Genomic DNA, 144179 nt, shown 5'->3' with positions numbered 1-144179 from the left:
GGCACCTCCTCTCCACCCCCAAGCCATGACTTTTCAAAGATAATGGTTAAAGGCTCTGCAATCACATCAGGGGGAGGAGTGGAGTCTCATGGGGGGGACAGGGACCAACAGGCTGAGCCCCCTATCATGGAAGGACTTACAATCCCAGTGGCTTCAGTGGAAGGCATAGCTATGGGGGAGGGGTGTGTGTGCAGAGGTGTGTGTGCACACCCCACTCTAGAGCCGGTTGCAGCTGTGAGATACGGGTGTCTGGCCTTGGCTGCACCAGCTGCCAAGCCCTGGTGTCAGTGGGCGAGGGGAACGCTTGGTCTAAGGAAGCCACAAGGGGCAGGGCACACCTGCCAGGCACAGCCCCCGTTGGAGTTCCCGGTAGAAGTCATGGGACTGGGGGGCCGCAAAGGTTGTAGCCACTGGAGATGGGCATTCAGCCCCCACTACGGAGCTGGCTGCAGCTGCAGAACACACTAAGCCCCAGCCATACCTGGGAGAGGGGAAAAGTACATAGCTCAGGGACACCATAAGGGTGGCACATGATCCCAGCTGTAACCCCTGGCAGAAGCTGCCAGGCTGGGGCGCAGGGCCCATGCTGCAACACCGGAATCATGCAAAGCAGAGGTCACACCTGACTGCAGGGTTGTCCATAATTAAATCATTGCCTTATTCATCATTCCCATCTACGGACAAATGTTGTAAATGACCTTCTCTTCATAATGGAGAGAATCAGAACCCAAGATCAAACATACTCACTATATGGAATGTTTGAAAACTGGACTGTAAACGGTGTGGCATAGGTCTGAATGTGATTTACATATTAGATCCTGAAACTGTAAAAATAACACACATTGGTGCTTTGTTTTAGGAGTTAGAATTTTATAAGGCAAACCAATTTTTCATAATATACGCAAATATGCCTAGATGATTCTTGGAGGAAGAGAACATTGAAAAAAGAATTGTCTAATTTTCCTTCTTTCTTCCTGGCTTCCTTTCACAAACATGTTTTCAAAGATAAAGCAAATAAACATATTCCTACTGACTATTGTTAATTTGTTTTGTTTTTGTTTTTTCACATTCAGAAGCAGAATAGCAAACTCAGACTCTCATCAACTAACTGGCAAATTGTCAGCATTAATTTTCGTGACTGTTAGAAGCTAGCAAGCGTCACCAAATCAAATCACAGTCTTCTCTTCTGTTTCCAAGTCACCAGTGGATCTTCCCCAAGGCATATTGCAGCGAGATTAATAAAAATAGTCCTGGATCATTCTACTGGGTGAAGAGTCAACAGACTAGCAGATGAACCGTCACACTCCCTACATGACACCAAGCCCTGTTGAGGCTGATGAGATACAATTATTTTGCCTTTTAGCCTACAAATGGAAGATGCCTGATCAGTAGCAGATGTTGTCAAGGAAGAGGCTTGTGAAGCAATTAAAGAAGAGATGTCAGCACCTGAGGCAGACTTCTAATGGTTGCAACAGAATAATTCTGTGTTTACCCTGGAGTGGATGATGACAGCAAAGATAATCATAACAGAACATCCTGATAATGTCATATGTCAGCCTCAAAGTAAAATGCCCTAAATTCTGCCCTTAATGAAAGATCCTGCGGTGCATTTGTAGCATATGCCTCTCACTTTGAATCCAATTTCTTAGTCTAAGATTAAGAGTTTTAGAATCACCCTCCACTACCAGAACATAACTCTTAACTTTTCTATTTCTCTCTTCACCTGATGTAGAGCAGTTGTGGCCAATCCGCAGCTCGCAAGCCACATGCGGCTCTTCCCCCCCAAAAGTGTGGCTCACGAAGCTGCTCCTTCCAAACAGCTTGGGGCTCTTCCCCCAGCCTCTGGCTCCCCAGCGCTCACTGGGTTGGCAATTCAAAATGGTACCCAAGATAGTGGCCTGATATGGCCAAAAAGCCTAAGCTTGCTTGCTCCTTAAAGGGGCAGCCTCCCTTTTTTTTTTCTTGACAATTCTGGTGCGGCACTTCGCATTTTTCCGCTGCTATTTCAGCTCTCTTTGTTAAATGGGTTGGCCACCCCTGATGTAGAGAATCCAACTCTCAAGCAGAATTTGACTGCATTACATCATCACTTCTTCTCAGCAAATATGCATTGCACCTCAGATGGCATGTGACCATTATTCTTCACCACATTTGGTTCGCTGGTTGGATCATTAGCCTCCCTGGCCCGTCCTGGTTACTGATAGAGAGCATGATGGGAACACTGATCCCACCCTCACCAGTGTTCCCTCTAATTTTTTATGTCCATGTACAGAATGAATTTTGTTATGTGCATCCATATGGAGAGAATGTGCAACATGCCACTTCCATAATGGGGCACACAACAAAATTCTGCACATGGTAATCTGTGATGGAGATAGGGCCAAGGGGTTCGGATTGTGGGAGGAGGATCAGGGTTGTGGGAGATGAGGGCTCTAGCTGGGGTTGAGGCGATTAGGATGCAGGAAGGGGCTCCAGGCTGAGGTCATGGGGTTAGAGCACAGGAGCCAGCTCAAGACAGGAAGTTGGGGTGGGAGTGCGAGGTCTAGGAAGGAGGTAGGGTGTAGAAGGAGGCTCAAGGTTGGTGTATGGGGCCTAGGAGGAAGCTAGGCTGGTGGTACACGGTCTGGGAAGGAGTTAAAGTGCAGGAGAGGGCTAAGGCCTGGGGACTGGAGAATGGGGCAATTAACTGGGGAAGCTCCCATTTGGTGGGGGATGGAGGTGGCTCTGCACAGCCTGTGCTGACCCGCACTTGCCTACAGGCACTGCCCCCTGAAGCTCCTATTGGCCATGATTGGTGTGTTGTTGGCTAATCAGTTCATAATTCTGGTATTCATAACTCTGAGATTCTACTGTACTGCGCACATGTGCCTACAGGGTTTTATGTCCAGGTGAGCACTGGCACCTCCAGCCAGGCTGGGAGCAGGAGTGGCAGTGCATGGAGCTGCTTCCCTGCACCTCCCCTCCTCCCACCTCCCCTGGAAGGGCTGGCCCAGAACACAGGGGCTTTACGATCTGTGTCCCAGGGCCCCGGACTAAGCCCCCCCCAAAACACAGTGCTGTAGCCCCTGAAACCTGTTTCTTAATCCAGCCCTACTGCTGGGGCTGAAGGAATGCGTCTGCCCTGGCCACGGCAGTTCCCTGATGTGACTGGGGGTGTGTGCTTCTTCCTGGGCTGCAGCAGTTGCCTGCTGAACCCAGCAGGGAGCTACTGCAGATAGGGAAGAGATGCACGTGTCTGGCCAGAGGCCAGGAAAAAGGGGCCTCTTCCCTAGCTGTGGCAGTTCCATGTGCAGCAGCCCCTGTGTGGATCTTATTAGGTAGTTGTGCGGCCTGCTGGCCACACAGCTTAGAGCAGTATTTCCCAATTTTATTTGGCCACGGAACCCTTTTAAACGCTAAATAGTTTTGCGGAACCCCTAATAACAGTCTAATATATAGAGCTGAAAAAGTAGACCACAAATAAGTAAGGATAATAATAAACAAATGCTAAACAAGGTCATGAGATCAACATTTAGTTTAATTGCACATATTTAAAAACAAAAATCACATATTATTAATTATTCTTATTTTTAATCATAAAATGTTATTGTAATGGAATTTTCTCATGGAACCCTGGGGTTCCACAGAATATCATTTGGGAAACCCTGGCTTAGAGGGAACTCTGAACCCCACTGATCAGAAGCTGGGAATGGGAGACGGGATGGATGGATTGCTTGATAATTATCTGTTCTGTTCATTCCATCTGGAGCACCTGGCATTGGCCACTGTTCGGAGACAGGATACTAGGCTAGATGGACCTTTGGTCTGACCCAGTATGATTGGCTGTTATTATAATCTCATATTTACCCACCTTTATAAAACAGAGACATCATCATAAGGGTGCTACACAAAGGCTCAAGACTGCAAGGTATGAATGTGTTCCGTGTTGTTTCTTTGAGAAGTCCCCATGGATGCTCCACGCTGGGGTCTTGGTACCATCCCAGTGCCTGGACTGGAGATTTTGAAGCAGTCCCTGCTGGGGCCACAGCATCAACCAGCACATGCATGGCCTGCACTCTCCAATTCCTTCTCAACCACACTCGTCCTGAGATGGAGCTGTACAGTTCTGTTTTTTCGATGATTCTGAAATAGATAGATTCTTAGTTCTTGTTATTAGTGGTGTTATCTAGTCAGTTGTTAGTAGTTTAAAAAACAGAACAAAAAAAACCTTCTTTTCCATCATGCTGAGTTCTCCAGGCTTTAAACACTGTGCCTCCTGCAGAGAGGCAATGCTCATTTCTGACAAACACTTGCAATGCGTCAGATGTTTGGGAAAGCAGCATTCAACTCGGCATTGCCCTCAATGCATCAAACTTAAGGCAAGGGTTGGCAAGGACAAAGATCTCTGATTAGAGCTGATTTTAATGGAGAAGAGTTTACACCCTGCCTCAAACCGAGTACAACCTAGGGAGGTACGGTCACCCCAAGTTCCTCTCAGGGCAAAAAGGCACCAAAGAATAAAAGTTCCTCAGTGCCTCATTGGGAGACCGCCAACAAGAAGCGGTCCCTCTCCGGGCAATTGGCATAGAGGTCTCGCATCAACACTTTTGATGCCCCTAGCACATGCCCCTATTCAAAATAGGAATAAGATCCTCCAGAAAAGGGCTTTATTTCCGGAGGATCGGGGCCAGTGTAGACTCTCTTTTCCGGCTTTTCTAAAAACCGGAAAAAAGCGGCGGACATTTTTATTTAAATGCCGCGGGGGATATTTAAATCCCCCGCGGATTTCCCTATTACGACCTGTGAAATTAACATGCCCCTTTTGGAAAAGGGACCAGTGTAGACGAGCCCAGGTTGTTTGTAACTCTGAATGAAACATTGTACTTGTTCTTTCTAAACTTTACAACTGAACATTGACTTAATACAGCTTTGAAACTTTACTATGCAGAAGACGCAGCTTTTAACCATCTTAATTTAAATGAAACAAGCACAGAAACAGTTTCATTACCTTGACAAAACTTTTTAAAAGAAACTTTCCCTTTATTTTTAGTAGTTTACATTTAACGCAGCATTATGCTGTATCTGTTTTTATTTGGCTATGCTGATGATGTTTGGCTATTCTCTGTTCCAAATGAGGCATGGGGCTGACTGGTCAATTGCTTCTGGTGTACCTCTGAGATGCTAGCTACCTGACTGGGAAGGGGAGTGCCTACAAGGTTCTATGTCCTTAGAGGGAGCAGAGGGCTGCTGGGGGTTGTGTTCCTATACTACTGAGTCACCTGCAGACCTCACCATGTTTCAGGGACATTAGAGCTCTTCTTTTCATCCCATGTTACAGATGGGTAATTAAAGCAGAGAGAGGAAGCGACTTACCCAAACCCAGAGCTAGCGGGGGTAGGGAGGGAGCCTAGAAGCCTTTATTTTCTGTCCCCCTTGCTGCTCAAAGGGGCAGAGGAGTCCTAGCACCCGCACGTGGCTCGCCAAGGTCAGCGGGCTAGTTTACCCGAGCGCCCGCAGGCGGGGCGCCCTGCAGCTCCCAATGGCCGTGGCTCGCTGTTCCCGGCCAATGGGAGCTGGGCAGCGCAGGCCGGGCTGCCAGGATTCCGAGCTCCCAGCCCCCGCCCCTCAAAGCCTCAGGCTGCCTGGGGCGCGGGCGCAGGGCAGGGCAGGGCCACCCCTCAGTCATGCCCCTCCCCCCGCTGTATTTCTCAGCGCGCGAGCCCGCCCCGCCGCTCACTCACGCACCGTCCAATTCCCTCCCCCCGATTGGTCGGGAGTTCGGTGACGTTGCCGGCCCGGGCTGGAAAGTGGGCGGGCCTAGCGCGGCCGGGCTGTCGGCCTGTGGCGGCGCCAGGCTCGCTGGGCCTGGTTCGGCTTCTTCCGCGGCGCCTCCCTAGGGGTGTCGCAGCGTCCCTCCCCCCCCCCCCCCCCCCCCCCCATCCCGGCCGGGATGCCGAAGCGCTCGTGCCCCTTCGGGGACACGGCCCCGCTGCAGCTGAAAACCCGCGTGGGGCTGCGCGAGCTGAGCCGGGGCGTGCGGGGCGAGAAGTACCGGCGGGAGCTCTTCGGTGAGGCGCCGGGCTCGCGTCGCTCCGGGCTTCCCTCCGCGGGGAGAGCGGGAGGTGCCCCCCGGGCTGGCAGAGCCCCGCTGGGGTCTGGCTGGGAGGGGCATTGCGGGGGGGGGGGCGCAGGAACGAGGAGTAGCCCTGTGGCGCCTTAGAGACTAGGAAATACGCAGCTGTAAGTGAGCGGAGGGTTTTGCCTACAAAGCTCCTGGCTCTGTTCGTGGAGTTAGTCTCTCGGGTGCTACAGCACCACTCGGTTACAGACCCACACGGCTGCGCTTCTGAGACTTTTAAGGGCAGCGGAGGGCACGGTCCACAGGCACAGCCCATAAAGCACCAGCTGTCCCGGTCACCCAGGAAACATCCCTAAAATGTAAACTCCTAAGCAGCATTGTCTTACCCGGCCCCACTGTGCACTGCTGCTCTCCCTGGAAGGCGTTTCTTGGTGGGTTCCCAGGCAGATGGTGAAATCCACATGGACCCGTTGGGACACCTGCCCTTCCAGACCTAGGATGAGTTCCTAATGTGACCCCCCCCCCCTCCCTTCTCTCCATCCTGTTGCTGTCTCCCAGAGAAGACTAAGGAGCTACTCTTCCGCGGCGCCCAGGCCTACATGGAGAGCATGTGGAATGGGAACGCAGCAGGGACCTGCACTGTGATGGACTTTCCAGAGCCACTTAAAGATGCCCAGGAAACTTGTGCCAAGTACAGTTGGAATGGACAGCTGCTCATTGGACAAGATGGAAAACTTCTAAGGCATTCCCAAGCAATGGAAAAGAGTAAGTGGCATTTAGCAAAGCCTCTGTTATATCAGCAGATACAGGCTGTCCTCACAAGAAGTCCAAGATACATTCCAGAGAACTTGGACTTATAGCAAAACAACTTAAAGCAGGATTTTTTTCCCCGCAGCTGACTTCCATTTGTGCAAATGGGGGTGAGGGGTTTGCACAATTTAAGAATGGGAAATGGGAGGACTTATAACACATCAGTTCCTACAAGCACTATCAACGTATAGCAGTGATGCCCTGTATCCGCAAAGGCAAGTGTACATCATTAGTCTCCTTCAATGAATGCACAGAACATACCTTTTTCTAGTAGATTTGTCATTTGGCTCCCTTTTAGTTTAAAATATAATTGGATTAAGAGCTGAGATCCTCATAAATGATTTATAAATTAGTTAAATATAATCTCCTTGATAGAGACTTTGGTGGCATGATACACTTAGGATGCCTTTAATGAAACTTTGTAAGTGGGCTATGTTTTGTGCTGATGCCTGCTGTAATACACTTTAGCTGTCAAAATGTCCAAAATCACTAATGTAATTGCAATCATTACATAGATATATCATATGGAGGTAATATACCGTTATAGAATTTTAAACATCTGATGCTGACATTTCCTACTTCATGAATCTAAAAACATATTTCCAAAACAGCATCACCAGTGGGAATATCCAAAGCCTGTTCCTCCTGCATAAGAACTGTTGACATCAAAGAAGCTTGCACACAGTGTGATCGTTTTATATGCCAGAATTGCAGTAAACTCTGCAAGTGCTGTAATGCTGTTGTCTGTTCCGTGTGTTCAATTATCGAGTAAGTGCCTCTGGGATTTTTTTAGACTATACTATTTCAGTATGGGGAGGGATGCAGTATGCAGCAGATTGTGATGGTTCATTCATATGCTGTGCCTTCACATACTGTATTTTCATGCTGTATACAAGTGATCAAGAAACTTTTAGGGGGCACGTAGCTTTGTAATTAAAATATCTGAAACAGGAAAGAATGTTGTGTATGAATTAATTACTGTTAGTGACTCTGCTTTCTGTCCAATTATTCTGGGAGGTGAGAAATGCATGTCTTATAGCTCTGTAGAGCTGATAGAGGGAATACACACTTGTGAAGAATTTACAGTACCATTAGAATTTCTCTAATGTAGACAAATTGAGTATGTCTTAGTTCTTTTAGGATTCTCTTATTTATGGTGGGTTTTGAAGAAAGGAGGGGAAGCTTTATACTGTGTTGAATATAGTGTACATTCTATTGATATGTGATTGTTTCTCTTCTAGTTACAGTGATATTGGCGAGCAAGTTCTCTGCAATGGCTGCTCAATGTTTGAAGCCTGAAACTCTTAATGAACTATCAATACCTCTTCATGGTACTTGATATCTTAGCCATGAAGGCCATGTTTATATTTGGATATCTGATACCACTAGTGTATGGAATTAACAATAAGATTTCTATGCATTGTGTATGACTTTTTTAAATACTGTAGCTAAATAAACTTTTTTGTATGTTGAAGAGATGTCTTAGTCCTTGAAGATAACTAGCCTCAGATAACAGTATTGATAACTATCTTGAACTGGGTACTACTGGCATAGTCGAGCATATTTTTCCAGTACTACAAATAGCATTTGCAACACACATTTTGTGTCAGAAGGTTGTTCTGTGGTTGAAGTCTTTGGATACTGACTTATGGATCAAAATTGTATCAAGAATTAATGTAATGCTTTTTCATAGGGGGATAACATTGTTCTAGACATGCAACCTTTCTTCTGTGAGATGTAAGCACAGGCACTTGTCCTAAGTCACGTGGCTCAAAGCAGAGAACTCGTAATACGGTATGATGTGTAAAACTTTCAACCCTGAGATTCAGGCAGCCGGTAATGTGTGACGGTTCCTTTTAACATAACCTTGGTTTAGAAAAGGTGTAAACATACCTCCCTTTAGAGTTCACATTAGAAATCTAATTGTTCAATGAGCAAGTTTTTATGTCCCTGTATCTGCAAGCTTGCTGTCTATCTCTATTAGAAACTGCAGACTACCAGTGGGGAAGGATACTTTTTCTAAAATATTCACTCTTTTAAAGTACATTTTAAGGGTCATAAAATTATGCCATATACTTTTTTTGGGGGGGGAGGGAGAGGGTTACATCAGCTCTACAGCCTTCCTTCGTCCTTCCATTTTTGTTACAGTAAAAATAGCTTAAACCTGTAGAAATCCTTTGTAGGGATGCAAACGACTAGTCGACTATCGATAAGCAAATGCTTATTGGAGAGTCGACACATAAGTTGACTAGTCGCTTATCCCCCACTGCTGCCTCTATCAGAGGCAGCAAGGGTAGAGGAGGAGGGGCGCTTCAAAACGGCAGCATCACATGGAACCCGGAGACAGACCCTGGGCTCCACATGGCACTACTGCTTTGAAATGCTGCGTACAGCCTGGAACCAGCTGGGGGCTGTATGCAGCGTTTCAAAGCAGCAGGGACTCCCTTGCTGACCCTGAGCTCCATGCAGCACTACTCCTTTGAAACACCACTTCGAAGTAGGTATAAGAGATCCTCCGGAATAGGGCTTTATTCCGGAGGATCGGGCCAGTCTAGACGCTTTTTTCCGGCTTTTCCCCAAGCCGGAAAAAAGCGGCGGACATCTTTATTTAAATCCCGCGGGGGATATTTAAATCCCCGCGGATTTCCCTATTCTGAAGTTGAAAATTAGCATGCCCCTTTCGGAAAAGGGGCCAGTGTAGATGTAGCCATGGAGATTTCATGGCTCAAAATCCCTATTAGTTAGTAATCCTCTTGCCTGTTCCTTCAAAAGGTGGCTGTCATTAGGATGGACACCTCATGCAGAGAATGTAGGTCAGAAGAGAGAACCAGAAAGGGCAAAGAAGTATTTCTCTGGTTTGTCGGGACAGGATAGAAAGTAGATGGGTTTCCTGTACACTATGGATATAACAGAACAGTGGAGTCCCTGTCATTCCACTGCCATAATTACCTTATGTGAAGGTTCTCTGTGTGTACTTCTACGTTGTGCTTTTTTCCAGTGGTGTGTAGTGTATGTAACTGAGTAGCTCTGTCTCACTTCCCAGCATCATATAGTTGCAGTGTAGACTGAGATGAAAAAACAGGACTATGTAGCACTTTAAAGACTAACAAGATGGTTTATTAGGTGATGAGCTTTCATGGGCCAGACCCACCTCCTCAGATCAAATAGTGGAAGAAAATTGTCACAACCATATATACCAAAGGATACAATTTAAAAAAAGGAACACATATGAAAAGGACAAATCAAATTTCAGAACAGAAGGGGGTTGGGGGGGAGGTAAATGTCTGTGAGCTAATGATATTAGAGGTGATAATTGGGGAAGCTATCTTTGTAATGGATAATTAGAGTCTTTATTTCAAACTCAGGTGTAAAGTGTTGAATTTAAGCATGAATGGCAGTTCAGAGGATTAAAAGGCCTTTGAAGCAGGATGCAGGTAATCAAGTCATTGAGACAATGTCCTTTCTGTTTGAAATGGCAAGAAACTGTTTTTTCTTTGTGATCCTGTCTAATATCTATTTTGTGATAGAAATGTAGCCATGTTAGTCTGGTGTAGCTGAAACAAAATACAGGACTATGTAGCATTTTTCATCATGTGTTCATTTTTTTTAATTGTATCCTTTGGTGTATATATGGTTGTGACAATTTTCTTCCACTATTTGATCTGAGGAAGTGGGTCTGGCCCATGAAAGCTCATCACCTAATAAACCATCTTGTTAGTCTTTAAAGTGCTACATAGTCCTGTAATCTGTTTTGTGGGCATTGATCCTTTGGTGAAGTGTCTGAGGCGTTTGTCCAATGTACGAATCAGACGGACACTTTTGGCACATGATAGCGTAAATTATATTTCTGGATGCGCAGGAATATGTGTTCTTGATCTTATAACTCAATTGGTTAGGCCCAATAATGGTATCAGCAGAGTGAATATGTGGACAAAGCTGGCAATGGGGTTTGTTGCAAGGGAAGGTACCGGGGTTGGTATTAGTGTGGTATGTCCTGTGGTTGTTGGTAAGAATCATCTTGAGGTTAGGTGGTTGTCTATAGGAGACTATGGGTCTGTCTCCCAGAGCCTCTTGGAGTTTAGTATCCTGATCCAGTATAGGCTGTAGTTTATTGATAATGTGTTGGACAGGTTTAAGTTGGGGGCTGTAGGTGCTGACAAGTGGTGTTCGATTGTTGGTTTTCTTGGGTCTGTCTTGAAGAAGATGGTTTCTAGGTATTCATCTGGCTCTTTCAATTTGCTTTTTTATTTCTCCGGGTGGGTAGTTGAGGTTTATAAATGCTTGGTAGAGAGCCTGAAGTTTCTGGTCTCTGTCAGTGGGATTAGAGCAGATGCGGATGTATCAAAGGGCTTGGCCATAGATGATGGATCATATGGTGTGTTCTGGGTGGGAGCTGGAAACATGTAGGTAACTGTATGAGTCAGTGGGCTTTCTGCAGAGAGTGGTATCTAATTTTCCATTGCTGGTTTGTACTGTGGTGTCCAGGAAATGGATCTCTCGTGTAGAATGGTCCAGGCTGAGATTGATGGTGGGGTGTAGGTTGTTAAAATATCTGTGGAATGTCTCCAGTGTTTCTTGGCCATGTGTTCAGATCATGAAGATGTCATTGATGTAGTGTAAGTAGAGAAGGGGTAAAAGGGGACAGGAGTTGAGGAAACGTTGTTCTAGGTCAGCCATAAAGATATTAGCATACTGTGGGGCCATGCTTGTACCCATGGCTGTGCCGCTGATCTGGAGGTACAAGTTCTCAAACTAGAAATAATGTTAGGCATTCCTTCATCAGACTTCTTGGTGAAGACCAAAACAAAGAAGTCATTAAGCATCTCTTCCATTTCCAAGTTTCCTGTTACTGTTTCTTCCTCCTCACTGAGCAGTGGGCCTACCCTGTTCTTGGTCTTCCTCTTGCTTCTAATGTATTTATAAAAAGTCTTCTTGTTTCCCTTTATTCCTATAGCTAGTTTGAGCTCATTTTGTGCTTTTGCCTTTCTAATCTTGCCCCTGCATTCATGTGTTGTTTGCCTATATTCTTTGTAATTTGTCCTAGTTTCCATTTTTTATAGGATTCTTTATTTTTAGATCATACAAGATCTCGTGTTAAAGCCAAGGCGGTCTTTTCCCATATTTTCTATCTTTCCGACGCAGCAGAATAGCTTGCTTTTGGGCCCTTAACAATGTCCCTTTGAAAAACTGCCAACTCTCCTCAGTTGTTTGTCCCTTCAGTCTTGATTCCCATGGGACCTTACCTATCAGCTCTCTAAGCTTACTAAAATCCGCCTTCCTGAAATCTTTTGTCTCTATTTTGCTTTTCTCCCTTCTACCCTTCCTTAGAATTGTGAACTCTATGATTTCATGATCACTTTCACCCAAGCTGCCTTCCACTTTCAAATTCTCAACCAGTTCCTCCCTATTTGTTAAAATCAAATCTAGAACAGCTTCCCCCCAATAGCTTTTTCAACCTTCTGAAATAAAAAGTTGTCACACCAATGCAGTCCAAGAACTTATTGGATAGTCTGTGACCCGCTGTGTTATTTTCCCAACATATATCTGGATAGTTGAAGTCCCCCATCACCACCAAATCTTGGGCTTTGGATGATTTTGTTAATTTAAAAAAAGCCTCATCCACCTCTTCCACCTGGGTAGGTGGCCTGTAGTAGACTCCTGGCATGACATCACCCTTGTTTTTTACCCCTTTTAGCCTAACCCAGAGACTCTCAACACTTCCATCTCCACCTCAGTCCAAGTGTGTACATTTTTAATATATAAGGCAACACATCCTCCCTTTTTTCCCTGTCTATCCTTCCTCAGCAAGTTGTACCCTTCCATCCCAACATTCTGATCATGTGTATTATCCCACCAAGTTTCTGTGATGCCAACAATGTCATAGTTGTATTTATTTATTAGCACTTCCCGTTCTTCCTGCTTATTACCCATACTTCTTACATTTGTATAAAGGCATCTAAAGATACTGATTTGATCTTGCCTCCCAGTTTTGCCCTGACCCTCCTCTCTCTCTGCCATTATAGCCCATTCTCCCTCCCATTTCCGACCCATCTCCCAGGTCTCCATGTTCTTCACTTACCCATGGGCTTTGCTCACCTTAATAGGAGTGTTGTGAACAAGACATGAGAAGTCATTCTTCTGCTCTACTCTGCACTGATTAGGCCTCAGTTGGAGTATTGTGTCCAGTTCTGGGCACCACATTTCAAGAAAGATGTGGAGAAATTAGAGAAGGTCCAGAGAAGAGCAACAAAAATGATTAAAAGTCTAGAAAACAAGAGCTATGAGGAAAGACTGAAATAACTGGGCTTGTTTAGAAAGAAGGGACATGGTAGCAGTTTTCAAGTATCTAAAATGGTGTTATAAGGAGGAGGGAGGAAAAATTGTTCTCCCTGGCCTCTGAGGATAGGACAAAATGCAATGGACTTAAATTGCAGCAAGGGAGGATAGGATATCAGGAAAAACTTCCTGCCTGTCAGGAAGAACATTAGAATAAATTGCCTAAGGGGGTTGTGGAATCTCCATCACTGGAGATATTTAAGAGCAGGTTAGACAGACACCCGTCATGGATGATCTAGACCAGTGGTGGCCAACTCACAGCTCACAAACCGCATGAGGCTTACAAAGGAAAAAAATTGCAGCTCCTGACAGAACCGGGACAAACCCGGAACCACTCAGGTCAGCTGGTCTCACGGCCAGGCGGCTCTGAGCCGCATGCGTGCTCACGGCCCATGCCGTTCTGTTCATGGCCCCCAGCATCCCAGCCTGCACGTACTAGCAGCCAGCCGCTGAGCACAGACAGTGGCAGTGGCAGTGGCCGTGGCGCTTCCGGTTCCAGCTCCAGGTGTGGCAGTGCCTCCAGGTCTGGGACCTGGGCAAAAGGTTGGGAGTGGGGGGGGGGGGGAAGGATTGGGTTAGAGCAGGAGCGAGATACCTGGCTCTGGAGAAGGGAGAGGAGGGGGGATCGGGTTGGGGGGGGGGGTGCGCATGGCGTCCCGGCCAGCACACGCTCAAAGCCTGCTGCTCCGTGCATGCGCCCAGCGCCTGGGGAGCAGCAGCAGCTCTGCTCTGGGACTCGGGCATAAGGTTGGGGGGAGGTGGATTGGGTTACAGTGGGGAAGGGTCGGGGAGTTGGACTGGGTGGGGTTGGGGGTGTGCATGGTGTCCCAGCATTCCAGCCAGCACATGCTCAAAGCCTGCTGCTCAGAGCATGCGCCCCAGTGCCTGGGGAGATGCATGTGGCAGTAGCAGCAGCGGCTCTGGCTCCAGGACCCAAACATAAGGTTGTGGGGAGGGGGATTGGGTTAGAGCAGGGATGGGGTCCTGGCTGTGGGGGAGGGGAGGGGAGGAGACAGGATGGTGAATGGGTTGGGGGGGAGGGAATAGGAATCCCAGTACTGCGTGCCAGCTCCAACTTCTCAGGAAGCATGTGGCTGTTGTGGGGAGCAAAGGAAGAGCACGTGCTTCCTGAGAAGTTGGAGCTGGCATGCAGTCCCAGGACTCCTACATACACACACCCTGCACAGGCAGGCAGCAGCGTGAAGGATGTCCCCAGCCCAGTGACAGACCCGGTGTTTCAGGAAGTGTGCCAGCTGTTTATGGGAGGAGAAGAGGGGAGGGGAAGAGCAGCCTGCACACTTCCTTAGACCCAGGATTCCCAGGTACCGTCTGAGCTGTCCCTGTCTCCTCCCCCTGGCCAAACTCCTCCCTCCCCCCCACCAGCCCAAATTCTTGCACCCTCACAGCCACAAGCCTGCAGCTTGCTCAGCACCCCAACCCTCCACCTGACCTCAACACTGTCCAGCCTGGAGCCCCCGTCCTGGCGTGGCTGTTGTTTTTTTTCTCAACTTTCTACCCCAGTACATGGCTCTTCGCACTCTGTCCACCGCTATCTTGGCTCTTTGAATCTAACAGGTTGGCCACCCCGATCTAGACAGTTCTTGGTCCTGTCGTGAAGGCAGAGGACTGAACTTGATAACCTCTCAAGGTCCCTTCCAGTTCTGGGGGGCTGCGTCTACACTGGCATGATTTTGCGCAAATACTTTTAATGGAAGAGTTTTTCTGTTAAAAATATTTGCGCAAGAGAGCGTCTACACTGGCATGTGCCTTTGTGCAAGAGATGTGCTTTTGCGCAAAAGCATCCGTGCCAGTGTAGACGCTCTCTTGTGCAAGAAAGCTCCAATGGCCATTTTAGCCATCGGGCTTTCTTGTGCAAGACATTGATGTTACCTGTCTACACTGGCCTCTTGTGCAAGAACACTTTTTGCGCAAAATCTTGCCAATGTAGACACAGCCCTGGTGTTCTATGATTCCATGATTCTAAGTTTCTTGACCCTGAGACCTTTAATGTACAGTAAAGAAAGGGTATCTGGAGAACACCGATTCTTGTGTTTTCTATGCAAGACAATTCCCCTACAGTGTGATGCAGAAAAATGGTAGCGTGACATGGGCTCACTGGTGGTGGGAATATGTGCTGTCCACCTGCTGGCCCCACTGAGCTTAGGGAGGACAAGTAATAGAGTCTTGCAAATCTTTCTAATATTGAGGACAGTCACTGCCAGAGGAAACTGCAGTGCAGCCTTACAGCCAAGGAGTAGGGCAAAGCTGCAGCAAAGGCACAGAGCTTCAGTATAGCCAGTCTGGGATGCTTGTAGTTTGTAAGCAAATCTGGCATCATCCTTGGCATGGGCAAACTCATTATCGAATCAGTGGTGAGCTCCTGACAGATTTCCTTTCCTACAGGCCCCTCTTACAGATTCATGTGGGGGTGGTTAATCAAGCACTATCTTAGTAAAAACTAACAAGGGAAAAATTTAGTTGTGCCATAGATTTGATTTGGGGGGGGGGGGGTTGTTTAGCATGTTTGCAGGGTATTTGGATATATCAAATGCCTCACTTATGCTGAAGCAAATCGGTTATCTTAGTAGACACTATTACAAGTATAGTCAAAAGGCTTTAGAAAATTTTAACATGGTTCACTGGACAGTAAATAAAAAAGCCTTTATTTAAATGGCAGCGGTGGTTAAGGATGATTTCTGTGTCTTTTCTTCCTTTGGATTTTCTATTTTATGTTAGCAGAGAGATGGATCAAGTGACTGAGCAGATCATTTAATTTTCTAGAGTCTGTGCTGTTATAAAGATTGACTACTTGTACTGCACAGCATTTTGTACCTTTTATTGTGTTGTGTAGTCATGGTTGTTTTAAAGTTGCTCATATGTCATACCATACAAACAAGCTGCATCACACTTGTTTCTATATAGTAAATAAAAACAACAAATGGTCTGGTAGCACTTTATAGACTAACAAAACATGTACAGTAGATGGTTAGTCTGTAAAGTGCTACCAGACCGTTTGTTGTTTTTTTCTGTACAGACTAGCTTAGCTACCCCCTGAAGCTTCTTTCTATAGTAAATGCAATTTGTGTTACCAGCTCCCGCAATTTTCACACAAGTTTTGCAATATGTGGTGGGGATTATTATTATTATTTTGGCTCTCCAGCTCCTAGACTCAGTTGCATAGGAGCGAACTTCAGCTTTCTTCTTTTTTTAAAAAACAAGTTTCTTGCCTGCATGATCCCAAAGAAAAGTATGAAAAAGTGAATTAATGCTAAAGGCTCAAAAACCTGAAAAATTAAATCAAATGTATTACTTTAAAAAAAATCTCATGATTGGGGGAGGCATTTTTAATGCTAATCTTGAAGTTGTCAATACTGATTTAAAATGTATATTTTATTTGTTCTTCATTTGTCTTTTTTCTGTTTGACATTTAATAGTGTAAATTTTTCATCTGTATTCAAAGTCAGTTTAAACTCATGGTAAAGTTTGTGGAGGTTGCTTTATAGTTTTATATAATGGTAATTACTTTGTATGGATTTATGCATTTGCTTTCTATAGCACTGTTTTTATTCAGAAGTAATGATTGGAACTAGACACCTATTGGAACTAGACACCAGTATTAGTACTGGTTGGTGTTTGTAGTTATTTCTGTAATCTTTTAATTTTTTCCTTTTATTCATTCTCTCAGAGGAGTCCCAACACAGATTGTAGGCCAGATCCTCATCAGGTAAAACAGGATTAGCTAAATTAATATCAATGGAGACATACCAGTTCATACCATATAAGAGTCTGGCCCACTTTGAATAGAATGGACTTTTTTTTCCCAGAGATCTGTTAAGCATGTTCAAATATATCAGTTGATCTGTCATAAATAAATTGGCTATTTGGTAGTGGCAAGATGTTTAAAAATGCTCCCGTTATTTTCAGACTTGAACAACTTGGGTTCTGCTTCTTTTATGTAATCTCCATGTATCCAACCTTGCATTCACATGATGCATCTCACTGACTGCAGTGGGGTGCCTTGCAATCACAAAGGTCCACTGATCCGGTCTGTAGATTGGGACCTATGATTTTAATTGTTAAAAGTTTCCACTATTTGAGTAAATTGAAGAGATAATAGCAAATGCTGTGTGTGCCAAGACTAGTTTTACAATATAACCACAAGGTGGCACTGCCCTGCAAGTTTGACACAAATTCTTAATATTCTGTTTTTTATCAGCTGGTGGCAGCTGGATGGGAAGCAGTCAAGTCATGATTGGGTCAACAATGTTAGTTTGTAAATACATACTTTTACCAAACCTATCGTCAGACTCGTAAAAATATTTCCAGGAACATTTTTTAAAAAGTCAGTGGAGACAGTTATTTAGCAAACATTCTTCTGCACTATTGACTTTGAGGGGACTACTCATGAAAGTAACTAAGCGCATGCTTAGGTGTTTTGATGGATCAGGATGGAAAGCTCATGTTAAAATGTTAATATGTTGTCATTTGTGCTAGCTCAAGCTAGTTCCACCTTAAAAACCTATTGTGCCATTTTTTAAACTGTAGTACATGAGTAATCTCCTTGTTTTTATTTCTTTCTTTCTATAATACTAATATAGTTTTAAGGCCACAAATTAGATTCAGAAGTAGAGCTGGACAGTAAACAGTTTTCCCATTCTAAATTCCCACCCAGAATTTAGTGAGACACAAAAATCCTGTTTTATATAAAAACAAAACTCAGATCTTTAAAGAATTTTCAAAATGAAAGAAAGAATAGAACTCCCCCTCCCATCCCAGAATACTTAGAGCAGGGACTTAGATGCAAGTCTCCTACATCCCAGCTGAGTGCCGTAACTTCCAAGCTATGGACTATTCTAAAATGGGATGTCAGTCACACTCTCTCTCTACCTGGTATCTAATTCTTGTTGGATCCATAGTATAAGGAATTGAAACAGAGGAGAAATTCTCTCGTGTATCATAGTGTACATTCAAACTGAGAGATTGTGGGTTTGTGCAAAACAGTTAAAAAAAACCTTTCCTTTAGCTTCTCATATCACATTCTTTATACTGACTCAGTTTTAAGGGTATCCTAAACTACTTTGGCTCTGAAAATGAGTAAACTTTTTGCAAGTGATTGATGGTAATTGTCAGTTCGTGTTTACAGAGTTGCATGAAGAGACCTATCCTAGCCATTATTGGATAGATTTTCACAAGAGCTCAGCACGCAATATGCAGAACCCTTGAAATCTGGACATGCCTATCACAATGGGCTATTGTGTGCTGAACTCTTGTGAAAAAAATCTGTTTTTGGTTGTTACATAAAAACTGAGGCAGATAATCACCAATTTTTTAAATATACAGGTGGGCAATAACTTTATTGTTCAGACAACTTTTGGAATAGCTAGCAGACGTGTAGGAACTGGAATTAACTGTAGAGCCTTAGATCTTCAGTAGTTTGATGAAAGGTGGGGGTGGCTGTTGTTGGGCAAAGGACACACGTATGTGCATGTGGTGTGTTTTTGTTTTTTTTAAAGCCTTTCAGAGTGATGCATTCCCTGTGGTATTTCATGCTACTGAGAGAGTTTACACCAGCATAACATCTCTTTGGTGCTCTTTGGTCAGTCTATATTTAAACCTACCTTCAGTCTAATTTGCTTAGCAGGGGGTACATTCTTGGTAGTGGCTCATATTTACTGAGAAATTTGCTTTCTCTTACTGTTCTGATAAACTAGAAGAAATTCTTATCCCATCCAGAATTTAGTGTGAGAATAATGCTGATGTAGTTACTGGAAAGAATATTATGTGCATCTTTTGTAGACTATATAGCAATTGACAGATCAGTGGCTGTATTGATGGTACAAACTTAAGGGACCAGCTCTTCAGTTGCTGTTGTCTATAGTTAATTTAAAGTGCAGTTGCGGCAGTGCTTTAAAGTAAACTGAAAGGCTACGTCTAGACTGGCATGATTTTCCACAAATACTTTAACGGAAAAGCTTTTCTGTTAAAAGCATTTGCAGAAAAGAACGTCTAGATTGGCATGGATGCTTTTGCGCAAAAGAATCTGTGGCCAATCTAGACACGCTTTTGCACAAAAAAGCCCCGATCGCCATTTTCGCAATCGGGGCATTTTTGCGCAAAACAAATCTGAGTTGTCTACACTGGCCCTTTTGCGCAAAAGGACTTTTGCCTGAACAGGAGCAGCATAGTATTTCTGCAAGAAGCACTGATTTCTTACATGAGATCGTCAGTGTTCTTGTGGAAATTCAAGCGGCCAGTGTAGACAGCTGGCAAGTTTTTCCGCAAAAGTGGCTGATTTTCCAGAAAAACTGGCCAGTCTAGACACAGCCAAAGTGTGGCCAGAAGTGCTGGGAGAGAGCTCTCCTAGTGCTCTATGTAAATCACCTCAGCAAGCACAGCTGTTTTACAGCATTGTACCTTGCTGCGCTGGGACAGAGTGGGGAGGGCGAGTATTTCAACAAGCCAGAAAGTTCCAGCACTGTAAAGTTCCAGTGTAGTCTTGGCCTAAGTGAAACTACATTGAATCAGTGGAGCTATGCTGTTTTACACTAGATGAGGCTCTCACTGTGTGATGCTATCATTATTTGTTTATTGATAACAATGGGCTTGGATGCCTACACATCCCAAACCCTTACCCTGAACAGTTTAGTCTGAAAGGTAAAGACAGAAGAAGCTGGGAAATCCAGAGACAGATCTAACTGTGGGTTTTTAAAGTGGCTCATGTCTTCTGTCAAAGATTGTTGGATGGTTCATTGGCTGCTGTGATGTTTTAAATACCAAGGGTAAAATCCTGGCCTCAAAGTCAGTTGGAGTTTCACTAGTGTCTTCTTTGGAGCCAGGATAGCCATCCCTAAAATGTATATACTGGGATTCTCCAGGAGAATCATCTACCCAAGGCATAGATCTGTATAGTTATCGTACAGTAGAAAGCAATGCTACACAACAGTTTAGACCAGACAGGAAAGAATATTGTACCCAACTGCAATGGAAGGAGGAAGACTCATACTCCAAAATAGCCAAATTCTAACACACCTGCTCCTGCAACAAAGTGGGATCTTTTGTGACAGCAAGTGTGCAGACCTTCCATTTTACATGCTATTGCCCTCCCCGCAGAGAACAGGGAAAGGCCACAGTAAGAGCTGTTTTCTCCCTCCCCCGCTTAAAGACAGTAGAGGTAAGGCACCAGAGGACCAGCCATTGAAACACCACAAGGCCTGGATTGCTGGGCCGGATAGGCATTTGTCATCTGACCTGTCAGTTGTACCTGCCTTGAGGGGACAAACGATGTCAAATCCAGATCTGTTGTCAATCAGCTCCTGCAGCATTATTATAGAGCAAACAAAAAAAACCCTTTCACTTGGCTTTGTGCTGAGCCAGTGCACTTGAACAAGGGGGCCCTGTGCCAGCGAAGACACTGACTGTTCAGTAGTGGCTCCTTTGTAAGTAGCCACATGCAGAAGGGCACTGCACAGTGGGAGTGGAAACAACTTTATGGGAATAGTAGTTGGGGTGGGGAGGGAGCAAAGAACAGAAAAGACAGAGTAATTTGGGAGCATCTGCCGGTGACAAAATGTGCATGTATTGGGGGTGGGGGGGAATGATATAAAGCAAAGATGAAAAATGCCACTAGGCAACATTGAACATGAGAGAAAACAGGCAAAGAGGAAGAAAGTTTTTAATGTCATTAATAAGTAACAGTTGGCTGATCCTTGTTTTTCTACCAGTCCTCTGTGTACAGGAAACACACAATGGGCAAGAGCCAACCAAAGGGGGCAGCAGCAGCTTTGGGAAGAAATAAAGGAGTTAATACAGGGAGGTGTAGCTTTCACCTCCCTGTATTGGCTCTTTTCCTTGCTCCCTAGAGGGGGCTTCACTTTGGAAGGAAGGCAGATGGTGGAACCAATGCCTGCCCTCCTGTGTTTGATTTTTCCAGATGGGGAGTCTGAGGCCACTTTGCACTGTCATAACATCCCTCGCTGGTAGCTCTCAGCTTCTAGAGGCTTCCAGCGGTGTCTGCACAGCAGAAGCCAGCCTAAACCCATAGTGGGACTACATACATCTGAATTTATGCTTCTGCGGCTTGTACTCTGGGAAAATATGCCTGTGTATTTGGGACTTTAGCATATCTGGGCCTGCAGTCTTAATCCCACTTGCTAGTGAGATGCTTCCTCAGTCTGTTTTGCTTTCCTGGAGCCTGTGGCTACACTGCATTATTCGTACGGGAGGGTTGCTTAGTAGCTCGGGGCTACTGGCATCTGATCTTTTAAAGAAAACCTGAGTGACAAATTTTTAGACAATGCTATGGACATTGCAGCCAAGGGAGAGTAGGTTAAATCTGAGTGCTACAGACTTCAAAAATGTCTTTTCAAATAATGACCAGTCATGCTTGATTTCTGCTCTATTGCTGGATGAGGGAACAGAGTGCTGAGTAGCCGAGTTCCAACTGAGGTGGTTTTACTCACTTTTCCATCGTACAAATACACATTAGATGCTGCAGTACTATTTTTTTAAAACAAGGGATGTGCCCATTTCAAGTGTCTGATACTATTGTTGAGTTTATTATTATGGATTCCATAATATATATATATATATATATATATATATATATATATATATATATAAAAAAAAGATATTCAACAGCTAAACTTCTGCTACATGAAAGACTTTGGGGGAAAGATGTTTCCAACAAAAATAAACCTATTCGACATCTATTTGTTTCTATTCTCACTAACGTGCAAACGTTGCTATGTAAATGTTCTACAGGACCCAATTTGGAAACCTTTACTCTGTTCTCATTGAACACCTGTGCACCTGGATTCCTTTTGAAATCAATGGGCCCACTTATGGCAGTGCTGAGCAACCAAAACTAGTGAGTGGTGTTCCCTGTAAGCTGTGCACTTGTGCGGCCGCTCAGGAGAGATTCGAATGCCACTCAGCTGCTTAGCAGAGCGCCTGCAGCTAGGTTTTTGTTCTATTTGTGGTGCACATTGACACATGCCACAGTGCACTTAAAAATTCTTCACATGGATGGAGAAGATCAGAGGGAACACTGCTAGTGAGTAGGTCACATAAGCTGCCCTCGTCTCAGTAGGCCACATAACCAGGAGTGTAGCCTGCAGCCCACCGGTGTTCTGCCTGTAGCCAATGCACCCCCTCTCTGCCCACTTCTCCCCCCACACTTCACACTCCTCCCCCGTCCTCCGAGCACTTTCAAAGCTCCACATCTGCTGATTTGTTCTCCGTCCCTGCTCTTCCCCTCCCTTCCAGAGCTGATTCACTACTGCAGGAGGAGTGGGGACAGAGCACAAATCAGTGATTCATTGCACTCCAAAAGTGCTGGGAAGGAGGGAGAGAGAGGGTAAGAAGTCCAGAGCTCCAGTGCACAAGAGGCACATGGGGTGGGAGGCGATGTGCAGGTTGCTGGTGGATAGAGTTGCCAGATAGTTTCAACAAAAATACTGGATACACTTGACATTACATCATAATCTACATTACATCTTATTTAGAAAATACAGGACTTTTCTCATTTCCAGAACAGAAAGTTCAAATACTGGACTGTCTGGTTCAAAACTGGTGGAACCCTATTGGGCCAGCTGCAGATTACCCACGGCTGATTTATGGGGTAAAGTGTGGCTTCAGAATTATCCATTCAGTTTGGGTCACCTTTTCCTACAAAACTGTTAGCACAGAGAAAGTTTGGTTTAGGACATAATCCATTTGTAAAATATGAAATTCTGAAGGAAAAGACTAAAGGTCGGTATAGATTTCTTTGACTATATCTACAAAACAAGTTAGAGCTCCAATTTTCTGCTTCTGCGGCGATGCTCACATTAACTCTCATTGAGCTAACATGCTAAAAATCAGCATATGGCCAGGGTAGCAAAGGCAGGGACAGATTAGCTGTCCCAAGTGCATAGCTATGGACTCTAGTTGAATACAGGGGAGCTGGTCCATGCTATTGCAACACCACTATTATTTTTAGCATGCTTGCTCAATATGAGCTTCTGCTGGTGTACTACAGCTGAGAATTACTTGCCTCCCAGTTAGCCATGGCTTGCCTCAAATACTCGTGCATCATATTGTGCTTACTCCACCTGCATAAATAAACCTGTTGTTCCTGTTCTCAGGCTCTGGCCTCTGCCTTATTCTCATGCTTTCCCCTCTGGTTTTCTTCATTTGCACCAAATGACCTTACAGGTCTCTTTTCAAATCCTCTTCTATGTCGCTTAGCTTGAACTCACCCTGACCTCCACAGTGAAATCCGTTCTTACTCTAGTGCCTACACTTTACTAATAATTTTTATATTATAAAACGTGTGACTGTTTACAAAAAACAAACAGGATTGTTTGTGGCAATTGAATCATGACAATTCCTATTGCATCCTTCCCTCATCTTCCCTGACAGCACTATCTCTCTGCATTTTTATTATTCCAGTTTATAAAAATACACTTGCTATGGTTCCTCTGCACACGTACAAGTGCTATGAAGCCATGTGGGTGCAATCCATCAATGCAACATTAACAAATGAACTGTGATACTCAAAAAAGGCTTCAGGCTGAACCTCAAATCACCTTTACACTTCAAGCCAGAATGCAGAGAAAGGCCTTGCAACTGCATGTGAGGACTCGAACTTGCATTATTGGACTGAGGTTAGAAGCTAAATTTCAGAGCACACGGCTATTCAATGAGAATACCTTGCGCCACACCACACAACTTTTGTCGGGAGAAACACCGTTTTGGTGACAAAAATCTTCCACCCCTGCAAGAGTCTTTTCCCCTCCCTTTGTCGACAAAGAGCCAGTGTGGACTCTGTCAAGAGAGCTGGCATCCACCAGTATCCCACAATGCCTGCCCTGATGGCTGTACTCGGTGTTTTGTGCTCTCTGCTGCCCTTCAGGCACACCCCCTTCCCTTTTCAAAGCTCTGGGAAGTATCCGTCAGCTGAGAGAGCTGCTCTGTTTGAGGGGAATGGACAAAAAGAGCAAATCATTGGAATGCTTCCAATTCTGCCCTGCTAGAAACACAGCAGCACTCAGACTGCTGCTGCAGGGGAAGGCTGGAGAGACTGCAGTGCTGCTTTGACATTCCTCAGCATGGAGAGCTCACAGAGCTACTCATGATGCTGTTCCCAGCAGCCAAGAATGCTGTGGGAGAACTCAGAGACTCCCAAGAAGTGCAGGGATCAGCTCCAGCTTCCCACAACACTGCACTGAAGGATGCTTACCCACATTGCTTTGCTCTCTCTATCCACAGGGTGCTAGCAATATGGCCAAAAAATGCCAACAATGGGAGGCAGAAAAAACAGTTTGACCCGTTTTCACATTTGCATGTCGACAGAACTTTTGTCATCAAACCTTCTCAGTGTAGACATAGCCTGGAAAACAAATCCCAGTAAAAAAGCAGCCATAGTCCTTCTGTTGAAAATATTCTGGGTGAAATCTGCATCTCCTCTTTTCATTTCCCCTATTGGACCAGGATCACATCTGTATTATTCAGATTCAACAGCAGCTAATCAGGTGATCCAGACAGTATCTATTAGATTGTAAAATGCAAGCGGCAGAAGTGTTTTCCTACATTTGAGAATTACCCTCCAAAATGGTTTCCGATCCTTTTTTAGATCCATATGCAGAATAAATTTTGTGTGAACCAACATATGTATGGATTTGCACCACTAGTAGAAACATGTGCTGCAAGCTGAGTGTCCTGCTAACCAGCTGGGTGGCATTTGAATCCTAACCTTGTACATAATAATAAATCTATACATCCTATTGCAATTCATGTGAGGGAGCTAAACATACCAAGAAGATAATCTAAATATAAAGGCAATTAAACATTTTTGGAAGTTGAATGTAACAGTATTCTTTAATTAAAACAGAGGTAGTGTATTTGAGTAATACAACAATATGTATAGGATAATGAGTCCAACACAATTAACAATAGTCTGGGCTTCTAGAAACAGAATGAAGCAATGCGAACAAATGTCCTCATCTATCCATCACATTTTCATGTCCACTCTAACATATTCCACAAGGTAGTACACAAATCACTTCAATTTTGAGACAAACAGCAGAGTTGACAATTATGTATTAATACCCTGATTCGACAAAGCACGTGCTCATGACAATTCCTTTTCAGAAATTTGACATCTCTCCTCACCCATTTTCTTCAATCGGTAAGCTGAATGGAGATATTATAATTGTTGACTGAGATGTCAAAACAGTCTAGGAGATTTAGACTCCTCTTCTATTGAAATTGGTGTCTAAGTCCCAGATTGCTTTGACAAATCAGAACCATTATTATTTTGCTGAGAGCCGATAACTTGCTCAGTGCTGCACAAGAACAGAGCAGATGCCATTCCTGCCACACAGATCTGACACAAAAGACTAAATGCAGAATGTTTTAAAAAACAGTTCAGCTTTAGGGAAATAAAAAATCATAACAGATGAGGTCGGGACCTCCTTATTTCTCTGAAGAGCCATGCACACTTCTGTAGTGAGAGGCAACACAGTAATAAGCTCTTATAAGGCAAGGTTTAAACAGACGTATGGGCTACCATAAACATACTTGGGCAATGAAAATAAGAAGAAAATAGTATCTGATCTGAAAAGCTTACAATCAGCTATTTCAGACATGAATTCAACCACAATACATGGGATGCACACGTCAGATAAGCTTCAGTGTAACTTTGCAGGGAAACCTACAATAGGGAAGACCAAACTTCATCCTAAATCCCTGCTTGCGGGGAGGCAGAAGTTTTGTTCTGTTGAGAGAATAAAATCCTGAGAGTTTTAGCTAATGCATGCATAGGGAAAGGCTGTATCTTATGTTTGATCGACACTACTGCTTAAGTCAATGCAACTTACGTTGCTGTGGGGTGTAAAAAAGACAGTCCCCTGAGAGACATAAGTTACATTGACTTAAGTGCTGGTCCTAAGTCGATGGGAAAGTGTCTCCTGCTAACATAGCCTCAGTCTCTTGCGGGAGTGGAGGAATTATGCTTACTGAAGAGCATTCCCGTCAGTATAGTGCGTCTCCACCAGATGCGCTACAGCTGCATCTGTGCAGCTGCACCCCTGTAACGTTCTAGTATAGACGGGCCCTTAGAGCTATTATTCAGAAAGAATCTGCAAGACTATCCTTGATGTGGGGACCTAGAGAGAAGGCAGAGTCAAAGATAACACCCAAGCAACAGGTGAGATGGTGAAGTTTTGTCCACAGTGATTGACATGCAACTGACCCTCCTATCTTCATCTACTAAGTCATAATGAAAGCAAAAATGTTGCATTTCCATGTAAGCAGGTGCCACTGCCATGGGATGTCATACAAATCAGAGGCAAGATGGACTGTGTGATCACAAATGGGAAGGGAGATGATCCATAAGACACACTATTAACCACACTATGGACCACACTATGGGGGGAAGATTGGAGACTAATGAAGCCTATGGTAACAGTGAAACAGTAGTTTCTTGCTGATTTGTTGATTTCTGTTGAGACAGAATCTGTTATGACAAACTGGCAAAACACCCCAGTGAGACAACTTTTCTCCAGAACATCTGAGATGGAGAACCTTGGTTTGCTGACACTGTTTCTGCATTTGGAAGGCAAGGTTTCTGTTTTGGAGCTTTCAACAAAATAGGCAGAAGTAACTACAGTCTGTATTAGGATGCATTTGCATTTACCTTGGCTCAGAACTTGTCACACAAATTGTAGAATCGTAAATCTATAGGGCTTGAAAGGGCTTCTAGTTCAGATCCCTGCACTCAAGGCAGGACTAAGTATTATTTAGACCAGGCCTGGGCAAAATGTGGCCTGCGGACCGCATGCAGCCTGCAGAGGTAGCAGGGAGCCCCAGGCAGTCTCCCCTGCACTGTGCAGAAACCTGGCTGCAGGGCTGTTTCTGTTTTAAAACTGGAGGGTGGGAGGAAGTTTTAGGAGCCACCCCACCCCTAGCATATTCCCATTGGCTGGTTTCTAGTAGAAACTAGCCAATGGGAGCTGCTTTTTAGAATAACAGGCAGCTAAGAAGAATCATGCCACCTCTCCTGGGCTCAGTTATTCATGAAGCACATGGCCAGGCAGGCTAGCACTGGCTGGGAAACATTTTAAGCTCTGCAGGCAGGCTAGTTTGGCAGCTGGCAAGTAAGTCTCTTGGCCACAAGTCTGCTTCTGGCAACCCAGCTCTTTCCTGCCCCAACTCTGTGCCCCCTCTCAACATAGCCAAACCCTCTCCCCCCATCTTACACCCATACCCCCTCCCAGATCTGGCACCCCAATCTCCTGCCCCAGATCACAATTCCTTCCAACCCTAGGTAACATCCCAAACCCCTGCAGTCCAGTCCCCTGCCCTAGGTCACAACTGCCTGCTTCCTCCCAGACTCGTCTCCCTCCTGCACCCCAGTCTCTTACCCCAAGCTCCCTTCTGCACCCAACCTCCATCCCGGACCCCGCATCTCCAATATCATCATGGAAGAGTGCGGCCCTCAACCACTTTCCAAAATCTTGGAGTGGCCCACCCATCAAAAATTGTTGCCCACCCGATTTAGACAGTGCCTGAGAGGTGTATGTCTAATCTGCTCTTTAAAACCTCTGATGAAGATTCCATCACATCCTTATGCAATTTATTCCAGTGGTTTAACCACCCTGATAGTTAGGAAGTTTTTCCTAAGGTCCAATCTAAACCTCCCTTGCTGCAATTTAAACCCATTGCTTCTTGTCCTATCAATTTTTCTCCCTCCTCCTTGTAACAAGATTTTATGTACTTGAAAACTGATATGTCCCTTCCCCTCAGTTTTTCTCCAAATTGAACAAACCCAGTTCTTTCAATCTTCCTTCATAGATCATGTTTTCTAGACCTTTAATCACTTGTGTTGCTCTTTTCTGGATTTTCTTCAATTTGTCCATCTTTCCTGAAATGTGGTGCCTGGACCTGGACCTAGTAGTCCAACTGAGGCCTAATCAATATGGAGGAGAGCAGAAAAATTACTTTTCATGTCATGCATACAACACTCTTGCTAATATATGCCAGAATGATGTTTGCTTTTTTTGGAACCATGTTATACTGTTGACTTATATTGAGCTTATGATCCACTATGACGCCTAGATGCCTTTCTGCAGTACTCCTTCCTAAATAGTCATTTCCCATTTTATTTGTGTGCAACTGATTTGTTCCTTTCTAAACAGAGGACTTTGCATTTGTTCTTATTGAATGTCATCCTATTTACCTCAGACCATTTCTCCAGATCCTTGTACTTGTATTGTCCATAACCTTTACAAATGTACTCTCTATACCATCATCTAAAAAAATCAATGAAAATGTTGAACATAACCTGGTCCAAAACGAATTCTTGTAGGAGCCCACCTGATATGCCCTTCCAGCTTGACAGAGTCTTTGAATTACTTTCTGGGAATGCCTTTCCAACTAGTTATGCACCACCATACAGAAGCTCCATCTAGATTGTATTTCCCTAGATTGTTTGAGAAGATCATGTGAAACAGGACAAAAAGCCTTACTAAAGTCAAAATATATCGCATCTATTGGCTCCCCATCCATAAGGTTTGTTACTCTGTCAAAGGAAGATAGTAGGTTGGTTTGACACAACTGATTCTTGATTCATCCATGTTGTTACTTATCACCTTATTATCTTCTAGGTGTCTGCAAACTGATTGCTTAATTATTTGCTCCAGTATCTTTTAGGATACTGAAGTTAACTGATCGTAATTCCCAGTCCTCTGGAATCTCTTTCATGATTTTTTTTTTGAATTGCTAATAGTTCAGATATCTTTTCAGTCAGCTTCTTGAATACTCTAGGATGTATTTCATCAGGCCTGCTGATTTGAAGATTGCTAGCTCATCTAAGTTAGTCCTCTTTGGTCTTGGTGTCCTGGTTGGCTCCATTTCTTAACACAAACCTAGGGACAGGTTCAAGAGCAACAAAATTATCAGGTATGTTATTCAGATGGATGGGGCATGTGGTTTTGCTCAGACTGAAGGCATCTCTTTGCAAGGAAACAGACCCCACTCTGTCCCACAAAATTTCATGTGATTACACAGACAAATGCTGATGGTTCCTAGCCCACCTCGAGGTTTAATGATTATTGCTTGGTTGGGTGAAGAAGACTAGCGAGAAATACTTACGCTGCCCAGTAAGAACTTGAGCTTTGGTGGGACCATAAACTCTTCTGGAATTACAGCCTATTACTTAAACCAAACAGATCGGTTTGGGTGCGAAGTTGCATATTGCTCAGCTGCAGCATCCACGGTTAACTTCAAATGGATTGTTTTTAAAAAAACACAGCATGTTTTATCAGCATTTTCAAGGAGAGGAAACACCTTTTTAACAGGAGCCCCTGGAGTCAAAGAGTCTGGTAGCCCTGACTCAGGTGAGTAGTGGAAGAAATGAAGAGTGAGCAACATTCCGACATGTCACATCTTTATTATAGTCCTGTCCTTCCTTGCACAAAGAGCTCATGTGTCCTGATCCTGCAGACTTTTAATGATTAGTCCCACTGAGATGAGTGGAACTAAATACGGCTAAATACGGCATAGTGGGTCCCTTCCTTTTTCATCACCACTAAAGAAGATCTCCCAGTGCACAATGAATTATTTCTTTAACAAGCGACTGCTGTAAACACCTGGTACTAAAGGTAAGCAAAGGACGGAGTGTAAGGAAGGCAAATTCCACTCTCAGTGGGGTGTGTGTGTGTTAAGAGTTTGGATCTGGGAAGGATGGAGAGAAATTTGAGAACAGCTGTTACATTTCTCAGACTCCACACAGCTATCAAAAGAAATAAGCACCTAACTCATTTAAGCAATTTTTATTTATGTATTTAGAGGGAAACTTCCATATCATATCATAAGTAAAAATACTAGAGTTGAATGTTGTGTAAAAAAAAAAAGTCACGGCGATGGGCTCTCTGTGCGGGACCACAATAGTTTATCATGGAAAGGGGAAGTGAGGGCATGCTCACTTCCAAATTAAAAAAATAAATGCTAATTAACTGCAATACATTTCATCATTTTCATACAGCCAATAGAATGAAAACCAAAAGCAATCTAAAAGAATGCAACCTACAATGGAATAAAGTCATTCGGGCAATAGAGGCAGAATAAGACTGTTTTTACGAAAGTTACAAAGAAACATGATACAACAACAAAAAAAAGGGTGGGAGAATATTTTTCACTAAGATTAAAAACAAAAAATATTCACTTTAACACCCTATTACTCAAACACAGAGAACGATTCAACCTAGTTTCTTTTTTTCCTATACAAGGGAAACACTGTTAAAGTGCTTCTTTTAAGAGTTAGAAGGCACCACTGAGAGTTGCCTGATACCTTTAATGCACACTGAAGAAAGAGGAAATTGTCTGTCATGATGCAAAAATTAACTGCTTATAGATCTTTTCTTTTTAAAAGTGGCAACAAGTTATAACTTCAGTGCCAGAAATTTACTTCTGATCGGTGGATTCATTCATTAAGAGAGATTTCTCCCTTAGAATTGTGTGTGGCTTTTTATACACTGTACAAAATGGGGGCAATTCTGCAGTATCACATTTTAAATTAGATTGGTCAGACTGTTTTCTAAGTTTTGAGAAGCCAATCCTATTAAATACTTCTAAACTCTAGACAAATGGAATAATTAACTGCACTATCTTAAATGGCATACTCATCTGTGCGATGTAGAAATGGACTAGATTCCACAGAATTCAATTTGATATGTAATGTCTTGTAGCAGATGTTATAACAAAATAACTCTTGTTTATTGAATTACCTCACTGAGGCCATTAATGCTGTTCCTATAGTTGATTTTTCTGGAGTAGGATGACACTTCATAGCTGTCCAAAGCAAGTTTGAACCTTTAACTCTCCAGAATTTGTTCACTTTGTTGCTTATATTATTGCACTAGCTTCTAAAGTCTTTATAGCTTCCTAAGTAAATCTAATTGTTCAAAATGCAGATTCTATATTTAGATAATGAATTGTATGAAATAAATTAAAGGGATTTTTATGGTCAGTGTTGCTGATATGTTGTGTATCTTAATTATTTCTAATGTAAACCGTTTTGGTGCATTTTCTTAAAAACCTAGTCATCCAGCATAAAAGCTTGACTTAACATTTAAGAATGGATTTGTTCTCTTAAAACTGCATCAGAGAATTGTTTTAAATACAGAATCTGTGAGACTTCCTACAAATTCATGGAAATTGCAGTACAAACACAGTTTGTAATTCAGATAATATAGACAGTTTTCTAGTGTCCATTGAAATAAGGTCCCCAAAATGTAGTCTGTTTTGTTTCTGAATGGGAAAAAAGGCAAAACATTAGGTTGTTCCACTGGCTGAATAGGAGAACTGAGGAAAATGAGGTCTTCTCTCATTATCTACACAATCCATACTGTCATCTGCAAACAAAAAAAATCAGTTTTACACATTGAATAATGCCCCATATACTTTGATATGAAAATAATTAATTTCTATTCTTTTTAAAATCTTGAAACAAATGCATTGTAGCTTCCCTCGTACATCCCAAATTAAAATTATAGCTAAAACTAGCAACAGAAAAGTATCAAACTTAAGACCTGCCTTGACTCTTTATTTAATGTAAGAAGTTAATTTTCAGCACTGAGATGTAGCTTTGTTGGTGTCCATTTAATATTGTTGTGAGCTGTATGGTTGAATCCATATTCACTGTACTGAATTTTCACCCCTCGGTGTCTAGCGGTATAAAGTGAATGCTAAGTTACCATGGAAATAGAGTATACTTAAATTTAAAAAGCACATTAGCAATTATGCAATCAGTGTCAATACACACAATGTATATATGTATGCATTTTAAAGCTTATGAATATTACTGGTTGGAAGTTTACCAACAGAATGTTTTTCTGTTGGAAAATGCCAGTTCATTGAAAACTAAATGTTTTGTGGAAGCTTGTCAATTTGAATATTTTTTCATTTGGAAAAGTAGCAATGCAAAGTGTTCTGACATTTTCAGAATGAAACTCTTATATTTTTATTTTGAAACAACTTTAACTTTTATTTTATATTATGATTTTTGTACTATGTCAAAATTAGAATGAAACTTTTTATCTTACAAAACTAAGCATTTCAACCTGCCTGACATGTTTTTTCCCCAGAATTTCATTTTGCAAGGTGTTTCGTGTATTTTGTTTTAGTTCCATTTCAGAACAGAAACTACATTTTGAACTCGTAGAACTCCCCACAACAAAAAAAATCCAGTTTCCACTCAAGTTCTGCTTATGACATTTTATGCCCAGGAAAAGCACCAGACTGAAATTTAGCTGGGAAGAATACACTAAGCTGGAGAGACCTTCACTAGGGTTTAAGAGAGCAGTTCAATTTCTATGCCCAGTTAATACCTGGCTTGTCTGCTGAGGCTACTAATAATGGTCTTAGTTACAGCATTTCTTGTTGAGGCATTTACAAGGATAGGGACTCAAGACCATTGAATCACATAGCTCAGTGTTTCTCAACCAGTGGTACGAGTACCCTTAGGGGTACTCGAGAGAAGTCCAGGGCGGGTATGTCAACACAACTGAAATTTAGAGAAAACTGAATTTTTGTTTTAAGTTTTACAACGCTTTATCATTTTTGTACTTTTTACATCAAAAAATTTAATCACCTGCCCAGCTACGATTAAGTTGTTTAAACAAATGTGTTGTAATGGTAGAAAAAAAACTGTGTGTCCCCAAAAAATGTAGGTACTAGGGGTACTTATTTTTTTGGGGGGGGAAGGGTTGCTTTATTAAAAAAATTTAAAAAAAGGTTGAGAAACACTGATATAGCTCACAGAGCATCCCCTGGATAACAGACTTTCTGATACTATCAGTGATGGGCCTGGGGTGCATTCAGTTCCAGATTCCTAAACATCCCAAAAATAGAGCTAGTATGGACCCATATAACATCATGACCAAGTATAAACACACAGTTTAATTACTGCATATCAAAAAGAAACACAGATGAATCTGAACAGAATTTTCTTTCATATTTTCTATTAGGCCAAATAACACTACTGAAAATGTTATGTTGGGGTGACTCTAAACTGAAAGAAATAAATAGTAGGAAAACTTTACCAAACTTTACCTTGGTCAGGTGGAGTGATTGTAATCATCTGTGCTGTAAATTCTTCATCAAAATATCTTGTATCTGTTTCAGATGTAACTTGTGGTTTAAATGGAGGTACAAGCTGAAAGACAAAAAAACCATAAGCTTATAGTTTGCTGAAATATGTTCTTTGCAAGTTGTCTTTGAATTTCAGTTATAAGCCACAGTGACTTCTCCTATACTGCTAATAAATCCATGGCTCATAGGAAAGAAATATGTACGAAGTATTTAAATGTTCATTTGCTGTTTACTGGATGTGAAAGGTTTTGTTTCTAAATCTTGCTTGAAGCAGAAAAAATTGTGAGCTGCTGATACTACTTCAAGCAATAAATAAATAGCTGATAAATATTTATAGCGAAGAAATTAATACATAGGGTATTTTTAAAAAAATGACAGAGACTATAGGTCTGATCGCCTATGCTTTAGGCATGGGAGAGGGGCCAGAAACAGTTCGGAGGGGAGCTGCACTTCAGTGGCATTGTAGCTCTCTCCTATCCTATGGAGGCAACTTGATATAAACCCTGCACTTCCGGAGCTTAGAAGGTTTAAGGGAGACTGGCATGGTCACTGGTATTGGTCACATGGACCATCTAGTATTGCATCCAGGGAGTCTGACAACAGGACTCCAGGTAAACTGAGCTACTTGAGTGGGGTGGAGGAGGCGGCAGCGTGTACATCTAGCCGCTGGTTTTACGCAGATGCAGTGTTCCAAGGGGTTTTGTAATGTGCACTTTTAGAAGACGGTATCTCTGGTTCAGTTTCCCACTGCACAACACAGCAGACACTTGATTGTGAGGTCACCATCTGTAGCCTTTCCACAGAGGACAGAATGCTGGGCATCACTTCACCCGCTGCTGGGGATAACTGGCAGTCAGAACAGCACTCAACTACACTATTCCTATGCAACAACAATTAGGAAATGGGATCAAGGAAGCTATGTAGCTATGGTGCTCATGGGCATGAAAAATCCATAACATGAGCACTGTCGCTCTAGTCCCTGACATAGGCACAATAAGATCAACCTAAGAATGGTCAGACTGAGTCAGATCAATTGACCATTTATTCTGTCTTTCAGAAACGGCCAATATCAGATGTTTCAAAGGGAATGAACAGACTAGGGCAATCATCAAATGATCCATCCCCTATTGTCCAGTCCCAGCATCTGGCAATCAGAGGCTTAAGGACACCCAGAGCATAACCTTGACCGTCTTCGCCAATCACCATTGATGGGCTTATTCTCCACGAACCTGTCTAATTCTTTTTGGACCCAGTTACAGTTACGGCCTTCACAACATCCCCTAGAAAGGAGTTCCACAGGCTGACTCTGTGTAATATGAAGTACAGTAAACTTCTGATAATCCGGCACCTTTGGGACCCAGGGGGTGCCAGATTATCAGATGTGCCGGACTATCGGAAGGGGGGGCTATGAGGGATCTGGGGTGGGGGGGATGCCACCCCAGACCCCTCATAGCCCCCCCCTTCCAATAGTCCGGCTCTGCCCCAGCCGTTCCTGATTCAGCCGCTGCTGAAACTGACCAGCAGCGGCTGAATCGGGGACGCCTGCAGCAGAGCAGCTGGAGTGCTGCCAGGTTGGTCCGGTAGCGCCGACCCTTGGCGTGGCAAGACCAACCCGGCAGCACCCCAGCTGCTCTTGGGGATGCCTGGGGCAGAGCAGCTGGGTTGGTCCCACAGCGCCGCTCCTCGGCGCTACTGGAACAACCCAGCAGCACCCCAGCTGCTCTGTCCCAGGCGTCCTGATTCAGCCGCGGTTGAAACTGACCAGCAGCTGACTCCAGGAAGCCTGGGGTAGAGCAGTGGGGGGGTTACCGGGTTGGTCCAGTAGCGCCGAGGTGCGGCGCTACTGGACCAACCCAGCAGCACCCCAGCTGCTCTGCCCCAGGTGTCCCCAAATCAGCCACTGTTGAAACTGACCAGCGGCTGACTCCAGGAAGCCCAGGGCAGAGCAGCTCTGCCTCCTGCTTCCTGGAGTCAGCCGCCTGTCAGTTTCAGCAGTGGCTGAATCGGGGACACCCGGGGTGCTGCCCGGTTGGTTCCGCAGCCCCGAGGGGCAGCGCTAGGGGACCTACCCAGCAGCGCCCCAGCTGCTCTGCCTCCAGCTTCCCCGATTCAGCCTCTGGTCAGTTTTAGCAGCAGCTGAATCGAGGAAGCTGGGGGCAGAGCAGCTCCAATGGTCCGGCTTCCCGGAGCACTTCCGGGTTCCTAATGGTGCCGGACCGTCGGATGCCGGACCATTGGAGTTTTACTGTACTACTTTATTTGTTTTAAATCTTTGCCTTTCATTGGGTGACCCATGATGCGAAGGAGTAAAGAGCACTTCATTAACTGCTATTAAGTCCCCTGCATTTAATTTTATTTCAGAACAGATTTAAAATTAAAAACAAAAATATGATCCACAGAGATCATACTGGTGATACTTACAAGAAAAAAACCTGTGAAGTTTAGAGCCAATATTTGAATGTTAAGGGGGGACGTAAAAATACTCCAGTGTTAAAAATGACCCTTATTCTAAGTATCAAATACAGTTACAAGATGCACACAACCTTCCTATTTTAAGCCTAAATCTTCAAAACTAACTTGTTATTTTTGGATGCCCCAAGTATACTTTTAAGGAGTTAAAGGGTCAGATAAATGCTTAGCACTTTCAGAAATTCAGACCCTGTAAGAGGCCTTGATGTTATGAACCCCAAATTCTTAGACTATTGAAAATGTAGGCTTTATAGCCTATATACTATTTAAAGTACAAGAGGAGGGGTTCCATTTCCTAAGGTAATAACCCTACTCTCAAATTATTCCAACCAGTATACATTTTCTGTGAGGATAAGTACCCTTTCTCTCCGATACCAAATCCCCAATCCTCTGATCATCCATCAGGCATTCTCTCTTCCATGAGCAATAGTTTGGCCCTTCCTGTGTGTCTGATTTGTCCATAACCCCATTTAGCTAATGGTGGTTTTGGCACGTACTGCTTCAATTCGCTCTCTAAATTGTTGTCCGCAATACTGAGTCTCCGAATACGAGAGTGATTAAGGACTCAGGCACTGTAGCCAAAACCTAATTACAGAGATGTTCTGGGTTATTTTTTAGAAGAAGATTACTAGTAAAATACAATCTAAGACAGGATGAACCCTGTGGAAAATATTTTTGTATATGGTCATATTGATCTGGGAGGGGAAGTGGGAGAATGTAGCAAAAAGCTGTGATGTGAACAGCATTCACTGCAATAGGTCAGCAGCCCGACTGGTGAGAAGGTGTACTTGTGGCGTAATGCTGCTGTATGCCAGCAGGAGATACACGGACATAAGTTCCTTAACTAGCCAAGAGAGACTGTGGAGAAGATGCAATTACAATATTAATATTTATATCCAGTTTATGGAAGGATGAAGTATTACACAGTTAAAATGCACTGGTCTCTAGGGGAAAATGACAAAGATTTTCAGCAGGGATATTCTGATGATTTTAAATTCAGTTACGCCAAATTCCCTGTCGTTCAAAGTAAGGTCACGTCTCCCAATCTCAATTACACACAAAATTTCCTTGTTTATACAAAGCTTCAATTATGTAAACTTATTCCATATTTCCTGATGACATTGGGGAACCATGTCTGTCCCAGATGTGTCTAGACTAATAGCATATTTCACTCACTGTGGGTGATGATCTACCAATTTTAGAAGACCTCCAGGGCATTCAAACACATCTCTTTGGCCTGGGCAGAGAGAGTATGTCTACTACAGACAAAGTCTTAGATCCCATTTTTTATTTGCCCTCTTGATAGAAATGAGCCAAAGAGGATGACTTTTGAATTTGCAAAGACAATGTTTGAAGTGATCTTAATCCAGGCACTATTTTCTCCAAGGCAGCAAATGTCTGGAGGAACAGAAGAGGCAGGAGGGAGCAGGAAATTAAAGTTTCTGGCTCATCACCACTTTCTATAAGCTTTATGAAGATGTTTAAAGCAATACTCTTTACACTGACCTGCTTAAACTCTGCAATCAAAATGTTGCAGAAGCCCTTGACCTGATAAATTCACTGCAGACATCCTGTATGTGGCAGTCTCCTTTGACATCTGTTCTTAAAAGGCATATTGTGAAAGCTGCCTAAAAATCAGAACTTTCAGAGAGCTCTTTGTTCTCTGGCATATGCACAGAAGGCAAATACATGATTTGCTCTCTCAAATTTGTATGGAATATCTACAGCTCTTACTCCCTCAAGAATTGAGAGATATAATTGTACATTTTAGAACTCTGCTTTCTGACAAGAACAGGGCAGGCAGAAGAGAGGCCCTGTAAAACATGCATGTGTGATTGGTTCTAGGGTTGGTTTTCCACTTGCCCAGCAAAAGAACAAATTTGTAAAGAACAAATCAAGCCAAACCAATCTGATAGCTTTCTTTGATAGGATAACAGGTCTTGTGGATAAGAGAGAAGCAGTGGATGTGGTATACCTAGACTTTAGTAAGGCATTTGATACAGTCTCGTATGACCTTATCAATAAACTTGGCAATTACAACATAGATGGGGCTACTATAAGATGGCTGCATAACTGGCTGGATAACCATTCTCAGAGATTATTTATTAATAGTTCAGTCATGCTGGAAGGGCATAACAAGCGGAGTGCCCAGGAGCCTGTTTTGGTTCCAGTTCTGTTAAATATCTTAATCAACGATTTAGATATTGACATAGAGAGTACACTTATTAAGTTTCCAGATAATACCAATCTCTGAGGGGTTGCAAGTGCTTTGGAAGATAGGGTCATAATTAAAAATGATCTGGACAAACTGGAGAAATGGTCTGAGGTAAGCTGGATGACATTTAATCAAGACAAATACAAAGTACAGGCAGTCCCCGACTTACGCGGATCCAACTTATGTCGGATCCGCACTTACGAACGGGGCTTTCTCGCCCCGGAGGTCGAGGTGGCGGATTGCTACCTGCGAGCTCCGGGGCGAGAGAGCCCCGTTCGTAAGCTGCTCCGGTGCCCCTGGTCTGCTGGAGACAGTCTCCAGCAGACCAGGGGCACCGGGCGGGTTCCCGCACTTCTGAGGCTTTGCCAGAGCAAAGCCTCAGAAGCGTGGGGAACCGCTGCTGCTGCCGCTTCAGTCCCGGTGCCTGTGGTCTGCTGGGGACCGTCCCCAGCAGACCACAGGCACCGGGACTGAAGCTGCAGCCGCGGCGGGGTCCCGCGCCTCTGAGGCTTTGCCAAAGCAAAGCCTCAGAGGCGCGGCACCCCACTGCTGCTGCGGCTCTGCTCCCCGTGTCCCTGGTCTGCTGGGGGGGGGGGGGGGGGCACAACTAGTGTTTTGTTTTGGACCCTGGGGCAGAGCAGCTGGGGCGCTGCCGATTGGTCCTGCAGCGCCGCTCTGGGCACTACTGGACCAACCCGGCAGCACCCCAGCTGCTCTGCCCCAGGTCCTGATTCAGCCGCTGCTGGTCAGTTTCAGCAGCGGCTGAATCAGGACGCCTGGGGCAGAGCAGATGGGGTGCTGCTGGGTTGGTCCAGTAGCACCGAGGAGCGGCGCTACTGGAGCAACCCAGCAGCACTCCAGCGGCTCTGCCCCAGGCGTCCCCAAGTCAGCTTCTGCTGAAACTGACCAGCGCTGACTACAGGAAGCCCGAGGCAGAGTTGCTCTGCCCCGGACTTCCTGGAATCAGCTGCTGATCAGTTTCAGCAGCAGCTGACTTGGGGACGCCTGGGGTTCTTAAGTTGATTCTGTATGTAAGTCAGAACTGGCGGTCAGTTTCAGCAGCGGCTGAATCTGGACGCCAGTTCCGACTTACATACAGATTCAACTTAAGAACAAACCTACAGTCCCTATCTTGTACGTAACCCGGGGACTGCCTGTACTCCACTTAGAAAAGAAAATTTGGTTTCACACATATGGAATGGGAAGCAACTGTCTAGGAAGGAGTACTGCAGAAAGGGATCTAGGAGTCATAGTGGACCACAAGCTAAATACGAGCCAAAAGTGTGACGCTGTTGCAAAAAAAAGCAAACATGATTCTGGGATGCATTAATAGGAGTGCTGTAAGCAGGACACGAAAAGTCATTCTTCCACTCTACTTTGCACTGATTAGGCCTCAATTGGAGTACTGTGTCCAATTCTGGGCACCACATTTCAAAAAAGGTGTGGAGAAATTGGAGAAGGTCCAGAGAAGAGCAACAAAAATTATTAAAGATCTAGAAAACATGAGCTATGAGGCAAGGCTGAAGGTATTGGGCTTATTTAGTTTGGAAAAAAGAAGACCGCGACGGAACATGATAGTAGTTTTGAGGTATCTAAAAGGGTGTCACAGGGAGGAGGGGGGAAATTGTTCTCCTTGGCCTCTTGACAAGAAGCAATGTACTTAAACTGCAGCAAGGGAGGTTTAGGTTGGACAGGGTGGTTAAACACTGGAATAAACTATGTAGGGAGGTTGTGGAATCGCCATCACTAGAGATATTTAAGAGCAGGTTGAATAGACATCTACCAGGGATAGTCTAGAGGGTGCTTGGTCCTGCCGTGAGGGCAGGGGACTGAACTTGATGATCTATCGAGGTCCCTTCCATTTCTAGTATTCTTAGAATTATAGAATCATACAGTTCAAGTTCTATGAGTCACAACCCTTTCTTTTGGGGAAATGACAGATTTTCCAGAAGCAGAAGGGAAGAGTAATATTGTAAATATTAAAATTTTAATTTAGCAAGTAGGACAGTGTCCTTTAAAAGGGTCCATTTATGCTGTATCATGTGTAGATATTCAAGGGTGAGGCATGCAAAGCTGAAACACTGAATCAGTATTCAGATGCATCTTTCTCCCTTCTGTGAAATTATATAAAGGGACACCCATCTTTCCTAATACAAGAGTTTTCTAGTATTAGGAAGGTGCGTGTCATATTGCCCTTTGTATACTGTATCTTTTGTGTTCTCCAGGGAACCATTCAACATCTTCATAACCTTATCAGGAAGACAAAGAGGGACATGTTTCTGCAAGGAGAGAGAGAAAGGTTGGAAGGAGAAAATAAGGTATCCTTTGTACTCCCAATACTACAGGAAAGCCAAGAATGTTAATCTCTATTGGTATGATATGGAAACTGCTAACATAATAGTATGTTAGTTATACAAAAGGAATCCAACAGTTAAAACCCTGAGCAAATCAAATGTTATTTATATTCATTAATAAGAGACTTTCAGGTTAAAAATAAATTAGTATTTATGTCTATTGGGGCACAAAACTGTCTTTGGGACTTTCCCAAACCAAGCAAATATATAATCCTGGCTTCCTAATTAAATTAGCTGTGAGAGCGTTTCTGAAAAGTGTTCCATGGGCCTGCTTTCGGAAAAGCCGCTAGTGGGCCTGTGCGTCGCTTTGTTTACTTAGGGTCTGTTGCCACAGAGCCTTGTGGCTCCTGTTGGCTCTGATTCACTGTTTCCAGCCAAGGGGAGCCGTGGGAAGCTTCATGTCATGGCAATATGGAAGGAAAAGTGGAATAATGTGAGTAAGATCACACCGTTACTCAGCAATAGCTACTGCATGGCATGCTGAAGTTGTTTCTCTTTTTATCACTGAAGAGATGTCTGAGTTACATGCTGGTTTCACAACAAAAGTGTTTGCAATGAGGTACTTGAAGGAATGGAGGGAAAAGCTCAGCAGGAGCAATGGGACAGCAAGGGAAGATGGCATTGATATAATAGAAGGGGAAGTCAAAGTCTGACACCAATTTATGCTAGCCACATGGTAGAAGTCAGGTTGCTGACTCTAGGAAGTCTTGTTCTAGAACATGGGGCAGCACTTCAGGAATATAGGTTAGAGGCCATGAATTTAGATAAAGAGAAGGGAAGGACAATTTTGTGTGTCATGAAACCCTTATTAGAACTGGACTAACTTTAAAAATCCAAGTTTTACTCCTCTGTATTTATGCTACTTGTCTGATCTAGTCTATCTGCATTTTTCCAAGCAGAGATAAATGCCAAAAAGTTTCACTATTATTTCTGGTTAGTTTCAGATTCTCATACGCCGGTTCAATGAATTAGTTTCTGAGCTGCAACCATCTTAGGGGGAACCACTTGTTAGAGACAAAACTGTTTCTAGTAGAATTAACACAAAATTAATGAAAACCAGTTTGTAAAACTGATGTTTACAAAAACTAATATTTTGCACCAACTTTGACCTAACAGATTCTCTTTCACTCTTATTATTGACTTAGATAAATTTTCTTTAGCAGGACATTTTAGTTAGAAATGAAGTACTGTGGCTTAGAAACAACTGACACAAATATAGCAAGCCTTATTTATGAAATAATCTTCAATAGCCGGGGACAATCTTACACATATTCAGTTACTCCACAAACCCTCTTTTCATCAAAATAATTGTTAAGTACCTTTTTCTCATATACGTCTTGCCAAACAATGCCAGAAAAAAATTTGTGCTGCATAATCTCCTTTGCATCATCAGGGCCACCACCTAACCTGTTTTTTTGGGGAAAAAACAACACTTCAGTGTATGTAGTTTTCAAATAAGATTATTACTGAGAAGAGAGGAAGTCATGGTTAAGTAACCAACAGTTTGTCAGTTTCAGGTTTGAGAACAAGCTTGTAATTCATTACCTTGATGCATTTATTTCACGTTCTAAGATTCATGAACACTGGTTGGTTGTCCATTTCAGACTTCAGCATGCCTTCCAAACTAGGGATGTAAAATCCCGTTTAATTAATCAGTTAAATGTTATGGTTAACCAATTAAATGGAGACAGGCAGGCTGGAATGCTCCTGCCTGCAGTACACTGGGCCAGGCCTGCTGTGGGTGGGGGCTGCTTCAGCTGGGACGGGCTGCAGCAGGGCTGGAGCGGCCCCCTGACCTATGTACGGAGCTCAGGGGGCTGCTCCAGCCCCAGCTGGTCAACTGTAACCAGTAAGCATCGCCCGGTGCTTCCTAAGGGTGATGCTTAATGGTTAACCAATGAACCATTCACAACCCTATTCCAAAACTCTAGTGGAACTATGTTTAAGAGACAGAATGATTGATACATCAAGAGATGCATCTAAAATGTATGCTTCAAAACATAGGCCCTGAAACAGAAGTTCTATGATGTGACTTGAAAAGTAGACTTCTCTTACTCAACACACTCAACATCTCTGCTCTAATTCATATCTGTTATTACTTTTAGTATGCAGATCCTGTGCATACCAATTGGAAAGTGAACTGGATGTTAGTCCTCCTTGTGCAATAAGTTTGACCGTGTTCCGGTTCAACGTGAAATCATTTACACCTAGCAACTAGGTTTAAAAGGAATGAGGCTAAAATCTGAAAATAATGGGAGATATACCATATAAATGAAGAAAAGCAGAATTTGACCTGCGGAACCCTAATCATTTGTTGGAGGCATGACTTACAGGTCAGTAAAAGGCTCTCTTTGTGGACACATTTGTTATGATTCATAGAGTTGAATCATATTAGAAGGGACCACTGTGATATAATCTGACCTTCTACATAACACAGGCCAGAGAACTTCCCCAAAATAAGTCCCAGAGCAGATTTTTTTAGAAAAACATCCTGTCTTGGTTTAAAAATTGCCAATAATGGGGAATCCACCATAGTCCTTGGTAAATGGTTGCAATAATTACTCTTACTGTTAAGACGCTGTTATGGAAGAGAATGAAAACAAACATGGAACCCCATCTTGTCATTTTAGTCAACTTTCAGAGATAAGTGATGCTTAAAAATACACTTTGTAGCAAGAGTTGAGCAAGTCCTGACTTTCCAGCCTTCCTTCCAACACAGTTACAAGGAGTCGTCACTTCACAGCATATTTTATATATTTTACAACCTGACAAATGTAATATCAAGTTGTACATGAACCTACCCTCCTTTTTGGATTCAGAGAAACAAAAGGATTTTTATTGATTTCAATAATATTGAGATAGGGCACTTTGCTTGCAATACAAGAATGTTTACACAGACGTGACCCAAAATAATGACACCTATCCATTACAATTTAATTATTTTTCTTACAGTTAATGTGTAGAGAAGCCCTGAGTCAACAGGAGCTTAGACTTTATTATCTGGGTGAAATATTTTCCTCTCAGAGTCTGAACCACTGGGCAGTGGGCGGTGATAGGTGAGGGGTGACTCAGCTTCCCCTCGTACAACCACTGCCATGGGAACCCTACTGTGGTTTGGCGAGGGAAATTTTTGCTTTTTATAATACCCCATGCAGGTTCCTGTGCTGAACCACATTATCAAAACAATACAAAAAGCATGTTCTTTTCAAACAAAACACAGATCAGACAGATAGCCTTAAATTCTGTGAATTTAATCTAAGAGGTACCGTTGCAGCTATCATGATGGTCTAGTCCAAGGGTGGGCAATCATTTTCACAGGGGAACCACTTAATGAATTTTGGGATGTGGTCGCAGGCTGGCACCACCCCAAGAAGAGGCGGGGCCTGCGCAGAAGGGGTAGGACTAGGAACTAGCCTCCCGTCAGAGTTGTCTGGGGCTGGAGGCTTTGAATTAAAAACACAGCAAAGAGCTCCAGGCTCCCAGCTCCCAGCCCCGCAGCCACTGCATTGCCTAGCAGCCACCTGGCACTGCTGTGGCTATTTAAAGGGCTTACAGGTTAGGCCCCTGTTGAGGTAGTGCTGTAACTGGGAGCCCTGAGCCATTTAAATAGGATCCTGCTGCCTGAACCACTGCCTAGAAATTCGGTGGCACGGGCAGCAGGATATAAATAGAAAGGAGCCAGATGCAGTCTGGCCTCCTGTACATATGATGCCCATCACCATAATTTCTGAGCACTTCATGAACTTTAATGTATTTTCTTTCCCAAACACTCCTGTCTGGTAGGGTAGTACTATTATCTCCTTTTTAGAGATCCGAAATTGCGGCACAGAATGGCTAAGTGATTTGCCCAAGGTCACACAGGAAATCTGGTAGAGCTGGGAACTGAATCCACTCTTCAAAGTCCCAGCCTAGCACCTCATCAGTGCGTCACCCGGCCTCTTATAACACAAGTCAAAACACAATTTACTCTGCAATTCTTGCATTGCGAACCATGAGTATAAATAAAACTAGTAATACACCACTAAAAAAGTTTACAGAGAAATATTACAAAGGCTAAGGGTATGTCTACACTACCCTCCTCGTTCGAACTAGGAGGGTAGTGTAGACATACCCTAAGTGAGAACATAAACTTAGAAGATTTAGAAGACTCAGAACAAACTATAGTCTAAATGGCTGTCGTTACTGAGTGCCAAACATTTGTTTGTTTTTATATACAGTCAAGGACCTTTATTTTGTGCTTCGACCTAAGTTCAAAAGAGAAAAATCATCATTAAAGAGGTTCTTAAAAAAAACGACCATGAAATGTGCATTCTCTGAGCTTATAAAACTGCTTGCAGTCTGGAAGTTATTTTAATGATCGGACTCTTCCAAATGTCTGTGTTCCAGAAGTGAAAAATAGCCACTTATTCTGAAGGAAATCCAAGTGCAACTATAGTAATCATTTTGCACACCTAAATTACTGACAGGGATATAATTAGTGGCGATTTCATGGCCAAGAAATGTGTGTCACAGACCATGAAATAAGCCCTTCACCGTGAAATCTGATCTCCCTCTTGGTGCTGGGAGTGCCCCGGGCAGGGGGCTCCTAGCTGCAACTCTGTGCTGGACAGGGGAAGGACAGCTCTCGCTCAGTGCAGGGAGATCAGACTCACCTCTGAGTGCCTTCCACTGCTGCAGGAAGATCCAGCAGTGGATGTTCCTGCAGCTGGAGGAAACTTATGAAGAAAGGTCTCGTCTCCCCTTGCTCCTGGAAGTGCCCTACCATGGGGGCTCCTAGCCACAAGTCCCTGCTGGGCTGGGGAGAGACAGGACGTGTTCTTCCCTTACGTGGCAGCTCAGGGGGAGGGAGAAAGGATCAGACCCACTTCTAGGTACCTTTTGGGTAGGGACCCCCAAGATTACAACAACATGACATTTCAGACGTTAACAGCTGAAAATGTGAAACTGACCAATTTTAAAACCTTCAGGCTGTGAAACAGATCGAAATGGATGTGAATTTGGTAAGGCCCTAGTGACAATATTTAACCAGTGGCCTTAAAAGAAACACAAAAAAGTTACCGAATCATGGTTAGATGGTGTCATCTCAGCTAACTCATCAATAATGCTAAACACCCATTTCTATTCACAGCTTTAAAATAAAATAAAATAAAATATATAGTACTAGTTCTTCACCTTAATCTCAACTCTACTGCAGCATGGTTCTAATCCAGAAAAGCATTTTCAGCACGTGCTTAACTTTAAACATGTAAGTAGTCCCACTGCTAGTGAGCTTGCACTTAAATCCTTTCTGGACCAAGACTACACAAGATAGTCTCACCTTGACCCATTATCATCCGGAAGGGGTTTTACAAAAATTTAACCTCTAAGATTCTTGATTCTCACCTGCTAGTTGCTCATTTTGGGTCTTCCCCAGTTACCTGCTATTCAGCAGACTCTTAAATCATTGTATTCTCCAGTTGGTCTCTATCTATTTTCAATATATACAGTTATGCTAAAGTATTTAGTAACTCCAAAACCTTCCAAACAATATTTTAATATTTCCCAACGGGGTTATCAAGACATAACTCGTTATTAGAATCCTTATCAGTCACCACACAATAGATATTCTGCAAGGTCCACCTTGCGATATAGGATGATCTAATCATTGCTAGCAGGATATATGTGTTAAATGACACTTTGTTCCTTCCAAATGCTCTTCATTTCACTTGAATGCTTCAGAGATGAATATTTTGGCAGCAGGCCCATATTTTCCAAATATCGTGGCACACAAAGGGCAGAATTTCTTCCTTTCCCCATTTGTATTGTGCTAGAATCACTGCTTCCCAAGAGTCTCCAATTCATATGTAGGCCCAAATTAACACTAACTGAAGCCATTCATTACTTGGTATTATATTGATCCCTCTGATTATCATAAAGACCACATCCTCAATACACCTAAGTTTACAGAATCTGTTTTCTTCAATTCAAATTCTACCATTTTAACCCTCAAAAGCACTCTCTGTATACAGCTGAAACAAAAGCTTTAAACACACTGAAGTGCTGTGGAACTCCTTTGCCTAAATTCTCACAGACAAGGCAGGTGAGGTATCTTTTAGTGGACCAGCTTCTGTTGGTGAGAAGGACAAGCTTTCGAGCTACACAGAGCTCTTTTTCAGGGCTGAGAAAGGCATTGAGAGTATCACAGCTCATCATAAGATCCAACTGATAGTTTAGCATGAGCAGTTAGAACATGTGCGAAGGGACCATTCAAGGTCCATTCATAGAATCATAGAATAATAGGACTGGAAGGGACCTCGAGAGTCATCGAGTCCAGCCCCCCGCCCTCAAGGCAGGATCAAGCTCCGTCTACACCATGCTTCTGTAGTCATAGGACAAAAAAAGGGGATTAGTGGGTTACAGAATGCTGTAACAGGCCATAAATCCAGTGTATTAATTAAGGTGACAATTTTTAGTGCCTAGAAAAATTATGAATTTAAGCTCCCAGGCTTGTCTTTTGAAAGTGGTGTGCAGGTTTCCTGTGAGGAGGCGGCCTGAGAGGTGAAATATAGTGAAAACGCTTGGTGGAAAGTGTTCAGCCACGGGTGAGATGGCTTTTTGTCTTTTATCATGTTCCTGTGTGAGTTCATTTGAGAGCGCAGTGATTGTCTGGTTCCATCCATGCAGTTTCTGTGGGAGCATTTAGTGCACTGGGTGAGGTTATGTAGGATCCTTGGATCTTGAAAGATATATTGTGGGGGATAGCAGTGGATCACTGTAGCAGTGGAGATAGGTGTGCAAAGTTTTGCACCCTTTGTTCTATTAGGGTCTGGTGTCTCCTGATCCGTCAGGAGTTGCCTGCTACTGACGAGCTTGAATAGGGTGAGAGGGGTTGTGTGAAGGTCAGAAAAGGAGATTCATGAAAGATGTCTCTCAGAATGGGGATCCCCATCAGGAACGGGTTGTAGTAGTTTGATGATACCCCATATGGATTCCCACGTGAGATGGCAGATGACAATTAGAAGTGTGCAGTCAGAAGGGTTTTTATTTCTGTATTGAAGCATGATCTCTTGGGATATCTGGGTCACCCACACCATGATGCAATCTATTTCTCTGGTGCAGTGTCCTGATTTGGTAATGGTGGTTTTAAGTGTGTTAGGGTGTATATCTCTGGCTTCCTCCTCAGAGCATATTCTGTGTAGCTGAGTGCCTGGCTGTAGACAGCAGAGATCTTGGTGGTTACTGAATCTATTAAGATTGGGGGGATGATCCATGGATTTCTTGTATAAAGTCATCTGAAAGGTTCCAATGCTGAAGCTGATGGTGATGTCCAGGAAGTTAGTGTTGCAGTATTCCAAAGAGAGTTTAATGGCTAGGTGATTAAAGTTGTGATGGACATCTATGAGGGAGTTTAAGTCATAAGTCCAGAAAATACAAATATCATTGATTATGTCAAGAATACCATTGGTTTTGGGAAGCATTTGTCCAAAAATTCTCCTTAAAGTTGGCCAATGAAGACCAGCATATTGGGGAGTCATCCTAGTACCAAAGGCTGTTTCAATGGTTTGGACAAATTGTTGTTGCATGTAAAATTGTTATGGGTGAGAATTGCATGAGTTTGGTAACGTGTCTGGGATGGACATCAGAGTTGTCCACTATCTTGTATTTGTTTGAGGCAGGCAATGATGCCATCATTGTGAGGAATATTGGTGTATAGGGAAGTGACCTCTGTGGTGTTAAGGACAATCTTCAAAAGGAGGTTGTTAATGCTGCAGAATTTCTGAAGGAAGTCAGTTGAGTCCTGGAGGAAGCTGTCCCTTTGTGTGTTGAATAGTTAGGATGGTTTTCATTTGCTCTGCAGACGCCAGTCAGATGATACTTTTTTCTTACAATTGTCAGTGGAGCCATAGGATGATTGCTGGTGGGACATGGTAACTGGGAGTGGTTTTCGAATGTTCAAAAAAGTGCATTAAGGCAGAGTTGGCAAAATAATTCTTCTAGTTCCCCACTCGCTAGTATAGCCTCAACTCTGTGTAGGGATGTTAAAGACTATAGTCAATTAGTCAACTATCTGATAAGCATTTGCTTATAGGACAGTCTTTTGACTAGTTGATATCCTCTTCTTCTTGCTGCCTCTATGAGCTCCCAGGTTCTGGGGAAATGCCGCGGGAAGCTGAGGGCCAGTGGGGAGTCCCCAGCTGACCCCAGGCTCCATGGCTGTCCCTTTGATTTGTGCAGAGGTGGGATTTTAAAGGGGCAGCTCGCCTCACAGCTGATCCGTGGATTAGCTCTGCGTCGGGCTGCCCCTTTAAAACCTGCCTCCGTGCATTTCAAAGGGGCAGCTGCTGTGGAGCCTGGGGTCGGCTGGGGTGCTGGAGAAGTGCTGCGTGGAACCTGGGGTCAACTGGGGACTCCCCAGCTGACCTGGGTCTCCTAGCAGCATGCAGCATAGCATGGATCCCGGGGTCAGTGGGGGGCAAAGTCCTCCACTGACCCCGGGCTCCTTGGCTTTGTAATGCACAAGAGCCCCAACTGGGGACTCGTGTACATTTCAAAGCAGGCATCCGCATGCAGCGCGAAGTCAGAGGGAATTCCCGCTGGCCCTGGGCTGTATGCAGAAGTGCCTATCGACTAGTCGATTAACCCCATTTTAACATCCTTACTTCACTTTTGCCCTTCGTTCTGACAATTACTATCTGATCAAAATTAAGCCTATACAAATTAAGCCTATCCAGTGAGAGACAATCATCATTCCAAATTGGCTTCTCTCTCAGTGACAGAGCTCTGTGAACATGCAGCATTTAGTGTGTAATTTTTACAGTAGCAAAGTTTCCATCTAAACTGAAAGAAGATAATGTTCTAAAGAAGAAAGGGAGAAGTACAGTAAACTTCCGATAATCCGGCACCTTTGGGACCTAGGTGGTGCTGGATTATCGGATATGCCGGAGTATCGGGAGGTACTCCGGCGGGGGGCTGTGACAGGTCTGATGGGACCCGCATTGCGTCCGGGGGTGGGTGGGGAACGGCACGGCGAGAGGCGAACCCTCTGCTGTTTTGCAGGAAGGCAGGGGAAGCCCCGTGCCGCCACTGCGAGTTTCCAAGAGGGGAGCGGGCTCCCCATCCCCCAGACTGCAGTAGTTATCGCCGAGCAGAGGGGTGAGGGGCAGCGCTGCAGGACCAACCCGGCAGCACCCCAGTTGCTCTGCTCCGCTGCTTCCCCAACTCCACCGCTAGTCAGTTCAGCAGTAGCAGAAGCAGACTTGGGGAAGCGGCGAGGTGGAGCAAAGCAGCTGGGGTGCTGCCGGACGCCGAGCAGGGGGGTGAGGGGCAGCGCTTCAGAACCAATGCGGCAGCACCCCAGCTGCTCTACTCCGCCGCTTCTCCAAGTCCGCCACTGCTGCTGCTGAAACTAACAAGTAGCGGACAAGCGGTGGAGCAGAGCAGCTAGGGTGCTGCCGGGTTGGTCCCGCAGCGCCGCCCCTCACCCCCCTGCTCAGCGATAACTATTGCAGTCTGGGGAGCCCGCTCCCCTCCCGGAAACTCTCGGCGGCGGCACAGGGCTTCCCCCGCCTTCCTGCAATACGGCAGAGGGTTCGCCCTTTGCTGCGCCGTTTCCCACCAGCAACTCCAATTGTCAAGCTGGCCGGAGCACTTTTGGGTTCCAGTTGGTGCTGGATTATCGGGAGTGCTGGACCACTGTTTGCCACACAATTGGAGTTTTACTGTATCCTGCACTCTTTGGAAGACACCGAGCATATATCAAAGAACCCTCAAGAGTGGTGAGGAAACTAAAGCAGTAAATGGTGTCCTGGTATTTATTATTTTACAGGAATCTGCATCTCTCTCATGCAGTCTAAAGTAAATTGACTTGGATATCTTTCTGCAAAGTCTGTCTACTGGCTTCAACTGTCACATGTCCTTAAAGAGATAAACTATAAACTAGAGTGCAGACATGAGAAGTGAGTCTTTGCTCAAGCCAGGGTGTCTTGGAGGGTAAGAGTTGGCAAGACTAAGTATAGCAAACACACAGGAAAATGGGCATGGGAAGATCAAAGGACAGAAAGAAAAACCCCCAGAACACAAAACAAAAACCCAACCAAAAAACCAGGCTTTAAATATTTTAAGTCTCAATTTCAGGATTACTCTCATAAGAGCAGCCATACCAAAGGTCCCTCTAGCCCAGTATTCTGTCTTTTGACAAAGGACAATGCCAGGTGTCCCTGAGGGAATGAATAGACTAGGTATTCATCACCTGATCCATCCCGTCATCCATTCCCAGCTTCTGACAAGCAGAGGCTAGGGACATCATTGGTGCCCAACCTGGCTAATAGCCACAGATGGACCTATCCTTCATGAATTTATCTAGCCCTTTTTTGAACCCTATTATAAGTTTTGGCCTTCACAACAGCTTCTGGCAAGGAGTCCCGCAGGTTGACTGGGTGTTGTGCGAAGAAATGCTTCTTTTTGTTTGTTTTAAACACACTACTTATTAATTTCATTTGGTGACCTCTAGTTCTTGTGTTACGGGAAGGAGTAAAAAACTCTTTATTCACTTTTTCCACACCAGTCATGATTTTATAGACCTCTATCACATTCCCTCTTAGTCATCTCTTTCCAAGTTGAAAAATTCCAGTCTTATTAATCTCTACTCATATGGCAGCTATTCTAATAATTTGTGTTGCTCTTTTCTGAACCTTTTCCAATGCCAATATATCTTTTTTGAGATGAGATGACCACATCTGCACACAATATTTAAGATGTGGGCGTACCATGGATTTATATAGAGGCAATAAGATATCCTCTATCCCTTTTCTTAAGGATTCCTAACATTGTTTGCTTTTTTGGCTGCCATTGAGAACTATCTACAATGACTCCAAGCTCTCTCCCTGGAGTGCTAACAGCCAATGCAGTCCCCATCATTTTAGATGTATAGCTGGGATTATGTTTTCAAATTTCAGCGGTTACACATGGAGCGGCAGTCAGCTCCTGGGAGCAAGTGCAGGTTGGGAGCCAGCTTTTAAGCAAACTCGTTATGCACGCCAGCGTGTCCCTTGTGCACCTATGTGTAACCATGAATGTTAACTGATGAGCCAAGGCTCATCAGTTAGCTATTTCCATGGTTATACTTTCACATCCCTAGTAGGCACTAGTGCAATTTGTTATAAGCAGCGATAGGTCAGTAGGGAAGATCAAAAATCCCTTTTAATCAGGTGATAATGTACTGCTGATGCTGTATGAAATCTTTTACTTATCAGTAAAAACCAACAAGATGGATGCATGGAAAGAATGTTAACTACGTGACAGAGACAAGAGCGAGTTGCGGAGCAGCACAACTAACAACTGGTTGACTCAGTTAGGAACTAATAAAATAGAAAATAAAATTTTAGATGCGAAAGCAATCACTGTAGAGCAGGGCTAGTCAACTTTGAAAGCCCCGGGGGGCCACAATGATACTCACAGCACGTGCTGAGGGCCACAACTTAAGTGCGGTTGAATTTACATGCAAATGTATATGCAAATATTTGAAACAGCTTCTTTCACACTGATGGGAATAAATACAAAGATTAAGGCAAGACTACACATCACGCAGGCCCTGTTTAAGTCAGTTCTGCTGATATTAATAAAATGCAATATTTACCCGATTTCCACCCATATGACAGCACTTTTAATGAAAAAGACAGTCCAGGAATTTAACTACTAAAACACATATCAACAGAAGACCATTATACGGCTTTTTTGTTTGGTTCCCACCTGCGGGCCACATGAGTCCCATGTAAACCCAAACCGCACCACGGGCCGCAAACAAACGGACTGCGGGCTGTATGCGGCCCATGGGCTGAGTTTTGAGTAGCCCTGCTGTAGAGTATGCACAAGTCATGTTCACTGTGATCTAGAATAGTTTGTTTTGATTGTAGCCTTCTGTACAGCACAATGTCAGGCAGGGAATTTTGCATCTCTGTCCCTTTATTACTTACAGTTGTTTTCTGTTTCAATTTGGAATACCCAGTCTGTGTCAATATTTAAAACAAGGAAAGAACAAACAAACAAAGGTTTCTTCGTCAACTACTTGCAGTTCTTTATAAATCAGCAATGTTTAATTGGGCAGAGTCAGTAAAATAAAAGTCACACTTCTATCTGAAACATTCAGGATGATTGTAAATGAAAGAAATTAGAGGGAGGAAAACACCTTTCCCCTTTTCCTGTGTTTATTTACTGAAAATGACCATATGCAAAGTGTGGTGGAATGTATAATTTGCTCTGTTCACGTGGCTCTTTCCAGCAGCAATACTGAAGAGAAACCATTTTTAACTCGTTTTCTGAAATCAACTAGACAGATGTGTGTTGTTTTTGTTTAGGTGTCTCTGTACCTCAGATGATTGTACCCCCATGTGTGTTTTGATGTGGTGGACCTTATGAAGAAATGCGACCAGAGGTATCATTCAGAAAACAAAAGAAATTAAAGTGTTTGATTTTTTTAAAAAATTCTCACCTTTGTTTAGGATCCTTCTTTAGCAAACCTGACAGAAGAGATTTAGCTTCAGGTGACAAAGTGCGTGGAAACCTAATCTCCTCCATGAGGATAAGTTCAAAGAGCTTCTCGTGATCCTGATTGTAGAAAGGGAGCCGGCCACACATCATTTCATACATTACAACTCCTAATCCCCACCAGTCCACTGCACGACCATAGTCATTATCTTCCAGCACCTGCAGAAACATAGAGCACTGCTTTAATACATATTCCTATGTTGTGAACAGGCAGGGAATTCAAGTGACAGGACTGATACTATTATATTAGTTTTCATGCAATTCACAGCATCCTTGCAGCAACCAAGAGCAGATCCCCTTGCAGACAACTGACACTAATGCACACCAATGATTTATCAACAGGGAACACTCAAGGCAAGTGGGGGAGGGGGGGGGAGAAGCTAGAGAGATGGCACTCTCCCCACACACATTACTTCCCTGAAATGCATAACCTTCTAAAGCTGAGAGACTGACAACCCAAGTCCGTTCTCAGATTACAAAGCCAGCTGCTAAATCCTAACTTATTCATTAGAAACCATTCCAAATGGGGCCCCATTTTAAAAACAGGATGCCATTTGGGGAGCAGGAGAGATCTGATTAACCTGTTGCATCAAAACTACAATTATACCTGTTCCTCTCTCTGTCAACTCATGTTTTCGTTCAACATTCTCACCAGAAAAATCAATCTGCAACCTATGAATGTCTGCTTGCAAATGTTAGAAGAATCGCTGAGCTTGAGAGCCAGAGATTCAAAACTGCTCATCTCGCCTTTTGCACTTCTGGCCTTTATGTTGCCCTAAATGTGAGCTAAAATCTTTTGAAAATCTGTTCCTAAAACTTCGCAATTTCCAGTCTCCTTACTAAACACACAGATGTTGAGAAGAAGAAGAAAAAAAACTTCTCACAATGGAGAAAATCTACTATTACAATTTTCTTTTCTTAATTCTGTCCTCTGGTTTGGGTTGTGTTATGTGGTATTCGATAGCTGTGCTCTTCTTACAGTTCTGCACTTTACTGCTTATCACTTGGAAGAGGTAAAAGCACTGTTTGTTCATTCATCTGTGCTGTGCAGTGTCAACCCAATACACTGAACTTTTTATGCTCAGAACTTTTTATGCTCAGAAATAAAAGTCTTCAGTGGGATTCAGGACCAAAGAACCAACTAAAGCCAGAAGCAGTTTTTCCACTAATGTCCATGGGAGCAAGATCTGATGCGTTATGAATTAATGAGAAAGATCTTGTGGATAAATAGGAAGATCAAAGTTTTCTTTGTAAGAAATTATGTTCTCTCTCTCTCTTTTTACTCAGTGCCCTGCCTTAAAAATTATCTGAACTCGAAAAAAAGCCCTGCAGTAAAAATCCAAAGGCTGTCCGGTATTAGATTACCCCACACAGGTCTATTTACAGCATCTCTTGCTGTATGATTCACACCAAACGACAGCTGGTTCTACAGCTGCCCCATATATGTATAAGACTAACACAGCTGCTTGTCTGCCAGGATTCCAGGAGCCGGCTTCATCCTTTATGAGGAATCATGGACTCTAACTTCACAGGAGATATTGTATGACAATACAGTAGTTAGCCATATTTCTGAGCCACACCCTTTCAATAAGCACTTCCTGTTCATTCTAAACCACTTAAGTTACTTAAAATAGAGTGAACACTTTGCTCCTGGATACACAATAGGGATATTAACACACACACACACACACACACACACACACACACACACACACACACAAGTCCTACAAACTCAGGTCTTCTAAAATGAAATAATAATTTGGCCAAGATACTAAAAGAACACTAGTTATAATCCAGATTACTAGCTAGAACCCTGCATTTCTACCTCCATTCAGCACAGAACAAGTACCAACCTTTATTTCCATATGTAAAAAATACTTCTTGCAAACACTGCAGTGCTTATATTAATGACATACAAAACAAGGCAATGATTTAAGTATGTTCACAACTGAGAGGAGAAAAAAATCATATACAATGGTATGACAGGTATTTTTATACCTATGATTTATTGCAACATGCCTGGTAACTGTTAACCAATAGGTAACAAGGTCATTTAACTTAATTTAAGTGGATGCTCAATTCATGACAAGCAGTTCTAGGCAGCTGTGCGATGGAATTTACAAGAGTAGAGAACAGCTGTAAACAGGATAGTCATCAATATATTTGACACATCAAAGCTGACACAGTTCAGTCACTGACATCCATGCACAAGATTCCAATATGAACCTAAAACAACTATGTAACAACTGTATAAACACGCTCTTATGCTAGATTCAAGTTACAAATAGAGAGGGAAAAAAAGAAACCCCCTGCTTTGAAGGATACATGACCTTAAACATACAGGATACTCACACACACAATTTACAGATTTTTAACATACTACCAACCAGATGACAAAAGCCTTCAGAATTTAACACTACAACCCATAGCTGGGATTTGCAATGAAAGGAGTGAGCTAGATTAGTCAAAAGGATTTGTTCGTCTGTGTTATGGCTCAATTAGATTGTTACAAATATTAAAGGCAACTACTGTTGATAAAATGATTGAGGGGAACTCCATATAGAGACATTCCATGGCTGCTTCGGACACATTCTACATCAGGAAAAAATCAAAAAATGAAATAATTCTTGGTGAGATTTTCCCAGTTTTTCATTGGCCCACAAAATTCTCAGTTATAATCAGAGACTAAAGTTTAACACTGCTCTAGGGTCTAGAGTTGCATGGAGAGACTCGTCGGTCTTACCTCAAATAATTTCGGACCTTCCAAGGGAAGATCCTCTATGGTGGACTACACATCTCCTCTGGGAATCCAGACAGGTAGATCCAAGAGGCACATTCATTTTAGATTTCACACAATAGATCTTGTTCCCATGACGCTGTGAGATGGCCTTCAGAAATGACAGATCTAAATTGCCCCTTTTTGTCTTCAGGGATAAAAGTCAATACATTCACATAGTTTGGAATAATGTATGTGACTGCATTTCACCATCAAGACATCATAGTTGGCCATTCTGAACTGCAGCGTTACTGATAAATAGGCCTTGCAACATAAAAGATCCAGTCTTTTACACTCTTTATTATATGGGTTGCCTCCCCTGCTTTTTGACTGCCTCTATCACCAATGAGTTTGGCTGGGGGGGGGGGGGGGGTGAAAATAGAAATTCTATGACTTCTGATGGGATGCAATATTTTTTATTTGCCATCTTACAAGTAAGTGGTATTGTTGGGGTGTCTGCCAGATGGCCTTGGCAGGCTCCAGGAATGCCTCATTATAGGAAAGGCTATTTTTCAGTAGGCTGGTGTGTAATATGCCAACCAACATTTGTTGGGACACGGAAACCTCTTCCAGGGGGATTTGGAGCATGTCTGCAATTTTTAAACAGCTCATGAAATTGCTTAAAATTGTCTCCTATTATAGGTGGCAAAATGGTCTCATCTGGAAAGAAGGAAAAATGTTGGAAAAATTCTCAGCACCATAGATGGAATTTGTAATTTTTTGAGTACCAGGAATTATTGTGGTACAAGGAAGAATTGCAGCGTCAGGAGAATCTGTGCTGATAGTTTTTGTATCAAAAGAGATAAAGTAGACTTTGGTAGCGCTGTCTTTGTGCTATGCACCAGAGGGCCAGGAGATGGCGTCATAAGCTGAGGCACTGAGTGTTTAGCTGTTGCAATCCATGTCACAGTAGAAGGGGTAGTCATCTCTCTGCTGCCCTTCTGAGATCTCTTCTACACTAACACCCTCCTCCCCATCAACCTAACCTACACAACTGCAGTTACGCAAACAGCGTAACTGTAGTCAATGTAATTACTGCATTATTTTCTGTGCAATAAAGCCAGCAAGAGCTGCTCTCCCATCAACTTCAGCTACTCTTCTCATCCTGATGGAGTACAAGAGTCAACAGGAAAGTGCTTGGAAATCGATTTATCATATCTAAGCAGATGCGATAAATTGACCTATGGTCGATGGATTGTTGCAGCACTGATCCACTGCATAGTGAAGACAAACATTGAGAGTCTGTCTGCTTGGGATCTTTAGCGATACTGGAAGATCCAGCTGACTAGTAGGTACTTAGCCATGGCATGGGTGGTACTGATGTTTTGGAGAATATCAGAGAACACAGAGCTCTCCATTTTTCTAGGTCCTTCCCATCCAGAGTCAGTGAGGGAAATCTAACAGAATCCAAAGTATATGAGAAGTTTGTGGTCCCAAGTCATAGGTCAGGCACAGGGATTTCTCCATGAGGATGAATTCAAGGCCCCTCGCTTGTCTGGCACAAGCCTTAAAGTTATGGCAAAGGAAGCACTTCTGAGGTATGTGCCTTTCCCCCAAGCAGTGAACACAGTAGAAATGTCCATCCCAGACTGGAATTGCCTCTTGACAGGAGAGGCAATGTTTAAAGCCTGGAAAGCTGGACTTTCACAAGTGAAATTATCCCTGACAGGTTAAAGAAAAGGAAATGGGGAGAAAAGGAAAAGGAGATAGGAAACAAATTCTAACTATTCAATCTATTACACTATGCAGCTAATCTTAAATTTAAATTGTACAGAGGAACTGCTGGAGCTCTGACTTGGACCGAGGGCGGTTAAGAAGAAACTGAGGTGGGAGGCAGAGGGGGTCTGATAAGAAAGAAGAGGTTACTCACCTTCGGTGCAGTAACGATGGTTCTTCGAGGTGTGTCCCCGTGGGTGCTCCACGTCTGGTGTCGGGCTGGTCCCGGCGCCGCGAATCGGAGCTTGCCATAGCTGTAATCGACCGGGTCGCGCATGCGCGAGTAGCGTTCGCGCCTTTGATCAGCCGCGCGCGACCCGGTCCCCGCCAGTTCCTCTCACCGCCATCTGAAAAAGATAATAAAAAAAGATTCCGTAGCGGGGAGGAGGGCGGGTCGTGGAGCACCCATGGGGACACACACCTCGAAGAACCATCGTTACTGCACCGAAGGTGAGTAACCTCTTCTTCTTCTTCGGGTAGTCCCCGTGGGTGCTCCACGTCTGGTGACTCCGGAGCAGTAATCCACTAAGCGTGGGCTACGGAATCACTAGTATTGTGGCTTGGCAACACCGCTGAGGCTAGGGCCGAATCAGAAGCCAAGCGCTGCACTATTGCGTAATGTCTTGCAAACGTCGTGTTGGACGACCATGTAGCAGCACGGCATATGTCGCGTAAAGGCACTCCTCTGACAAAGGCCGTCGACGTAGCCATCGCTCGTGTCGAATGGGCTCTAGGGTGTGATAGAAGCGGTTTCTTGGCCATGCTATAGCAGGTGGTAATACACGAGACGATGATCTTCGAGATACGTTGGGCAGATAAGGCTTGACCTTTAGAGTGTCCCAGGGCGGAAACGATCAGATGGTTCGTTTTCCAAAAGGCACGGGTTCTATCTATGTAGAAGGCTAGAGCTCTGCGGACGTCTAGTGTGTGCAAAATAGCGTCCCGACTTGACGTGTGAGGTTTTGGGTAAAAACATGTGAGAACGATCGGCTCATTGATGTGAAAATCAGTACAGACCTTCGGCAGGAAGGCTGGATGTGATCTCAATGTTACAGCCTCCTTAGAAAACACTGTATATGGGGGTGATGACATCAGTGCTGCGAGCTCACTCACCCTACGTGCCGACGTTATAGCGAGGAGAAAAAGTACTTTCATTGTGAGGTGAGGCAGCGGAGCGGTTGCTATAGGTTCAAACGGGGTTTTGGTTAAAACGTCGAGGACCAAGTCAAGACTCCACGCAGGTGGCGGGGGCCTAACTGGTGGATTAAGGTTAACGAGGCCTTTAAAGAATCTTGCCACTATAGGATGGGAAAAAACTGACTTTCCCTCGATGGGCATGTGGAAGGCCGCAATCGCCGCTGCATGAACTCTAAGTGATGATATGGACAGCCCATCCGTCTGCAGCTGGAGAATATAGTCCAATATGACATTAAGTGGTGACAGAAAGGGGTCAAGGTCTTTAGGAGCGCACCAACGAGTGAATCTCGACCATTTTGAGAGATAGGTCTTTCTGGTCGACTCTTTCCTACTATGGAGCAAGATGCGCTTTACCTGGTCCGAACAAAGCATCTCGGACGTGCTGAACCATCTATCATCCAGGCTGTTAAGTGGAGGGTGTCCAGCCTCGGATGGAGAAGAGAGCCCCCCCGTTGCGACAGTAAGTCCGGTAGAAGAGGGAATCGGTACGGCTTCCGAGTCGAGAGTTGCAGGAGGGTCGAATACCACGGCTGTCTGGGCCAAGCCAGGGCTATGATCAGCACTCGTGCCCTGTCCATGACAACCTTCTCTAGCACCCTGGGAATGAGCACAACAGGGGGGAAAGCATATAACTGTGATGTTCCCCAGTGAAGAAGAAACGCATCTCCCAGAGAGTGCATGCCCACTCCCGCTCTGGAGCAATAAGCTCTGCATTTCGCGTTGGTCCTTGTGGCAAAGAGGTATATGTCTGGTTGACCCCAACGGTGAAAAAGGGGTCTGAGGACGTCCGCACGGCTTTCCCACTCGTGGTCCTGGTAAAAATGTCTGCTTAGGGCATCTGCGATAGTGTTTTCTGCACCGGGTAAGTATGCAGCAATGAGAGAAATGTCGTTTCGAGTGCACCAGTTCCACAGTCGAACTGCCTCTGCACAAAGGGATCTGGATTGAGCACCGCCTTGTCTGTTCACATAATACATCGCTACGATGTTGTCTGTTAGAATCCTTGTTGTTGTGCCTCTTATGTGCTGTTTGAACCGTCTGCATGCGTGAAATATTGCCCGCAGCTCGAGGAGGTTGATGTGCAACAACATCTCCGCTGGGGATCATCGGCCTTGTGCCTTCTCGGTACCCATGTGAGCACCCCAACCCGTGAGAGACGCGTCCGTGGTTATCTCTCTTGCTGGTTGTGGAGCGTGAAATGGAACCCCTACTAACATGTTGGTGGGGTCGGTCCACCAGTGGAGGGACTGTTTGACCTGCATGGGTATCACCACTGTCTTGCGGACACTGTGCCTGACCGGATTGTACACGGTGGCCAGCCAATGTTGTAGGCACCTTAAATTTAGTCTTGTGTGCCGTACGATAATCGTAGTAGCCGCCATGTGACCCAGGAGCTGCAGGTATACGCGGACTGGTAGCATAGGAGACTGCAAAATCGTTATCACCAGGTCCTTTATGACCTGGAAACGCTCTACCGGTAAATGCACTCGTTCTTCGAGAGAGTTTAGTCGCGCTCCTATGAAAGTGAGGATCTGCGCTGGTTGCAGTCGGGATTTTTCCGTGTTTACAACAAGGCCGAGAGACTGGAATAGAGCTAGAGTGACCTTCACCATGTGGGAGGTCTCCGCGCATGTGCGGCCCTTGATCAGACAATCGTCCAGGTAAGGAAAAATTGCAACTCCTATCCTGCGTAGGTGAGCCGCTACCACCGCTAGTGTTTTGGAGAACACCCTCGGTGCTGATATAAGGCCGAACGGGAGTACCTTGAACTGGAAGTGGTCGTTTCCTACCACAAACCGTAGAAATCGCCTGTGTGCCACGTGAATTGAAATGTGGAAATAAGCGTCCTGCAGATCTAGGACTGCGAACCAGTCTCCCTTGTTTAGTGCTGGCATGATCTTGACCAGCGTGGTCATTTTGAAGCGCTGTTTGCGGATGAAGCGATTTAGACCTCTTAGGTCGAGGATTGGCCTCCATCCCCCTGACTTCTTGGGAACCAGGAAGTACCTGGAGTAGAACCCTTTCCCGTGAAACTCCTTCGGAACCCGTTCTATGGCACCTATGTCTAAGAGGTGGAGGATTTCTTCTCGAAGAACGTTCTCATGGGACGGGTTCACAACCAGAGGCAAGGTAGGGGGGGTAGTGGGGGGAACTGAAATGAATGGAATCGAGAGGCCTGATGTTATTAATTCTAGGACCCATCGGTCCGATGTAATGCTGGCCCACTGATGAATGTAAGGCTTCAGCCGGTGGTTGAATGTGTTGGAAACGCGCTTCTGTATACTGGCCACTGGAGGCATGTTCGCGTCCTTTGCATGTGAGTCAAACCTGCTGCCTAGGGGCCGGTCTGGTTGGTGGACGGTTTTGCTGTTGTTGGCGTTTGCGCTGCGGGCGCTGCCGAAATTTTGGTTGTTCAGGTACGCGCTGGTGTTGCCTATACGAGGAATAGTCATACCTCCTTTGGAACGGATAGTATCTCCTTTGTCTGAAAGGTGGTGTGTACATACCCAGAGTTCTGAGGGTAGTACGTGAATCCTTCCCCGAATGTAGAATTTCATCGGTTGAGGAGGCAAACAGCTTTTGCTTATCGAAGGGCAGGTCCTCAACCTTGGTTTGTAACTCCTTAGGAGCTCCCGCTGACAACAGCCATGAGGCCCTACGCATAGCGATGCCCGAAGCCATGGCTCGCGCCGCGGTGTCCGCCATATCAGCAGCGATTTGTAGGGATGTTCTGCATGCCGCAAATCCCTCTTGAACTACCGCCTTCAGGAGATGTTTCTTACTGTCGGGAAGATATTGCATTAGTTCAGGAAGCTTGGAATAGTTGTCAAAATTATGATTTGATAGGAGCGCCGCATAGTTAGCGATGCGGAGGAGTAAGGTTGAGGAGGAATAGACCTTACGGCCGAATGAATCCATCTTTTTTGAATCCTTGTCCGGAAGGGAATTCTTAAAGTGCGAAGTCTTAGCCTTATGGCGGGCTGCATCGACGATCAACGAATTAGGCTGGGGGTGATTAAAGAGAAAATCCAGGCCTTTTGATGGTACGAAATACTTTTTGTCCACTCTTTTGTTAGTAGGTGGCACTGAGGTTGGCGTTTGCCAGATATCCTTGGCCACCTCCAAAATGGCTTCATCTATCGGTAGTGTGACCCTTTTTTGTTGCTTCGGATGCAAATTTTTGAACAACTTATGTTGCTTTCCTTGGGTCTCAGTAATCTGCACCTCTTGCGATTGTGCTACACGACGAAACAGATCCTGGAATTCTTTCAGATCATCGGGGAGTGACGACTCGCTCGGAGTTATAGCTTTGACAGCCGAGGAAACTGAAGAATTGGCATTAGGAGACTTGTCCGGTTCTGACTCAGAAAGTTGTCCCTCCTCCAGGTCTGATTGCTGTGACCTAGGAGTCGGGGATCGTGGGGACGGCACGGGTCTCCGGGAAGAGTGTCTCTGCCGTCCAGAATGTATGGAACCTGGGCTTATTGAGCGACAAGAGCATGGTGACCTGCAACGAGATCGTGACCGACTATAGCGCGAAAATTCGTCATAGTAACGGTCATGATAATGTGAGCCGTGGTGGGCAGAGTAAGCAGGCGATGAGTGCTTAGATGCCCTAGCACTGCCATGCCTATCCTGGTGAGATGAGTACGTAGAATGCCTGGAAGGAGATCGAGACCTAGAACGCCTGTGATGCGAACAACTACGTTCCCTATAATGGTGATGATGGGAAGACACCCTGCGATTACAACTCTTCCTACGGCTCAAAGCGCTAGAAGATGCCTCTGGAGAGGGTGAGAGAGAGAGCACCCGAGCATCTGAGGTGGATGGTGCCCTAGAAGCCTGAGGTGGGAGCTGTTCCTGAGAGGAAGGTTGCAGGGTTGTAGACTCAAAAGAATGTGAAGAGGCAGGCACTTGGTCTGCAGTCTGCTCTCCCGGTGCGCACGGTGCTGAGGGGAGCTCCCTGCGAGGGGAATTACGTGAGGAGGCTGGAGTGGTCGGCACCGAGAGCGTGGGTGCCGACGGAGCTGGCCCTTTAAGGGACTCCTGCGGTGCCGGCTGTGGCCGCGGCTTTGACTTGCCAGACGGCTTTTTCCCTGCCGGAGCACGGGCTGCCCTGGAACCAGAGGCACCCGGCTTTCCTCCTGCCGTGCCCCGCGGCTGTGGAGGTATTGGCAGGGACTTTGCAGGAGAGGCTCTCTTCCTGCTCGGAGAAGGTGCCCTTGGGGAAGGAGCCCTCCGCTTTTCCAGGGTAGGGTCCGAGGCAGAGGATCCTGCCGAGGTAGAAGGCATCAATGCCTTATCAAATAGGATTTCTTTCAGCCACCTTTCTCGCTCCTTACGAGCTCTGGCTGTCAGTTTGGCACAGTGCCAACACTTTTGGGGAATATGTGCCTCCCCAAGGCAGCGGACGCAGGCAGAGTGGCCGTCCGAGAGCGGCACAGAGTCCCTGCAGACAGAACATTTCTTGAAGCCGGGAGAGCCCGGCATTTTGAAGTACTGAGGGGGCTTGTCCTGCGCCCCTGTCTGCGAGTGATAGTTGTCTGTTTTAATTTCTCTGAATATTTTGTATATTTATTGTATTTGTTTATTATTACTAGAGTCTTCACTTTCTTTTCTTTTTTTTTTTTTTTTTTTTTTTAATAAGCCGGTGGATTAAGGCTGTGTCAAAAAAGACCGGAGCCGCGGTTTGAACCGCCGGTTTTAAGATTAATTACCCAGTCTTCACATTTTGTTTAAAAGGCAGTGTTAAATAGTAATATTTGTTTAAATTTTCTCTGAGGTAGAGAGGGAAGAAGGACTCCGTCCGCGACCAGGGGCGGATGAGAGGAACCGGCGGGGACCGGGTCGCGCGCGGCTGATCAAAGGCACGAACGCTACTTGCGCATGCGCGACCCGGTCGATTACAGCTATGGCAAGCTCTGATTCGCGGCGCCGGGACCAGCCCGACACCAGACGTGGAGCACCCACGGGGACTACCCGAAGAAGAAGCGCTAGTTTGCTGCTGCTACAGGCATGCTATGAGACGAGGGCATGTGCAGCCCAACTGGGTACTGCTGTCAACATTCTCCAGCTAAGGCAGGGGTGGAGAACCATGATTGAGTTGCAGGCCACACAAAAGTGAGACGCAAAAATACCAAAAACAAATGAACCCTCCTACCCTCTGCAAACAAAGCCCTCACTGACCTGGTCTCCAACTGAAGAGATACTCACCTCACACCCCTCTCACTCCAGCCCCACGAGGGGAGAAGGGGGACAAGGCTCGGGGCTTACCCCCATGGCTAGATTAACTCTTCTGGGAGCCTGATGCTAGTAGATTTTGTGGGGTCCCTCTAGACTCTGGGGTGGAGCCAAAAATGAGGAGCTCATTGTGTGGGAGGGGGCCTGTTGGGGAGTGGGCTGGAGGTGAGGGTGTGGAGTCTGGACATGAGGTAGAGTGCAGGAGTGGGCTAGGGTGTGCGGTCTCGGCAGGAAGGGGATGTGGGAAGGGGTAGGCAATTCGGGCGCCTACCTGGCATAGCTCCGGGAGAGTGAGGGGGCACAGATGACTGCGCCATCCTGCGCTTGCAGGCACCCCCCTACCCCGCCCACATCTCTTCCCATTATTGCCAGTCAATGGGAGCAGCAGGGGAAAAAATTCAGGCAAAAGGGGGACAAAACCTGCACTGCCATTTCCCCAGCCAGGAGGAAGATGAGAAATGACAGTGCACAGAGCCACTTCCTTCCCCTGCCAGCCAGATGCCATCTGCAGCTTGCCTTGATTTGGCCTGCGAGACTCAGGGCTCCCCCCACACCAGGGAGCCAGCGCTGGTCATAGGTTCGCCATCCCTGAACTAGATGCACAGGGTATTCAGTCACCTGAAGTAGGGCACCCCCAGGGACATCACTTGAAGAAAAACAGGTTTCTAGAGCATCAGTTATTTAGCCAAAGCTTTACCTTTGATGTAATCTACTCAAACCTAATTTCTTCAGACACTCCGCTAGGTTCCTGTCCCTCAAATCGGATATCCCCTAGTCACCACTCTCACCATTCCTCATGTCTTCCTTTTCAACCCTGCCACAGTTATTTTCTTCATCTGCTTCCCAAGACTTTTCCTGTCCTGGCTTTGTCTCTAAATAGCTCTCAAGTGTTTACTGAGAAGTAGCTTGTCTCAAGCCATGCTAATCCCACACTGACTTGTTCTTTTTTACATACCCTATTAAATTAGACCAGTATGTTCATATAGGGAACATCCCAATAATCACATCAACGTTTAGCATTTATATATTTTATAGTGCAGTTCCATATCCATCACCAACATTATTTATTTTTAAAGGATTTAAAATATATTCAGTATATTTTAGCTATTTATTTTGTTTAAATTTGATATAAAAATAACCCTGCTATACAATTATAATTTGCATATATTCCCTAAAGTGAATACTTTCATTTTAAAGGTGCACAGATGGAAGAAAATAACCTATGTGAAAACATTTAATGTTTTTCTATACTAAAGACTTTTCGCAGAACAATGAATACAAACGTTTTTATATCATATAATATATATACATTTTTATAAATAAACACAGTGTAGTAAGAACAATAAATATTTAACAATAATTCTACTACCTCAAGAATGGTATTTATTTAAGAATATGGTAAGATACAATATCTGTAAAAAAAAGTACCTCTGGTGCAAGATATTCCGGAGTGCCACAGAAAGTCTTCATCGTTGCTCCATCCTTGATACCTTCTTTGCATAGCCCAAAGTCTGTTATTTTTATGTGTCCATCTTTGTCCAGCATAAGATTTTCCAACTTAGATATAAATCCAAATTAAAATGGTCATTAGATAAACAATCCATACACTTGAGTGAGTTTGTAAAATATCTGGATTTCTGCAAGTTATTCTTTTCAGCCCTATTCACCCTGGGATAAGAATTATACTAGCTACCAAAGCATATATAATATAAATATACATTTATATAATTTCCCTTAGGGATAATCTGCACATCATTGGGCAGCTGAAATATATATATGCAGTGAGAATGTAGAAAATAGTCACACAACATCTAAGCTTCTTAAATGTTATAATAAAAAAAAGCACAAATTTGAAAATAACAAAAATACTTTTGTCTCTGCTTTTCACTTAGAGTATCTTTCATGGGCATTTCAGCTCTGACAGAGGCTAGAAGCAGTGACAAAAACAAAGAATCAATTTAAAGCTATGGGATCAATTTACAATAGCATGGTAAACATGCTGTAAATTTACTCAGAATTAGCCAATTATCTAAAAACTAAGAGAATGCTGGTACTACCCATAGCTCATGAAAACAAATTCTGCTTATACTAAGGATGTGAAGGTTTAACTGGTTAACCAGTGACAGGGGGGTCTGCTGCAGATAGGGGCTACTCTGGCTAGACTAGAGCAGCCCCTGACTGTGGCAGGGAAAGGAGGCGCTCCAGGCCAGCAGCAGGGAGAGTGGAGGAGGGGAGAGGGGAGGAGAATGAGACTCCAGCCAGGCAGGAGCAGCCTATCTATTCTCAACCCCCCACTTTAATCGGTTAACTGTTTAAATAGGTTTAATCAGTCAGCCAATTAAATGGGATTTTACATCCCTAGCTTAGACACCTCTGAGCACTCTCCCATCAACTCTGGTACTCCACCAGGATGAGAAGAGTAGCCGGAGTCAACGGGAGAGCATCAGCCATTGACCTTATCTCATGGAGGACACTACATTAAGTACATTGTCTTCAGCTACGCTATTTGTGTAGCTGAAGTTGTGCATCTTTGACCGAGAGGCAGAGGCGTAGTGTAGATTGGGCCTAAGAGAGACAGGTACTTAAGTCCCACTGAATTTCATAACACCCTGAATATTCATAGATTCCAGGGCCAGAAGGAACCATTGTGATCATCTAGTCTGACTGCCTGTATCACACAGCTTCATTCCCAATAACAGAGCTCCCCTTCAGATTCTACCAAGGTAATGGATCCACACACACAGAGGGAATCAAGTCCAAAAATATGCTTTCTGCAGCACCTTGTAGAGTATTCAAGTGCTTAATTTGAAATCTTAGAAAAATCATGACTGACAATAATTTAGCTGTAATATTTCTGTTGTAACAAAGTTTGGTGGATAGGTTTATTACATTTAAGTGTAATCAGCTTCTGTGATTTAGAACTGTAACAATTAAAACCCATTTTTAACAGCCTACGAAATTAAAAGTCTTTCATATACCTTTAAATCTCTATAAACCACATTCTTCTCTGAATGTAGGTAATCCAGTGCTGATACAATCTCAGCTCCATAAAATCGAGCCCGATCTTCAGAAAAGACACGTTCTCTTGATAGATGGAAAAACAACTACAACAACAAGAATTTATTACATTTAGAATGCACACACTTCTGACTAATAGACAATCCTGCTTGGAATCAGATATTAAACCCAGAAAAGAACCTTTTCCCTCCTGACACAGTTGTGCTCCATAATATTCTAAAAGTTGCACCATAAATAAAATGATTAAACATAAGTTTAATAATATTTTTTTCAAAATCATAGCTGCTCTATTTGACAATCTGATGCACTGTTATTTTTAATCAGTATATATAAACAACTAAGAAAAATTAATTTTGTCCTTAGCTAGTTATTAAACCAGATTTTTTAAAAGCAGGAGATTCCTTATTTGGCAAAAAAATGGATCTCTCTTCTTCTGAAATGTCTAATAGCCTTTGTTTTCATTTACAGCTCTGCCATCAAAGTACTATGTGCTTTGCAATAATAATACAAAAAACTTCAATGGCACAGAGAAACTAGAAAACAGCATCAAGGTATCCAAAACTCCTGAACCAGTAGAAGATACACCAGAAGATGACATTGTAATTTTTGTTCATCCGGGGCTCACCCCTGAAAACCTTTACTAATTTATGTAGTCCTAACTCAAAAGAACAACTTCACTGATGTAGGATTTTTCATGTGGGTTAGAACATGAGTAAGTTATATATATATGAGTAAGTTAATGAGGACTCAAAGTCAGTAAATCCTAACATGAAACGGAATACAAAAAATATAGGAAAATCCAAAGGCTTATCTATTAATGAGGTTTCCTTACCTCTCCTCCATTAGCATATTCCATAACAAAACACAAGCGATCATGTGTCTGAAAGGAATACTTTAAAGCCTGAAACAAATTTAAACAAAGACTTAGCACAGATCCCACATCAAAGTTTACAAAAGTGCTTTCAGTCAAGTTTTAGAAATAGGGATAGAGATAAAATACCACATTCTATTTTAACAATATGGCAATATTTTATAAAAAATTCTCATAGTTTTTTTCACCAGCACTTCTCCATCACTGCAGCACCTGAGCATGGGTCCCATGGTGGTTTTAGTAAATAACACAAAGGTCAGATACAAGAGCTTAGCTAAAGCAGGGATCAATTCTGACACATGGATAACACCTGCAAAAACCAAGGGGTTATATTACTATTGGATAGAGTTATATCTGTGTCCCTACTGTTTTCTCTGCTGCTGCTGCTCCTCCAGCCAGAGGACTGAGAAATTCTGTCAATTTACCATGAATTCACAAAAAAAAAAAAAAAAAAAAAAAACACACCAGATCAGGAAGAGAAAGGGAAAGTTCCTCCACCCAGTTGTGTCATGTACATTCCTGCATCACAAGTCCCACCATTTTGTTTGCCACACCTTTGGATTTATTTTGTTTGGGTCATGACCCAGGTTTACAATAGAAGCAGTTGCAGCCCTTTGCTTTGAAGTTATATTTTGATTTAAGCAAGCATAAAATTACATAAAAACAACTATGTCAATCTTCATTTCTAGGTGGCACATTTGAATCAACAACATTCTTGTGGAGGGAGGACCAGATTTTGGGGTTTGTCAACTCCAACAGTAATCTGTAATAAAAAATTAACAAAAAAAGTGAACAGTGCAGCTTATTTTCACAAGTGACTAATGATTTCTGGGGGCCCAAACTGATACTTTCTGAAAATAAGAGACACTGTATGGTGTGCTGAGCACCAACCCTCTGAAAAATGTGAAAGTGTCCCAATGTGTGCACCCCAAAAATCCAGGCATCCCAAAAACTAGTTACTGCTGAAGACCTAGAAGACTTGTTTTTTCACCATGATAATAAGGAAGAAATCTGTAAGTGTCACAATGCTGAATTTGCTTACAAGATGTACTACTAAAGAAGAAGAAAAAAAAAAAAGAACACTTACTGTTAAGAATGGGTGCCTAGAATTCTGTAAAACACGGTTTTCTGTCAGCGTGTGCGCTACTTCATCCTGCAATGCCACCCAGCAGAAAATTATCAATGCAAATCGCTAAAGAACAAGAGCTCCATAAAAACAAGTAAGTACAGGCAGTCCCCGGGTTACGTACAAGATAGGGACTGTAGGTTTGTTCTTAAGTTGAATCTGTATGTAAGTCGGAACTGGGGTCCAGATTCAGCCGCTGCTGAAACTGATCGGCAGCAGCTGAATCAGGACTCCTGGGGCAGAGCAGCTGGGGTGCTGCCGGGTTGGTCCAGTAGCACCAAGGAGCGGTGCTGCGGGAACAACCAGCAGCGCCCCACCTGCTCTACCACAGGCCCGGGGCTTTGCTCCACGTCTCCCTGGTCTGCTGGGGGGGGGGGGGGGAGGGACTAGCTGCACCCCCCCCCAGCAGCCCAGGGACACGGGGAGCAAAGCCGCAGGGGCGGCGGGGTGCCGCGCCTCTGAGGCTTTGCCAGAGCAAAGTCTCAGAGGCGCGGGACCCCTCCACCTCCCTGGCTTTGCTACGGGTGTCCCTGGTCTGCTGGAGACGGTCCCCAGCAGACCAGGGGCACCCGGAGCAGATTTTCTCGCCCCGGAGGTCGAGGTGGCAGAACCACTGCGCTCTGGGTGGTCCCGCTGCCTGCGAGCTCCGGGGCGAGAAAGCCCCGTTCATAAGTGCGGATCCAACGTAAGTCGGGGACTGCCTGTAGTCAAATACACAGAGGAAATTGCAACCCTGAGATCCTGCATTAGAAGCTGGAGGGTTATGCCAGGGATAAACTAGGCTCAGAATGTTCTAATTTACTCACCTTTGCCACAATAACTTCCTTCTTCAAGATTTTCATAGCGTAATATCGTCCAGTTGCCTTTTCTTTAACTAGAATGACCTTCCCAAAAGTGCCTTTCCCCAGTAGTTTAAGGTATTCAAATTCATTCATGGTCTGTTAAAGATATTCAAGTTAAATATAGGTCATGACCAACTTTGTAATACATGTAAATAGTGACTGAAGTAGATGACCTGACAGGTTGGGTCAGTTAAAATGAGGCACATACTCCTTATGATTTGCTTCTAGAGAATTAAAATTTTAAAAAAAACGTCAGAAAGAATGACTGTTACGCTTACAAGGATAGGACATTTCAAAACCCACTGAATTGCTTAATAAATGAAAAAACTATCTTCCATTTAACTGAGAATTTCTTCACAAGAAATAGGCAAGAGCTAAAAGTAGTTGTTTGGGCCATGCAACCTGTTTCAGTGAGCAAGCTTGAGAATGCCACCCACTTCTCTATCCTAAAGATCTGTCAGTCTGATTCCTGCTTTGAGGTTTAGACATCAGAATAAGTTTCCCCATATATATGAGGGATCAGCCTTGCTGTGACCCATGGACTGGACCAGAAAAAACCACAATGAACACAGTATAATTTATCTTTCTTGTATGTTTGTCTATTAGAAAAGGTGGAGGGAAAATAGGAAAGGGTTGGTCTCTTGGATTCCAGTATCTTCAAGGGGCAGTGCCAAGGAGGCAACAGAAGATCTAAGTCTCCAGATTCTCACAACTGCTTTGCTGGAAAGGATTAAAAGATAACAGCTCTCTTGATCCCTGTCTGAAACCATGATGACTCTACTCCCATACCACATTCTCTTCTAGGACTGGGTTAGTTCACTTTGAACTGCATTAACAAAAGCAAGATTGTACTCTCGGTTGTGTGGGACAATTGGTTTCAAGATTTAAACAGGGGTAGTCAATATTTGTTTGTCAAGGTCCAAAGTTCTTGGTCAAAGTCCAGACTCCAGAGGCAATCATTCAAAAAAAAAAACAACACCAATAATGATAATAATAAGTAAATACAAAGATGTTTATGTCCATTCAAAAGCATCGGGCAGTTGTCTCAAGGACCTACTGACCACCCTAATCTAAACAGTCATCAGACCAATCCTTGCTCAAATTGCATGAGTTCTCTACAGCTGAGGAACTCTCCATCACCTGCATGGCACACTGGCCAAACTAGTACAGTCCTTCTCACATTCACCTACTGGAACCCTCCAGCAAGATACTAAGGACCAATCAGTAAGGATCATATTAAGCTGATGGCAGCCGTGGTTCAGAGTGGCATATGGATAATTGCCTAGGTTGATATAAATTAATTTTGTACCATAATTAAGCATCAAAGCCTAAAGTGAATGTTCATTAATGATGAAATTTGTCAGGCATGATATTTTTGCTGTCCATCATTTTGGTTTGTTTCCCCAGAACTTAGGCACAACTCTGGAAACAAACCAAAGTAAGAAAGGCAAGGGCACACAAGAAAGCCTTACTATAATTTACAGGGTAAGACCATCTCACAAACAAATACTGTATATAGCTATAGGATGAGGTGGGGGTAGTCTTAATGGCTGCTTCTCACTTGCATTCAGGATACCTAACCGTACTCCTCCTCTTAGAATTTTTCAGGATCTAAAGGATTGACCGCTGATGCTGGACTCAAATGCTGTAGCATCAGGTAGGTGTGCACATGTAACAAGGTTCCCTTGAGAGAAACAGATCCTGCTAAACTAACTTACCACTTTATGTTTTGGTTTTGTCATAGAAACTTCCATTTCTTCAGCACCTGAATTATCACTTGGGGAACCAGATCTAAAATCCATCATTTCCTCCTCTTGTTTCTTAAGGCTGTCTGCTACTGTCTGGATGGCTTTTGTCCATTCTTCCCTGAGAAAATGTAAGCAATGACATTTGTTATTCATGACCTTGGATTACCATCTGCCTCAGCAAGAGTCACAAAAGAATAAAGAGTGATTGACATTATCAGATAAATCAGTTCAATGAATGGTGAAAAATCCCATGTGTTGTTAGATGTAAAAGTGTGTGTTCAAAAACACTTTTAATTGATATAACAATTGTTACCGCTATTAATTGTTTTAGAAACCGGAGATGATTTGAGACCCTGCAATATGAATAGTATAACTAGGACCTTCAATATACACAATTTCCAAAATGAACGTTCAAGCTTTAGGGCAACATGCTGTCTAACGATACACACATTACATCTCAACGTTAGGTCTGCCAAACCTAAAAAGCTACAAGGCACCTCCACAACACAGAGCTATTTGACACTCTGGATTTCAACAGTACATTGTAACAAAAATATGGAAGAGTTTGACACTGACAACTAATCACACACAGATGCCATTTTTAAAATTGAATCTATGTTCTCCAGTAGTAACCACCACTCTCCAGGGTCCTTGTGCTGTCAAGAGGGGACACTAAACGTGTTGTCATGCTTGTATATAATACAGCTGTAGCATTTAACCAAATATTTGTTGGTTGTCTTCTCCTTGCTTTAGGGATTCCCCTCCCCCCCCCCCAAAAAATAGTATTTCTGATTTTAGGTACAGATAATAAGATTACAGGAAACTGACCACAATTATTTCAGCAATAGAGATGCTGTAGTGCTGCCTTCCCATTTCAACTCCAGTAAAAAATGTCTTTTGGGGAATTCTGCATTGTAAGAAGCTACTAGAATGAATATTCTTGCTATTCTGGTTCATTTCAATGCAAGTCTACCAAAAATCCCAACTCACATACTAACAATAGCTTATTTTAAATTTGTAACTGTAACATGTCAGGTATTTTCCCTTATCCCAACCCTTCACATGCTAGAAAGGCCAAAACAAAAAATCAAGTGGATTAAATTTGGGTATTGGCAGAGGAACAAAAGTGGTAATTAGCAGCGAAGGGGAAAAAGTGTTGGGTTGGGTTTATTTGTTTGTTTTTGGCGCACCTTAAGAAAGTTTCTACTAAGCACTTACCTACGTTAGAAAAATGGATCAAGATTCAGTTGGTGTATTAACTTACCTCAGTCTAGCCACACCCTTTTTCCTATCCTGGACACAATGCAGTGCCTTCTACTTCAAATAAGTAGGTGAAGGTGTGCTCAGGTAAAAAGCCAATCCTACACCTTGACCCGCTCAGTCAAGGTAAAACGGTGTTGCAATGTATATACACTAGGAAAAAGGTCATGGTTAGGAGAGGTTAGTTAACACACCCTCGCCTGCAGACAATCCTGTAGAGATGAGCTTGCTATGTCCTTAATATACCCAAACTCTTGATACCAATGGACCAAAGCCAAAAAATGGAAGTGAAATATTCTAAATAGCTGTGAAAAACCTTGTAAATGTATCGGACTGGCCCATTTCTTTGTCCTTGAAATAACATTTGCACTTGGTAAGTAGTATTCACTTACTGAAGCCAAGATAGAGCTGAAAACAGGAACTTTTAAACTGTTTCCATAGGCTTCATTTTCTAGACTTATTTACAGCACAATTCCTGACAAAGAACAGAACGAAGCCAAAGAAAACACCACTGAAAAGCTAATGAATTTCAGAAATCTTTGCTGAATGAAATTTCTCCACCTATTAACATTAACACCCACATTTTAGCAACCTATTTATTCAATACTGAAACAACTATATGTGAAATGTTCTGTGATTAATAATGTAATAAATCCTATACAGCACAAGTCCTATTTACAAATGAGATTTTTTTTCAAAATGTTTGACATTGGCCTAACTCTGTTCCCACTAAAAAAAATCTCCCAGTAACTACAGTTGGAGCCGAGATAGACCAATGCTGAATACCTTGGAAAATCCCACCCTATAGCTAAACAAGAAAAAAATAATTGAGAGCATTTCTTTCTAACATTCTGGAGAGACTCTGCAGCAAAGGTTCCCAATTATTACAATGACACTTCTTTAAAAGATCTTCCTAAGCAGCAGCAAGTGTTAAAAGTATTTAAGATGCAGATACTGCTGTGTCCACTTCATTGTATCATACAAAAGGTCAAATTTTTCAGACAGGCCTCCAGAACTGCGCCTGCAGATATGCACTGGCATGCAAACATGATAAGCAGTCATTTGCAGGTAAACACACAGAATTTGTGGAGATACATTTCCCAGGTGCTTCTGAAGGGCCACTCAGAAAAATAGCTTTAGAAATATATATTTCAAAATAGCTGAGCTTGAGTTTGAAAAATAAAAATAGGGGGGAAAAAAACCAAACACAAAGTCCAACCAAGACAGAGTATCTGGCATGAAATTCTAATTAAAAGTAAATGCCAGTGGAGCTGCTAATCTTGTACGTTCCTCATTCCACCTTGCAATACCTTGCATTTTTCACTATCTGACTAGTATAGTTGTCCTATCTAGTGTCTTTAGACAAATTATGCCCAATTCAGTATTCTCTGTCTGGAGAACATTTGCCTACACTCAAAGAGGGAATGTCAAGTGAAGTTAGCAAAACCTGAGGATTTTGTCCAGGCAATCTTAACCTGCATGATAATCTTGCTCAGAAAGCCTTTAGACACTGGAGTCTTGAGGCTAGACGCTTGTGACATCAAGCAGTGGGAAAGCAGGTCACGTTTTCACACAGAATCACAGTTTTGAACAAAGGCACAGACATTATTCAACACTAGGAATGCCTGTTTTTATGTCCCACCTCTAAACATTAAAAATAACTACTACAAAGAAAACATCCTTCCTCTGTTTCCCTTTTAAAAACAGCTTTGGGGTTTAAAGAATCAAAGGATATTCAAGCTACTCCTACTTTTAAGTTTATTTTTAGATCTTTTATTGATTTTGGGTGAAATACCATTTACTTCACTGGGGCTGAGATTAGATTCTGTCTATGCTAGCAGTGGCGTGTAGGCTACACATAGCTAGAAGGCACAGGGAAAGGCAGGCTGTGTCACTGCAGTATATAGCTACACGAGGCAGCAAAAGCCTGTGGGAGTGGGGAGGCACTGGGGAAAGGTGCCAGCAGATCCCTGCTGATGCAGCCTTTTCCCAGGCAGTGCAGCAGGAAAAGGCTCCAACAGCAAGATGTTACACTGCTAAAAATGGCAGTGTGGATGTGTGAAACACTGCTTGAGCATGCAGAGCACCACTTACAGTATATACCTTGGAGTTCAGGTGTGAGGAGGACTCTATTCACCTAAGCTATCGATGCTGCTATTTATACCTGTGTTAGCTGGGTGTGCAGTCTGTATATTCCACGTGCCACCACAAGAAGGGATGCAAAATGCTGTTTAATTAGTTAACCAGTTAAACATTTAGTTTAATCAGTTAACTGATTAAATGGGGGTGGGCGGAGGGTGCTCCAGCCTGGCTGCTTCTGGTTCCACACTAGGCTGCCGGCTCCCAGCCTCTTGCAGGGCCGGAAGTGGCAGCCAGGGGGAGCACCACAGGGGGGCTGGGAGCGGAGCAACCGTCTGCCAGTAGCCAAGGTAATGGTTAACTGTTACCTGATAAGCATCATTGGTTAAGGGTGATGTTTACCAGGTAATCACTTACCTGTTCACATCCCTAACCACAAGTGTAGATGTACCTTTAGACTATCTCCCAAAGATAGTCTCCAGCAGAGATGGCTAGTATAAGCAGTCCCAGGGTTTAAAGTAGGCTTTTTAATTGTTCGGGAGGAACAAAAATAAGCCAAATGCAATCCCCCTGAAATAGAAGGTGTCTCCGTCACTTTTGGACCATTTGCTATAAAGTGATAAAAGAAAACACACAATTTACTTTTCTTTAAACTTTGTGTTCATTGTCCCCTGGTTATCATAACAGAATGATATGTTATAAATATGACATCAACTGGAATCAATGAATGAAAGACTACATAGAAAATAATCTAAGAGCATCAGGTAAAAATGTGCTGACCTTAAAGATCAGTATCATACCTGTGCTGCACATAGGCAGGGCTGGGTTTTTAAATATCCCACAATCATACAGGAATAATCTAAATTCAGCAGCTGAACAGCAATTTAAATATTTAAACAGCTAGTAGCTGTAAATAGCTACACTGGGAATCTGTTCTCTCAGGAGGTAAGAGATCAATTCTCCACTAGTCAGAGATACATTCTTTTAGCTCTGTTTCCTTCAACAGCTGAAATACAAGTCTCCATCAGCAGCATATTACTTCTCTGTCATCACTTTTATCAGCCTATTTACATAACTCATTAACAAGTATAGCAGCAATACAACTAACTTGTTTCTTACAAAGGTGTCCTCAAAAAAGAGTTAATTAGTAGACTGAGACATTTCAATTCTGTTGGGGTTTTTGTTTTACTTAGTGGGGATCTCTCACCCATAATTTCAAAGTGGGAGAACCTTCATTTTCTTGTGCAACAAGAGCCCTGAAATCAACAACTAAAATGGGGTCTGATTTTCAGAAAATGCTGAGCACCCATCCTCTGAAAATCAAGCTCCCCTGTTAAGGTGTGACGGGTTGGGTCACCCCAAAACTGTGCCCTCCAAGATCATTTGCACTTTTGAAAACATAAACCTATTAGAATCTAGACCTATGTCACCGGAGAAATCAGAGTTTTTGCAAGGACTGCACTAATAGCGCTGAACATTCACATCTGCTTTTGCAAGTACTTTATGTATTAAATATGAATGAAACATACCGCTCCTCTGGAGTCTCCACATGAAATGTTCTTTCAATTACTGTGGTCCACTGGAGGCATCTAATGATGAATGTGTTTGGTTTAGGTCGTTCTGTCTTCATCAGCTGGCATTCTACCACAATCAAGGAAGAAAAAGTCATGGTACATAAGCAGGTTTAAATAATCATTTGTCTTTATTCTTATCTAGCAAACTGTTGCAATTAATCAGCCACAGAAATCTCTAAGCACTTTTTTAGGAGGCATAAGACAGTTTGCTCTGCAGATGAAACCAATAAATAGCTCAGTAGATAGGCATTTAAGATTTGCTTGAATCAAATTCTATTTAGAAAGCCTTCAGAGTTGACCAGCTGTACATACAGTATAATACTACTAAAAAGACCTAGGTTATGTCTACGCTGCAGTTCTTTTTCAGAAAAAGGTACGCAAATTGCGGTTCGCAATTTGCGTACCTTTTTCCAATTCTGTTTTTGAAAGAGGCTTTTCCGACATTTGGCCCGTCTACCTGGGAAAGATCAAGGAGACATTCCCGTCTACCTGGGAAAGATCACAAGAGACATTCCGAAAAGGACCTCTTAGCTTAAAAAAGCCACTCAGACAACGGATCAGTTTCTGAAAAAGTGAGCGCGTTCTTTTGGATGTCCTGTATTCCTCATTTTATGAGGAATAAGGACGCTTTTGAAAGAGGCACATGCCCATGTTGAACTCTGGTGACAGTTTTCACCACTGCAGATACTGCAACTTTACACTAACAATTCCACAGAAGTACAGATCATTGCATAACATGCGGAAACTGTACAGTGGACTCCTTATACCATTATTCATACACACAGCACTTTCTTCACAAAATTATTTCTACATCTCTTAATGGCATTGGTCCTCTCCCCCTCCATCCTTCTTTCTTTCAAAGCAACATTTAGATTTTATGGCCATTCATCTTGGGACAGCTTAAAATTGTGGGCTGAAACAGATGTGTACTAAGGGCAGAATGGCTGCTGAAGCTGGACAAACTCAAACAAGGACAGTTAACTATCAATCTTCAGGCTATGTTAACACATTTTTGTACCTACTTTTCTGAATTGCATTCAGCAGAGTTTTAATAATGATAAAGTTCCTCCTTCTAAAGAAAACCTCAAGCATTAGCCAAATAAAACAAAAAGGCCCGAAACACAGAGATAGAAGAGTTTTTAAACATAGCTGTTCTTGTTCCAGTATCAAATTTCTTGCTCTGAGCTTTCTGAAAGCATTGCCTTACTAATATTTGGTCTTAAAGCTATAAATTAACTTCACAGTAAACATAAGGCACATAAAAGTCAAGAAAGCATCTTGACTAATACTAAAATTTCTAACAGGTTCCACTTTCAGTAAGATACAATTTAGTAATGTGTACCGTCATTCTAGATACATTCTGTTCTTGAAAGTATACTCTTACAGTGTTAGACAGATTTTATTATTGTGAAAATGCAGTGTCCCATTTTAAATTCAAGCTTTTAATTAGTACATTGTCTGAGAGATAAAATATTTACAGCCAGTGTATTTGGGAGATGTATTTTTGGTAATATATTTCATGCCTCATTTGCTGCTGAAATTATAAGCTTTTCAACAGGAAATGTTGCATTTTTCACACATGAAAGTCTAATTTTTCTTTAATAGAATGATGAGGATATACTTGTCCTACAAAAGAACTGTAGTAAAAAAAAATAGAAAGTTTATTAATGAGTCATGCAAAGGTTTGATAAACAGCACTTCCTCATTCCCTAGAAAAATGAACATTAAAGAACCACCACCAGACAGATGCAGTTGTGCTTTTATTACGCTACCTCCACTCTACTGACTGTGATCCTGCAACGGCCACCATCTTTTACACCTGGGATGGGGCACTTTTTTTGGGACAGAGGCCACTGACCTCTGTAAAATCAGTCAGGGGCCACACAAGTGAGAAGCAAAAACCCCCAAACAAAAAACTGACATGGCCCCTGAATGAGAAGGAGAAAGACACTCCTCACATTCCCCTCCCACACCAGAGCCTACGGGGACCCAGCCTAGTAGATTTTGTATGCTCCAGCCCCATGGGGAGGACAGTGGTGGGTCTGGAGTGCCAGCATGGGCTCCCCAATGCTGAGAGGGGCCCTGAGACTTGGGGGCCAGCTCCAGGTAAACCAGAGGCTGCATCTGGCCTCTGGGCCTGAGATTTCTCCACCCCCATTGTAAAGGAATTGTAGTTCACACTGTATACTACATTAAGAGTTAACATGTTCCAGTAGATAGAATTCCATCTAGAGTCCTATCTCCAGCTCTGCAACTGACCTGTCGTGTGACTTTGGACAAGTCACTTAACTTTTTCTGGCTTGTTTCCTCTCTTATTTTTAGTCTGCCATGTCCAGTTAAGACTGTATACTATTTGAGCAAGGACTGTGTTTGAACAGCGTCAACCACAATCCTTGCTCAGGCTTCTAAATACTATTGTATAATAGAAACAAATAATACAGGCTATAGCTAAAGAGATTAAAAATGGGTGTTGTCTATGTTTATCCTTCTGCTCAATATTATTTTTAAAAGACGGTTCAGTAAAAAGTGTTACAAGTATTTAGTCAGCATCCTTGTCATGGATCCACTTGCTATATTACTTAATATTTATGAACAGATATTTTCAGTTAGCAGGGTAAATATTGCTGTAATACACCACGAAAACAAAAATTACTTAAATTCAGCATAACACTAGACTTTTCAGTACAGAGAACGGGACCAATTAAATGCCAACACATTTCATCTAAATCAGCATTGTCCATTGATATTTGTTAAGCTTGCTGATCCAGCAATCTTTAAAGCATGTAGCAAGATGAATAATAGAGATTTGTCAGTTAATAACCACTATAATTCAAGTATGTCACACAGAAGTGTTTTGTTTGGTGAACAATATGCTGTCTAATTACCCTGCTCAATCATAACAGCACATATCACAAAATGCAGAAATTTTTATTTTAACTGTATTACACTGAAGTACTGTACTATACAGATTTTTAAAAAATTAATCAAGTTACTACCTAATTTTCTGCAGATGTAGCTGAGTCTCCTGAACTTTATCAATGAACTCAGGAAATACCTTTGTCAGACTTAAAGGTTTTTTAAAGTGCTACTTGTGGTAGTTTACAAACAAACAATTTAGGACAGGTTACCATTTTTATGTCTGTACAGCACCGTGTGCACTTAATATCACTGCATAAATAAAAATTTGTTACAGGCCCTTTGATACAAGGTATGACTGATGCTACATTTTTATGTTCTGCTATAAAAAAGAAACCTCACACCCTCAACATCAGCAGAAGATGACTTGCCCATTCAGAAAATAGTCAGTTCTGTCAAGTGGATCAATACCACTTTCCTCCACTTGTAATAAAGTTTATAGTATAAATTGCAACCTGTTTAAAAATGATTTAAACTATCATCAAGAACCTCTTGATTCTTTCTTGGCATTTGGTCTTAAAATAAGTAGGACAGAAATTGTTTCTAACAGGAACAGACACCAAGGTATTCAAATGCAAATTACCATTTTGTATTTGAAAGACACTTAGTATTATCCTAGTGACTTTCTAAAATGTCACAATATTTGCTTCCTTAGCACTTAAGCTAAAAGCCAGATTATTTGTGATGAACGTGTCAAACTCTGTTCCCTATTTAATGACATCACATTTTAATCCAGTAATGGTAAAGAAGAATCCTACACTCCCCACTTTTTTTTTAAATGAAAAAAGGGGAAAAAAAGAAAAGGAGAAAGGTGCTTTAAAAAGGCAAATAAGGACTGTTATGTCTCATAGTACCCCTTCTTTCTGTGCTACTGGATAGACCTAGCATTCAATAACAAGATGCAAGTCAGAACAGAGTTCTGAATGCCACTTTACATCCGGATTCAGCAAGGTATCATTGGATCCTGGTAACTGCTGATAAAGTCAAGATATTTCCTGGAATCAGACTGTCTTGGGCAAAAAGTCCACAAATTGTAGTTTAGTGGGCAACTGAAGTTCTCCTATACCAGGTTTCTCAAACTCTCAGTCCCCAGGCCATCGCTGGCCAGAGTGATTGTGCAATCCAGCCAGGGACTCCCAGCAGGCGGCAGAGGGTGGAGGGAGAGGGTCTGTAATGGCCCTTAATCCCCGCTCTTTCACCTCCATCCCCCTACCATCCCGTCCCCAGAGGACACAGCTTCAAGGAGCACTGTGGGAGGCCCTGGTGTGGCACGACAATAGCTGATGAGCCCCCCAGTCCCTGCCACCCCCACATTCCCTGCAGTGGCAGGATCCGTAGGGAAACAGAGTGCAGCTGAGTGTGTGCATTTGCCTAGTGTGCTTTGCTTCCCTGCAGCTCCTGCAAGTGACCCCTGAAGCCAAATCATTGGGGGAAAAGGTGGGGTGATGGCGGGATGGGGTTGGAAGTAGGGGCCAATAATGGACAGTTCCCCTGCCTGACAGGTGTCCCTGGCCGAGGACTAATGCCACTAACCTAAGCCATTTATAGCAACTGAATGTATTTGTTACCTACCAGTGTGAACACTAAAGTATTTAACATATTCCAGAAAATTTCTGCATGAACACTTGTTTGCTGTAAGATCTTTTATCCCACCTCTCTTGTAGTGAAGGAAAAACAAAATAAATTACCAGTAAGAGCAGGAATCCAATGCTGCATGTCTGTGGTACTTGCAAACTCAGAAAGATTAAGCATCAGTTTTTATGATATAAATTGAAAACACCAACAAGTGTTTTATAAGAGAAAACTTCCAAACCATATATGTGAACTACAGAAACAGATGAACGGACATTTTAAAGGGGAAGGAAGACAAAAAGAAAAGCAGGATTTTTCTTTTTTCCTTTTTTAAATAAAGGAAAGACTGATTTTGCAGAGCAGAGTTTTCAGACAAGCTTTCTTAGAGAGTGATGGGATCAAAGCCCCTTCCATCCGAAGCATGAACGTCTAAGACTGATCCTATAGTAGTGAGGGGCTTGCAGACTGCAAGACTATATATGCAACTTACTAACCACATCTTTACAAAAATTTATCAGACCGTCAGTCTTATTTATTCTTCCTCAGGAAAAAAAATCAAGCTAGTCTCTAATACCATCTGCCCCCTTCCTTCAGCGTGTTATTCTCACATGGGTAACAAGAGATCTGACTTATTCATAACAGAGTTGAAACACTCAATATCTGAGTTCTTGCATTTTGTTACAAATATGAAAATGGTCCTATTTTCATTAAAAAGTATTTTCTTCTTGAAGATTATACTACTTTGAGTGAATACTGAGCTATTTTTTCATGGAAAATATGAAGATTTCTGGCAGCAGTAGAGTGTAATTTTTGAGCAAGAGTAGTTTTGCCATGAAAAATCTGCACTGTCACAAGTTTTTGATCAAGAAACAACCACCTTGTTGAATTTCACTTAATAGCAAACATTTGAAGATGTTAAATTACTGAAAACAAATTGAAAAGTTGCATGCAACAATCTGGGGAAAGCCTATCCCCACTTCTGCTAGAATCAATCTTCCTGGAGCCACTGCTAGCTATGCATACCACACTAACAGAGTGAAAATTGTATTTTAGGCCATGTTCTTTATCTGATACATGCAAAAGCAGCCTGAGTTAACTTTATACATTTGGGCAGTGTCTTTACCCAACTATAAGCATGCTTCACAGACTACCAGACATCAATCCCAGACAAATGAAATGAGAGATCATATTTGAGGAAAGACATAGGTGTGAGCAGGCTCAGAGGGACAAGAGTGTAACATAACTGGTCCTCAAATGCCAACAGCATGCAGGTGATGCCCAGTTCTACTTACTCTCCATATAAAACACTAAGGATACGACTAGATTACAAGCATCTTTCGAAAGAGGCTTTTTCGAAAGAATCTTTCGAAAAAGCCTCTTTAGAAAGAGAGCGTCTAGACTACAGCTAGTACAGCACCCACAGGCAGTCTGGATGCTCTTTCAAAAAAGCACAGTTTGCGTTCAAAAGAGCACTTTCGAAAAAAGGCGTTCTTCGTAAAATGAGGTTTTCCGCAATCGAAAAAACTGCTGCATTCTTTCGATTTAGTTTCGAAAGAACGCGGTAGCAGTCTAGATGCAGGGGAAGTTTTTTCAAAAAAAGGCCACTTTTTTCAAAAAAATCCTGTAGTCTAGACACCCCCTAAGTGCTACAGCCCGGTGCCTCAATGAAAAGTAGTTTGAACTAAGCTAAATGTGATCAAGATGGAAGAGAAATTCTAGTCTATATAGTTTTTTATACTATGCTCATCACCATAAAATTGGAATGCCTTCTAGTAAGGCATTAAGCAATGTGACTACACACTGGTCAGATGTGGTTTGTTCTCTCACACTCTCCACAGGAGAAATGTGCAGTTGAGAGGCCTCTCTTGGTAGGTTTTTCATAAAATAAATTTGCCTATTGAAGGCATGATCAAAGAAGTGTGCCTTGTACTTGGAGCTGAAAGTGGGGAGGCTTGTGAGGTTCCTTATTTCCTGGACATTTTCATTCCATAGCCTTGGACTGGCCTCGGAGAAAGTTGTCTTCCATTTGGATAACTTTTACTCTCAATAAGTGCTCCACTGGGCCAAAAGTGTTGTCAGCCAGGATCTTTGTCCCAAAGCTTTAGATGGTCTTTTAGGTACCCTGGGTCCAGGCTGTGAAACGTTTTGAAGATAGGGACTACACCCATTAATTTGTTTTGAAGCCAGAAAAGAGTGTAGAACCATTGTGATATGTTCATGCACAGGTCGGCCCATTGATCATCAAAATAGTTGGCAGCCTTAGGATCCTGTCGGACCCTTCATTGCCACTGTATTTACAGATACTAGCTGTTGCCAAGAACACCTTTCCTCCACCTCCCCAAGCTAGCTATATCCTATGGTGGATCTGTGTCTTTCTGTAAACTCTTCATATACCATGGTAATGAGCTTATTATATATGCCTAAATTAACAGGCTTGATCTGCCAAAAATCCTCAGAATCCTCAATGAAGGAATAAATTAATCCCGTCTGAATGTGTTATGGAAAAAAAGAAGAAGAAAGAAGGCAATACAGAACACTTTCAGACCTTAGCACTGATCCTTACTAAATAATTACCATACAAAATAAAGGTAGCAGCAAACTTAATGAAGGTGTTAATCTTCTTGGTTTGTATCAAGTGCCTAAAAAATACTGCCTAGGATTTAAAGGCTTTTTACTGCTTTTCTATACTTTGTTGCCCTATAAGGAGAAATCAGCATAAAGAATGAAACATTATAGGCTCTGACACTGCTGAGGTAAAAATACTAATTATCTCTCTCCGTGGACAGGCTTGACTAGACAAAAGGCCCCAAACATACTCTCCTGTCCTTCGGGACTAATGCAACATGTGATAACATGCTCATTTTTTATTTCCAGCCTCACTGCATCTTAAAAATAATAAAATTAGTGAACATACACCTGTTGGGCACATGGATACCAAGGCTGGCAAGCGAACAGATGGCAAAGCAATAATTCCCAAGACATTCTTGTGTTTTATAGGGTTCAGCATGCCCTAGAGGAAATCTGTTTGGGGATTCATTTTTGTACCAGATCATTAAATGGTATCTATGTTCTTCTAGATATGCAAGCTCCTTACCCCGACTCCCAGGTATGAAATGTTCATTGCTGCTCCTCATGCCAAATTTCACTACATATCCTTACCCATGTAAGGACACTCGGTGGAGCACTGTCTATAACAAATACTACATGATTCAATTTGTAAAGCTGTGGAGAATGAGGTGAAAAGAAAGGTGGACTGCATATCCATGTGAGGAAGATAGAATACCAGACAGTGAGATGGAACCAAAGCCAAAATAGGGGAAGCACAGGTAAAGAAAATTTAAGCAAGTTAGATGTATTCAAGTCAACAGAGCCTGATGAAATTCACTGTAGGGTACTTAGGGAACCAGCCAAAGTCATCTCAAAATCAGCACCAATTATTTTTGGGTATTTTTAGAGATGATAGGAGAAGCCATAGTAACGATCCTTAAAAAGGAGAACAAGGAGGACACAGGTCCCGACTGGTGGAGACAGACTGCAACTGCCTATCAAAATTTGTCAAGTAGCCCCTCTGCAATGATTGCGCACTCCTGAATTAGAAGATAACAGGATTATAAAGACTAGCTGGTATGGATTTGTCAAGAACAAATCCTGCCAAACCAGCCTTATTTCTTTCTTTGACAGGGTAATTGGCCTAGTAAATGGAAAGGAAATAATAGAGGTGATCTATCTTGATTTTAATAAGGATTTTGGGGACAGTCCCACATGACATTCTTATAAGCGAACTAGAGAAATGTGGTCTAGATGAAATTATTACATGGTGGGTACACACCTAGTGGAAAGAATATACTCAGAGAATAGTTCCTTGTCAAACTGGGAGAGTGAATCTAAAGGGGTCTAGTACTATTCAATATTTTCATTAATGACTTGGACAACGGAGTGGAGAATATGCTTATAAAATTTGCTAATAAAAGAGGACACACAAAGCTGGGAGATATTGCAAAAATTTTGAAAGACAGGATTAGAATTCAAAATTAGCTGGATAAAGTGGAGAATTGGTCTGAATTCCATAAGATGAAATTCAATAAAGACAAGTGCAAAGTACCTCATTTAAAAAGGAAAAATCAAATGCACAACTACAAAATGCAGAGGGAGGGGACGGGACGCTAAATGGCAGTACTGCTGAAAAACCTCTGGGGATTATAATGCATCATAAACAGAATGAGACACAACAGTGTAATGCAGCTGTGAGAAAGGCCAAACATCTGGGGCGTATTAACAATCGTGTTACATATAAGACCCAGGAGGTAACTGTCTAGTTCTGGCTCTCAAGATTCCTTTCAGCCCTACATTTCTATGAACATGGTAAAGAATGTCCAGAAGGGAATTGTATTTAGGTTCTTCTGCCATGCCTATCATTGGGGTCCTGAGTGCAGTAGATGAGGCATGTATTGCGGGTGTTTGTGTATGGCAGCACTAGAAACAATAACAATTTCTATTGTGCCCTACACTCAAAAATCCTCTGGGTGCCTCTAACATTCAATTTTCATTTTAAAATTAAAAAATAACTGAACGTGCACCATTGATGTCAGGTCTGATCCCTGCCAATGGAAGTAAATGGGAATGATTTCAACACACTCAGGCACAAATCTATACAGCAATCATTTGGTTTAGGGTTGAAAGTCCCAAGTTTGCAACATTCTTAATCTAATACTATTGAACGGGATTACTCGTGTTTAAGTATCTTGCTGAATGAAGGCCTACAAGTTAGCTATTTTTCATAATGCACAAAATAAAAGTAAAGGTAAGATAGTAAAGAGTATTTTATACTACAACTATAAACAATATTTAGTAATTTCAAATAGAAAAGAGACTGAAAAATAGTAGTGAATTAAATAATCTAGATGTGATCACACCACTGCATTAATCATTTGTAGAAAGCTACAAAGCAGATTTAACACTGTAAAATCTAATATTGCATAAAATGAAAACTTTGTATATGTTTTCATAGAACATTTGTCTTGAGCTGATTGTAAACAATATCTTTTAATGTTAAATTTAAAAGGCTATGTTTACAATAATTCTGTAAAACCCACATAAGAACGAGAGGGCCTGTGAAAATGCTTACGAGCTACGGAGAAATTATTTAAAGGAGATTCCCGTTGGTCAACATCCTGCGGTCGCTCTTTGTAGCCAATGAACGTGCCATCGTTCTTCAACAGAAAATATCTTGGCCTCCATGTCTTTATATATTCTCCTGGGAAAAACAGAAAAAATATGCCATACATTATAACCCAATTCCTTATATCCCAGAATTCCAATGAGAACCTGTTTAAAAACTGATATTGTACATCCTCTTAATTCAGAAGGCATTTTAATTCACTGTTTGGGTCTGCTGCAGATAATGGAAAAATAGAGGCATCAATTCAGATATTGACAGTAAATTTAACCATAAAATAGGACTTTGTAAAATTAAACAGCTATATATTTCCCTCATCTATGCTTATTTCATTCAAATTCTGCAACAGCTGCCTAAAATGCAATTTAAAATTTAAAAATCAGAGCAGATGTCCTATGTATTATTTTTGCTATTGTCATTTTTCATACTGACACAAAGAGTTTTTTTCATTTACATTTTGCAGCGCAAGTATTTTAAACAATAGTGGGTAATTTAGTAATTAGTCAACTGCTTTATCAAACCAACAATTATTTTAGAGAATAAAAAGGCAAATTCTCCACTGACATTACATAACACCACACACTCATCTAAAGAAGGAACCACAGGAGAGATCGCAACGTGAAAGGTAAAAACCTAACTTTTAGTGTGCAAAAGTTCTTGCTCTCTCTTTTCCGAAGATAACATCCCTACAGCATACCATACCACTGGCCGTACACATGCTTTAGAGAGACAGTGTATAGTTACATGTAAACAATACCGCCATACTCTAGCAACAGAAGCAAAGATCAAATCCCTAATTATTTATTAGGGAAACAGAGTGGTCTACTTGACAGGACGCTGGAATAGGATACAGAAGACGTGGGTTCCATTTCCAGATCTTCTACCAACATGCCGGGTAACCTTGGGCATACCACCTCCTCTCACAATGCCTCTGTCTCTCCTCTCACTCTTTGCCTATATCTATTTTAAACCATCTCTCATCACTTTTCTGCAGCACCTAGCACAGCGGAGTCCAATTGCATATATGTAGGGCCTCTGGGCACCACAATACAGGTAATTTTTAAAGAATTATTTCTATTTCATTGTGCCTAAAGGCCCTCAATCTTGGTGTTATACAAATACATGGGTTTTGCACCAAGAAGCTTTCTGCATCACCTGCAATTTGCTAATCTAATTCAGTTAATAAAAAAAAACATGCAGGTGCACACACAGCAGAATTAACTTTAGTAAGAGATGGTGATCTTTGCTGGTTGTTAAAAGATTTGTTCCCAAATTAAACAGAGAAAAAAGACAAAATAAGGCAACACAGGTCTACTGACCAAGGCTCCTTTCTTCAGCTCCTTTCCCATCCCCCATCACCAACCCACACAACCTTTCCTGCTGTTCTGCTTTCCACCCCAGGTGATTTCTTTCATGATGATGTGTACTCTGCCCCAGGAACTCCCCTACAGCTGCCTTGCTTCTTCTCCTCTCACCACAGCTCAACTCTCCTTCTGGGATGCAGCCTATTCCAGCATCTAGCACCAGCTGTAGTACCTCTTCCTTCTGTTCAGTCTCCTACCTTCTCCCCCTTTCTCTGGCTTGCCACACAGCTGCCTGTCCGCTTTGTTACTACAATGTCTCCGTCTCCCCACCCCCTTTTATTCTAAAGAAAAAAAACAACACACTCAGGGTAAAGGAAAGGGGGAGTCTATCCAAGATGTAAAGGGTGATCTCCTATATGTATTGGGACTGTCTCCTGAGAACATCTATTAGCACGGATAGAAGTATTACTGCAGACGGGGGGAAAAAGACTGCATGCAATCTAGCATGTCTGCCTCAGTTTCAGGTTACACATTTTATGGTAACCTGCAAAAGGTTTACAAATAGTCAAGAATAACCTGAGAAATTTCAGAGGAAATCATCCACAGGTGTTGTGATTGAACTTTTACATTCAAAATGTTGCATATACTTTTTTTTCTCTGAACATTAATATAACACTGGCAACTCTTGGGAATCAGAAATAGGTTATGGAACTTTCCACTGCTAAGCCATCAGTTCAAATCCAGCACAGGTCAGTAGTGTCCAAGAGTCATTACTATCAGGCTGCTTAGACATTGATTGCTGACGGTCTCAGCTAAGATCTTTTTAAACAGGGGTTCCACTTGAGAAGAGCCATCCTTGTGACTAGACAAGGCAGATTGGGAGCAGCTAGCCAAGCTACTGGCTGGACTGTCCCTGTTTTGCGACTTGCTCTCTAGTACTGTTAGGCTGGCACCATCTCCAGTACTGAAAACATTTTTTACTTACCAAAGCTAATGCAGCTACTGACGTCAAAATAATCAACATCCACTTGTATGTTTCACCATACCTTACAACATAAACCGCACTCTCATCCCCTCTGAACAATATATACATTCAAATTAAAAACATACAAGGAAATAGGTTTCAACCATGGACGATTAAGCACCTAACAATTTTAAGGTAGCTCAGTTCCGGGGGCTTGAAAATCTTGGAAATATCTCTTTAATGATGAACTAGAGCCAGGCCTTAGCTAATCAGTAAAGGGATTTAATTTATCTTGGCATCTAACAGTGTTTCGATTCTGTGAGGTGCCCCATTCCTGCAACTTCAGTGTCTTCAGCATCTGTCAAAATCTGACCCTGACAATGCCAAAATTACAAATGATAGTTTTACCATGCGAATTCACTAAGAGTAGGAGTGTAGCATTATAATCTGCCCTCTGCAATGAGTGGCATGAAGGGATGTAAGCAACTAACTGAGTAGTCGACACACTTGTCGACTAATCACTCCCTGCCTCTGCTGCCTTTAACATAAAGAGGCAGCAAGGGGAGGGGGAGAGATGGGGATGCTGGGGGGAGCCGGCTTAAAAGGTAGTCTCCCCCACCCCAGCTCCAGCTTCATGACAGGGGGCAGGGGCGCAGTGGTGGTGTTCCACTTTTGAAATGTAGCAACAGCCCAGCAGGCTCTTGCTACATTTCAAAGTGGAAGCGCCTTTAATCGAATAGTCGATGGAAATTCCATCGACTATTCGATTAGTTGATTAATCTAATTTTAACATCCCTAGTAGCATGTAGCTACTCTGTCCCACAGAGAATCAAAGTCCCTCTCCTGTGTTCTCCCATTGCTCTAGAGAGGGAGGAAGTTACTTCACTTGCTTCATGGAGCAGCTCACTCCTAGGAATGCACCTATCCAGTAACTCTAGCCAGTCCCCTCTCACTTGTACAGGAGATGGATGGAGTGGAAGGGTCAGGTAAGTAGTGGCTGCTTCCACTTCCCACCACAGTGGGAATAAGGTCCAACAATGGATTTTTACTTTACTTTCTTCTGTAAGTAAGAACTGTGGCAACCTTTAAAATCAAAAGATGAGCAGGATTTCACACAAAACTGTACTGAGTTGTTACAATAGACATTTTACCTTCTCATTCCCATTTTAAATTTTATAATTTGATTTGATGTTTAAATTTAATCACTCCTGTATTTTTGCCCTACAGTTTTATTCCACCAATAAATTCCAGATAGAAATCCTGGCGGGATTAGGTTGTGTTACCATCTTCTATATTCTTCTTTAGAAAGGGATTTTTACTTATTCATCACTGTAGTTGGATCTCTTTCCAGATCTATTTCTTATTTACAGACTAGAAGTAAATTTATAATTTTTTTTTAATGTTATGCTTGGTCTATCTTGGGGCCGTAGTAAATTGTTGGCTTCCTTTGTTTTATGTTGACTTTTGTTAACCAATGCCAAAGATTACAACCAATCATTAAATAATAAGAAGTCCAAAACCAAGATATCTTGATGACCTGCATCATTGTGAGGCACGGTGCAATAACTATAGCATGTGTGTCATTACGTAACATGCTCTTAAGTGACAGGATAAACCAGTAATGTAAAAATGGGCATGAAATGGACTTATCTGTGGTTATATATGAAAGTGATTAGAGAACCTCCAATATACATTTAATCCATAGATTAATAAAATATTAAGAAAGCTGATAATTCATCCACAGAACACAAATCTGTAGATAAAAATTTCTATTCGTACTAAACAAGTTTACATTTCTATGAGATGTTCTATAGCAGTGGTTCCCAACCTTTTCCAGATGGGGACCCATAGGTACCTGGGGAGATACTTGGCGACCCTTTTGAAATGTAATGGCAACCCATATTTGGGTCCTGACCCATAGGTTGGGAAACCCTGGTCTATAGTAACTGCTAAAAACAAAAATCCTACATTACCCATGACAGCTGTCAAATTTTATCTCCCTTCAGAAACCATTTTTAAATATAGAGCAGATAGAAAATGTTATATGTAAAGAAGTTGGAAATTTAAAAATAAACAGCCAGAAAAGCATTAGAAATGTATGAAACGAGGTGAAGTTTTTTGTTCTTTTTAACTGTGTATGTAATTTTTCCTGTTTATTAGAGTACAGACTGATAATGATAGGCTATTTGAATATCTGAGACAGAATTCTTAAGACAGATAAGATACAGAAATGTCAAAAATGCTTGGACAAAGTTGATTTAAAAAAAATTTAAGAAAGCTTTTCTTTCTAGTCATGTATTTGGAATACTAGACACTGGAATATTTGAAGTGTGAGTTGACTTTTTTTTTAAAAAAAAATTATGTCCTGATTTTATTTTTTAAACAATTAATAGTAAACAAAAAGATAACACAAGTGGCTTGTATCAGTCCTATTGCTTCACATCCAAGAATCTCAATACATAGAAAATTCAAAGTGTAAGAGATGGAAGATATATCTTTAATGCAAAATGTATGTGAAAAAGAAAATTAAAATTGCCATTTTATCAGATAACAGTAACAAATAATAATGAAACACCATAGAAAACTGAACAATTTACAAAGCAAAACATTTTTTCCTCTGATTCATTGCTTGTGTAATGCTTTGGCAGTTGTCTTTGTTTTCAGTAACAGAATGCTAATAGTACAAGGAGAGAAAAGCAAAAGTATGATTTATAAATCCTGCATATAAAATGCTGGGTTTGAATAAATTCATCTACAACTTGTTAGCTGAAAAATATGTGAAATATTATTCACCACTGTGATTACTCAAAGCAATTTTTGAACTGCAAAAATTCCCAAACTATACATTTCTGTATATATAGACACAAAGACTCTTAGAGTGTGTCTAGACTACAGGGTTTTTTCTAAAAAAGTGGCCTTTTTCCGAAAAAACTTCCTCTGGATTTAGATTGCTGCCGCGTTCTGTCGACAGTAAATTGAAAGAATGTGGCAGTTTTTTCAACCATGGAAAACCTCGTTTTACGAGGAATAACACCTTTTTTCGAAAGTGCTCTTTCGAAAAAAGGCGCTATTTAATGCAAACTGTGCTTTTTCGAAAGTACTGGTTGTAGTCTAGAGGCTTTTTCGAAAGAGGCTTTTTTGAAAAAGCCTCTTTCGAAAGAGGCTTGCAGTCTAGACGTAGCCTTAGACCAATTTCATTTTGTTGTCTTGTCTCTGCTCCCTCCCCACATAAAGCACATTAAACTCCTTAATATACACTTATGAAAATCTGTTTCATGCCTAAAGCACTTTTTGTCCTAAGATGCACTGGAAAGTATACTTGCACTTTAATATTTCAAAAAGTGCAACATGAAACTGTTTTGGTTTGTGAAAAGTTAGTTCTACAGAGAATTTACAATAATGCAGGGTTATTTTGTTTTACTCTCCTCCCCACAATGTCTTGCTGAATCTGGAGCTGTCTACCCCTGATAAAGTGTCTAACATCAGAAACAGCTGCCACTCCCTGGGAAGCTTACAGGGTAAGTGGAGAATAATGAGCAGCAAGCACCAGCAGAACAAAAGAAAATCCATCTTTATTTACCAACTGCTGCATGCTTGTTGCTGCATCAAGCTCATTCAAAGCCAACACCACACCCTTTAATTCATAACAGACTGTATTTAAGCAGTCTTTGGTTAAAATATTTTAGCTCAACTCATGCACACAGAGGATTTTATGAAAAAAAGAATTAGGTTAACAAAAGCAAGAATCCAACAAGTTTACCAAAACTATGCATTTGACTTTTAATGCCCCAAGCTAAGTATAACCTGCCTAGAAACCTGGGGAGGGGGGGGGAGGACAACCCCCAGTTATATTTATATTACATGCTTTAGTAAAGTGACCATCAGGAAACAAAAGATAAATAATGTATTATCTCTTCCACTCTGAGCATCAAAAAACAGGTTTATTAATGGTCAAAATAGCAAATATTACATACAGAGAAAATTGTAATACACTCCTTGATTGCACACATTACTATCTGAGTGCACCATAAAAGTTATGCCAAAGGCAGAACTAATGTTTTGCCAGTCAAGGAAACAAAATGACTCCTTCATAAAACCTCAATGGAAGCAAAGATGGTTTGCATCCTGTCTGCCCAATAAGGTTTCAGTAAAACAGATGCCAGTTTCCTTAAAGATGTGAAGTTTTTAAAAGATGCCATCTCATGTGCACTGGTGTGACTGCAGAATGGGATGGGGATTTACAATTAGCGTCTGCTGTTCAAACAAATTCTGTCTCTTCACTTTAAAAATCAACTTTATTAAAACTAAGATTCTTTTGTTGCAGTCTGACAGTCCTCCTTGCGTTGTTGGGGTTCTTAAAAATAGAAATAAGCCATTTTCAGACAGGAAATTAGTTTCACAATCGCATATACATTTGATGCTTATGAATTAGAGAAGTCAGTGATGCCAAACAAAATATTCGTTTTAATTTTTTTAATTTCCTTTTTGTTTCCCTTCTTGTTAATATGCCTCCTTTTCTTCCCCCTGAACAAACTGTCAAAACAGAATTTGGATTTAGAGAGCTTGGGAAAAAAAATAAAACGTATGCTAATGTCTTTCCCAATATGCTCACTAAGAGGCGAGAGGGCCTCTGGTTTGTCTCCCTATTCACAGGAGTACAGAAGGGGGCCAGTGCTTTGATTATTTTTGGGTCACACTCTGGATGTGTTCTCAGCCTTTGCCTCCAGCATACAGCTGCGGACACTCTGGCTGTGCCTTGAATCTCAATGAGCCAGCTCAGACTGCAGTCAAGGGTGCTCCCCAATAGGGAGGTCAAGCCTGAGTCAGCAGACTGTCTGCACCAGACTGGCGCTCCACAGCTTATCCCAGCTCTTTTGCCTTTCACTGACCATATATGGCAGTCCACTGTCACAACAAGCTAATTCAGTGCAAGGCAAATCTGCTCACTGCTTTATTCTTACTCATTTTCCGTGCAGCTGGATAGTAGTACATTACATTTAAGGCCCTACAGCAGTCAGCATGACAATGACTGACATTACTGCCAACAGGTTAAGAAGAAATGCCTCTGCCTCAAGTGTAGCTCTGATTATCCTAAAACTACTACTGTTTCTCACGGTCACACAAAGCTACAATATATGGCACCTGCTTAATTATCATATCTTCAGGGAATCTGAAGGGGGAGGGAAGCTGAAGGAAGGGTATGGGGGAATGATTAAATGGTCTCCTATTCAGAGTGGCATTAAAAAAAAACCCCTTCACACTGTACTCAAATAGAAGTCCATTAAAAATAACTGAACAGCATCTTAGGTTTCATCTTGTTTCACACATCTGTAGATTATTTTAAAAAAAAATCTCACATAGGGTCACCTAACAACCTACAAAACAATACAGTAATTGTTTGGGGGAGCTAGCTAAAGTCACCGAGACTGAATTAGAATCTATGTCTGTCAAACAGATGAACAACGAACAATCCTGTGGCACCTTAGAGACTAACAAATATATGACCCTCTGAGACTTTTTCAGTATACGGTCAGTATAAATATGAAACATTAGTTAAGGGACCAAAAGATGCTCTGAATCATAAAGCTAGTATGGATACATAGAAGATATCAAAATAAAGAACACAGAGAAACACCGACTGACTTATTCGGGCACCATTTTCCGCATAAAAGATGGACTATTACTGATTTTTACATACATATTTAAAGTTTAAGCACACCCAAGTTCAAAAGTAGACATCATCCAATAAGAGCACCCTGATTTCAGGGAAATATCAGAATATCTGTATTCTGTAGCACAGCATTTCAATATTACTTCAGAATACATTTGAAACACAGTTAGTTTGTTTTTTTTCCTGCAGTATTTCGTATAGAAGGTCAAAAATGTTGCCATCTTGCTTACAGTAATCAATTTAAGCAATGCCAGATAGTCCCAAAGGAGTCCAAGAGAATTAATCAGCATACAAAACTCCTTACTCCTACCTTTGGCACAGCTTACTCAGGCTAGTCCTAACCTACAGCTGTCTCTAGTGGGAGAAGATGCAAATGAAGTTTCATTAAACACTGCAGTTTTAAAGATAGCTACATAAATTATAAGAAAGGATACACTGGGCTCTTAAAAGTACAGTAAAAATCAGTCAGAGTGAATTTTGTCTCCATTTCACCATGGTTGAAATAAAAGGGCTAAAAAGAAAGCTATTAGAAATGATGCAATGTAGTTTTAAAAGCTTTTTCATGACATACTATGATCAGCAACTATAGCATTTTATAAAACTAAAACATGCAAGTAAGAAGTGCCATAGTGATTCACACTGCTTTTCACAAGTGCCTATGTGTATTTTAACAGAAAAAAGGCCAGACACATCAAATTGAATTAAATGTATTTTGAACCATTGTTTTTCCAGTGTTTTAGTTAGACTTCGGGGGAGAGGGATATTCAAAAGTGTTTAAGCAAAAAGCCCCACTGACATTTTAAAAGCCTCCTGATTTTTTCAGAAGAGTTGTGTATCTACAACTTCACCATCACTTCAGCTGGATCTGGGAGTAATCAGCAGTTCTCTAAATCAGTCCCCAAACAGATATAAACATAACCAATGTATATGAAGGGTGTGACATAATCCCCAAACAGCATAACAGGTTCTGGTAAATTTTATTTATTTTACTAGCATTTTTGGACACCCGTGAACTTGTCTAAACAAGTCTAAAAGCTTTGGGTAGCCATAAAGATCGTCATATGCCATGCCTCCATGACAAACTTTTGCTGCTACAAATTACGTTGGCATAAAGCTGCCACCATTAGTATATGGCTTGTGCATGTGCATATTTGACTCCTTAAGCCAATGCAGGAGTGAGTATGTCAACTCACAGTTCGTGGTGCACAAGTAGGTACTCCAGCGTGCAAATCACCATTCATCACACTGGGAAATTTTGGCAACGATGGGGCAGAGACATGTCACACTAGGGTGACTGAGAGCGATGGTTCAACTTCCCTACATCCATCTAGCTCCATCCCACTTCATTCATATGCCATAATTTTTGTGACTTGCTAAAAAGTCCCGTGAATCTGTAATAGCCCTCTTTGCCGTCCAGCCTCTCTGAAAGAAGCACCGAGTCTGCACATCTTTGCACTGCTGCAGTAAGTATAGCAAGCATAGGACACACAATCCTCTGGTACTTGCAGAGTTACAAGAGCAAACAAATCAGCAGAGAACATGAGGATTTCTTGGAGGACAGATGGCTGAGACACAGTGAGCACCAATTTAAGACTACTAGTGGCATTCACGGAGCAGCTGCAGACAGTGGTGCTTCTGGGCCCGAAAAACAAGCACTGACTACTGGGTTTGCATCATAATGAAGACTTAGGATGGTGAGCAATGGCTGGAGAATTTTCAGCTCTGCAAGGCCACGGTTCTGGGATCTATGTGCTGAGCCTGCCCCAGCCCTCCAGCATGGACACACCAGAAAGGGAGCTGCACTTACAGCAGAAAAGCAAGTTATAATCATATTGTAGAAAGTTGTAGTGCTGGACTGCGACTGGTTGGTGGGAAATCATTGTGGTGTTGGAAAATCCACTGTGGTAGCCATTGTCATGCAGTGTGCAGGGTCATTAATCATCTCCTACTATGCAGGACTGTGACTCTCAGCACTGTGCAGGCCACAGTGGATGGATTTGCAGCAGTGTGGCTCCTGAACCGAGGAGGAGCAATAGATGGCATAACCATCTGTATTTTAGCACCAGACAACCCTGCCACAGAGGACATCGATAGAAAAGATTACTTTTTTAGTGTTACACAAGCATTTGTGGATCACTGAGGATGCTTCACTGCTAGTGTTGAATGGGCAGGGAAAGTGAACAGCACTCGCATCTTTAAGAACACAAGATTGTTCAGCAAGCTGCAACCAGGGACTCTCTTTCCCAAATAGTACAAACGCTAAACACCAACAGAAATCTTCAGACATTGTGCCTGAGCTTCACTCCCCTGATTCATGAGGCTGTACACTGGCCACCTCAACAGCACCAAGAAAAGATTCAATGCTCAGCAGATGCAGAATGACAACTGAATGTGCTTGAGGTCGAATGAAAGGATTCTGGTGTTGTTTATTCATCAGACTGGATCTCAGTGAAGAAAACATTGCAATGGTTTAGCTGCTTGCTGCATCCTGAATACTAGCTGTGAAGCAAAGAGGAGGCAGTCGCTACAGAAAGCAGTGTCTGGTTCATTTGAAAACTGACACACAAGGACTATTACAAGAGCTCATTGTGGAGGTCTATAGCTCAGTGAGGCTTTTGAAGAAAACTAAGGGCAAGCCATAGTACTGCCTCCTGGTGTACTGTGCTTTACCTGGCTCTGCTGTTTTGGGGCATATTGGGAATTCTATATCCAAGAATGCAACACTGTCAATGAAACTATTAATTTTGTGATGCATGCTGTATTTGTTCTTATACCATATTTATAACTGATCTTATGAGTTGTGTCATACTGCACAACAACAAGCACGTGGGTGCTTTCTGATCTGCTCGGCACTCTGCAGCATATTTTAGGAACTAATGAAGATAAATTATTTTCCAAATATAATTTTATTCATTAACAAAGTAAGTGCAAAGAAAAATTTGTGAAATTTAAAAGCAAATACATTAAAAATTTAATAAATTAATGGAACAGAACTTGAAAGGAGAAAACATCCATGTCCATTTTAGCTACATGTACAGCAACAATGGCTTTCACAGGTCAATGTGTATGAAACTGCTGTTGTCCTTACTGTCCCCCAGAATCAAGTGACAGGGGTACAGATGCAGCCCCAATACCATGTGGAATGTTGAGAAGTACTGCAGTAGAATTCTCTATGAACCGAGAAGGTAGACAAACCTGGGATTGTTGAGCCTGTAGGTCTGCAAAAGTCTGCAGCATCTGTGTTTGCTGCCAGAGAGGCTCTATTGTTTCCTGACACAGGTCCCCTCTCCTTGTCCTACTGGTACTTCCAGGACTTTCTGCCTGCTCTTTCCTTCTCCAGGCTGTCAGAAATATTCACTTTCCAGGCCCTTTGCTCACAGTCCCATACAGCACTGGCTTGCAGGATCTCAAAGAATATATCATCCTACATCCTCCCTTTTCTTCTCCTTATCTTGCTCACATGTTCTATGGGTATGGAAGGGGAACCTCTTGAGACCATAACAAGAGCAGCTACAGATAACACACATTGCCAGTACAGTAATTCCTCATTTAACACTATAGATGCGTTTTTGAAAATGTTTGTGCTAAGCGAAAACATGCTATGAGAGGTCAATTTTCCCATTAAAAATAATGGAAAATGTGGGGGTTGCATTTCAGGTAATGGTGGTGAAGTCAATTTTTTGTTGGTGCTCGGTCATCAACGTCAGCATTAGATATCTAGCAACACAAGTCGCCATGGCTTGTTAAAACACAAAGATAAACACGTGAGTGAGCGGAGGAGCACTGTGACCACGTGTGTTCATCCACTCGTGTGTATTACCACTGTTTTCATCAACTTATACCACTGCATGAAGTAGTCTGTCACTTGATTATTTTCGTGTTATTTCGGGGATGGTCGTGTTATTTGAAAAAGTTCCCTATAAAAAATCATGCTATTGCGAAAACGTGTTAAATGAGTAATTACTGTATACTCATAGCAGAAACTGAAAGTTAAGATTCAGAACTCCCTTCTTTTGCTCCTAAAGTTTTATACAAGACATGCCTACTGACACTGGCTATTTGCTTTGCTTGTGCATGGCACCACTCACAGCACCAGCAACCCATCAGAACTGAGGAGAATGAGAAGGGAATTGCTAAGCTGCATGAAACCATGAGTGCAGGACAACTGCACTGAATACTGGCACCACTTTCTTTTAGCTTTTCTCACTCCTGAGAGTAATAGAGGCAGAAAGCACATAGTTACAACTGGCATCCCCAAGCTGCCTGGCCCATATGCTACTAGCCCGTTTACTGTAGTGAAACCTGCTGAAGTTATTGCTAGCTCATGTGGGAAATTGACCTACAGCAGAGGAAAAAAAGTCTGCCACCTCTGGGTGAGTGGTGCAGAGTACCTCCATGAAAATCTCTTAGGAGGATTCAAGAACATCTCTGTGTTCATAAACAAGCTGCTCTGCAAGGCCTCCACAGCTAAATTCTGTAGGGGAATGACAAGCATTAAATGCTGTGTTTAACTGGTTAAGTGATTAAACAGAGAAGGGTGGAGTTGCTATGGCCAGGTGGGCCTGCTGCTGGCAGGGCTGCTCTATCCAGGCTGGATCGGCAGCGGCATGCCAGGCAATGCCCACCACAGGCAGGGAGCTTCTCCAGTCCATGGGCTAACCGCAAGCATTACCCATTAAGGTTAATGATTAACTGGTTAACCATTCACATCCCTATTACACAATTACCCAAGGTTCCTTCTCCTATATTAGGCTTGCCTTTGCTTAACTGGAAGGACTGACTGGACTCTGGTGAAGTCTAAAGATGTTAAATACTGGTTAATTTACTAGTCGAGTAGTTGATGGAATTTCCATCGACTACTCGATAGGCACTTCCGCATTCCTCCTTTGAAATGTACAAGAGCCCCTGCTGGAAAATGCGGAACTCCGTGTGCAGCCTGGGGCCAGCTGAAAGTCCTGCTGACTCTGGGTTGCATGCAGGCATGTCAGCTTTGAAACGGACCAATGCTGATCCCCGGCTCCATGTTGCGCTGCCGATTTGAAATGCCATGCAGAACCCAGGATCAACTGGAGACTCCCCAGCTGACCGTGGGCTCTGCACGGCATTTCCCCAGAACCCAGGGTCAGCTGGGAACTCCCCCAGGTGATCCCAGGTTCTGTGGAAATGCTGTGCGGAGCCCAGGATCAGCTAGGGAGTCCCCAGCTGACTCCAGGCTGCATACGGCACTGCCACTTCGATTAGCTGTGCAGCGTTGCCACTTTGAAGTTCCTCCTCTTCCCCCCCCCCCCCCCGCCACTTTGCTGCCTCTATCTGATAGAGGCAGCAAAGGGGGGGGGGGGGGAGAAATCAACTAGTCCTTAACATTCTTATTGGAGTCTCAAACAGATCCTGGCATGCAACACCACCTGGATTCCCTAGTCACATATCCTCCACCCTGCTGTTCTTCATTCCCCCTCTTCTCCTTGCTGTTCATGCCAGGGGCACACAACTCAGACATATTGGTCTATGAAGTGGTAGTGCGGCCTTTGTCAAGTATGGCATGCAGTTTCTTGTAAAAGTGGCATGTCTGCAGGTTGGTACCAGACTGACTGTTGGTCTCCCTGGCCTTCTGGTATGTCTGATCCAGTTCCTTCAATGTCATGCAGCACTGCTCCTGACCCATCATACTCCTTGTCCTGCATCCCCTGCGCAATCTGCTTGTCCATTATAATGTTTCTACATCTGATTCATCATTGTGCTTGTACCGCTTCCTCTTCCCACAGGCCTGAGAAATCCAGTATCTCCTGCCTATATCAGGCAAGAGCCTATCTAGAGATTGTAGCTGGCATGGTCAGCCGTGTAGTTGCACACTATGGAGAGATGCCAAGCATTCTTGCTAAGTTGGACTATCAGGGCAAAGGAGCCTTCCAATCTGCATGACCCTTGGGCACTGGAACCCAACTGTAGCTAGACATGTCAGTTTTGGGCACAGAGACAAACGCTAGAGGATTATTAGGTCCATATAAGTAACAGGGATTTAAGCAAGTAGAGACACTCGCCGAGGATCACTCAAAATGGAGAAAAATCCTACGTAATGGTTCCCTGCAATTTGAATCTAGTAGGACATCCAAAGTGGCACTTCCTCCACTATAAGGATGCACAGAACTAAGACTCTGCTACAGGAGCACAACCTCTCAGAGCACCTGATATCCCAAGCACAGTATGGCACTTGCATGATTTTCCTCACTACCACACGTCTCCTACCTCCCGCTACCTTGACCTCCGGGGCGAGAAAAGCTGCTCCGGGTGCCCCATGTCTGCTGGGGGCCGTCTCCAGCAGACCAGAGGCACCGGGAGCAAAGCTTCAGAGGCGCGGGACCCCTCCGCCTCCCCGGCTTTGCTCCGGGTGTCCCTGGTCTGCTGGGGACCGTCTCCAGCACACCAGGGACACCGGGAGCAAAGCTGGGGAGGCGAAGGGGTCCCGAGCCTCTGAGGCTTTGCTCTGGCAAAGCCTCAGAGGCGCGGCACCCCGCCGCCGCTGCAGCTTTGCTCCCTGTGTCCCTAGTCTGCTGGGGGGGGAGGGGCGCAGCTAGTGCGCCCCCACCCCCCCCAGCAGACCAGGCTTTTGTTGTGGACCCTGGGGTAGAGCAGCTGGGGTGCTGCCGGGTTGGTCCTGCAGGGACCTACCTGGCAGCCCAGCTGTTCTGTCCCAGGCTCGAGATTCAGCCGCTGTTGAAACTGATCAGTGGCTGATTCCAGGAAGCTGGGGGCAGAGCAATTCTGCCTCCAGCTTCCTGTAGTCAGCCCCTGGTCAAGTTCAGCAGCAGCGGCTGAATCTGGAACCAGTTCCGACTTACATACAAATTCAACTTAAGAACAAACCTATAGTCCCTATCTTGTACGTAACCCAGGGACTGCCTGTACACATACATACATACACACACACACACCTCACTAGAGTGACACACACACACACAGGGCTCACAACCACGGCAAGCCCCGCTCGCCAGCCATGCTGTCCGGCGATCTGCACATGCGTAGATCGTTCTGCGCATGCGTAGATCGCCCGAACCTGGCTCTTCCGGGTTACAATCTACTCGCCACGGGAGAGCAGGCTGTATAATTTGTCGAGCCGTGTGTGTGTGTGTGTGTGTGTGTATATATATATATATCCACACACACACACGGCTCGACAAATCCATGTATCTACTTGCCCGTGGTGAGTAGATTTCACCAACGGCATGTGCATGCGCAGTGCGGGTCTGGCACATGCATGGTGCGGGGCTGGTGAGTGGATTTCGCCGTGGTTTGTCGAGCCCTGTGTGTGTGTGTGTGTGTGTGTGTGTGTGTGTGTGTGTGTGTACACACACACACACTCGTACGTTTAAGATTAAAAAAATCACTTGCCTAGTCAAGATGTGTTTACACTAATAACTGCACTTTCTTCAAAATCAGATATCTGTGTTTTAAACACGAGGGAACCAGGAAGCCATAAATAAAGCTTATATGAGCCTTTCTTGCTGAAGGTCATCTAGGGCAATACTCCTGCAGAAGGGCATCTGGGACAACAGTCCTGCCTCAGAGATTTTGCACAGGAAAGTGCCTAAAAACAATTAGTCCTACTTTGCTTAGTGTACATTTTGGACACATAGCATTTCCCGCCCCCACCCACCACCACCAGTAGTCCCTAATCTGATACTATCAGCTCACACTGCAGCTGCTGGGAGGGTCAAATCAAGAGAGGCCACCCTGACAATCCTGCTTCTGCTAGCAAGTTGAATGGGGGAGGGGAGAAGCAAAAACTAGTAGAGAACAGACAAGATGTGCTGGCTGCTGTGACTCCAGTTCGGAGCAGCTTCACCAGAGAGGCTGCTGCTGATAAAATGACAGGAGAGGGCCGCCGTAGAGGGCCATGCTACGCAAATGGTCTCTGCCACCCTAGAATGCTGCCACTACTCCTAATGCCACCAATGGAAACAGGTGAGGGCATTGTAATATACCCTAAGTCTCAAAATCCCACTTTTAGGGCCACCACAGGTTACCAGAGCAAAGGGCGGGATGATGAGGGGTTGGTGGAATGCTTTGTTTTTAAAGTGGTTTAAGCATTGCTCCACATCTAGGATGTCTTTCCCATCTGTGAAAGCTGACAGTTAGACTGAGGCTACTTAAATAGCTTGACAATGTCTCTGAGAAAACCAGTGTCAAAACGAGTCCAATGCAAAGACTGTGGATGGAGTTTCAGAGCAGCTCATTTCTGCCCTCATTTAGTACTGCCCATTTCTGTAGTGGAAACTCATGCAAGTTCCGCTCAGCGAGGGAAGCCTCAGCCTGTCCTGTCTTCACTGTTCATTTCATCCTCAACGTGCTAAAGACGATTTTTTTTTTTTAAGAATGTGGGGGTTGATATTTGGTTGCTTGTTTGTGGTTTTTAAAGGGCTGCCTTCTTGCAAAATGCATCTAGCACAAACAACATCTGAGAAACTCTGCAGTCTCACGCTTCTCGTCCTGTACCCCTCACTACAGTATATAGGCATCCAAGTTGAGCCATCTTCCCCTTTATCCTCCCCTGAAGAGTGGGAGGTATTTAATCCTTTAACCCCAGTGGCATTAATGGCTGAAACAATTACAAATTCAAAATAAAAGCCTATAATATTATAAGGAAGCTTCCCATTAGTCTCAGATCAAGGGTTCTAAAACTCTCAGATTCTGGTATAAAATTTGATTAACACAGAACATTTTATTTCTTTTCCTTATTAAAATTAGCCCCCAAAATGCAATTTCCATAAAAAAGTGAATCTAAAATGTACAGGAGCCTTATGAAAATTTTTGAAAGCCTCACAGGGGATTCTTGCAGAAGCCTAAAGGTAAAATCTACATTAGTTTATCAAACAAAATCAGCTGCTCTGTAGATCAAGGCTCAAATTCCAGGCTGCAGCTGGAAATCGTACAAAAAGGAAGGGTGAACAAATTGCTGTATTTTTAATTCTTTGCACTTATATTTATCAATAAATAGTCTAATTAGAAAGAGTTACTACTTTGCAGGATATACTTAGTTCCTTGACAGGTATGCTTATTCTTGAAGGCAAAATAGGGAAATTATAAGCATGACAAAAAAATTAGTGATAAAAAGGTAGCCCCCTCAAAAATATGTTTGCAGTATTGCAAGTGTGTGTTTGTTTTAAAAGAACAGAGTCAGTAGAACTCCTTTTTCCTTTGTACTGAAGTTTATTAAACATTTTCTCTGAGTTACCAATTTTAGGAAAATTGCTGGATAAACACTTGCATTAACCCAGTAGAATGGCTCAGTGCCAAACGTAATGCCAAACTTCCCATTGCAAAACGAGCTGTTTTTACACACCAAAGTAACCACACAGCAGGCCTGTGGAGTTTGAAGACAGCTGACAGAGATGACTGTTGCTGTCCCCCCATTGCACCGACATCCATCCAAATACCAACATCTGCTGTGCTACAATTTACTTTTTACACAACATTTAGCAAAACAGTGCCTCTGACTGCAACATCATTAAGGAAGTAACAACAAATAAATCGCAAAGTCCCATCAGACAATTGTAAAATTAAAGCGTAGTTTGTCTTGCATATGCTGAGCTTTAGTTCAGATCTATTTGGACTTCAGAAATAACAAGCAATGGAATCTGTTTTCTTTTATTAAACACCCAAGCCAAAATTCCATAAACAGTGACAAGCATAATCCATCATTACAATGAAAATTACAGTTTTGAGGATACTGACTTGACTCAATAGACCAAAAAGCAGATGTCTTGAGAGGCATCCTGGCCTGCCCAGTACAATCTCTGCAATCCAAACTCCTGAAAGGATTACATTATGCCTTGAAGCAAGAGATGTGTGTTTTTGTTACAGGGCCGACTCCTTTTTAGGCAACCTGAGTGAATATTTGGGACTGTGAAGTAAGGAAAAGCATTCCTAAAAACTAAGCTACCTTTGGTTTAAATGTAGCATAAAATGCAGGACAAATGGAATCCAACCTGATGCACAAGATCAAGGAGGCATGGTGGATTAATAGACCAGGCATTTTAATTCTGTAGACCTGGATTCAAATCTGAATTTAAAAGTTTCTAAGGCCATATCTCTATGAACAGCAGTACCAATGTAATTGTGTGGCCACAGCGTATCTGGTAAAGATGCTCTATGTGGATGGCAAAGATCTCTCATACTGGCATGAAAAAACTCCACAAGCATCATAAACTCTCCCATTGATACAGCGCTGTGCACATGATTGCTTACGTTGGTGTAATTTATGTCACTCAGGGGAGTGGAATATTCACACTGAGTGACAAAGTTTTGCAGATGAAGACTATGTCTACACTATAGCCTAAGTGAAAGTAAGGTCTGGTGATTTAGTTTCTGCCTACAGATGTATGTTCACAACAGAGAAGTCACTACCCAATCGGACAAATAGCAGGTGAGCTCTCTTGCAGGATTGTGCTACCAGAGCTACTGAAAATCGGATTGGTAGAGCACTGAAAGGCACAGTGGGGACAAGGGGAGGCTTAGAATTTCTTGTCCTATGTATTGATCCCTCACTTTCAGGAGCACAAAAAAGAGGTGTATGGGGGAACTGCCAGTGAAATTCCCATTAGCATAAATTATGACTTCTTAAAAATAAAAAAGCACCCAATTACCCCATCACTGCTAGAGTGGTTTCAAATTTTCATTTTTCATTAAAATATTTCATTAAAAACAATTTGAATGAAAAATTTCAACTGGAAACTCATTTTTTTATTTCTCATTTCTTTCCAATTTTATTTAAAAAAACTAAATTAACTGTTTTCAGCTGCAGCAATAATATTCAGGGGGGAGGGTTCTTCAGTTTGATACAATTTTGAAGTCTTTTGAATAAAAGTTGTTTTTCCATCAAAAATGGTTTGCTGGCCAAGTATATTTGCCCACTTCACTAATAGAATATACCCAACACTCAACTGAACCGAGTAGCAAACATGATAAAAAACATCAAAGTCTCCATCACAGAGCACTGCAGACCCTTACAACTCTCCCATAGAATACAGGGTTAATCGGACCACAAGAGTCATCTAGTCTAACCCCCTGCCAAGATACAGGATTTGTTATGTGTAAACCAGTAGTCCCCAAACCGTAGTGTGGGGTCAGAGGAATGTCTAAGGGAGACATATGGCAAGGCCTGGGCCAGTCCCCACAAGGAGAAAGTGCTGTCCAGCTCCACTGTCGCCAGCCATAGCTCCACTCTGCCCCCTGCTCCACACCCAACCCCATTCTAGCCCCAGCCATAACCTCACTCTGTCCCCAGCCCCGTTCTCTTATTTCTTCTCTGCCCCCAAGTTAGAGGCATCTCTAGTCTCAGCTCCTCTGGTCTAAATCACAAATCTTGCCCAGAATTTCTTCTGAGCAGATATTTACAAAAATATTAACATACTGTACAGAACTTTGACAACAAGAGTCAATGTCTGTAGGAAACTTACTCTTGCGAACTCTATGCTGAATCCCAGAGCTCAGAACTGATACCCCATGTGTCCACTGAAACCCTCTTCCTATCAGCCTTTTTTGAAAAAGATGCTTCGTGCATCCGCAAGTCATTTTATTTCCCAATACTCTTCCCTACCCTCTTCAAGTGTTTTGCTCATATTCTGACCCATCAGCAAGTATTCTAATTGAAGAAGGGTTTCTAATAGTTTGCATATTCTTCACAGCACTTTTATTACAGGGTATAAATGTTTTCTACCACCATCACTCATGTCTGAAAACAACTAAATACCTTAAAACCACCAGCAGCAGCAACAACAATGGAGAGGAGGAAAGGTGAGAGTAAAGCTAGATTACACAAGTTATTTTTGTCTACTTAAAGTGGATTGGCACTGATAGCTAAATACAGCATTTACCAAAAGCAAGTTAAAAAAGAAGGTTACATGAGCCACATATTTAAAAGAGGTGCTGAAACACGAGCTGCCCCACATTCGAAAAAAGCCATACACCTCAATTGGACTCTTTTGCTCTTTATAATTTCCTTTGGATAAGTGGCTATACAAGTTTTATGCAGACAGACTTCCTGTCTGTTACCTGTATGTGTGTAAGTACATACAGATACATACACACACCCAAACACTGAGTCACTGGTGAGGATCTGTATTAAGCCTAGCAAAGTGAGAAACTCTTCCAGTGGTAGTAGCTAGAAATTCTTTAGAAAAATATGTTTGCACACACATTTGGGTATAAGCTACTACTTGAATTCAAACATCAATGTTTAAATTAGTTTGTGAAAGGTGCTCCATTGATGGTACCAGCCTCTGAAGCCCAGTGAGGATGACTGAAGGGCAAACATGAAAGCTAGCTCATGTACAGACACTTGGGTTCCCAGACTTTGGAGTCAAGTGGCCCCAACAATAAGGAATGATAAAGAAATTAATGACAAGGTTTTATTTACAATTCACTCAGACTGGCTGCCAGAGACAGAGTAATGCTACAATGATTAGCTCTGTGCTTATGCAGAATCCCCATTCACATAAGCTTGCTAATCTATTGCTAGCTTGAGAATTGAAAGAACAGTCAAAGCAGGGCTACTCAACATGGCCCGTGGCCCATTTGTTTGCAGACCACAGCACATTTTGGGTTTACATGGGACTCAACACGCAGCAACACGAGTGGGAGCCAAAACAAAAAAGTGGTCAATATAATGGTCTTCTGCTGATATGCGTTCTAGTAATTAAATTCCTGGACTGTCATTGCTCATTAAAAGTGCTACCATATGGGTGGAAATTGGGTAAACATTGCATTTTATTAATATCAGCAGAACTGACTTAAATGGGGCCTGTGTGTTGTATAGTCTTGCCTTAATCTTTGTATTCATGCCCATAAGTGTGAAAGAAGCTATTTGCATGTATATGCTACCACCCTTAAGTTGTGTCCCTCGGCATGTGCCGTGAATATCATTGTGGCCCCCAGGGACTTCCAAAGTTGAATAGCCCTGGTCAAGAGGATTCCACACAGAATCATTCTATCCATCCATCCTGGGTGCTTTATATTACCCTAGTATCTAAGATCCTTACAGTCTCCAAGGCATTTACGCTCACAACTCCCTGGACAGCAAGCAGTATTATTCTCCCCATTTTGCGGACAGAGAACTGAGGCACACAAAACCCCTGGCTCAGCGTAACAAAGGAGGAAGTCTATGGCAGAGCAGGGAATTGAATCGTGGTCTCTTGACTCCCTGGAGAGTGCCTTTACCATGAGACCATTCATTCATCCCTTTGTTTCACTCCCTTCTCCTATTGGCCAACTGATGGAGAATGCCTACTACCTCTCAGCAACAAGGGTTGGTCAACATCTGTATACTTTGTGGGTCCCTTTCCTAATCCACACAAATTGAATGCCAACTGCACTGTGGGTAGAAGGACCTGCTTTCACAGAACAGCTACTGCCACCCAAATTTGAACAGAGGAGCATCTATTATAGTCAAGGTTATAACCACTTTCAGGAAGCCCGCCTCTCCCAACTGAATGAAGAATTTGCCTGCCGCTACAACGAGGGGAACTACACACTGAGCAGCTGAAATAAACGAAAATCCACAGGAGGCAATACAGGCAGTCCCCAGGTTACATACAAGATAGGGACTGTAGGTTTGTTCTTAAGTTGAATCTGTATGTAAGTCGGAACTGGCGTCAGCCGCTGCTGAAACTGATCAGTTTCAACCGCGGCTGAATCTGGATGCCAGTTCTGACTTACATACAGATTCAACTTAAGAAACCCGGGCGTCCCCAAGTCAGCTGCTGCTGAAACTGATCAGCGGCTGATTCCAGGAAGCCTGGGGCAGAGCAGCTGGGGTGCTGCTGGCTTGCTCCAGTAGTGCGACTCCTCGGCGCTACTGGACCAACCCAGCAGCACCCCAGCTGCTCTGCCCCAGGCATCCTGATTCAGCCGCTGCTGAAACTGACCAGCAGCGGCTGAATTAGGACGCCTGGGGCACAGCAGCTGGGGTACCTCCGGGTTGGTCCAGTAGTGCCGAGGAGCGGCGCTGCGGGACCAACCCAGCAGCGCCCCAGCTGCTCTACCCTAGGCGTCATGGGCAGAAAAGCCTGGTCTGCTGGGGGGGAGGGGGCACTAGCTGCGCCCCCCCACCCCCCAGCAGACCAGGTAGACAGGGAGCAAAGCCTCGGAGGACGCCCGAAGCGGGACAGCCGCGGCGCGCCTGGGCTGTCCCGCTGCGGGCGTCCTCCGAGGCTTTGCTCCCCGTCTCCCTGGTCTGACCAGCAGACCAAGCAGTTTTTCTCGCCCCGGAGAACGCGGACGGCGGGACCGCGGCTCATCTGGGCGTCCCGCCGCTCCCGTCCTCCGGGGCGAGAAAAGCCCCGTTCGTAACTGCGGATCCGATATAAGTCGGATCCGCGTAACTCGGGGACTGCCTGTAAATACAAATTATTTTATTAAGTACAAACAGTAAGATTTAAGTGGTTTCAAGTGAAAAAAGGGAGAGCAAAATAAATTACAAATTTAAAATAACAGAAAACACATAGCTACTTCTAACACCTTAAAATTTACTGCAAACTTACCCTTAAACTGTTCTTATTTCAGGTTCCCTAAACCTCCAAGTCAGGGAAGATTTTTTTTCTCCCCTTTGAGGCCCCTGGTTTATTCTCTTAGGAGAGATATGTCATTCAAAAACAAAGAGCCTGAAAATTCTGCATCTTAAATAGCTTTCCTTTTAGGTGGGAATTCTTTGTTTCACATTCTCCCCAATTACCTGGTCAGACTCTACCAGCTGGGGTGGTCACATGACTTCCTAAGACTAACCACTGCTTAGACTCAAAAGGACAAAGGAGCCTGTTTATAGGTGATCACCCAGGAATTGAGGGGAATGCTCTTGATGGCTGTCATTTGCACATTTAAAACCATAAACAATTTCATACTTCATATTTCTAACTTTACATACAAGAATGATACACACACCAAAATCAGATATACCAATCCAGCGGACTGTGACATTAAAATTGACAGGTTACATAAGGTATTTTGTCCAAAGCATCTTCAAGCTATGCATATTTGTATCCATAAGTCAATTTCATAAAGCATGGCGGGAGGTCTGTCACAATGGAGACCTACAGCAGCTGGTAGCATTACACAGGCTAGGTCTACACTATACTCGTTTCCAATTGCTTTTCCAGAAGAGTCTAGATGGGGCCAAATGGTGGAAAAGCCTCTTCTTTCGGAGGAGCCCTTATTCCTTGTAGAACGAGGTATACAGGGCTCCCAGAAAGAACACATTTTTTTTTTTTTTTTTTTTTTTGTGGAAGAGCAAAAGTGGAAGAGTAAACATGTTCCCTGGACGCGGCGGAGTTTTTCAGGGATACCTCTGGTATCCTGGAAAACCCCCGCAGCCTAGACGTACCCACAGAGATCTCAGAACTGCCATCAAATGGCAACTTTTAGTCACTTTTTTAGTGACTGGGACAGTTTCAAAACTGGGGTCCTAGAAATAATAGGGCACTAACTAGTGTCCTGTTAGTAATCCCCTAAGCAAGTCTGTCTCTAGTGGAGGAAGATCCTCTTCATCACAATCAGGGAAAGGGAGATGTGTCTGTTCTTCAAGGGTGGGGAACCTCAGGACTGGGGGCCAGATGCAGCCCCTGGCTTACCTGAATCCAGCCCCTGAGACTCAACACTGGGGAACCCCCACTAACGCTCCAACCCCCTGACACTCACCCGCGGGGCTGGAGCATACAAAATCTACCAGCCTGGGCACCCTAGGCTCTGATGTGCAAGGGGAACATGCGGACTCTCTCCCCCCTCCTCAGTCAGGGGCTTCTCACTTTATTTCTCACTTGTGTGCTGCCCTTGAATGATTTTCCTGTGAGTCAGCAGCCCCGACTCAAAAAAAGTTTCGCACCCCTGTTCTAATATCGCTGGCTCTTCTGCCCAAGTCTTAGCACTTTCCACTATGCTCAAGCACTGGATACAGCAGAAAAGCATGGATCAGCGCTGTCTCAGGCATCGGGCATAACATGTCAATCAGTGAGTCACACACGACAACAGATCAGCCTCTGCTCATCTTTCTGGGCTAGTTTATCCACAGAGACTGAAGGGACAGGTTTACTGACCAGAGGCCGACTTTTCTCCACTAAAACAGGTAATCCAGCATCCCCAGCCTTCAAACCCCGCTGACAGAGTGTGAACTGAGCCCATGTCTTGGATACAGCATTGGTGTAATGGACAGCAGAAGCCACAGGCAGGCTGTTGTGGCTCCTTGATCTTCAGCCACCCAGATGTGGTGGCTGTTAGAAGAGGCTTCCTGCTGCTCTAATTCAGCCACTAGCATTAGATAAGACTGTGTACTTGCAGGAGATCTTACAGTGTAAAGCTCATTCCACCACACTGCTTCCCGCCTACACCTCACCCCTGGAGCTCTCTCTCCCCACTCTCAACTGATGCAGGCAGTAGGGATAGAAGCTGGAATTGGAGACAGCTCTGTTTTCTGACAGCAGATCACTCTCCCACAGAAATGACCTCTCTCTGGCCATTTTAGGACCACTCAGCACTCTTACTGGTCTAGAGAACTGGCTCCATGTATTTAACAGAAGGAGGAAACAGTCTTGTCTCTATGACTAGCCCTGTTTCACTAAACCAAAGAAAGTAATAATGTCTCTATCCTTAGTTACCCCTTGAACATCTTCTCTTAAGCATTCTTATTTTCTATTTATTTGAACATTATATAGAGAATACTATTAATGGAGAAAAGCTGCTGACAATAGGAAATGACTTATTTTTCCCTTGGATGGGACAGCAATCAGCATGGTTTCCATCATGATGAATATTAGGCAGTTGAGTGCCTATCCAAATGACTTTGGTCTGGAAATCAACCTGCCCTTCTCTCACACAGATCACAGACTCAGCCCTGCATGACATTCTGGCAATATTTGAGTCTCTCCAGACACGCCCAAACACCTTGACTCTTGCACTTCCAGCCACAGCCAAGAAGTCCAGAGGCACAGTAGAAATTTTAAAAATTAAAAATCAATGGGGGTGAGGGAAAGGATTAACCAATTATTTTTCAACTCCTCAGAAAACATTCAGGTCCAATTTGGAGATATGGGGCTGGCTGATTTCTCAAAGTTTGTCTGGCCACTCACTTTAATCTTCTAAGCTTGTTTCTTGCTGGAAGGTATAAAAGCCAGCAGAACGGTGAAAATTCAACTATTCTGTGTGAATAATGTTCAAACAAACAGAAATGAATTCTGAGTTCTCCCATGCTTTATTTTACCACATGAATCATGTGAGAATTTGTATAGCATACTGGATGGTCAAAGATGTGTACAGACGCTGAAGTGTGAATGTATGTTTATAACCACACATCCTTGATCTGTTGTGTATGATTCCATTTCTAAATGATACACAGAAAGAGAAGTCTCCAGCACCATCAGGTCTTGCCATAATCACCCCCAGTCTGGTTAGGGATTAAACTGATTTGTCAATCAAATCAGATGGTCCAGCTCAGTATCTCAGTGCCAATTATTCAAGCTTTTCTCTAACTTCATGGCTGAACATGTTACATCTAGCATAGGTAGGAGAGAAAACATCATGAATACGGATTTCTAAAATCCAAGGCTCTCAGGTCCAACAATATTTGTGGCCCTGCCGACCAGGTTCAAAAGCACAGCCCAGTCTAGCCTGGCGGTGGGGGCCCCAGCCCCACTGGGACCAGCACGGTGGAGAGCAGAGTCCTGACCAGGACTGGTGGCAAGGAGCACAGCCCCAGTCAGGGCTAAAGGTAGAGGGGCCGGGGGCCAGGAGCACAGCCCCAGCAGGGGGTAGCCTCACCCGGGGCTGGCATGGTGTAGGAGTGCAGTCCTGGCGGGAGCTGGTGTTTCAGAGCCCAAATGTCTATCTTTTCATTTTTAGCTCTGCAGCCCAAGCCCTGAAAAATAAGCCTCTTTCAGAGCCCTGAAAACAACAGATTTCCAGGGAACAAACCCACAGAACAAGATCAACAGTGTATTTTTATTTACCCATCAGTGTAATATGAATGGCTGGTTTAGTTTGTGCAATCAATGTTTGCATTGTCTGCTAAAGATGCCATTCTATCCTTATGTTTTTAATATTGGAAATTTATAAATTGTGAAAGGAAGTGCTCCAAGAGCCAAAAATTAACAAATTCTTACCATAACTCTGGAACAATAAACTTTTTAGCGTCACAATGGCCTAGTCTTCAGAGAGTTTTTTCAGAAGAAAAAAATATACATTTGATGTATATTAACATGAAGAATACAGATATGAAGTGCCAATGGGGAGACAACCATTTATCACACATTTCATTTCTTTTATACTTATCTTTGCCTTTTCTTGTTGTGAGGAATATAATGATAGTTGGAAGCTGGACCTGTTTTCTGGCCCTCTTTGCCAGTGCTTTTTCTTACTCCCTCCCACAAAATTCACACTTTAATACACTCTGATTTCAATTACAAATTAAAATAGGTGATAAAAGTCCAACCCTTATGTGCAGTGTGTGACAGCATACAACCAGGATTAAAGGATTCTGACAAGAGCATATCTGTCACTTGCCTCCTTTCATGGGATTATTTTAACTAGACTAGAAATCCTTAGCAGTAACTATTTAATAAAAAAGGCACCTTCTAACAATCTAAATGAAAGCCCTAAAGCAATAAGTAAAACTCTCAATGTTATTGCATTATAAAAGACAAATCAAACTTTGAGTCAGCACTTTTCACTCCCACTATCTTAAGTTATAAAAACAACGTACATTTAAAAAAAAAACTCAGAAAATCTAACACGATCTAAGTTATATAGCTATCTTGCAGTTTTCACAACCTCTCCTAGCACTCATTTGTTTGAAGCAATATTGATTATCTAAAACAAAGCCAGATCGTGTATTTAAAAGAAAAAAAAAAAAAAAAAAAAGACTTTGAAATACTGTTATGAGACCAGGGGTGAACTATGTAAGCCCTTCAATTCTGTGGATTCTTTGTATTCATGATTATTGTAACAAACGAAAAGGCTCATATTCCCTACTAAGCAAACATTTACAATTAAATCCATTCTGCACAACACATTTGCATTTTGAGATAGAATAGTCAGTGGTTCAGCTGCTGTGATTTAGATGGATTGGTTCATTATTGCTGCAGTTCGTTTTCAGCACACTGTATAACAAAGGGGTGCCAATGTAGTCTGGAATGGCTTTAAAACTCTTAAGTATTCTTCCATGATGATGTAATTTAACTATTTCTCACATCTCTCATGCTCTTTTTTCTCTTTTAAATCAAGGTGTCAAGACTGCACAGGCTAAACTTAATTGAAAACAATGACCACAATTGTGCTCAATAGGGCAGGGTCAAGCAAATCACAGGGAAGGGTATTACTGGGGAATCACTGACAAATTTCCCAATATGAAAACTGTATCTGTTTCCTCTTTCTCACTTAGAAGAAGTTAACTATATTAGTGGGATGAAAACAACACACCTTTATCATGCAAACAAGAAGGCAACTTAACCCATACAAAGAGAGCACGGAGAACAAGGAAACAACAACTTCATAAAAACAAGTTTAAAAAAAAAATTAGAACCTCATAGGATAAACAATCAAGATCTCATTGCAAAGTTTTTCAGGTTAAGAAACAAGACCATTAACCTACTCCCTTAACCCCTGACAAGTGGGGGCAAAGTCTAACATACAGAAATGAATTAATTCTCCAATTTGAACCTCTTTAATAAAAATAACATTCCCTAAGTAGTCCTGTTCTCAAATCTAAGCACCTTTCATCAATGACAGTATCAGAAGTTACATGATTATAAGGAAGCAGTCAACCAATACATAATGGCAAAGCACAACCATGAAAATACTAGGCACTGCCTGCTATTACAAACTCACCAAGGACTTACCTACTTGGGAACACAGGAAAATTAATCCAAATGGTCTAAAAGTGTAAATTTAAAGTGGGTTAGTTTACAGATGTAAGCAACTAGTCAATAACCGGATACGCCTCGAGTCTGTTGGGTAGTTGAGTTACTAGTCGACTATTCACTCCCGCCCCTCCTGCCTCCCACCGCTGCCTCTGCAACAGAAGAGGCTGCACCGCGCTCCAGTAGATTGGGGGTCTTTCCCTCTGCTCTACGTGAAGCGTGGTGCACCTGGGCTGAGCGCCATGGTCAGCTGATCAGGTAGCTTCCCCTCTGAGCCTCCAGCCCACGTGATGCACCTGGGCTTAAAACCACGGCCAGCTGGCAGGGTAGCAGCTCCTCTTTGCTTCAGCCCAGCTGCCCTGCACTCAGCCCGGGGAGGCTGCACTGTGCTCCAGCCGGGCAGGGAGTGCCCCCCAGCCAGCCCTTTTAACTAGCCTGCTGCTTAACGTGCCACCTTCCAGGAGAGCCCCAGAAGCTCAGCTGGGACATGCCTCGCCTCCTTCTGCAGCTAAGCACTCCAGCTAGCTGGGAGTGGTGCACTGCCTTACTTTCATCTCTGTTAACAGGAGAGTATAAAGTAGACCAAAACCTATGCTGACTCCCAACTAGAGCGATCACAATAATTTAAACTCCATGCGGTATACACCAGGCTGAAATTGAGTTGTGTGTATGAATCTTGGGCCCGATTTAAAAAGAAATTTAGGAACTAAAAGATGCACATAGGCACCTAAGATTCACAAAAGTGCCTACAGAGATTAGGTGCTTAATTCCTATCACAAGTCAATAGACCAGTGGTCCCCCAACGTGGTGCCCGCGGGCACCATGGCACCCGCTGGGCCATTTCTATGCGCCCGCCGAGTGATCGGGGGTGACCCCGCCCCTGGGTGCACGGCGCATGGGCGGTGCCATACCCTGGGAGCGTGGCGTATGGGCGCCGCCCCCTCCCCCGGGCACCCGGCACATGAGCGTCCTTGCCCCTGGGCGCCCGGCAGCCCCAAAAGGTTGGAAGACCACTGCAATAGACGTTAAGCACCTAGCCTACTCAGACATGCATCTTTAAACCCTTTACAGAAGTTTTTGTAAGGCCCTCATCCTAGTTCAGCAACTCCTATAGGCCCACATGATTTATCTCCAGGGGAGACTTGTTTAAGTTGTACAAAGTTCATTTCTTAGGCAATGCTGCAACCACATTTCCAAAAGTAGTCGCAGTGCCTATGCTAATCTTATTCCTTTGTAAATTATATTTCAAAGTGCTCTGTAACAGGACAAACAACCCATATCTCTGCTTTTGGGGGGGATAGTTTGATGCCTGCCTCATATTTAAAGTCTGAAAAGTGTTCAGAGGCTTAAAAAAAAATCTCTGTATCACGTCTTGTTTTCTCTGATTCTGCAGGAGAAATTCTTAGTGGTTTGGAGTGGGAGTTCTCTTAGCCTGTAATTGAGAGGATGGGCAGGTGTGAATCAGAAAGATCTTTTCACCTCAGCGTTTGTCAGTTGTTTCTATTAAATAGGGGTTCGTAAAATGGAAGGAAAAACTCAGGCTTTTCAACAGCTGGACTAAAAATCCCTTTCTTAATTACTAACCTTCCATTGTTGCTTGTGGTGTCATCATCCCACTAGCACTCCAGACCTCTCCAAACTGTTTTTTTAAAATGTGTGATCTATCTATTTCCAAGCCTTCTTTGAACATTCCAAGGAAGTTAAAAAGGGGACAAACACAATTTCCCTCTTTCTTCACCTTAAAGAGAACTCTGGATGCATTCATTTGAAAGGTGCAAGGTTCATTTCCTCTTTATGAGGATTTATTTAGGCGACACTCAAACTTTAGCTATAACAGATACTACACACAGCAATAAACTTCCACTGTAAACTGAACCTGTGCTCAGAACCTGTGTTCAGTACTGTTACAATACCAGTAACAGTTGCTGCATGTGAGTGCAGTTTTAGTAAACTTAAGCTCATTAAAACGTATTTGCGATCGTCCATGTCAAATGAACGTTTGAATTCTTTGGCGTTATTGTCGATTGAAAATGCTACTGCTCAGAAAGTGAACATGTCAGAAAGCATTAAATGTTTTGCCGATTTGAAAGCCAGAGAAAAGAACTTTAAAAATATATATTGAATAAGGCTTTCTAACTCCAATCCATGTAAGTTACCTCTATCATTCATTTCTCAGGTACAGGAACACTGTGAAAGATAAGTTAAAATGTAATGTTCAGAGCATGTAATAAATTCCTTATTTTGAACAACAACAATTTACAGTTTACAATGTAACTGAATTTGCAGTTTGCAATGTAACTGAATGAAGTTAATCAACTATTCTATTAACTGATATTTAATATCCCTATTATCAACTAATTGAGTAGTCAATGGTAATTCCATTGACTACTCAATTTGCTTATTAACCAAAATGTAACATCCCTAGGTTAAACTGTTTTAAACCTAGGTAGAAGTTCTTATTCAGAATTCAAGTAGCCTTAACACACTTCCAAATTAGGCATTAGTTTCTTCATTCACTTTCAAGGTGAATTAAACTAAACCAAATTAAGGACAATTTAATTGTGAATAAGCGGATTCACAATGAGATTTCATATGGTTTAACTAAATTCACCTTAAAAAATAATTTGGATTTCATCTTCCTGAGCATTGCTATGTAGACAAGTTTTGAGTACAGCAGATCATCATATATGCCCAGAAAATAAAATGCTAACCTGAAAACTACTTCCCTTCACCCAGACCATGCAGCACTGTCACAAGCTAATAATTAGTATCATTGGGCTCAGGCCTTGTACCCAAGTTTTGAAATCAGTGGCCTGGACTATGCATCAAACTGCACTGAAATAACAAAAGATGCAAATGAAATCTGATCTTGTTTCTAGTATTTTGCACAAGTATTTTTATTCTAAAATAACAGTGTCTACACTTGCATGAAAATAAATAAACCCACTTCATTAAATAAATGCAGATTTGAATGTACATCAGCCCTGGGATTAAAAAGTAAATGTCTTCATCTGAGGATAACTCATTTCACATAGTTTCACCAGAAATTTGATTTTTAAAAACAGATTTGTTTAAATGGTACTGTAACTCTGATCTGGAAAGTAACACTTGAGTTTAGATAATTAATGGAATTATTTGTACTAGACTAGCCCCTAAAGACAACAAGATCAAGATCCTACATGTATGAACAGAGTACGAAGCAGCCCCTGCCCTGAAGAGCTCAGAGTGTAAAGCTCACCAAAGGAAGCAGCAGTATCCCCATTATACAGGTGGGCGAACTGCTGAATAGGTGACTCACACATGGCGTTTACAGTGATGTAAAACATTTTGGTGAGGGGCACGATTTTTACCAAAACACTTACAGATCTCCTAGTATGGACACAGATACAGTATAAAAATGCTCGATACCAGCATAGCTTATTTTCCTAAATTTCAGGTAAACAGCATTACCAATATAATCATTTATATTGTTATAACTGCGGTCATATAACCCAGGCAATACTGCTTTAATTGATGTAACCTGTGTTTAGAGAAGGCCTAACTGGGTTGCCCAAGGTCACACAGAAATCCTGTGCTGAACCAGAAATTGACCCCAGCTATCCAGAGTGCTATAAATGGTAACGCGATCCACTACATACAATTAAATAAGAAGTAGGGCCTAATGTTGTAGATATTCTTGTTACATTATCTGTCAAACTTAGTTGGAAGCTTACTGTAATAATCAGTACAAGCGCAGCTTGCAAATGATGTGTGTTAAAAATAGTTATATGCATATATGTTATAAAGATACCATTTACTCATATCAACAGAGGCCTAATTTTGTTGGCTGTTTTATTGGACAATCTGATGAACATAAAAATCAATTCATTATACAGTATGTATGTGCTAGAACTATGACATAAAAATAGCAATACACATCTTAATTAAGTATCAGAGGGGTAGCCGTGTTAGTCTAAATCTGCAAAAGTGACGAGAAGTCCTGTGGCACCTTATAGACTAACAGATTTATTGAAGCATAAGCTTTTGTGGGCAAAGACCCACTTTGTCACATGCATCTGACAAAGTGGGTCTTTGCCCATGAAAGCTTATGCTCCAATAAATCTGTTAGTCTATAAGGTGCAACAAGTCTCCTTGTCGCTTTTGCACATCTTAATTAAGGAACCTGAACATTTGGGGTTATTTAAGCATTTTTAATTAAGTGTACTTCAGATATACTTTGTATAGGACTTGACTGATAAAACGGCAGTTTGCACAGAATACCAAAATAGAAAACTATACAGACCTGTTAAATCTGTAATCAATACGAACACAATTTCGGGTTTTTTTGCCTTCTGGTTTTCAAGTCTTTATAGTTTACCTAAGGGTACGTCTAGACTACATGCCTCTGTCACCAAAGGCATGTAGATTAGGCTACCAGGCATAGGAAAATGAAGCGGCTATTTAAATAATCGCCGCTTCATTTAAATTTACATGGCTGCTGCGCTGAGCCAATCAGCTGTTTGTCAGCTCAGCGCAGTAGTCTGGATGCGCGGGTGTCGCCATCAAAGGCATTTGTCGACCACCCAGGTATGCCTCATCCCAGGATGCCTTTGATGTCGACACCCGCGCGTCCAGACTACCGCGCTGAGCTGACAAACAGCTGATCGGCTCAGCGCGGCAGCCATGTAAATTTAAATGAAGCGGCGATTATTTAAATCGCCTCTTCATTTTCCTATGCCTGGTAGCCTAATCTACATGCCTTTGGTGACAGAGGCATGTAGTCTAGACGTACCCTCAGTCACGTTTTCCAACTTTAATTTACAACCAGTAAGATTAAAAACTTTCATTTAAAAATAAACAGATTCTCATGTAACCATATAACAATTTCTAGAGATGGTACTTAAATAAAAAAAAAATTCACGAGTCTCACAATGAAATCATAGGAGTTTGCAACAACATGGTAAACAGTCATGACTCCCACTCCACAGGAACAATGATACCACAAAACTCAAGAGTGAGAGTCTTTTTTGTACTTACAAGATACAGCTTTTCTGGCAACTATGAAATTCATACCCAAGACAGAACATATTGCCACCAAGCTTAGGACCATGAAGAAAAAAAAAAAAAAAAAGCAAAATCCACTTCTCCGGTTTACATGTCCCTCTATAATCCCCATCAAAATCACAGATTAATAAAATACAAATAGCATACTACACAACAGAAGGAGAGACCCCCTTGTGTTCGCTTGAATAAACTTTCAAGCCACTCAGACAACGTGTATTTATGGTCTTGGCAAAAACTTAGATCCTGAACTTATAATACATTCCCCTCTCATCTCTCCCAAGCCCTACTGATTTTCCAGAGTCTCACCACACAGGCTGCTGCATGATCAGGGCTTTAGACAGGTACTTCAAAATACTACCTCCAAGCTCATCCAAAAATTTTAAAGGAGATAATGGACCATTCTTGCCACTTTCACCCTGCAATTTATAGCTTCTGCATACTTCCGCTATAATCAGAGATGATCAAGTTTTTGTTGAATAATCTGACGATTCTAACAACTCTTTTTGGACCAATTAACTTTCTTCATTATGGGCTCAGTTTAGTGTTGAGAGCACACTCCATGAATTCTATTACATTTTTTCAACTAAAAACATTCTAAAAATGAGTTCACGTTATTTCCTCTCCATTTAGCTACAATGTATATTTCCCACAACTATAGACTATCACACACCTAATATGGCACTATTGTTTCTCCATTCTTTTTCTTCCTCTTTCCTTGTACGGTTTCCTGGTTTTTGTTCCTTTTTTAAGATACACATTGCACCTGTAGCATGATGTGTGTAATACCACTGAGGTAAGGGGAAGAGGAATCTATTTTTAAATGTGTTTTTTTTTTTAAATAAATCTTTATTAAAATTCTCTTAGTAACAAATAGGTATTACTGGAAGATGATGCAAAGACGTACATCTTAATGAAAAGCTAGTATATTAAGTATTATGGTTTTTTTTCTGAACAAAGCTATGTCCATCAATTGCCCTAGTCAGTAAAGAGAACTTTTCAGATGAAACAAAAATCATCACATGGTAGCTACACTGCCACAGATGCATGGTTCTTTTCTCTACATTCTCTTTATACATTCTCTTTATCCTGCTTTCAGACCACTCCCATTCAGTATTATTTCTTGCTAAATCCAGACTAGACATTTACATTATAGGTGAATAAATGTGTTTTTCCACTTATTCTCCCAACTTATTTAAAACATACATATATACCAAGGTCTCATGGAAATGAAAAAAATAAAGGATACAAATTACGACTAGAAATATTGTGGGCAGGAATTGTGTAACTTGTCCTACAAAGCATTACCAACTCACCTTAAACCTGACTTGAAATATCCCTATCCTTCATTGCTGAGTCTCAAAGACAAGAACGGTGGTCTTTTTGTGATGTGATCTGACAGTTAGGTTTTAGTCTTTTCCTTAACAATTAATTTCATTTCTGACAGATAGTAAGCAAAATGGGAAACTAAGATGCCAGAGATGTAACAACACGGCACTAATCTAATACACTACATAGTAACATAAGATATCAAAGTATGAGCATATGATCTCTTCTTTGTATTACTTGATTAGAAAGTCTATATAGTACCATGCTTACACATGGATTCCATAGCAAATCATTTATTAATAAAATAAAAAGTATCTGGCTAAGTGTAACTATTTAATATTTGTGGGGGGCAAAAGGGAAACATTTCCATTTCTTCAGAATTCAAAAAAGTCATTCACTTATTTTTTAATTAAACTTATTCTGAAGAAACAAGGTTTTGACCAAAATAACTTTTCATAACAAAAATCTGTTGTGGTAAAGAAAGATATTTGCCATTAAAAAAAAAAAAGTTTTGTTGGAATGCTTTTGACTAACTCTACACCTATGATAGCCTGTTCATGCCCTTCCTTCCTCCAAGCAATCTTAATTTCCCATCACTCAGCTTTTTTGACTGTTTAATGTTGATGCCACCTAAGTTGCACTGGCTAACTGTGCATTTACATCCTTTGCCATCCAAAATTCACCCTCTCCGGTGCTTTACACTCATTCCTGCTTCTTTACAATCTCTCCACAAATAATTCGATCAACTGAGATTTACATTTTAAAAGTAGTCTAGCTCAGTGGTTCTCAACCAGGGGTCCCCAGCGGTACTGGAGGGGGTCCACGTGGAACCTCTCGCAGACAGCATGTCCTTCAACCTGAATTGCTTCCCGTGGCTTGGGAGAGGAGACAGCTCCGTGCTGTCAACCCATGTTGCTTGGCATGGGTCGCCTCTCAGGAGAGGCTCCGTGCCAGCAGCCAGCAAGTCCCTCGGCCCACGCTGCTTCCAGAACCACGGGAAGCAATGCAGGTTGAAGAACGCGCTGGCTCTGTGCCGGCAGCAAGCACGTCCTTCAGTCAGCACTGCTTCCCCAGAGGACTGAGGGATGCTGCTCGGGAAGCAGCGTGGGCCGAGGGACATACAGGCTGCAGGCACAGCTATATTGTTTGGGGGAGGGGGAAATACAATTTTAATAAATTGAAAAGGGGTCCATATCCTCAAAAAGATTGGGAGCCACTGGTCTAGCTGACATCGCTTCATTTCTCCAGATGTTGTGATCTCATTCTTTCTTAATGCCTCTAGCATCTTGCCTACCACTGAGGTCAGATTTATTGCTCTATAATTTCCTGGTTCCTCCCTATTTCCAGAGAAAGCCAAGACAGATACAGAAACTGAGAGCTAGAGCACAGAACTATTTCCCCTTGTGTTGAAAAAGTGGCCAGTATGCAAAGCTGATAGTTTACCAATGTCTTTTTTCCTTCCAAACCTCAATAGCAATAGCTTTTCCTATAAGCTACAAATTGCCAGCTATACATTTTGTTATTTTCTTTGAAACAATGGAAACAGCAACTCCATTACCCTGCATTATGAATCTCTACCCCCTTCATTTCTTAATACCTATCTTATTTTTTTCCTATCATCATTACCCTGACATTTCCTCTGAAGTATCTTATATTTTACAATCAGTATCTGTAGGTGTTTTAAGCTCTTTTGTAGTGGTTGCCAGAGTCACTCCTTTGAAATACCATGAAAGTCATCAGATCCTTAAACTTATTGGAATCTTGACGGTTCTGGCTGCACAGATCAGTAGGAAAAGTCCAGAATTACATTGCAGGAAGAGTCACCCCCACCCCCACCCCAAATAAAAGGTTCAAGTAGAGGGCAATATAACAAGAGAAAAGCCATCAGAGTTGAAGAAAAACAACAACACGTGATATCCCTGGGATTGCCAAAGAAGCCAACTGGTAGAAACATAGGCTAAAGTATTTTAGACCATTGGTTTTCAAACTTTTTTTCTCATGACCCAGTTGAAGAAAACAGTTGATGTCCGCAATCTAACATAATTTGACTAGAGTTTAGGCTCGGGGCTGGAGGGACAGAGGATGAGAGCTTTGGGATGCAGGAGAGAGCTCTGGCTTGGTGGAGGTCAGGTTGGGGCAAGAGGGGCTAATCGTGAATGGCTCTCACTCAGCAGAGAGCAGCAGTGCTAAGGCAGGCTTCCTGCCTCTTCTGGCACTGCAGACCATGCTATGCCCCAGAAGCAGATTCCCAGCCAATGGGAGTGATCTTGGAGCAGCGGGAGAGCATAGAGCCCTATACACTCTCTTCCCCCTCCTCTCCCCACACGAGCCAGGCCTGCTGCCAGCTACTTCTAAGGTACAGCACAGTCTGCAGTGCCAGGACAGGCAGGTAGCCTGCCTTAACACCCACACTGATCACCTTACCTGCAGCAATGAGATCCAGTGCCAACATTCCACAACCCAATACTGGGTCGCAACCCGCTTGAAAACCATTGTTTTAGACCATCATGTTACTCTGCTCCAGCCGAATAGACTGCACACCAATCCAATGGTTTAATCATGCATATCCTGCAGTAACCTTATGCTGCGATTACAAGAGACCTCACAAGATAGTCAGGGTTGCAACATGTCAATGTCTGGCTTGGAGAGGTCTGAAGAACACTGGATTACTCAACAGGGAGTAATGATTCTTCCACGTCAGAAGACTCCAGACTCCAAGGTATCACTGCAAGGCTAGCTGCTATTGGAAGCACCATCTTACAGATGAGACAAGGAGCCGTTTGTCAAATTGTCATTAAAGATCTTCTGTTAATATCTGCTTGTTGGTCAGCCAGATACACAATTAGGTAATTACAGTGTACATGCCTAAACTTTTTCTGCCATTGCCACTGGATAAAGTGTTCTATACTCGCTGACTTAACGGCTGTACAGTGCTTGTGTTCACAGTTTAAAAATCCCACCACTACATTTGGTACCTATTGGTGCACAAAAACGCTGTGTAAATGTGTAACTGTTTTGGGATTCCCATGAGGATTTATCATCTCCATGTACATCTCTAACAAAATTCTAATTTCTATACATGATATATAAAAGACAATCCCTTCCCCAGAGTTTACAACCTACATGAGACAGACCGAAGATAGGACACACACAGAAAGGCAAATAAAGGGATGGAGAGCTGACACTGGGAAGATCCACTGGTGTGGACAGGTGAATAAAAATGGGGAAAGGAACTCAATAGGATTTTGAGACTGGCATTTACTTCAGTCTAGAGAAATTCCACATAAAAGGGCATCCATCCAAACCTCATGCCACTCAAATACATTTAAAAACACAGTAACATTGAGTTCCAACATCTGAAACTATTGAGAGCAAATGATCTCCTCTCTCATAACATTTAATCACTGGTCATGGGATTTATAGACCTTAATTTACCCATAATGCCTTCCCACAAGAAAAAATCCCAGCCTCCAGTTTCTCGCCCCTCTACCCAAGTAACATTGTGTATGTATGTGCACATACAGTATAATCTCCTAAACACAACAAAGTCTCCATTTCTTCACTCCAAATTTCCCACATGTGCATGAAGCAATTCTTTAAAGAGAAGTCAGGGTTTCTATTGTTTTCATACACATAGCTGATGAGCAAGCACTTGTTCCACCCTGGTTAGTGCTTCAGAGTTATGCACTGACAACTGAAAAAAAAAAGTGAGTTCATTCATGAATTCTTATCTATCTGACTGGCTGAGGTTAGAGGCGTCATGGAGATACCACTGGCCTCTCCATAAATAAACATCTGAACTACTGGAAGTGGCACTTCCTTTAAGTGACTGACTCATGGGGCTGCACAGAAAAAAAAGTTTAATTTCACTTCTCCATTTGTAGTTTTGACTTTGAAACAAAAACAAACAAACAAAAAAGACAAGGATGCTCCCCGAGAAAGCCATGGTATTTCTACTTCTACCAGGCCCAAAACACCTGCTCTAGATAATAATGACATATAGAGCACCTGCCATCTAAAGCACTTTACTAGCTGATTTACGCATACCCGAATCACTGCAACCACTGAAACGCAGCATCCGCTGGGGGAAAATGTAGCAACTGTTTAACTGCACATAGCCATGCTGTTCAACCGTTCAGGGTAGAAATTGGAAGATACCTCATCCAACTGAAATTGCAAAGGGAATTTAAGGTAGGTAGAAGATAATTACCCAAACTGGCACTTGGCCAGTCAGTCTCCAGGGTTAACACTGATTACACTTGTGAAAAGAACCATGGGATCTTTAAAGACCACAAGCAGTCAAGATCTTGGTTTTACTTGTTACCCAAAAGACAAACTGTACACATTTACTATCTCTGTAATCCCCTCCTTTGTAGTCCTTCCTTACTATTTAGATCCTTCTTTCACAAATTCATAGTACCAAGCATCCGTTTTGGAAAAATCCTCTAGCTGGAGCAGCTAGCCCTGCAGACATAGCAAATTAATCTGATCTTTTATAAGTGTAGATCTATAACAAGCATTGTAGATGTTAAGTCACTTAAAAGAAAATCCATACTCAAATGGTGGACCAACGATATGGCGAAGAATGAATTTGAGCAGTTAACTGCAGATTATGTAGCACTGGGAAGAAGGATCAAGGAATCTGAAGCGCAAGTGGTGTTCTCGTCCATCCTCCCTGTTGAAGGAAAAGGCCAGGGTAGGGATCGTCGAATCGTGGAAGTAAATGCGTGGTTGCGCAGATGGTATTGGAGAAAGGACTTTGGTTTCTTTGACCATGGGACTTCGTTTCAGGTACAAGGATTGCTAAGAAGAGATGGGATCTACCTAACCAAGAGAGGAAAGAGCATCTTTGCGGGCAGGCTTACTAACCTAGTGAGGAGGGCTTTAAACTAGGTTTGTTGGGGGATGCTGACCTAAGCCCTGAGGTAAGTGGGGTAGTGGGATACCGGGAAGAAACACAAGGAGGAAAGAGCAACAAAGGAGGACCCCTGATATGAATGGAGAAGGTAAGGCAAATCAACTATTTATCTAAGGTGTTTGTACATGAATGCAAGAAGCCAGGGAAACAAACAGGAAGAATTAGAAGCCCTGGCACAGTCAAAGAACTATGATTTGATTGGATAACAGAGACTTGGTGGGATGACTCACATGACTGGAGCACTGTCATGGAAGGGTATAAACTGTTCAGGAAGAACAGGAAGGGGAGAAAAAGAGGAGTTGCGCTGTAGGTAAGAAAGCAGTATGATTGCTCAGAGCTCGAGGATAGACAGGGAGAAAAGCCTGTTGAGAGTCTATGGGTTAAGTTTAGAGGTGAGAGCAACAGGGATGATGTTATGGCTGGTGTCTGCTATAGACCACCAGACCAGGTGGATAAGGTAGACGAGTATTTCTTTGGACAACTAAGAGAAGCTTCCAGATCACAGGCCCTGGTTATTATGGGAGACTTCAATCACCCTGACATATGTTAGGAAACCATGACTGGTGTGGGAAAAGTGAATAAGGAAAAGTTATTTACATATTCCCACAATATAAGAACTAGGGGTCACCAAATGAAATTAATAGGCAGTAGGTTTAAAAACCAAAACAGAAGGAAGTTTTTCTTCACTTAGCGCACAGTCTGTGGAACTCCTTGCCAAAGGATGTGGTGAGAGTTATGACTTTGACGGGGTTCAAAGGGGAGCTAGATAGATTCATGGAGGTTAGGTTCATCAATGGCTATTAGCCAGGATGGGTAGGAATGGTGTCCCCAGCCTCTGCTTCTCCAAAGGTGGGTGACGGCAGGAAATGGGGGGGGGGGAGGAAATCACATGAGGATTACCTGTTGTATCCCCTCCCTCTGAGCCATCTGGTATTGGCCACTGTCGGCAGACAGGTTACTGGGCTGGATGGACCGTTGGTCTGACCCAGTATGGCCGTTCTTATGAGAGTTGCCAGAAGATCTAGAGAAGTGATTATTCCCTTTTATTCGGCATTGGTGAGGCCACATCTGGAGTACTGCGTCCAATTCTGGGCCCCCCACTAGAGAAAGGATGTGAACACATTGGAGAGGGTCCAGCAGAGGGCAACCAAATGATTAGGGGGCTAGAGCACCTGACCTACAAGGAGAGGCTGACGGATTTGGGCTTATTTAGTCTGCAGAAGAGAAGAGTGAGGGGGGATTTGATAGCAGCCTTCAATTTCCTGAAGCGAAGTTCCAAAGAGGATGGAGAGAGGCTGTTCTCTCAAGTTGCAGTGGGGGAGGTCTAGGTTGGATATTAGAAAAACTATTTCACTAGGAGGGTGGTGAAGTATTGGGATGGGTTAACTAAGGAGGTGGTGGAATCTCCATCCCTACAGGTTTTTAAGTCCCGGCTTGACAAAGGCCTGGCTGGGATGATTTAGTTGGGATTGGTCCTGCTTTGGGGCAGGGGGCTTGACCCAATGACCTCCTGAAGTCTCTTCCAGCCATATGATTCTTCCAGCCTCTCCCCCTCCATGCAAGAGAATCAATCTGAAGACCAATCTCATCACTGTTGCCAATGAAACTTAGAATATAAGAGTGCTAGCATATGTGATCTCCTGGAAAGCAAAGAAGAGATACCCTACCACTTCTAAAATCACCCATCAGCAGGTTAGTAACTAATAACTGTATTTCAAGTGAAAGGAAATAAGGGGCAAAGTGTTTGTCAGGAGGGATGGAGAAGAGGGGAAAGGCTGTGGGGAACCAAGAGATGGGGTTCACTCAGATGCAAAACACCAAGATGAATATGCAAACTGCGCACAAAATTTGAATCTCAAAGTACACATCATCATGCACTGCTATTTACCCCTTACACACAAAAAGAGTCACAACACACATGCTCAACAAGTGGTCTTGTCACAGTAAGTGACAGATTATAATCTCTGATGCCTGAAGGACAGTGTCTCTAAAGGCATCTAAAAAGCAATTCAACAATCTTGAATTAAGACTCGCCCTGCGGCCATACTGCAGAGTATGAAGAACCAGTATCTGTGTTCAGTTTATCTTTTATCATAAGAAGCACTGAAATTCCAGTTTTCAATTTAAAGGTCATTGTCAACTTGAAACCTAATCAGACTTTAAAAAAAAAAAAAAAAAAAAAAAAAAAAAAAAAAAGGATAAAAATAATTTTGGATACTACATCTGCCCTTGAATCCCCCCTTGAACATTGTTTGTGAATTTACAACCATGCTTTCTTATTAAAAATAAGTTTCTCTGTGTCTCGCTGTACTTGAGAGAAATATCAATGCAAACAAAGGAAGACTGACTACAATAAAACTGTATAGACAAAGTGCTGCCAATGCACTAGGGATGTGAACGTGTACACAGTTAACCGATGAGCCTGGGCTCATCGGTTAACCCTAATGGTTACATGCAGCCGCCTCCTCCCCCACCCCATCCCGCCCACATTGGTATCTGGGGAGGCGAGAGCTGGTGTGTATGGGAAGCCTGCTTTAAGTGGGCTCCCTGTGTGTACCAACTCCCGCAGAGCAGCCTGCACCACCTCCAACCGAATACCTCTCTCCAGAGCATCATGGACAGAGGCAGACCAGCACCAGATCCCATGGAGCTAACTGCCCTCTGCACTGCTGCCTGATACCAAGGCAGCAGCACAGGGGACAGTTGAGGGAGGTGGGGGGGGGAGGGGGAGAGGAGAGTCGGTGCTCGCAAGGAGCTGGCTTCAAACCGGTTCCCCACGAGCACCAGTTCCTGCCCGATCCCCCTGTGTGTAAACGTGTAACTGCTGTAAATTTCAACAGTTACACGTTTACAAAAATAAAAGCATTTTAACATCCCTACGATGCGCATACACACAAAATACAAATTTCTGACCAACCTCTTTCATCTGAGCTGTTATTTGTAAGTAGGTAAAAAAAAAAAAAAAAACACACAGGCAGAAAGTCCACAGTGTCCCTTTAACTGCAAGAGTTTCTAGGATCCTAAACTGGAAAATGAAATGTAAGCATTTTTTTTCCTTGCCTTGTTTTACCTGATCAAAATGTCTCTCTCAAACATTTATTGCACAAGGCAATTTAGATTCTTCAGAACTATCCAGTGTCATGAATTAAGATTTTTATTTATTTCTCTAAGATCTAGAAAGGGGACATTTGCATCCATAAAAGAAGCATAAATGATGTCAGAAACAAATCAGAATGAAAGACTGAATAAAAAATTATTGTGCTTTCAAATAGCCTTGTCAAATTCTCATGACCAACCATCAGATAAGAACAGAAAACTAAAATGTATACCAGATTATAGAAAACAATAATTTTCCTTTTATTTTAATAACATGGATTTTATCAATTTTATTCTTGCTGCAGAATCCTTAACCTTTATCAAGATTATGATAAGGCATGCCATTTCTTCTTCTCCAAAAAATTATTTTGAACCTTTAGGTTACATTACTTTGTTGTTGCAAACTGTCCAGAAAGATCCTGAGTTTGCAGAAGCAGGAAGCTGGAGGATACAAAATCTGTTGTTGTCTACAACAAATGATGAGATTATGAAAAGCAACTAATGCTGTTCTCTCCTTTCCAGGAAACAATAGCAAAGTACAGAGAAACAGGCACGCCAAATACCTCACAGCATAAAAACACTGTTCCTAAGGCAGAAAAAAAGCATATAGTAAAATTTCACTTACTCTTTCTTAGCAAGACCTTGAAGGAGTGAGGGAATGTCCAGTAATGCAGCAAGACAGAGAGATATGTAATTACTTTGTCAACTGTATTTCAGTTCTCTCTGCCCCACCACTCCTTCAGAAGAACTCCAATAAAGTTTTATTTTACCAGTGTTAAAACGGATGTATATAGAGTGTGCAAAATTAATGCTTCTGTATCCTTTGCTGTCCAAATGAAGAGTCACCTTGGAGACAATTATATTTTCTGGTGAGACATGCTCACAGAAAACATGTTCTATAGATACATTTAAAAGCTGCACCCCAGGAGCCTCCTGCTTGCTGTGTAGGGTGTGGAAGACAGAGGAGGGGGGTGCTGAAGTCAGGGTGCCCCCTCCTACTGCCCCTGTACCTAACTCGACAGAATGTAGAGGGGCAGAGCCCCAGAGAAAGGGCGGGAAGGATCTATGGGTTTGAGATAGATCCTTGTTGACTTAAATTCAGCAAGTGTTCTTCTGCTTAAAATGGGTCACTGCAATAGTCCAACTTTCAACGCTCTACTTTCAGAAGCCTCTGCCCCCCATTAGCAACATTTTCAAACAAAATAATGGAGAGCGTTTTCTAAGAAAACCAAGATACACACATTTCACAGAGTATTGCATGCCTCACAGAAAGTCACACATCTTCCTTATATATATTTACCATTAGGAAAGTTCAGGTTTTAAGAGAAAAATAAGGAAGGGCTATTGAAAGGTATATTGTTAACAGATAAGACTAAGCCAATTTGGTGGCTGACCCAGAGGGTCAGATTTGTTTTTTTAATGGGAAGGAAAAGATACCTACCTCGTTTGTGAAGCCATCCTTCCTTTACGATTGCTACTTCATTCATAATGGCAGGAATGTCTCTTGAAAAAAGAATTTATGCCAAAAGATCACTGTGTTGTTACTTCTGGATTCCAGCAGAAGGGAACACAAAAAAGGGCTTTTCTTCTCTTTCAGCTAGTTCTAGAAAGATTTAAAAAAAATCATTTTGAGGCATTTTGCATATGTGCAGTAAGGAATACAACAGAGGGTAGCTTATATAGATGTTCTAATTACAAAGTCTAAATTAGGGATTTATTCTTCAGAAGTATTTTTTATTTGGGAGAAGAAATGAATGTTTGAGGAAGTTCCATTCACTGCACAGATTGCAACTGTTGCCATGTTCTATGTCAGTACACACCCTGTTAGAAAATGGACTGCAAGACTTAATCCAGGTTTCTTCCATATCCCCACTCATGAAAATGTCTTCCCAATAGTAATTTTTCTGAGAATTTACCCAATCTAATTTTTAATATCCCCCAGCACTGCAGCTTCTACCACTTCCTTTGGAGACTTCTACAGCATCTCAAAATATCAAGATGATCTTAATATTCCACTTCATTTTTCTCTATTAACTTCATCCCATTACTTCCAGTCCCATTCCTTGACCTCTCTGAGCAATTCAACTCCCTTCTTAAATGAGCAAACAGTATGCTGGGTAAAATCATTTAACTTGCTCTTGTCATAAATCAGCCCCTTCATCTTATTACTTAAGGTCTCTGCTTATGCAGCCCCCAAACTGTATTCCTTGGTTTGCCTTGCTATCACATTTCTCTGCTCTCCACTATCATCAGTAGGCCTGTTTAACAGGTTTCTCTCCCTCACTGAAAATCATTTCTTCTCATCTCTTATCCTGCATTATCTTCCCAACTAAATCTGATTTTGTTAGTTATTTTCTGCCCACACTGCCAATATCTCCAAGTTTCTTCTTAGAATTTCTCAATAGTCAGACATCTTCAACTTTATCTAGCTCAGTAACATGGGGAGTATCATCAAAATGCAATTTATGCCATATTCAAGATTAAATCAAAACCACTAGACAGCTCCCTCTGCCACTCACCTCACTATACTGGCATTTATCATTGTCACTCCTCTTCTGTAAGGATCACATCTTTATCCTATTCAATCCGTGACATCTCTACTTGAATTGGCAACAAATATACCAGTTATAAGGGTAGAGGTCCATTAGGAACTAAGGATGTTAAATTTAGATTAATCGTCTAATCGAATAATCAATGTAATTTGCATCAACTATTCAAATACAGGCAGTCCCCGGGTTACCTACAAGATAGGGACTGTTGGTTTGTTCTTAAGTTGAATTTGTATGTAAGTCGGAACAGGTACATATTGTAGGGGAAACTCTAGCCAAACATTTCTCCAGAGCTCAGTTTTATTCTCCCACACCTCACTTCCCTCAGTCCTTTATTCTCAAGCTGAGGTGTCTGCTGAGAAAAGCCACTCCGCGTCTCCCTAGTCTGCTGGGGGGGCGCTAGCTTCGCGTCTCCCTGGTCTGCTGGGGGGAAGCAGCTAGTGCGGGGTTGCCTCACCCCATTTGTAAGTAGGGATCCGATGTAAGTCGGATCCATGTAACCCGGGGACTGCCTGTAGTCAAGAAGGGCGCCTCCACCTTTGAAATGTAGCAAGAGCCCTGCTGGCTCTTCCTACATTTCAAAGGCTGAAGAGCCATAGGAAGCATGGCCAGCAGGGAACTCTAGCAGTCCCTCACTGGCCCTGCGCTCCCTGCTTTGTACATTTCAAAAACAGGGAGTGCAGGGGAGGGGGGCTGTTTGAGTCACCGGCTGGCCACAGGCTCCCCGCAGCGCTTCTGCTTTGGAAATTACTACAGTTAAAAGACAGAAGCACCACCAGTTCCCTGCCTCAACCCCTCCCCTTGTCCCCACAGAAGTGCTGGGGGGAACTAGCTTTTAAACCAGCTCCCCCCAGCACCAGATCCTGCTCCCCACTCTTGCTGCCTCTCTCTGATAGAGGCAGCAAGGGAGGGGAGGGGAGGGAAGCAACTAGTCGACTATCCGATAAGCATTTGCTTATCCGATAGTTGACTAGTCACTTGCATCCCTATGAGGAACTGGACTAAGATAACTAATTTCATGTTATCCATTAAGAGGATCACTGATGGTAACAACCTACAGTCATCATAAACCTGGGTTAGGACTGTACATCTATAGAAATAGGAGAGATGCCAGACCTGCTGTCTAATGAAGTTAAATTGTTATATCAATTAGGGATGTAAATGAGTAGTCAAATATATAATTAACGGATAAGTCTATTGGTTAATCCTCTCAACTATTCACATCCCCCCCCACATTGCTGCCTCTGTATCAAAGGCTGCGGGGGGGGGGGGGGGGGGGGAGAGCAGGAACTGTATTAAAAGCCTGTTCCCCTGAGCACTGCCTCCATGGTGACGTTGCTGCAGGGGGGAGGCAGAGGAAGCTACTGCGAAGCAGCCCTGGTTACTTTGCAGCAGCAGCCCCTGTTCAATGGGGGGTCTGAATGCCCCGTGGAGCAGCCTCTGTCCACAGCAGCCCTGACTGGCTGCAGACAGAGGCTTCCTCGTGGCAGCCCCGCCCCACAGCAGCCTCTGTTCGAGGAGAGCTCAGACATCCTGCGGACAGGGTCTGCTGCCACTGTATCAGAGGCAGCGACGTGAGGTGGCAGGCAGCTAGTCCATGAGGGGAGCTGGTTTTCAAACTGGCTCCCCTTATGGACCGGCTCCTGACTGGCACCCCGTGCTGCTGCCTCGGATACAGAGGCAGCAGCATGAGGTGGCAAGGGGCTCCCTAGGAGTGGGACTGGAGCACACTGGCTGCCAGCCCCACCCCTGGGGACCACAGAATAGTTGAGCAACCGCTAGGAATTCATGCAGTTACTAGACTATTCAATTACCCCAAAAAAGCAGAAGCCCTGCAGGAAGCGTGGGGCCAGTGGGAACTCCTCTGCTGGTCCCGCACTCCCCACGGGGCATCCATTTCAAAGACTGAGGCGTGGCAGGGAGCTGCACTTCTGCTTTGGCAATGTACAAGAGCTCCACAGGGGCTCTTGTACATTGCAAAGGATCAAGCACCCCACACTCCCTATTTCAAAGGCTCAGGTGCCACAGAAAGTGCAGGGCCATTTATTATGGGTTTGAGTGTCATCTCACAACTTTCCAAGGGAAGGTGGAATCTTATTCCACTACTCCTGAAATAGCTCAGTTAGGAGATCATGATTTTGGAGTCATTCTGTTCCAGGGAGGGAGTGGCAATATGGATTTAGTACCACATGCCCTCCCAAATATGCTGGTGTAAATTAGGGATGTAATCGTATAGTTGATTAACCGATAAGCAAAAGCTTATCGGTTAATGCTATAGACTACATGCATCCCATCTCTTCCTCCCTCCCCACCACCAGTAAATTTTTTAGCAGGCTGGCCAGCAGCCCAGTTCAGTCCTGGCTTGCACTGCGTTCTAGACCTACCCCCGCTGCAGCTCTGCATTTAACAGGTATTAGGAGCCAGACCAACAGACAACCCGGCTCAGTTCCAGCTTGTGCTGGGTCTAGAAGCTCAGACCCCTCCCTCGGGACAGGGGCTGCCCGGGGATTACAGAATAGTTGACTAACCAATAAGAATTCATGAGGTTAATCAACTATTCAATTAACCGATATTTAACACACACACCCTAGTGTAAATACACTGCCAAGCAGTATATTTTGCTCCTTTCCAACTCTTCAGGGAGACAGGAAGATAAAGTGGTTCTGTGCACTGAAGTGGCACTTTGACACAAAGAATTAAGGTCAGTCTGGCCTTATGTTCCTTATTCAGCTATGCTCACGTGTTAGAGAGAGCAAACTCATTTCAAATATCTTTCACAACACAGAAAAGTAGGATGTCTTACCACGGTGTAGTTGGACGCAAAGCATAACTTCACTAATCCTGCTGCAATTTCAATTGCAATACAAATTATATACAGTGCAATTCAACCGAGAAAGTAGTAGTTTTTGGAAGACACAATGATAACATAAAGATCTCACACAAGAAGAGAAAGTCCAGCCTGCTGTGTGGGTCTATGCATTAGTGAATATGGACAAATGGAAGATTTGTCTTTTGCACAGTCTGAAAAAATTGATGATCATAAGGCTCATTAAGTAACTTTAGGAATGGTTCCCAGTGAATACACATCATCGAAGATGACTATGCCCTGCTTGTATAGCTTGTATTGACACACAACTGAGTGACAGTAGGAACTGCCAATGAACAACTCTTTCTTTCTCTCATTTTTTAAAGATTTGTTTCTTTAACTCCTTTTTCAATACCAAAATACCACCTGTACTCATCAGGCAGATTAAAATACCATAAATGATGAACTGTATAAATAAATAATACCTTATATCCCACTCCTGGTTATTCTACCATTGTCAGGTAGTTGATAAGTACGTGAATAAAATTAAGTTGGGAAAATTCAGTATAATGTATGTTTCTAAAATTATCAGTAACTCCTTGGCTGTGTCTAGACTGGCCAGTTTTTCCGGAAAATCAGCCGCTTTTCCAGAAAATCTTGCCAGCTGTCTACCCTGGCCGCTTGAATTTCTGCAATAGCACTGACTTCCTACTGTAAGAAATCAGTGCTTTTTGCGGAAATACTATGCTGCTCCCGTTCGGGCAAAAGTCCTTTTTGCGCAAAAGGGCCAGTGTAGACAGCTGAGATTTGTTTTGCACAAAAAAGCCCCGATCGCGAAAATGGTGATCGGGGCTTTTTTGCACAAAAGCACGTATAGATTGGCCACAGACGCTTTTCCGCAAAAAGTGCTTTTGCGAAAAGCGTCCGTGCCAATCTAGACGCTCTTTTCCGAAAATGCTTTTAACGGAAAGCTTTTCCGTTAAAAGCATTTCCAGAAAATCATGCCAGTCTACACGTAGCCCTTGTGTACTGGCATAATGAAAAAAGACTTAAGGGACAGCCCAAACTAATCTTCCAATAAAAGGTAGAGTAGAGCTATACTTATTATATTATATATGGGGCTGCCTCTTCAGGCAGGAAATGGCCTAATTAAGGTGCTCTCTTGTAAAGTCTTTCAAATGTGCCCCTCCCTGTAGTAGGAGCCCCCTAAAAAATTAAGAGATGCACCTGTTCTCCTCTTACAGAGAGCAAGCTCCCTCCTTTCATTTTGTTTTCATTACTGCACAATCTGTGGAGCCAGGTCAGGCTCAGGGAAAAACGTGCTGTGATCTCGCTAACAGAGGATGAGGGAAAATACCACCACTCTGTAGTCACAATGACAGCCTAAGGGAAGCAACAGATTCTGGGGGCAGTGCCATGTCCTCAGTGAAAGCATTTGAAAGGCCTGCCCCCCCTCGCTGCCTCTGTAGGTCACAGAGGCTGTGTCTAGACTACATGCCTCTGTCGGCAGAGGCATGTAGATTTGTTTGTTCAGCAAAGGCAAATGAAGCCGCGATTTAAATGATCGCGGCTTCATTTACATTTACATGGCTGCCGCGCTGAGCTGACAAACAGCTGATCAGCTATTTGTCAGCTCGCGCGCTAGTCTGGACGCTCCCCTGCCGACATCAAAGCCCTTTGTCGGCAGCCCCGTTATTCCTCGTGGAATGAGGTTTACCGGGGCTGCCGACAAAGGGCTTTGATGTCGACAGGGGGAACGTCCAGACTAGCGCGCGAGCCGACAAACAGCTGATCAGCTGTTTGTCGGCTCAGCGCGGCAGCCATGTAAATGTAAATGAAGTCGCCATCATTTAAATCGCGGCTTCATTTGCCTTTGCTGAACAAACAAATCTACATGCCTCTGCCGACAGAGGCATGTAGTTTAGACGTACCCAGAGTGTGAGGCAGCGAGGAGGGGCAGGCAGGTAAGCTGAGCCGGCATGCACAGAGAGCCAAAAGTGCATTGGCTCCAGCTTGCCCCCCTCACCCTCCTTGCTGCTGCCTCTCTATCAGAGGTAGCAGTGCAGGAGTAGAGTGGGGCAGATGGATCCAATGCTCATGGGGAGCCTGCTTCAAGCCAACTCCTCATGGGCACCAGTTCCCGCTTCCCTTCCTCCCACCCCAGCCACTGCCCATGATACAGAGGCAGCAAAGGGGAGGAAAGTCCGTGTAATTGATAAGATTAACCAATAAGCCAAGGCTTATCCGTTAAATGTGTAGTGGACTACACACTGACACCCCGAATGCAGAGGCTCAGAGCTCTTGCACAGGCAGGGAGCTCAGCTGACCAGCAGAGAGAGGGGTGTCTCGCTAAGCAGAAGCTTCAAATAGAGTGCCTCCCAAAGCAGGTGAAGGGGGTGATGAGGGAATAAGTGGCTAGGGGGAGAATATCTGAGGGGGAGGGAGTAATTTGCTGTTGTGTGAGTCAGAGGGGAGGGGAGTGCAGTTTGGAGAGTCCCATCTGTGCAGAGAGAGAGAGAGAGAGAGGCAGAAACCTGAACTCTCCTCATGCCTTGTGGGCTGGGAGGAGGGAGATAAGGGGCTGATTGCATGGGGTAGGTTGGTGCTGGCATTGGAGTGAGGTGGACTCGGAGGGAGTTTATGCTGTGTGCCCTGGAGTGAGGCAGAGGATGGGTGGCGAGTTTGTTTGTGCTGTGTCCTGTCCTGACTCCCAGCTAGATTGCTGGTGCCTGCAAGTTTGAGAAGCAGGATTTTATCCCAGCCCCAAGCTGAGCTGGGGGGAGAAGACTGTACAGAGGTAGATGGGGAAAGAGGGTGGGTGGATGCTGGCATCTGTGCAGTGAGGTGGAGGGCAGTTTGGCTGGGGTGTCCTGACTCACTTGCAGTCCTCTCTATCTGGCTGGCTTGGTGGGAGGGGTGGAAGGGAAAGGAGGCTGCATGCGGGGTGGTTGTGCCAGGACATTTGCATGGTTACATTTCATGGTTACAAAGTTTACACAGGTGTAAGATAAGAAAGAAAATTATTATTTTTAACAGATTTTTTTTCCAGGTGTTGCAGATGTCTGCAATGATTTTTTTTTAAATCCTGTGTTACTAATTAAGACACAGTATATTGTATTGCACTAAGACCAGATCTTTGCTCTGTGGTAGAGTTCTGGCTCTTATGAGTCAGAAGTAGCAAGTACTAGGTGGCTACGTCTACACTGGCCACAATTTCGGGAAAAGGGATGCAAATCAGGTAAGTCAGGATAGGGAAATCCGCGGGGGATTTAAATATCCCCCGCGGATTTAAATAAACATGTCCGCCACTTTTTTTCCGGCTTGGGGAAAAGCCGGAAAAAAAGCGTCTAGACTGGCGCGATCCTCCGGAATAAAGCCCTTTCAAGTAGGAATAAGAGATCCTCCAGAAAAGGGCTTTATTCCGGAGGATCGTGCCAGTCTAGACGCTTTTTTTCCGGCTTTTCCCCAAGCCGGAAAAAAAGCAGCGGACATGTTTATTTAAATCCGCGGGGATATTTAAATCCCCCGCGGATTTCCCTATCCTGACATCTGATTTGCATCTCTTTTCCGGAAATTGTGGCCAGTGTAGACGTAGCCGGTGTGTTGCTAGTTGTTTTATAGGATAAAACTTTATTTGTATAGCATGGATCCTAAACATTCCCCAAAGAAACTGTATAAGCCTTCATAAATGCCTTTACTCTCCTTTCCAGTGTCAGTAAATATTGTATTAATATTTGCAAGGAGAGTGTGACTATTTCTAGTTGACTCAAATTTGTTTAGCATCTTAAAGCTGAGCTATGTGTGGATAATATGCATTTTCATGTGTTTACTAGCTTGAGTTGTTAGAAAGGATTATGATACATGTACTCCAAGGATAGTGTAAATGTTTTTTATTTGATTTCATATTCAATATTGTAAGCATTGCTCCTTGTTAACTATCCCTTTTTTAATATATTTTCTTCCACACATATGGACTGTTCAAAATATATATAACGTGTGTATGTGTATTTTTTTGTTTGCGTTGCTAGTGCATATCCCCTCACTACCTTAATATTGGTGTTGCACATAAGAAATTTCAACCTGCCCAAAAGACAATTCAACCCACCCAAAGATAGAAAATGTTAGAGAGAACACTGGTTGTGGGGCATCAATTATGTATGATTACCAATGTTCTTCATTAGCCTGGCAGATGTTCCACCTAACCCACCAGCATGTCAGAACAGATATTTTGTCATCATTATACATGAAGCTTATGGTAAGGCTTGGAAAAGATTTTCCAAATATTGCAAGTGAGAGTAAAAAAATCACAAGTTAAGCGCAAAAGAAAACTATAGAACATGTCTCATTTTCTGTGACTCCACAACTTAATCTAGACTTCCAAACTGCAGTTTGCATTGCTTACTGCTCTCATGTCTTTAATGATCTAAGACCCAACAGACAAGGTGAGAATTCTATTCAAGATGTGGCGTGGGAAAGCTATACAGCCATGGCCACCAACCTGTCAATTGTGATCAACCAGTCGATTGCGAGGTGTTCCGGGCCCCTTATTTCCCCCCACCCCCAAGAAGCCACACTACCTACCTCCAGCAACAATGGAGGTAGTGGCAGCTTCCCGCGGGGTAGACGGAAGTCCTGCAGCACTTCCGGGGGTTCCGGAAATGCACTGGCTGCTTCCTTGCCCCAGGTCTGTGGCGTGTGGAGTCCCCAAAGGCTCACGTGCTGGGACTTCCATTCGCTGCAGAAGAGGAGAGTCGGGCCGGGGGGGGGGGGGGAGGGAAGGCAGAGGCTTCCCTGCACCACGGGAGGCTCATGCCAGCCCCGGAGGAGGCACGCAACAGGACTTCTTCCTCCACGGGAAGTGGGGGGGGGTGGGGAAGTCAGCCCCAGATGGGGCACGTGCATGGGCTTCCCTGCTCCATGGGAGGGGGGAGTCAGGCCCGGAGGGGGCACACGACAGGGGCTTCCCTGCTCTGTGGGAGGCGCACACTGGCCCCAGAAGAGGCATGCGACAGGGCTTCCCTCCTCTGCAGGGGGGAGTCCTGGGAGGAGGCGGGTACAGGGGACTCTCTGTCCCCACTGGCACCCTGTCCCCTACCACAGAACCCTGTCCCCTGCCCTCCCGGCACCCTGTTCCCACTCCCCTGCCCTCTGCTGCAGAACCCTGCTCCCACTGGCACCCTGTCCCCTGCCGCAGAACCCTGTCCCCTGCCCTCCCAGCACCCTGTTCCCTCTCTCCTGCCCCCAGCTGCAAAACTCTGTCCCCACTGGCACCCTGTCCCCTGCCCCAGCACCCACTAGCACCCTTCCCCAGTGCCAAGTCCCCTGCTCCCACCAGCACAGTTGGAGCCACATTAGTGAGGCTTGGGGGATGGGGGGTTGAGGAGGGGTGTTTTTTGCATCTCACTTGTGTGTCCCCAACTGACTTTCCTGTGGGTCAGTGACCCCTGACTCAAAACAGGTTCCCTGCCCTTCTCATAAATAAAGACAATGCTGAAACTTTTTGTATTTGACATAGTAGTTTATTTAAAAATGAAGCCTGGCCAGCAAACCTCCAATTGGGGCCAAGCCCCCAGGCCACAGCATCATAACACTCCTGCACTGTCCCCTCCCCCCCGACCCTAGATACACTGGAAGCCCCTGCCCTGAGCCTCTCACATATCCCAAGCCCCCAGGCCACAGCATCATAACACTCCTGCACTGTCCCCTCCCCCCCGACCCTTCATACACTGGAAGCCCCTGCCCTGATCCTCTCACATATCCCAACCCAAATTTGTGCACCCTCACATCCACAAGCCTCTGGCTTGCTTAGTACCCCAACCCTCCATCTGACCCCAACACTGCCCAGCCTGGAGCCCCCTCCCCGAGCCAGCATCCTCTTCTCCACCTCCTCCCGCATCCAAATTTCCTCCCAGAGCTTGCACACCTCACCCCTTCCCACACCCATATCCCTCATTCCCACCCCAGAGCCTACACATCCTGTCTCAACCCAATGAGGGTACAGCTGGACTGCAAGGCTGTGTCTAGACTGGCAAGTTTTTCTGGAAAATCATCTGCTTTTCTGGAAAAACTTGCCAGCTGTCTACACTGGCCGCTTGAATTTCCAGAAAAGCACTGACGATCTCATGTAAAATCATCAGTGCTTTTCCGGAAAAACTATGCTGCTCCCGTTTGGGCAAAAGTCTTTTTCTGAAAGACTTTTGCACAAAAGGGCCAGTGTAGACAGCATAGTACTGTTTTCCGCAAAAAAGCTCCAATCGTGAAAAAGGCAATCGGGGCTTTATTGCGGAAAACCATGTGTAGATTGGCCACGGACACTTTTCTGCAAAAAGTGCTTTTGCGGAAAAGCATCCTGCCAATCTAGACGCGCTTTTCCAAAAATGCTTTTAATGGAAAACTTTTCCGTTAAAAGCATTTTTGGAAATTCATGCCAGTGTAGATGTAGCCCAAGAGTTTTTCAGGATTCCAGAGTTATCCCAGAAAAACTCTTCTACATCCAGGGATGCGTTTGTTCTTTCACTTTTTTTAGTGGAAGAGCAAATGTGCTCTTTAGGTAACCCCTATATTCCTCTTTCCACAAGGAATAAGGGGGCTTCCAAAAGAAGGGGTTTTTCTGACATTTGGTCCAGTCTAGACAGGCCAAATGTTGGAAAAACCTCTTCCTACAGAAGAATTGGGGGAAAAAAAGCAGCAGTATAAGGATTGGGGATAGCAAGTGATGGAGAGGAGGAGAATAGAGAGGGCGGGTTGGGGCTTCAAGGAAGGGGTGGGGTCTTGGGGGAAAGATGGGGTAGTAGATCTTGGTTTGTTCTGTCATTTAAAAAGTGATCTTGGGTGTAAAAAGGTTGGAGACCACTGCTATACAAGTTTAGTTCTCCTGTCTCGGATTCGGATTGTTGGGTGGACAAACTCAAAGTAGGGCAAAAGTGAGAATGACTGGAAATAGAGGACAGCTTTTCCAGACCCTTACATTTTCATTATGTTCCTCAAATGTTCTCCTCCTCTCCATCACTTGCTAAAATTCAATTTATAGTTTATAAAACTCTTGTATATGTTTCAAATTATATGAGCATATAGAGTCAGGAGACTGTAAATGGAATGAGAGGGAACACACATGTAAACAAAAGTTTTGGTCCACCCTTCGTAAGGATGAAGTAAGTCATAGATCCATTTAATTCTCAATGAATTTACTTCTAGCAAATATTATTAGCTTGCAAGTGAAAACTAGAGTTATAGATACTGCTTAATAAATTGGGATTCTTCTTTAATTAGACTGCACGCTTTCATATTTTGCAAATATCATACACAAATTCTTGATAGCCCACCTACTGAAAAAGTAAAAGGTAATGAACAATGTATTTAAACACACAAATACTTCTGTGCTATAGGTAAATATCCTGGCTGCCCCTATGAAATTAACAGCTACCTAAAGTACTCTAGTAGCCACACCACACATTTTTTTTTTTACTTGTAAACAAATATAACAAAGTTAATCCGGCCACTCCCCTTAAAAACTGCAACTTAAAGTGTACTTCCTGTCCCGATGTAAAGACAAACCAAATCAGATATTTGCTTCTTATATATTGGTAAGGGGAAATAAAGCTAACACTTCACCTAAGCAAAAAAACAAGCAAAAAAACATGCAACCACATGAGTACAAACACCACCACACCAAAATTTCTAATGCGTCTCCATATTGGTTATGATAAACAAAGTCCAAAATACACAGGTCAAATTAAGGAAACACCCACATACGCAGAGAGTGGTTTTTTTTTTCAATGAAGTTGAAGTGAGGTGAAGGTGCTAGAAGTCTCCAAGATACAATTCAGTGACCACTGAAGTTGCGGGGGGGACGGGGACTGGTCACAGTACTTCCCTAAATTGTGTCATAACTTTTGGAGAGTCTCAGAAACCTGTTATAAGCAATCAACTGACTGAAAAACAGTGCCACATAAAAGCTTGTGCAAACCAAAGGGCTCCTGATAGCCAAGGAATCCAACCAAGAAGGCTCGAAGACAGAGCCAGCCTCGCTCCTCCCCATGCATTTGTGGGGCGAAGGTAGGGTGGGAAGCAAGGCGGGAGAGTGCAAGATCCAGCTCAGCACTCCTCCCTCTGCGGGGAGACCCCCCCAAGCTCCAGTCACAAACACTTTCCTTTACTGGATTCCCAGAGCAGGCAGCCGCTTCCTGTTCGCGCAGCCCTACCCTTCCCCTCCTCGCCCCATGCCCCGATGCACACGCACAGAACGGGGAGTAAGCCCCAGGGCGCCAGCCCCCAGCCTCCTTGCAGGCTCACCCGGCGGGGTGCCGCAGCCGCCGCCACTGCGGCGCATGAAACCTCCCTCCGCCGAGGCCCGGCCCCGCGAGGGAGCCGCACGCACCATCCTGCCTCCCTCTTCCCCGGCGAGCGCCCCCCGCCCGCTCCGGCGAAGCAGGCCCCGGCGCTTCCTCCCGCCGCCCTGGCGCGCGGGGCACTTACACGCCCGGAGCGGCGGCGCTGCTGGGCGGGTTCCCCCGCGGGGCCGGCGCTAGGGCCTAGCTGGGCGCGGGCAGCCGCCTGGTCTCCCTCGCCGGCCGCTCCTCCGCCCCTTGGCGCGGGGGATCAGCCCATGGAGCGCGCCGGCCGGCCGGACCCCCGCCTGGCTCTGGCCGCTCCGGCGCTGGGCAGCCTCCGGCCGGGGCGCACGAGGGGGCGGCCGGGCCCCGAGCTGCTGGCTGCTGCCCCAGCCACCCCCCTTCAGGCTGGGCTGCTGCCGCGGCTCCCGGCTCCGCCAGCCTGCGCTCGCCTGGTCCCTCCTCTGCCTGCTGCTCGCACAGACACACACACACACACACACACACACGGGCTGTGTCTGCTCGGCGATGCCTGCGGGGTCCTACCGCCCGCGGAATCCAGCCGCCTGCAGAGCCCGGCTGGGCGGGGGGGGGGGGGGGGCAGAGAGTTCCTGCTGCAGCCCCCTTGGCGCTAGTCCAGGGCCCCCTCCCCACACACTCACAGTCGGCGCGGGGCGCCCATGCAGGTGTTTGTTCGGCATGCTGCAGGAGAAGTGGGGAACTCCGGCTAACTTCCTAACCGCACACGGGCTTATCAGGGCGGCTTGCCGCTCACACTGCTGTTTACTAAAAGGAGAGCTCGACTCACACACAACCACGCTGGTGGGACCGGAGTCCAGCTTTATTAGCTCGAATCGTAGCTCCCCACCTCCCCCCCCCCCCGCTCAAACTGTAAGGCAAACACACACAAGAGGGAAACTGACCGGATTGTGCGTTTGTAAGGACTTTTTTGTTAGCTTTGGACGGTGCCTAGCGTGGTGGGGCCCTAGCGCAGGAAGGTGTGTTACCACAATAGGATGATAACAACAACAAAACAAAAGCTGTGCGGCCAACTCTCCCAGTAGTTGGTGTTTTCAATAAAGCCCTGGGGCTTGAATTAATTTGGTAATGTGAGAATGTCAGTTCTCATTTTTTTTAAAGGTTTTTTTTAAGCCCTCGTGATTCTCAAGATGGGTCTGCAAATGCAAATCAAGTAAATTCTAAAAGCTGAGAACACAGCAGCCAACTAAAAAAACTTACACAACTGAGAGTGTTGTTGGTTTTTTTTTTAATTGAGTGAATTTTAAGCCAATCTCCTGACTGGAGAGGGCATGACTCATAATTTTTTATTCTTGGAATTGACACCTCAGTGAAGACACCCATGTATAGCCAAAAGCAACCAAAGATGTGGGCAATTGTGAGTTATAGATCAGAGAGGGAAATTAAGATATGAGACAAGAGGTATTGCAGTTAGGGAAAATAAATACATAAATACATTACAAATGTCCTAAAGGAAACAGAGTAGCAACAACAAAAGGAAAAATTATGTAGCACTTTAAAGACTAACAAGATAGTTTAATAGGTGATGAGCTTTCCAGGGCCAGAGTAGGTCTGGCCCACAAAAGCTATTAAACCATCTTGTTAGTCTTTAAAGTGCTACATAGTTTTTCCTTTTGTTTTAGCAAGATCAGACTAACATGGCTACCTCTCTATTACTATTCAACATGCAGAGTAGCAACAGTAATCCTCAAATGTTGTAGGATGGATTGAAATATGCTCATTCTTCTCCTACATAAACTTCACCAAAGAGAAGTTATTCGTGAACATTATTGCTTGTCTTCCTTTTAGACTTGACTTTTTCATATTTCATAAAGACACACACACATGAGGAATCAAGGAGACTCCATGCATGCATGGTTGTGGTATGCAGATCAAATTGCTTATCTCTGGAGCCTTATATTTGCAAGAACTATTTACTCCACTGAAGTGTGTCTTGGAAAGAAAGCTTTTCTTATTCCTTTTGAATTAATCTTTTAGCTAAAAGAGAACATTGCTAAGCAGATAGAATGAAATGAATCAGGAGAGCTTGTTGAACAGGCAGATTCAAATTCTCTCTTGATTCATGGTGAAAAGTGTGTTTTGCAGTTATCTGAGGATCTCAAAGCATTTTACAAAAGTGAATACTACGGTGTGGCTCAAAGCAAAGGCAGAAGTGGAGATTAAAACCCTAATTCTACAAATACTAAAAGCTGTGATGCTGCCTCAAACCAATCATCCATCTAGCCCAATATC

At 43.3% G+C, this 144179-nt stretch overlaps 2 protein-coding genes and 1 long non-coding RNA gene across 5 annotated transcripts; 1 reads left to right on the top strand and 2 right to left on the bottom strand.

Annotated features, from left to right (window-relative positions):
- Nucleotides 1-3499: 3499 nt before the first annotated feature.
- LOC142829069 (uncharacterized) lies at nt 3500-5436 on the bottom strand. Its single transcript, XR_012903281.2, has 2 exons — nt 5353-5436; nt 3500-4122 (listed from the first exon to the last, which is right to left on the bottom strand). It is a non-coding gene; the product is annotated as an uncharacterized LOC142829069 (long non-coding RNA).
- A 322-nt stretch (nt 5437-5758) lies between these two features.
- SIVA1 (SIVA1 apoptosis inducing factor) lies at nt 5759-8342 on the top strand. The gene is made up of 4 exons (XM_075926454.2): nt 5759-6047; nt 6617-6823; nt 7480-7636; nt 8110-8342. The coding sequence occupies exons 1-4, from the start codon at nt 5930-5932 to the stop codon at nt 8165-8167; spliced, it is 540 nt and encodes a 179-aa protein (XP_075782569.2). The 5' UTR covers nt 5759-5929; the 3' UTR covers nt 8168-8342.
- Nucleotides 8343-30003: 21661 nt separating this feature from the next.
- On the bottom strand, nt 30004-142713 carry AKT1 (AKT serine/threonine kinase 1). 3 transcript variants are annotated; one of them, XM_089778337.1, is made up of 14 exons: nt 142571-142713; nt 129665-129826; nt 85959-86087; nt 76301-76412; nt 71403-71550; nt 69649-69780; nt 68804-68869; nt 67678-67746; nt 66806-66931; nt 65256-65384; nt 52842-53056; nt 41695-41782; nt 33299-33401; nt 30004-31599 (listed from the first exon to the last, which is right to left on the bottom strand). In XM_089778337.1, the coding sequence occupies exons 2-14, from the start codon at nt 129708-129710 to the stop codon at nt 31520-31522; spliced, it is 1443 nt and encodes a 480-aa protein (XP_089634463.1). In that variant the 5' UTR covers nt 129711-129826; nt 142571-142713; the 3' UTR covers nt 30004-31519. The 3 variants fall into 3 exon arrangements, with proteins under 3 accessions (XP_089634463.1, XP_089634462.1, XP_089634464.1); XM_089778336.1 differs by lacking the exon at nt 142571-142713 and adding an exon at nt 142054-142386; XM_089778338.1 differs by lacking the exon at nt 142571-142713 and adding an exon at nt 141871-141998.
- Nucleotides 142714-144179: the final 1466 nt, after the last annotated feature.

This window comes from Pelodiscus sinensis, chromosome 5 (assembly GCF_052426305.1).
Source record: "Pelodiscus sinensis isolate ZL-2025 chromosome 5, ASM5242630v1, whole genome shotgun sequence".
In the NCBI taxonomy this organism is placed as follows: Eukaryota; Metazoa; Chordata; order Testudines; family Trionychidae; genus Pelodiscus; species Pelodiscus sinensis.
This window is presented reverse-complemented; position numbering and strand designations above follow the sequence as displayed.

Excerpts from the sequence above, each read along its gene's own strand:
- SIVA1 (XM_075926454.2), top strand. The coding sequence starts at position 5,930 with ATGCCGAAGCGCTCGTGCCCCTTCGGGGACACGGCCCCGCTGCAGCTG. Across the intron at positions 6,048-6,616 it reads GTACCGGCGGGAGCTCTTCG|AGAAGACTAAGGAGCTACTC; the intron begins GTGAGGCGCCGG and ends GCTGTCTCCCAG. Across the intron at positions 7,637-8,109 it reads TCCGTGTGTTCAATTATCGA|TTACAGTGATATTGGCGAGC; the intron begins GTAAGTGCCTCT and ends TTTCTCTTCTAG.
- AKT1 (XM_089778337.1), bottom strand. The coding sequence starts at position 129,710 with ATGAATGAAGTAGCAATCGTAAAGGAAGGATGGCTTCACAAACGAG. Across the intron at positions 65,385-66,805 it reads TGGTTTATAGAGATTTAAAG|TTGGAAAATCTTATGCTGGA; the intron begins GTATATGAAAGA and ends TTTATATCTAAG. Across the intron at positions 33,402-41,694 it reads AAGACGTATATGAGAAAAAG|CTTGTACCTCCATTTAAACC; the intron begins GTACTTAACAAT and ends TTTGTCTTTCAG.